General features: G+C 39.9%; 8 protein-coding genes across 9 annotated transcripts in view; 1 reads left to right on the top strand and 7 right to left on the bottom strand.

Annotated features, from left to right (window-relative positions):
* LOC115907457 (inhibitor of apoptosis protein-like) overlaps positions 1-3,539 on the top strand; it is a 10,056-nt gene extending 6,517 nt beyond the window's left edge. Inside the window, exons 6-9 of the mRNA XM_030955394.1 lie at positions 104-346; positions 1,499-1,753; positions 1,905-1,946; positions 2,772-3,539. Coding sequence (XP_030811254.1) covers positions 104-346; positions 1,499-1,753; positions 1,905-1,946; positions 2,772-2,965 — 734 coding nt within the window. The 3' untranslated portion in view covers positions 2,966-3,539. The remainder of the gene's footprint in view (positions 1-103; positions 347-1,498; positions 1,754-1,904; positions 1,947-2,771) is intronic.
* A 3,372-nt stretch (positions 3,540-6,911) lies between these two features.
* Positions 6,912-24,841, bottom strand: TMEM123 (transmembrane protein 123). The gene is made up of 6 exons (XM_030958550.1): positions 24,722-24,841; positions 18,177-18,245; positions 16,065-16,127; positions 11,393-11,587; positions 9,826-9,979; positions 6,912-8,731 (listed from the first exon to the last, which is right to left on the bottom strand). Exons 1-6 carry the CDS (start codon positions 24,783-24,785, stop codon positions 8,707-8,709), a joined length of 570 nt encoding a protein of 189 aa, XP_030814410.1. The 5' UTR covers positions 24,786-24,841; the 3' UTR covers positions 6,912-8,706.
* A 12,408-nt stretch (positions 24,842-37,249) lies between these two features.
* On the bottom strand, positions 37,250-41,441 carry LOC115908742 (stromelysin-2-like). The gene is given in 8 exon segments (XM_030957565.1): positions 37,250-37,272; positions 37,802-37,832; positions 37,834-37,964; positions 38,537-38,662; positions 40,306-40,454; positions 40,561-40,611; positions 40,613-40,782; positions 41,334-41,441. Coding segments are annotated over 8 exon segments (789 nt in total).
* Positions 41,442-45,630: 4,189 nt separating this feature from the next.
* LOC115907225 (matrilysin-like) lies at positions 45,631-50,233 on the bottom strand. Its single transcript, XM_030954920.1, has 6 exons — positions 50,126-50,233; positions 49,370-49,593; positions 49,115-49,263; positions 47,347-47,472; positions 46,269-46,430; positions 45,631-45,729 (listed from the first exon to the last, which is right to left on the bottom strand). Exons 1-6 carry the CDS (start codon positions 50,231-50,233, stop codon positions 45,707-45,709), a joined length of 792 nt encoding a protein of 263 aa, XP_030810780.1. The 3' UTR covers positions 45,631-45,706.
* A 45,484-nt stretch (positions 50,234-95,717) lies between these two features.
* LOC115902165 (matrix metalloproteinase-27-like) lies at positions 95,718-102,583 on the bottom strand. The gene is made up of 10 exons (XM_030945434.1): positions 102,470-102,583; positions 101,873-102,111; positions 101,111-101,259; positions 100,894-101,022; positions 98,939-99,100; positions 98,644-98,767; positions 97,651-97,781; positions 97,286-97,445; positions 96,017-96,120; positions 95,718-95,818 (listed from the first exon to the last, which is right to left on the bottom strand). Exons 1-10 carry the CDS (start codon positions 102,581-102,583, stop codon positions 95,718-95,720), a joined length of 1,413 nt encoding a protein of 470 aa, XP_030801294.1.
* A 5,059-nt stretch (positions 102,584-107,642) lies between these two features.
* Positions 107,643-118,199, bottom strand: LOC115902242 (interstitial collagenase-like). 2 transcript variants are annotated; one of them, XM_030945630.1, is made up of 10 exons: positions 118,180-118,199; positions 112,885-113,139; positions 112,440-112,588; positions 112,223-112,348; positions 111,319-111,480; positions 110,842-110,959; positions 110,109-110,242; positions 108,922-109,081; positions 107,931-108,031; positions 107,643-107,743 (listed from the first exon to the last, which is right to left on the bottom strand). In XM_030945630.1, the coding sequence occupies exons 2-10, from the start codon at positions 113,034-113,036 to the stop codon at positions 107,643-107,645; spliced, it is 1,203 nt and encodes a 400-aa protein (XP_030801490.1). In that variant the 5' UTR covers positions 113,037-113,139; positions 118,180-118,199. The 2 variants fall into 2 exon arrangements, with proteins under 2 accessions (XP_030801490.1, XP_030801482.1); XM_030945622.1 differs by lacking the exon at positions 118,180-118,199 and adding an exon at positions 114,071-114,175 and having other exon boundaries at positions 112,885-113,129.
* Positions 118,200-125,214: 7,015 nt separating this feature from the next.
* Positions 125,215-130,821, bottom strand: LOC115903075 (stromelysin-1-like). Its single transcript, XM_030947251.1, has 9 exons — positions 130,714-130,821; positions 129,723-129,964; positions 129,485-129,633; positions 129,058-129,183; positions 128,389-128,553; positions 128,102-128,258; positions 127,178-127,311; positions 126,534-126,693; positions 125,215-125,323 (listed from the first exon to the last, which is right to left on the bottom strand). The coding sequence occupies exons 1-9, from the start codon at positions 130,819-130,821 to the stop codon at positions 125,215-125,217; spliced, it is 1,350 nt and encodes a 449-aa protein (XP_030803111.1).
* Positions 130,822-136,419: 5,598 nt separating this feature from the next.
* On the bottom strand, positions 136,420-142,636 carry LOC115915888 (stromelysin-1-like). Its single transcript, XM_030969630.1, has 10 exons — positions 142,532-142,636; positions 142,144-142,388; positions 141,537-141,685; positions 141,312-141,443; positions 140,292-140,453; positions 139,673-139,892; positions 138,412-138,545; positions 137,698-137,857; positions 136,712-136,815; positions 136,420-136,520 (listed from the first exon to the last, which is right to left on the bottom strand). Exons 1-10 carry the CDS (start codon positions 142,634-142,636, stop codon positions 136,420-136,422), a joined length of 1,512 nt encoding a protein of 503 aa, XP_030825490.1.
* Positions 142,637-143,568: the final 932 nt, after the last annotated feature.

Genomic DNA, 143,568 nt, shown 5'->3' with positions numbered 1-143,568 from the left:
CTCAGTGTTCATGTGTGTAGGTAATGTTGATGTGTCTGACTTCTGGGGTTGTATGGATATTTTATTCTTTATATTATACATGAGGATTTTCCTTTTTGGTTAGTTATTCGTTTTGAACCTGGAGAGAGCCATTCAGAAGATGCAATCATGATGAACACGCCTGTGGTTAAAGCTGCCTTGGAGATGGGATTCAGTAGAAGGCTGATAAAGCAAACAGTGCAAAGTAAAATCTTGGCCACTGGAGAAAACTACAAGACTGTTAATGATCTTGTGTCTGATCTGCTCATGGCTGAAGATGAGAAGATTGAAGAAGAGAAAGAAAAGCAGTTGGAAGAAGTGGCATCAGGTAGGCATCAGGCATAAATAAAAGTGAAATCTGAAGCAGTTAGTAATATGTATAGTTTTTATACTTGTTTTTAGGCACTAAGTGATTTAATTGCTGCTAGGATCAGCTTCTCTAAAAGCATCAGGATATCTGTATGGAACAGCAGTCTGAGAATTGTTTCATTCCCTTTTAGGAGAATGGTTCATAGCAGAGGCCAAGGGTTCAGAATCATCTCTTCTTTCCAAGGCCATTTTTTTTCATTTGTGTGCCTTTATATTGCTGTTAATGAAACACTTGGTACACTACTATTTTTTATCCAAATTTGCCTGCTCTTTAAGCTGCTTGAATCAGTAAGCCACCATATCCACCTCTTAGAGAAGGCCATAAACTTCTACAAATTCACATCCTGTAAGATGGCCAAAGATCTGCTTTTCTGTCTCACTCAGCCCATGTGTGTCAGCAATTTGTTTATTTGATATGTCTTTAACATTTCCTGTTGCTTTAATGCCATGTAAGTTTTGAAGCCTGAAGAAATCGTTCTGATTTTGAGTCTGTGAAGCATAATGAAACTTCTCAATTATAAATGGAATTAAGGATGCTTCTTTCCTAGTTGTATTTCTCTCAAAAAAACATAGATCATAGATGGACACATTGTAATCATACTGGAAATTTTCTTGTTCTTGCTTGTGGTAGAGGATTAAAATAGTCTGCAGAGTATGGTTGTGCTGTACTTCTGGTTTTCTTGTATGTAATTGTGTTAGACACTTCACAGAAGTGCTTTCTTTTATTTACAGCCTAGCACTGACAAAAATTAACCTCTGGCATGTCAATGGGTTAGTGTTGGTGTTAGTTTTTTCTTTGCAATTGCCCAGAGAGTGTAAATCTCACTAATAGAGATTTATACAAGATCCTCTCTGATCATTTAACCTAGAGATGGGAGCAGGAAGTTTCCTTGCTGAACAGGCCGTGGCTCAGAAGCTGCTTGTATGTGGTTTCCTTAGGTCTGTTCATTACGGAAATATCACTAAAACTTGCTGAGTGTTTTATTAATGATGTGTAACAAGCAAACATTGCAAGTAGAGTTTAAAGAATGTATCAATTATTGTTAAACAGAAGTGCAACTTAGAGTAGTGTATTCCTAATTCTTTTATCTAATTCCCCCTTATGTTCCAGATGATTTGTACTTGATCCAGAAGAATCGAATGGCTTTATTCCAACGTTTAACATGTGTACTCCCAATCCTCGGCAGTTTACTATCAGCTAAAGTGATAACAGAACTTGAGCATGATGTTATTAAGCAGAAGACTCAGATACCATTGCAGGCAAGGGAACTGATAGATACAATTTTAGTGAAAGGAAATGAAGCAGCCAGCATCTTCAGGAATTGTCTACGAGACTGTGACCCTGTGCTCTACAAGGATTTATTTGGTATGTCTCTCTGGTTTCCTTTTGTTTTTAAAGGATATCCTTTTATAAAAGTCTTACCAGTGCTCTCACAACAGTCTAAAGAAAAATAAACAAACAGATGCTGTTTGAACATAGATTAGTTAAATGATAAGAATTTTTTCTTGTATTCTAGTGGAGAAGACCATCAAGTATGTTCCCACAGAAGATGTTTCAGGTACCTTAAATTCTACCTTCTTATCTTAAAGATTGTTGTAGAACAAACAGCTAACATAAAAAAGAAAATTACTTTGGTTAAGAAAAAGGTTTGGTGCTTTACCCCCTCTCTAATTCTACTTCAGTAATATAGACTGAATAAGTTAACCAAAAGTTAAGTGCATGTACATACTTGCAAGTAAGTCTATCAGCTCTAAGCTGTATCCTGTGCCTTGCTCATGCTTTTGCACATCACAGGATGCAGAGCTTTCTGGCGCTCAACCTTAACAATTCAAGAAGCACATGCTGGACTTGATCCTGATAGAAGCATTCAGGCATTAGGTAAAGACTGGAGAATGAATAGTTGGTTAGCATTTCAGAACAGGTACCATCTCTGCTTTTCTAGAGTGGGTATAGGTGTTCTGAGATCTAGCTTGACCAACAGCGTGTAGATTAAAAACTTGTCAGACATGAGATTGAGTTTGCTCTGGTCCTGCAGTTTAATCTGTTAATAAACTGAAGAAAAGTATATAAGCCTGGATAGAGACCACTTCCACCAGTCAGGCTGTGTTTGTGTTTCTGATATCCAACCAAGAAAAGTACAACATTTGCTAAAATGCAAACACTGGTTGCCCTCCAACCCCTGGGCTGTCCATCATCTCACAGAACTGGCAAGTACAGATTAGTTCCTTGCATGCCACTTTCTAAGCTCTGAAAAATGCTCACTGCCATCTATATTTAGTCAATACAGGTAGGGAAATAAAAGGCCATGGCTACACTCTAAATAAATACATTTTGATCTATTCACATATATTCAGGCTGACAAAAATTTAACTATTTTTTCCAGGTTTACCTATGGAAGAACAATTAAGAAGATTGCAAGAGGAAAGAACATGTAAAGTTTGCATGGACAAAGAAGTTTCTATTGTTTTTATTCCATGTGGTCACTTAGTGGTGTGCAAAGAATGTGCACCATCCCTTAGGAAATGCCCTATTTGCAGGGGGACAATAAAGGGTACAGTCCGGACATTTCTTTCGTAAAGAGGGAAATTTGCAAAATGTCTTTGCTCTGCCATCCTCCAGCTCTGAAGCTTAACACAGCAGTATCTTAAGAATGGAAGATTGTGGTACAGAAGAGGATTAATCAACTACCTAGCAAAGTTTTGTGATAGTAAAGTGTATCCTCATTATGATGTATGTATGATTATATATAGAAGGCCTTTGGTGCCAAAGATTCTCTGTTCATAAAACTAACTCAATATTAGGGTGAGGTTTTTGTGGCATTCCTTTCTGAGTAGGGAAAGTAGTTTCACTAGTGTCACTTTTATTCAAAGAAGTTTTTGGTTAAGTTCCTAAAATGGAGCTTGGCATAACACTTGAGCTTCCTCCATGTGGATGCGAGGAAATGTACTAAAATTGCTGTTATTAATAGTTAATGTTAATTAACTTCAGCTACTTCTGGTTTGGCTTTCTTCTTGACTTAAGGAGAAAAGAGCATAACTGTTGCAGGAACAGCAGGACTTCTAAAGTTTTTTCATGTCTTGAGACTTGTGTAGTAATGTATATTACTAATAGTTTTTATGAAGACTGAATTAAAATATTTATACTTCTCAAACTTGGGCTTGTTTACTTTGTTGCCATTGTTAACTTTTCTCTGTAGACTGCAGTGAATAGAATGCTGTCTTTTCCTGACAAAAATTTGGGGTTGTTTGCCTGTAAAAGTACAATAAAACTTCATTCCATTTGTCTTTCTTTCATTTTTGAGCAGAGAAGTGAACTTCTCTGCTGTTTGGTGATTTCCTCTTTATTTAAAAACAAACAGTTGCCCCCCCCCCAAAACCGCAACAGCATCTGGTACTTCCTTCTGAACTGATTTTTAAAATGACAGAAATCCTGGTCCTCGTGACCTTAAAGATGAGACCGAGAGTAGCTATAGTCTGTGCTAGGGATTAAATGTAAAAGCTACTTTTCTGTGTTTGGAATTTTATAGGGATTGTGCAGTTAAATAATAGGATCTCCCAGGCACCTCTGAAGTCTTGGATTTTGTTTTGTAAGCTGTTATTTTGGGAGCTCCTATTCCCTTACTGGTTGACTCATTACCTTTTCCAGCTTTTCATCCCTCAACTTGCATGGTGGACAGCTCCAAAGAGAGGTGTTCATAGGTAGTTTGCAAGGATTCATGTCAGTCACTGGAAGAATACTGCCAGGTTAATGTCAACAGGTCCTGCAGTGGTGGAGTCAGTTTGTCTGGCTCTCAATTAAAGTCAATCATCTTCGGTCCACAGTTGCCCACATTTAGAGCCTGACTGTGGATAAGAGAGTCTGGGGATAACAGAGTCTTCAGTCCAGACCTGGATTCTTTACCTTTAGATTGGCTTGCTGTAATTCTTTCAAATGCAGACTTTTGTTCAACTGTATTACATGTACATATCTTGCATTTATTTTTATTACTAAAACAGTAAATGTTTCAAACTTAGCATGGAGTTTTAAACAGCTTTGATTCATGCGCTTCTCCTTTTCTGGTTTTGAAATGCCTCTAAAAGCTCTTCTGTCTTGTGCAACAAGAAGTTTTCACAACCTTTGACAATGTTTTAAGTAAGAAAGCTCAGGACTTGAAATTTCATTAATTTGTTCCAGGTGAGAAATTAGTAATATTAGAACCAAGTGTACTTTATACAGATTAAGATGAACCTGCAAGGGGAGCTGGGGAGGTCAGGCTCACCTGAAGAGTGTAGAGTTGCTAGCATGTACACTTTGTTTCTGAGCAGGGAAGAGGATAGGAATAAACAGACTAGCAGGCAGACTTTTTAAGTAATGCATTATTCTTTAGAACTGTGCGGGGTGAAAGTTTTTCAGACACTGCAATTAACTACATATAAATCAGATGAGAGGATATTCAGGGCTTTAAAAAGTGCTCAGTGTCATTTGTGATGCCTGTATCTCCCTCAAGTACTGCAACACAGCCCATCACTGAATCTTTGAATATCCCTTGAAATAGCAGCTTCAAACGACACCGGCTCTCTGCACTAGGCACCTGAATTGCTTTGAGAAGTGGAAGAACTTGATCTAGAAACTAGTGGGTAAAACTCTGTGACCTAGTTTTGGCAGGAAGGCTGATGTAGGTTGATGACTCTCTGCTACGCCCTGCTGTAATGACTGGGTGCCCTGATTGATAATGCTGTGCATGTGAGCAGTTATGCTCTCCTCAGGTCTAGTCCAAGAAAGCTCTAGTTAGGCTTGGCTGTAGCACATTGCAAACAACCCTGGCAAAAGGTTAAACTATGGGTAACAGCCTAGTGTTTCACTGGGAGAGGGTCAAGTGACTTCTGTCACTTGTGAACCAGCTGACAATGATCACACTTCATTCTGCATCAGCTTCCTTCTTTGAAAGCTTTTTCCCGAGCTCTGTCTGGGTTAAACAATAAAAAAGCCCCTACCCCCAGCATCCTGTGCAGCTCTGCTGACTGAGCAGCTCAAGTTCCTGGACATCAGTTTCAGCCCCATGGATTGTCATGAGGTAACAGCGTGTGTTGCAAGGCTTAGAGGGCGCGGAGGATGTGAACTTCAGGATTGTTGGAGTTTAGTGGTCAGTCTTGCTGTGGGATGCAGACAGAAGGGGTATTGCATATATCCTGTGTCAGGAGCACAGTAGTATTCCCAGCTGGAGCACAACATTTTTGGAAATAACACAGCACCAACTGGGACTCCTTCAGTGCTGTCTAGAAAATGCATTTACTTTCTCCACAGGTCCATTCTAATTCCCTCTGCTTCCATATCACAGCTAAATTCTTAACCTCTTGAGTTCTCTAGGCAATTTCCAGTCTCTGCTGCCCTTCCACTTCACTTCTGGTAATAGTGTCACATTGTTGCTTATATCTTTTTCAACAAAGTTTGTTAAGAATGTTATGTACCTTTTCAGGGCAAAAATGGAGAGGCATGAGTAGGTAAGAACTCTGAACAAAGAAGAAAGGTATGAAATATTTACAAAAGGATAACGTTCAATTATCACAGCAACATGATCTTGCTTTAACAGTATGGGCTTTTTTTTTTTTAATAAAAACACAAGTATACACTACATTTCCAGATTGCCTTGAAGCCTTTGATGCAGAGCCCCATCAAATCAATTAAGCTGGAAGTGCTATGATTTGGTGCTGGAATACAGGCTAAAGGAGAGCTGCATGAAAAGGAATGACCTGTGGGATAAAGGCAGAATGCTGCCACCCTGAGATGTGACTACAAGGTTGATCTTGATGTGTTTGAAGGGCAAAAGTAACATTTATGAAAGCTAACCTAAACTGGCCATGTTCTGTAGTCAGTGAGTGACTCCCCCAGCCTGTAGTATTAAATAAAAACACTTTAACATGAAGCACAAACCCATGAATATGAACGGTAAAATGCCTGCACAGGGGTTGTGTGAAAGAGCTGCAATAATGAATCGAATGCTGGCTTAAAATGTGACCCTGTAAATGCAATTCCTTGATGTGTCAGCAGAGGGGCTCCTAAGGCAGTTGGAATTAGGAACTGCATTGCTCAGCCACCAGCACTGAAAGAAAACACACATACAGTGGATGGACTAGAAACAATGGAATCATCTTTACAAGTATTAGTAAACTCAGTTGAGGAAGGGCTGAATGACCACAGCATCAGCTCCCTTTATAAATCAGTAACAAAGCTGTTGGAAACCAAAGATAAGGTAAAATTCATCAATTGCCCTTTGTTTAGATTCCAAACACCTGAAAGGAGGTCTGGTTTTACATTTGCACTGACACTTCTGAAGTCTTAAACCCATACTTTTGCTTTACTGTAGTAATTAGATTACAGAATAAATTAAAAATTATTGAACTAGGCAAAAATGAACTAGGTCTGGTATTCTGGCATTTAAAAGTATATATAGTGGATGCTCTTATGAAATGGTTATGACTCTGAAAAGGACTGAGTGAATTACAAAACCAGCTAATAAATTAAAAATTCAACTGAAATTAATGTTGTAACTCCAAAGATTTAATTTTATTTGTCTGTACAGCAGAGGTGAGACAATCCCAGTAACTGAGTTGCACTTAACTATCTTAATTTCTACAAAGTAAGGAATTACAGTTCTATGAAAGAATTGTTTCCGTAACTCTTCAAGTCAAATCCAGTAATATTCCACCAAACAATACAATTAAGAAAAAATACAAAAGTTGCTTCAAATCACTCTCTCTCCCCCAATCCTCAAACACAGTAAAAAAATGAAACAGCCCTGTTACCCCCTTTTCAGGTGAGTAGCTACCAAGCTGACTCATTAGCAATGGTTTGCTAGAGTTGCCTGTGCCTTGGAAAGAGTTTTACTTATTCTATGTGAAAAAGGAAAAACCCTTATTTAGCCACTTTAACACTGCATGTCAGAATAAACCATTGCTTAAGAAAATAATCTGTTCCAGAGTAGTTACACTTTCCCTGATGAGTTGTTCCCCAGCCCACAACAGACCTGTGTGCAGTTCCCACTGCGACTTTCCTCACCTGTCACCATCTCCCCTGCGCCCAGCATGAGGCACTGGTGCCAGCAGTAACCAGGACAGTCAAACCTCACACACCAAACCTCTTCAATGGGGATGGGTCTACAAGTGAAGCCTGAGTAAGACTGAACAATCATTCAGTGACTTAAAGGGATGCAGGCCTGTGCTTCCTGATTCTTGCTCTAGTTTTCCTTACAGCAGTGGAAGTCAGGAGCCCATCTGCTGAAGTCAGCAGATTTACCTGCAGAAGTGACATGGGGAACAGCACCAGCCATCCTGCACAGGACCCCCGGAGCACTTGAGCCTTCAGCTAAAGGTTGTGCTCAGAGATGCCCCAGTGCCTTCAGCTGGGCTTTTGACCAGACCTCTGCACATCTGTGCAGGAGGACCAAGTTCTGAAAACAGCTGTAAAAATGCAGTTTATAGTCTGCTAAAATGCTGTCTTATAGGTTTTCCCTTCTTTATATAACTTTGAATTATTATCAAATGCTGCTAAAACACTGCAGACAGCTCGATAATAAAAACCAAGAGCCAAGTGATTGCTACCTTCAACTTAAAAGCCAATTTTAGAATATTTTTATATTTATAATGGCAAAATTACTTTTCTCCATTTGCATTAAATCTTCAATTGCACAAGCTTCATTAGGACATGCTAGAAAAAAAGAAGCTTTTAGAGAAAAGGGCTATGGATGGATACTTCCATTCTATCCATGTTTCCTGCAGCTACTCTCCTTATACAGCCTATTAAGGAAAGCGTCTGCAGCTCACTGGCAAGCTAATGACTGACATTTAGGAGTAATCATTATCACCTTCTATACAGTTATCTAACCACACCTCCTTTGAAGCCTATTAAAAATTAACTGAGTTGTTCAAAACCTGAAATTTCTAAACTAACATTCACATCAAACTTCAAAATAAATACAATTTAATACAAAATTTTAGAAAAAAACCCCTGAACTTACTTAGAATCGCATGGATGCAATTGCCTGTGCTAGTAATTAGCTATTTCAGAGAGCTGTGTGTGTACCTTAAAATGACTCAATATGTGATTTTCTCTAAATCTGGTTACAAGTACTGGAAAAAGAAAATACTGTCTCTACAAAGTGCTGAGTTCCTCTTACAAGAGCCAATGTAAAAAATCAGGATGCTTAAAAGCTTCTCAACATTTTGCAGGGTAACACTCAAGACAGGTTTAGAGACTGATAATCGTTATGAAAGAAACTCTTTCAGTAGTTAGAACAGCTGTGACAGGGTGGGTTTCCAACACTGTCTTCTCTGAAGTCTCCTTTAAATGATGGCATCGTGTTCATCACTGTAACAGAAACACAGTAATTAATGTTCTGCACTACAAGCAATAGCCAACATGAGAAAGAGCCACCCAGATGCTGCTGAGAAGGTTATTTTGTGAGCACAGGATGCCTTGCTAGGAAGGAGTAAGGATACACTGATCTGGGAGTTACAGTCCTCTCTGAGCCAAGCCTGAAGTTAGCTGAACAGTTTTGTTTTGTCAACACTCCTCCAGCTCCACTGGCTTCATTAACACCTTGTCTTTCACATGTCATTCATGGATTCTTACATCAGCTGTTGCTCAGGCCTGTTTATCCTATCTGTCTTACCTATAACCAGTAGTAAAGTTAATCAAAGCTACTGCACAAGCTCAGCAGCAGGTTCCCTTTGTTTTGAAAATGCTGTTGATGTGAATTTTATAATACCCATTCACAAACACCACTTTGGGTAAAAGTGCAGCAGGGACTGGCTTCATTCCATGACCAGTAGAGAAGAGTCAAGATGGAGAAAAAAAAAGGCCTGAACACCAGTATCCCAACACTGTAATGACATCACCTCACTTAAAACAAGCTTCTTGACTGAGATGGATGACACTGAAGAGGAAAAGTAGAGCAACCTAGTTCTTAAACTAAATGTGGGCGAGTCCTGAAGCCTGGAGTAGAGCTGAACATAAACAGCAAGTAAGATGGTAAGATAAGAAATTGGTAAGGATAAGAAACTTTGATTAGAATTCACTACACATTAATGGCAAGGAAGAGGAAAACACCAAAGAATGAATAGACAAACAGAGTCCAGGAGAAAGAAGAAATCTTGTAAACTGCAGAAAGTTTCAACGAAATGTTAACTATTCATGGACTAGCTAAAAGACAAGGATCCTTTTAAAAATAATAGAATTATTTTATATAATAGATCAGAGAAAAAAACACACAGAAGAGAGGCATAATACTAATGAGGAATGGCAGAAGTGGTGAAAGACAAAACATCAGAGTTAAATCTCTTAATGATATTAATACAATGTACATTAAACAAATGTAACATACTTCATTCTACCCATTTATTTTTCCTTTTCCCCCTCAAGATAGTAATAAATGGCCAAGGGACAAACCCCTGGGAACTTACATGGTTCTGTACTGAATGCCTCTTCTAGAGTGGTAAGTTTTGCATCCAATGTAGAGAATGACTAGGACTCCAAGAGTCAGCACAATGCCACCTACAAAACTGCCCACATCAAATCTGGAGGTTTTGACTACAACAGCCTCTGATTTTGATGTGGCTGAAAAGAAGAAAACAAAAGGCACATTTTACAGAGCTTGCAAAATTGTGTTTTGAGGGATTACTCTACCTCCTGCCCTCACCATTGATTTATCACCTAAAGACCCACTTAGACAAATTTAACCAAGATCAACTGACAAGACACAAGCCACGCACACAAATGTAGGGCTATGGTTTTAAGTGCCATATTCTGGTGACATGGGCACAGCTGATCCAACTGCTTGCTGTCTCTGCAAAACCAATTGCTCCTTCTCTACACCTCCTTTTTTCCCCCTGCCTTTTCTCTCCCCAACTCTCCCCTTGACATGTGGAGCTCCTGCCCTTCTTAGGCCAGTTCTAGTGTTCTTCATACCCTCCATGAGCCAATTTAAGTCACTAAGGTGGCCTGAAACAAATCCAAGCATAAAAGGAAGCTGCTTTCATTCAGATGACCATAGTGAGTCATCCCGCAAGAGGGGGTCCAACAGCCTCCAAGTCCGTCAGTGTAGTGGGAGCAGAACACTTGGTGGCAATGAGCTGTTGGGATTGCTTTACCTCATCTCATGGAATTGTACCCTCACAGTCCCAACTGAGATCAGCTCTGCAGCCCTACACAAACACTGACACAGACAACGCAGCCTCATATAAACCACAGCTGTCTTGCTGCTGGAACTGGTTACATCTGCTACAAACTCTCACCTGAAGACCAGTCTGTGCCTAGTTCTATTTGTACTTGCTACACACAGAGAGTGACATGATCAACGTCAAGTTCTTCTGGTGACACCTTCACCCACCCAATGATGCTTCACTGATATGTGAGCACTCCTGATGTGTTCCGAAGTGCAAGCATGAAGTGATGGGAACACAGCCAAGTGCAAGGAAATACTGAATTCTGTACTCACTGTTTTTGTATTACCAGGTACAGTTAAACTGTATTTGACAACTTTTACATAAGGGGTGACTCATGCACAGTCATGCTCTATTCTCTGTTAGGGTAACATTCATTACATTGCTAACAGAACTCAGTATTTTTACCAAGCCAGTAGACATATTCTGAGATACAGGTCAGCTGTGAAAAAGGAAGTATTAGATATGAGTTCAAATAAACTGCAGAAAGGAGAGCTGAACAAACACAGAAGCTGTATTCAAAATCGAGGCTTTCTCCTTTGCACTGCTGATCTCCTTGCTGGTGACTGCTGGATAAGACCACTTGCATTTTTTTTTCTTCTCCCTAAATCTGTCAAATCTCTCACTAAGCGGAGTACTCAGAGCAACATTATCCAGCTTAGTAATGAATTCCCACTTTACTCTTGCTTTTTAGCATGCAAATACCTTCTTTCTTCTTTTTTTTTTACACTGCTGTAGAATGAACTGTTCTACAACCCATGCGAACATGCATTCAAGCCTTTATGAGCTTACTGAACTATGAACTCACCTGTTACAGAAGTGGAGGAAGTCTTAGAAGTGGTCACCACTGTAACATCGCCCTGTGGCGATGTGACTGGTGAGGCTGTGGTGGGTGTCACTGTCTGGCTGGTTTTGGTGGGCTGAGTTGTCACGATCACAGATGTGGTGGTGGTGGTGTTGGGCTGACTGGTACTGGTCACGTGAGTAGTACTGCTGGACACTCCTGGAAATTTTTGTGATACCACACAGAAAAATTAGTCAAAATAAACAACTGTACACTCATTGAGTAAGACCACATTTATCATGTCCAAACAGAACAACAGAGTAACAATGAAAATGCCACTGCAAGGTATCCAGGCTTGCATACAGACTTTCCTTTGGGAAGATCTAACTTCTGATTTCTGGGCCTCAAGGTCAAGAATTATTTAAAGGAAAGGCTATAAAGAAAACCTGGATAATATAGATAATATATGATGAGTTTTAGGTGAGTCAGCTTTTTTTTTTTTTGGTAACACGCAGTTCCATAGAATCATGACTAACTTACAAGATGTTAAAATGCAATAAAATTCAAGAGTTACTTTTGATTTGAAGCGCCTACATTTTCAACAAAGCTCTTCTGGTAAGAACAGGGTGTGCACAAAAACATTACCCCCCAATTTCAGTAATGATATGATCTTTCATTTGCTTTTGAATGAAACACTAGCATTACTAGGGTTCCATATACATTGAAATATACCAGAGAGAATTCTGAATTTATGTGGTAAGGATAAAACATGATAAAATTTCAACTAAAGTAAATGTACTGCTTAAGTAATTTATGTAGTCTTGCCAAGGTTATATATGGAATGCTTTTTCTCAAGTTTCATTGACGTAGTGTCTTTTACTTTACTTTTACCTTACACTTCCCCTTCCCTCCTCAGAAAACACTAATGAACTGTTCAGAATAAAAATACCATTATACAAAACTCAAGAATAATAGAAATTGGTATTTATAGCAAAATCCTTAGAACTTTCATGGAAGGCAGCCAGACCGAATGATTGTAAGACAATGACTTATTTTTCTAAGAAGGATCTAACAAGAAACATGAGTCTGTTATGCAACTAAACATTTCTCTAAGCAGACAGTAGTATGCAAATAACTTTTAAGTATGAAAGAATTCTAGAGAGAAACAGCTCCTTTGCAGCTGTCTACTTCTGTATTGTCTAGCTTCACACAAACTGGGGTCATTTTACACCCCTTGAAAGCTTTTCAACATAGAATTTCAAATATCTAATTATATCTAATGCTTGTGTAGAATAAAATTTGTGTTGTGTAAAACATGAAGAACTACAGACAAAACTGTGTCTTTGCTAAGATTTAAGTATCACAGCTTCCAGCGCTGATATGAGCATGAAAAACTTAAAAATCTCGTCAATATAACAATGTAAACATGCAGAAAGTAACTAGCCTACACAACACTTCTGAGACACTTCTGAAATACCAAAATAAAGACTCCTTTGTAAATATTATTTGTTTTCCTGTTCTTTAATGTTATAACTGTACTGTGCCATAAACCCAGAAAACCCTCTGAAATGAGCATTCATTGAGATGGAACAATTAGAACACTATATTCATTTGCTTACCTTGTTACAATTACGAAAATTCAGTTCCTCTGTGAAGCATGCATAAAATATATCAGATAAAATTCAGGGCATGTTTTAATACTGACAGGTGAAACTCCCCAAAGGCACAATGTTCCATAAATATCAAATGGTTCCTCTTTGTAGGAAGCAAGCAAGGAAATGTCTACATGGAAACCATCTACAGTTACATGACATGAAACCACACCTGATAAACACATTCCTAACGTAAGTGATACCAAAAAAGGACCAATCTGGATGCCAGTGTCAAGCAGTTTTCTGTGGGTTGCTTTTGGGCTGAGATTTCTGAGTGTCAAAGAGCCTTCTGTTTCTGAGCAATACAATGGCTAACTGTTAGATGTGTAACATTATAAAATGATGTTACACAAAGTTGGTACTCATTCCATGGGTATTAAATTACCCTACGGAACACCTGAGTCAGGATGAAAAAAATCCAAACATCTATGAGGGATTTCAGCACATTTGCACATTACTTTTCCCCCCTCTCTTTTCTAGTAGCAATCCTTTTTTTTTTTTTACATAATCAAGATTACAGCCCTTGATGATGTAACTTTAACAGTAAAATCTGTCTAATCTCTACACCTATCTTTCATAATGTATTTAGCATCAGTCATTTCAAAACATCATTAGGAGGCCATCTGAGGCAGCTGGAGAATTTGGGAAGCGGACATGAATCAGGCATGAATCTGTTCTTCTCCATCTTTGAAAAATCTTACCTGTACTATTTTACAAACAGAGTGAAGATGAAAGAATATTTGCTAGCAACATCTGTCCTTTTATCTTTTATTTTGCTAATTACTTTCCCCCCAAAAGACCAGCTGGGCTTCATCAAACACTGCACTAAACAAACCCTGACTGCCTGAGTTATTTTTTATTATTTAAAAAGGATGCATGCCAGTAATATAGTTCAGGTTTATCATGCTTTGTTTTTAAGAGATAAGTATTTTACATATTTCCTACCTGTGTTTAAGAATTAAACAGCTATGCTATAATCATCAATTTAAAAAATATACACAGCATATAGATAAGAATCCTTAGAGCACTAAAGGAGCAGCAGCATGTGCTGCTAACTCAACAAGAATGAGCACAAAACTCAAACTGTGTAAGCACTGTGGTAACACGCAAGATTATTATGGAATGCCCTTCCTAAAATAAATACTTTCTCTTGCATGGAAAATGACTGAATGAAACAGATTTTTGCTTCCTTCACGAAGAGCTTCCTACCTCCCTCCCAAAAAAACAACAGCAGAGACTTTAAGCAAAATTAAGTACATATACCCACTAGTCTTTATTCTGAAGAGGGTGAGACAGATAATCAAAATACATGAACACTAGTATTAAAATCTAGTATTAAAATCTATGACATTTCTAATGAGGAAAAAAAAGACAAAAGAAGGGGAATCACAAAACCTTGCAAAGCAAGGCACAGCTATCTGTTAGGTTCATCCTATGCCTAGCAGTAAAAGGCTCAGGCCTCTTTTTAGTGTTATTATCCAAAACTAGTAAAACTCAGAGCTCTCCCAAGAAACCTGCAAGGCCTGGAGCAGAAGTCAGAAGGGGCACAGGGTGGGTGAAACACTGTGGCTTCACACACTTAGGGGATGGCCATAAGGCAACAAGGAGATTACAGAAATCTCTGGACTTTCCAAGTCAGACATGCTTGAACTGCTACACTGCAGGCAATTGAATGAGACACTGCACCACTTGCTTGCTATCAAAAGGAAGGTCTTTGCAAAGACCTTTGTAAAGACTTTTGGGTTTTTTTTTTCTTCCAGTGAGTATTTCATACTTAAATGAAAAAAAACAAGCACTTTCTGAGTGTGTTAGCTCAGAGCTTATCAGGAAATTATAGAGACAAAATATAAGAGTTGTACTAGAAATGAAATTACATAGCTGGGACTTTAGGATCAGCATAAAACTCCACAAATACACAAAGCATTTTAAGTAGACACAACATTTCTGCCCTGCTTTCACATGGCTCTTAGCACAAAGGAAGCCCAGTTTCTAGCTTCTCTCAGATGCAATATTCTATCTGTGCACCACAGCCTGACATTAACTCTTATCCAGTCCTTACTAATGCAGTGAAATCTCTCTGCGCAAGTTCTTCCAGAAAATGAATGTTTTAACTCCCTTTTTTAACTTACTTACAGTTGTTCTAGCAGGTTATGAAGGAAATACAGTAGTGCCAGAACAATGAAAACACACTCATGACAAATTGTTCCACTTGACTGATATTGGCTTAAATGGCACTACTTTGTGCTATGTGCTCTCTGAGGAGTATTTACCATGGTATTAGGTGTCATGAAGTTGTAGTGAGGTGAGCATCGGTCTCTTCAACCACGCGTCAAATGAAAGGACAAGAGGAAATGGCTTCAAGTTGTGCCAGGGGATATTAGAAAATCACTTGAAGCGTGGCTAGGCATTGGAATAAGTTGCCCAGGGAGCTGGTGGAGTCACCATGTCTGGAAGCGTCCAAGAGAAGCCTGGATGTGGCACATGGGGATATGGTTTAGGGGTGATTGTGGCGGTGCTACACTAATGGCTGGACAGATGATCTTGAAGCTTTCCTCCAACCTTGATGATCCTGTGGTTCTGTGAGTCTTAGGTAAAAGGAAATGGAGTCCTCTTCTTGAAACTCAAGCTCCCAGGATTTCATTATACCCTAATCTGTTTACTGTGAAGTAACATTAAACAGATATGCACTGTTTGCATAACAACCTATTCATCTTCATGAAAATGGAAGCATCTTGCTTAAAGATGAAGAATAAACATTAAAAAAAAACCAACTTCTTGCAATTCTTCCTCAAAGTTAAATTTTGATTCATGTGTTTAAATGGCAACAGAAATATAATTACTAATGAAATATGGTACCTAAATTTGAGAAACAATATAGCTTCTTTTCAGAGTTGTTTTACATGTTGCTTTCCAGCCTTAAAATGGTACCACCTGTCTCAAATACCCACTTTTGATGGCCTGTTCTTTAGAATTTGGTATGATCACGGTTAGGTTTGGAACTAACTTCTAGGTTCACAGTAATGAACAGATGAACTGATACATACCTCCTGTAGATGTTGCTGTAGATTGTGTGGATGATGCAGTGGCATTGGGTGAACTGCTGCTGTCTTCAAGGTAAAAAAAGGCAACAAGAAAATCAGTATTATTCATTTTAATTTTAACATACTATAATTAAGGTACCCACAACACAATACTGTCCTCAGGGTATCTGTGCTTGGAGACTACAGTTGGGAGTACAGCAGAGAGTAGCCCATCCCAAAGCAGATGGTTTTTATCCCTCTGCAAAAGGCTTCCAGATCTCAGTGCAGCAAGAACACAGTTAACACTGTATGCATAGGAGTGCCTAAATGGCTTGCATCTGATTCTTTACACATCCTCTGTTTGTTGTCTTCCACTTTTATGTCATGTTCATTCTGTTTGCTGTAAAATAGCCATACTGTCACCAATTTTCTTAACCTACTTATGAACTATGAGGGAAGGCAGCTTAGTATTTTTATTCCTCTATTTCAGTTCCATTTTCTGTCCCTTGATCTTTTCTTTCATTTTGTTGCATCTCTGCTGCAAACTGGGATGATACTGGGAATATGCTGCCGTCAAGTAGGGGCAGACAGATACTCTGAGAAACATCTTACTGCATACCCAAGTTCCTTACACAATAAAGTCCCAAGAGTGTACCAGTTTTCCAGACATAAAATGCAACCCAGTCTTAGTGGTTTTGCCTTTCTCTCCTCTGTTTCACTTCTCCTTTTCCAGTTCTCTTTTTCTTGTCCCTCCTTCCTCCTTATAGTCCTCCTTCCTGCTTCTAGGCTTCTCAGGCACTCTCCCACTCATTTCTCTCCACACTGCTGCATCCCTCTTCATAGATAAAGTGTCCCTTCCTCCTGGCAAAGATCTACTGGGCTGTTCCTGGGAGTGTCACTGCCCATATCTTCCTCCCTTCATTCTGCACTGTTGTGAATGCCCATTCTGTGATCATTCTTTTCTCTGAAGTAAGTCATCTTTTACAGCACCCTCCCACACTGGCAGGGCTATGTGCCTTCCAGCAGCTCTGCTGCTTTTCAGCATGGCTGAAGAACAAAGTATAACCTCAGAGATTAAGAGGAGAGCAACAGAGTTATGGCAATCAAGAAGCAGACCTACACCTATTTCCTCTGAATGGATCTGCTGTTCTTACCACTGGAAAAGTCTAGTCTAAAACTCTACACTATAAACAAGGTCAGGTTAAGAACAAATGCACCAAATTTACATCTTCATACCAAAAAATGGTAGGAGAGGTGGAAATTACAGCGGGAATTACTTTGCTTTTTGTTTGGTATAATCACAGCCAAGTAGCCCCCCACACTGTGTACTGCACAATCAACCCTTACACTGACATAACTGGGACATTAAGTTGCAGATTTAACTGCCTTTGAGAAAGGGTCTATGACTGTACAATTACAAACACATTCCTTCTTGCATATGTTGACTTTTATCCCAGCATAAGCCATGGATATGCCTGGTGTTAAATTTTTTCCACACAGGCCCAACACTGTAACCAGAACGCATCTTTCAGTTTTCCCCAGGTTCTAAGTGCTTACTTTGGCAACCCTGGGACAACTCTGGATGTGGACTGCATGTTCATACAGGTAAAAAGAAGCCACATCTACTGCCTGGAATTTGGGTGTGAGTCAGTATTGCAATTAACACATGACAGAGTGAGTTAATGAGCAAAGTATTGTTGGCCAACAGCAAATGAGATAACTGAAGTAATACAGGGCAAAAATGACTCAAATGAAAAAATGCCTTGCCTTTACATGAAGATCACTGAATTCTAATCTAGCACAATTCTTGGTTATGCTTTTAACTGTAAATTCACGTTGCCAGGTGTTTCTAGTTCTATACACAATATTTTCCCACTTTACTTCTCCTCTCTCTGTTGCTCTGGGGTACCCAAGGATATGAGAATTGAATTGGGTTTTACCGTTCCCCTTAAATATCTTTAATTGTCCCAGAAGAGATGTGGCAATCAGAGTACCTCCCTTCTGCCCTAGAGCTGCTCATAATTCAGTAAATAAAATAAAGGGCAAATTATTACAAGACAGTTTAAGGAACACAATAATGCATATTGCTTTTCTTGATCTACTGAGGAACAGCAACAGAAATGTCACAAGTATTACCTGGCAACCTACTGCCTGGAATCGGAGTAGTGCTGTTCACATCTTTAGTGCTGTTTGTCTCTTCATTACCTACATTAAAATACACAGGAATAATAAGATCGTTTTAGGAGCAAGAAGAAAAAAAAGGTATAGCATCTGCCACTTGCGTTGGGCATATAAATGACTAATTTACCATGGACAGGAGTCAGTCATAATGATGATATAGAAGCATGTTAGCACAACAGCCTGCTCTGAGCACATTAAAAGTGACATCATTTATACTACCCAACCACCAAATGAACTGAAACTCCTCCCATCCTTTATCTTCTCCATCATCCCCATCCCAAGTTTTCATCTTCCTTGAGATGAAATGAGACCAAAGAGGCAAAAAATCAGGCACTTTCCTTCAGTAATAACATTCTGACCTACATCAATGTCGTGGGTTTACAGGAAGCAGGTTTTCTGGGAATGGAGTGGCCAGAGGCCAATAGGTGTCCAGATTTTAAATTGACACCAGGCTTGGCCACTGAGGGTGGATGCGCCTCTGAGAACACAGGGGTTAGAAGCAGAGCACTCCCTTGGGCTCTCTCTTTGATTTCCGGCCAGCAAAGAGGCAAGGCCTCCCCTGCCCGGCTTCGAGCTGGGCGGGGGAGAGGAAACCTGTGGCCCGGCAGAGGTAGGCCTGACCCCTCAGGATGGAAGGGTGGTGGGGGCACCAGGAGGCGTTGGGCAGCACCCCCCCAGGAGAGAGAGAGGGAGAGAGGCCCCGAGAAGATTTGGGCAGCCCCCCCCCAGCCAGAAGACGGGAGAGAGAAAGCTGGTACGGGCCTGTGGCCTTGAAGTGATATCGGCTGTGGAGAAGGAGGGGGAAGGGGGCAGTGCAGCAGGGAAGGAGCCTGGCCGCGTGCAGAAGTTTGTTAACCCCTTTCTGGACAATGAAGACCTCACAGAGCATTTGGACCTTTCCCGGAGGGGAGATGGAGTGGATGATAAAGAGGAAATGGGCAAGAGAATGACAGTCGGAGCAGTGAGTGAGGCTGGGAGAGTAAAGAAGAGGCCGGAAAGAGATGATGGAGTAGCTGGTTGCTGGACTCTTTTTGGTACAGCCATGGACAGAACCATGCTTCCTCGCGACACAGAGGCTGCATGCAGGGGGGAGGCGATGGCTCAGAACTGAGAGGGTTCAGTTTTGGAGACTCCCCGGCCCCAGGGGGTAGACAAGTATGGGGGGGACAAGAGGTCCCGAGATGAGAGAAAACTGTGCTTTTTTTGGAACTGGTCAAAGCACCCTTAAAAGGATAACCCTTGAAGCAGCTCTGTTCCTTGTCCAGTGGTGAGAGCGCTGGGCATGCAAGGAAGAGGTCACCATGGCCCCAAGAAGGACTCCTCTCCTCTTGATGGACTGAAATTGAGTATTTACAGGGTGATGGATGGGGATTTGAAATTTGGAAGATGTATTGGAAATGTGGTGGGGGGGAGGAGGAAATGCTTTTTGTGGAGTTTTCATTTTCCAGGTGTGTGTGTGCGTGTGTGTGTGTGTGTGTAGTTTTTTTTTCTTTTGTAGTTTAGTTAATAAACTTTTTGTTTCCCTAAGGTAGAGGCCTGCTTTGCTTATTTCCTGGTCACATCTCACAGCAAACACCAGGGAAGTATATTTTCATGGTGCACTGGCATTGTGCCAGTGTCAAACCATGACAATCACCTACAGCAGAAGAGAAAGAATTTCTCACTTATATCTCTTCCTGTGAAGTTTGCCAGGCCTTTTCAGGCAGATAGGCGCTTCTCTGGCCCTAAATGGAGAACATGATAACACAACGGGCTCCACTAAGAAGTTACATTATTCAGTGTGGGACTAAGGGCACCTTAATGCATTCACTGAGCATTTGGCAGGTGGGGAATGGGACTGAGAAGGATCTCAGTGGTAAAATTTAAAGATAAACCACAGAGAATGAATAGACTGGCATTCACACACACAACAAGAGGATCAGTTGTGGATTCTGCCTTTGACAAGCAGTTTAGTTCTGATCACTCAATATCATGTAAAAGACAAGCAAATAACCTGAACTGAGTATCACAGAAATAGGGCGTTTTCTTAATGCTTAGAAAACCTTAGTCAAGGTCTCAAAATGGTGAAGTTTGCAAATACAAATGGCAAAATAACTCATTGTACCTCATCCCTACAATATCAAGACCGAGGGCAGCACTGCAAAGTATGTTACACTGTTTAATTAGGGAGATTAGAGAAAACAAACAAACAAAGGATGGGACACTGCTAAACTAAGCTTCCCCAGAGAGGACCTAATCCTGCAAAAACTGTTCTATATCCCCACATTAAACAATGATCTGATTGGGAAAGCTAAGCCACCACAAAACTGACACTACATCCTTCTTCAACAGCACACAATGGTTTTTTTCTGCAGAGAATTTTTTTAACCAGTAGAAAAGGCTTGGTATATTAGTGGCTGAAAGAGAGGGGCAGGAAATAGAGGTGGAAGTAAAGGAAGGACTGTCTCAGTTTAGTTCAGATCAGCTTGGACTGCACATCTTGAAATCTGTCAAGGACCTTATCCAGACTAAAAGATGCTTACCTTTTTTCCTTCTTAAACAAACCTAAACACTGGTAAGTTTCTTAGTTTGAATAACATGCATTGGCTCCAGAATACAAATACTCCTTAAATGGGGTTTTGCATAAGCATATTCCACATTGGAACACATGGCAATGAATGGGACAAGGGAGATAAAAGAACATCTTAAAATGATACTATTCCCAAAGTGTTCTCTAGCCTGAGACTGTGCCCTTGAATTTGAAGCTGTATGAATCACTGCAGTGGCAAGCAGGAGACTTCAAACGAAGGCAGAAAGGACTCCTGGGTTAAGCAAAGCAAAAAGCACCACAGCTTTTACGCAGTGTTGGCTCTGACAAGTAGAACCTCTCATCCCAGAGCACAGGCTTCACAGTTCAACTGTCTCAAAGCAAAACAGGGAGGGGTTCTGGCCTTCCCCAGGAAGCAGAAGTACAGGGGTTAGAAATCCACACTGACCCAGGTGTAGACACACATGGGCTAGCACAGGAAGGAAGGGGAGAGAGCCAGCAGCCAGCTGCAGCATCCTGTGCATGAGAAGAAGTAGAGCTCTTGGGGCCACAGCATCAGCTGCAACATCAGGCCTGTGAATGTTAAGCAGAGAAAGTCTGTGTTGAGGTTTACTCTCCCTGTGACCCAGAAGAGAGGGGACAGAAAGAATGGATTGTCATAGACATCTCTTTGTGAAAAATCCTTCCTTTAGGATTTTTCCTTCTGAGAAGCTGTGGCCTCAGAAACAGACATAAACAATAAGTTATCTGCTGCTGTGGAATGCAACAGGTCCGTCTGGATTGGCCCAGCTTGGATGTTTATAATTAATGGCCAATCCAGAACTGAGCTAGTTCAGACAGAGTCTGAGAGAGCGGCTTTTGTTATCATTCTTTCTTTTCTATTCTTAGCTTAGCAGCTTCTGGAAACCCTTCCTTCTTTTCTTTTTAGTATAGTTATAGTATATGTATATATCATAAAATAATAAATCAAGCCTTCTGATCATGGAGTCAACATTCTCGTCTCTTCCTTCACCCAAGAACCCTTGTGACCACAGTCACAATGGATCTCTTGTTTTCATTTTTCACAATGAAAAAGAACCAACACAAGGATATACCCAACTTAAAACTGGATCAGAGCACCACATACCAGAAAAGGACAGAGATGAGGGATCAACATGATTTTTGTCCAACAACTCTGTTTTGCTCTGCTTAAGGTCAGGCACAGATACAGCTAAAAAACCACAGAACTGTGGCTGGTTGGGGTGCATCTGAAGGCAAGTGTGCTTTCCTCTGAAAGCCCCTGTCAGAGTCTGACATTTCGAGTGCTTTCAGGGCCTCTTGTGGTTTTGTTGCTCTAGTGCGTCAGAAGGCATGAACTGGAGACAATTTGGATATGCAAACTTTCAAAAGGGCAAAATCAGTCCAGTTATTCCAGTTTCATAGCTGGAATTGGGATTTCTGAAGTGGCAGAGACTGAAGATTTGTACTTGTGTGTTAAACAAATACATACAGGGTGAGTGATAGGGATAGCTCTGATACCTGCTAAAAATGAAAAGGACGGGATGTTAAATGGACTCGATTTTGCCAGGTCCTGCAAAAATCAACACAGTGGATAACAGTAATTTGGAATCTGTAGTCTTCAGCTTAGACACATACCAAATTACTATTCTCCATGAGTGAACCCCGGTAGAAGGAGCCTACACAAATGAATGCCAATAGTCAGTCACCTGCATGTGACAAAGGTCAATTTGTTCACTCCAGCTATCACATAAAAGATAAACTCATTTCTAAGGACTCACACACTTTATATCTAGTGTAGTTAAACTTTATGCTGCAGAAAATGTTGGTATATGAAATCTCAATTTTACTAAGCCCAGCTTTACATACTCATTTTGGGGACATGGCAAAAGTCGATTTAAAACTCTGGGCATTTTCTCTTTTCAAGATTAATGCATAGCAGGCACAGAGGGGAGTTTTATGCCCAAGTCATTCTGCTGTTGTTGGTTTAAAACCCCAAAAGTACAGAAGCACTGATAATGTGCAGTCCATCAGAAAGGTCACCCACTTGCTCAGTAATCTCTAAGAAATCCAGATGAGGAAGAGCTGAGGTGCTGGAATGGTTAAAGCACAGATCTTAGATCAATATGAATATAACCTCTTCTAAGAGAAGATGACACACTAAAATCAAAATATCATACCTGTTTTCAGGCCTGAAGGCTGCTGCTGCTGCTGACTTTTTCACTGTGAGTAGTTTTGTACACAAGTAAGCTCTTGGAAGATGTCACTCGCTATCTTTTCTCAACACAACAGGAAGGGGGTGGGGGCCACTTCCTGACAGGGAGAGGGGATTTTCCTTACTCAGGTACCAGGAAGCCAGATGGATTTTACATAATAGTGGGAAGGATTTTTTCTAAACCATATTATTTTGGTTAAATAATGTTTCTTCCACTGGCTTGACTGATACATAGAAATAAAACTGTCCAGCAGAGTAAAAGAGCAGCATTATATTGAAATAACCAGTCTGCACAAAAATATTGACTGGAGTGAGACACATCTGCCACTTTCACTTTTTGCATATTGGAGTATTTGATGAGGTTCACACTTCCTCCTGTAGTGTTGATTAGATAATCACAAATGTCTGCTGAAATCAACACAAATCTCAGCAGTACTTTCTGGAAGTTTCTAAGTGGACAAAGGTTTCCCTAAGCTATTTCAACAGATACATTAAACTGAGCCTTAAAAGGGCACAACTTCTTTCAACATATCACAATTGAGCTCCAGAGGAAGCTCACATACAGAGGAAGGACTACAATTGAGTTTGAGGAGTTACATGAGACCACCCCTGCCCCAGGAGACTGCAGTGACTGCATTGTGAGTTAAATCACCACATGCACTCAGGAAGCAGCATGATAGAAGACAGACCAGTGCAATCTTATATCACATGAAATGACAGGCTACTGTTGTTCAATGGAGGCCATATGATCTTAGCAAAGCAATAAATAAGTTACCTGTTAACTCCTTTTAAAAAGAACTTGCCCTTCTTTTTGGAAGGGTAATTATAGAGATGTTTACATTCCTCATTCTATTTTTTTAAAATCAATTTATATTACAACTTCACCAGATTAAACAACAGCATATTAACACTACTGAACTGCGATTCCTCGGCAGTATTCACAGCAGGTTAATTCCAGTACCCATCATCTTTTGGCTTCTTTACTTTGGAAAATTGCGTGGCATCGTATGGGACACTTCAGTCTTCTGAAAAGGCAACTCCGGCAGCTCATACCTGTACGTTTCTCGGTTTATTTCATGCCTGTCAAGGCTGATCCCCTGACTGTGGTGTTCTGAGCCCGGGCACAAGGCTGCGCATTTGCTAGAACCGGCTACGACAACGGGGCACTGCTGCGAGCGCCTGCCAGAAACGCGACAAAGCGCGGCGGCTGTGCCATCCGCACCGCCACCCTGAGCCCGAAGCCCCTCGCCCCAAGCACAGCCCCAGAGAGGGCAGGGATCGGCCCTTCCCAGCCCGTCCCGGCCCTGCCGGGGCTGCCCCGGCCGGACCCTCCCGGGACGCTCCGGCTCCCGGGGGCGGAGCCGCGCCCGCGCATCCCTGCGGGCTCCCTGCGCTCCCCCAGCCCAAGCGCTGCCCGGGGGGTTCTTCTGTCGTCGTTGTTTCGATTTAACAAACACGCCGAATGTTTCCCGCTCCTCCCCGCCCCGTTTCTGTCACAGCTCCCGGACACGCCGGCCGGGCCACCTCGGCTCCCGCTTGGGAGCAGAGCGCCAGTGACCGCCGGCCCGTCCCGTCCCGTCCCGCTGCCGCGCCCCAGGGCATTCGGGGGCAGCCAGGGCGCGGCCCCGGCCACCAGCGGCGGGACGAGGCCTGGGTGGGCCCAGCGGAGTTGTGGCGGCAGCCGCCAGGCAGAGCGGCTGCGAGGGGCGCAGGGCCAACCCCTCCGCCCGCCCGGCCCGTCCCCCCGCGGGCGCTACTCACAGGAGCCGCGGGCGAGCAGCAGCAGCGCCCACAGGGCACAGGAGGCGCCGCCGAGGAGACGCATGGCCGCGGAGGGCCCGCCGCAGCTCGCCGGGCGCGGTCTGCGCGGTGCCGGGCAAGGGGCGGGCTGGGGCGGGGCCGCGGGCCGGGCCGGGGCGGGCATGGGCGCGGCGAGGTGGGCTCCTCTCTCCCAGCATCTTCCGGCAGGCTGGGTAGCGAAAGGCTGCAGTGCTCGTGAGAGGAGGCTAGCAAGTGTGTGCTTCATTCACCAGGTGCTACAGAGGTGACACCCGGTGCTACAGAGGTGCTCTGGCGGTCTGTGAGCACCTGTGGAAACAGGGCCGAGCTCCAGGAGCGCCGCCTGCGAACAGCGCTCACGGCTGGTGATGTCGGGCTGGTTTCCAAATACCATTCAACATCTGCCAGCAGAGCCTCGACTCCGTGGATTTATCTTCCTTATTAAGCATATCCACCTAACCAACATCTGGATTCACTGCGCACGCCTTCCCGAGGTGCCTGAAATTTCCCGATATGCTTGGAAAATTGTGAAACCAACTACAAAGGCGATAGGGAAAAGTGAAAGGGAATAATCGTCTTCAGTTCTTTCAGATTTTTCCTGAGAACTTCTAACATAAACGTGGTGTTGGGAATTTATTTTTCAAAGGGAAATTGTCACTATGTTCTTAAGAGTGAAAACAACTTGAAAAATATTTATCAGAGGAAAGAACTATTTTTAATGTGGATAATTAAGGATCAGCAGTAAAGCCACAGTAGAATATTTTGCATGAACTACTACACTTATGTTTGCTGCAGCATCACGGTCTTCCCATGTTAAGCCATACATCTGAGCCAGAGAGGGTGAAGTGCCTCACCTGAGAGCTCACAGGCACGTTGTGGAGCTGTACTGTGTGAAACCTAGCTCACTTCCCTAAAGGCAGATGTGTATTTACTCTGTAAGTCTCAGCAAGAAAGTGGTGGATAGATATTTTATTCCTTTCTAATTCTAGCCTAATTAGGCCCCTCAGTCTGTATTCAGAGAAAATAGCTGCATGCATTATGCTTCCAGCATTCTCTTATGCCTTTGTTCTGCAGAGCTTCCTGTGTGGTTTTCATGACTAAGGCACCCAAGGATCAATATGCTCCTTTTTACTGTGGATTTTCTGATATGATCCTCCAAAGCTTTCTTTATGATGGCTGTAGGACTAGTATCTCCAGCTAGCCTAATTCCAGAAAAGCTTAGAAATACTAATAATCCATAAACTACTAAGTATAAGGGCCTCTGGTTACAGAGGCAAAACTTACAGTGAGAAAAACAATTTATTAAACTAAGTAATTTATTAAACTAAGATACATTTAGAGGATATATCTCTCCATATAAGATATATCCATATCTTTAACATATCTAGATCTTTCAGCTCTTGCACAACTCCAGTGACCACCAGGCTTAACCAGACTGGGAACAATTTATTTGGGAGCATCCTAATTAACATTGCTTAATTTAACTGCAGGAGAAGAGCAGTTAAGATAGATGGAACAAAGAGCAGTCATGGGATTGTGGGAGATAGGAGTGTAGCTAACCTAGAAGTGATGAGTTAACAGGCACTGAGGCACAGTTGCACAATTGCACAGGATCTTTGCTGTGTAAAGGCAGAGGTGCTGGAAGTTCTTGTGTTGATTGCTTTGCTTGTTTCGTTTTGGTGTTTGTTGTTCTGTGGGAGGTGAATTTCAGAGTGTTGGGGTAGCTGGGAGATGTTCCTACACTGTGAAAGAAACATTCTGGGAAAACTTAGTAGGAGTAATCATACACATTTGGTACATGGTGTAAATAATGATTTCCCGTACAGATTCCCACATGAAGATACGAATGGTGAGAGGACTCTCCCCCCCAGTTTTGTATGATATCCAATGGCAGGGAGCAGTGAGAATGGGTGCTGAGGGTAACCACAGGAGCTGAGCAGGGCAGGATGGTGATAGTGACAGGGTCCAACAGCAGCCCCAGTCAAGGTAATGAGCCTGATCCTGGGAGTCCAGTTGGGAAGGAACAGCAGGAAAGGGCATAGAAACAAGGCTATGTCATAAATCTAATGTCATTCCAAGGGACATGATATAAGGCTACCACTTTTATCAGTCTGGAGTTCCTTTAGCAAAACCAGTCTCTAAATCAGGGCAGCTGGGGACAGGCACAGCTCTGCTGCAGCTCAGGCTGGTACTGAAGGCTCAGGCAAGAGCTGAAATAGAGCTGCTGGGAGAATGAGCATAGACATGTGCATGGAGGTCACAGGTGAGGTTGATCAGGGCTTGTTATGACCAGTTTAGGCTTGCCAGAGCACTCAGAGCCCTGACAGGAACTGCCTGAAGGCAGTTCTTTCAGAAGTACAATCTGAACTCTTAGAGGAATGTCCTTGATTGGTGAGAGTTGTTCTTGTGTTGTTGAGGTAGATGTGTAACTCTTAGGACATTCAGACAAGGAATATAAATTAAAGCCTCACAACAGAATTATCAAAAACCTAAACACCCTAAACATAAACATCTCAGATGCATTTTATTCATGAGATGATAAAATGGCTTTGAGGAGATGGCAAAGGTAAAACAAAACAGGCCCAGTGTAGGGTTAACTCACAAGGATGATCAGTGAAAAACCATAAACACCCAGCTTGAACAAGGAAAACTATTTTTATTCACATGGTGAAACCTGGTCCTCAGGAAAGACTTACAAAGGCAAACATGGGAACCCAAAATACCAGTTCCAGTCAGTATTCAAAACTGTGCACTCAGTATTTGATCAGTAAAAGTTTTATGAGCACTGTAGTTTTCTGTACATCCCATCAGCTAGTAACCCATTGTTGTGCCATGGAAGTTCACTTCTGTAATCTCTCATCTCTCCTAGCTGACATATTTGATGAGCTGTCTTGTTCTCTTAAGGAATGTTAATTTAAGTTACAGCCAGAGCAGTCATTCCCAGGCTGTACTTGGCTTGGTGTCTGCTCTGTACAGATCCCGCTTTTAAATTAGTTTTTATTCTCCACACCTAAATGCCTTATTCCAAACATAACGGATGTCACCTTACTTCACATCCCATGTAATATTTATATTCTTAGATGTTGGAGTTAGAGCAATACTGCTAGCTTACAGCAAAGTATTTCAATCAGGAAAAGACAGGAACATGCAACATGTTTTGCTGAAATACTAGCAAGGGCAGCTTTAATCCTTGCTTCTTTGCAATGCAGACTTAACACTTGAGATTTGTAGAAGGAGAGATAACAACATAGGCTGATCAAAGTGTCAATCTCCTTCGTCAAGACTGTTAGCAAATCTGGGTTTCTTCATGCATTTTTTTTTTTAAAGTAAGGAATTAAGTTCTAAATTATATTGACACAACCACGATTAGCCATATTTTTTTCAGAAGCAGTGGCCACATGAAGCATCAGCAACTTCGTGTTCATTGCTAAACCTATCCTGATTTTCTTACCGATCTGTTGGTTTGCCTTTGCATTGTTACAATTTCATCAGCTCAAAAGAGCCTGAGCCCTAATTCTGGCCTTTGCAGGTCATGCAGGACTGCTGCTGTTGCAAGGAGTATTTAGCTCTCTTGTATTTGTACTGGAGCTGAGGCTGGCTTGTGCTCACTGACTTTTTTTAATTTTTGGTTTCTTCTTTTCTTGTGTTCGGGAAGGAGGAGGATCCTAGTGCTCTCCTTGTTTCCATTACTCATTCATCCATGCCTGTTATGAACATATTGATGTGTTAATTTTTGTGAAAAAAAATGTTCCACACAGTTATCTGACCTCATTGCAAACCTACTTGAAAATTAATGACATCAAGGCCATTTACTGAGAAAAAAAAAAAATCAAAAATTAGGCAGAAAGTGGTTTCAAATAGGGACTAGAAGAGTCTGCAGAAGACAATTCAATAAAAATTGTGCTTCCTTTATATTTGTTTCTAGTATATTCTGGAAAATAACACTTCTCCTTTTTTCCCCAGCTGAATATTATGTTGATATTGGGGAGGATTTCTACTTTTCATTTCTTGAGCAAACACACAGGTTGAGGAAACAGTAGATAGAATAAGAAAACTTATTAGTTATTATTATAAGAACTAATAACAAAGTAGTATTAAATTATGAATATGTTATTTAAAAAGAAGTGGGGCAAGCAGCTTTTGCTGATCTTGTCAGAGTCCAGAGGAGCTGGATAGTACAAATGCAAACTGCACTGACAGGTTGGCCAGGTAAACTCTTCCCTTTGGGATGGATGCTCTTAGTGGAATAAGATGAAGTCTTGCTGCTACTGCTTCTGGGCTCTATTTGCACTGATCCTGATAACAAAAATCCTGAACCCAGACTGATTAGGTCTGGTGCAATTGTTAAGCTTACTAGGAGCTGTAGTATGTGTCATCTCACAGGTTGGCGTGCCCTCGCAACAAATAAAGTAAAAAGCTATTTCAGAGTGTGGCTTGGAAACATGACTAATATTTATCTGACAGATCTTTTTGCAACAGTCCTTCTATGTTTTATCTCTTTTCTCAACACTTTGAGTGACATGAGGATGTCACACTTAGCTTTGAAGAACATGATTTTATGCACTTTTTTTCTATGCAGTGACATTTCTGGGAGAGGTGTGCCTTGAAAAATCATAGTAGAGGGCAAGGAAAGAAAACAACAGATGGTTACATTTCCAATGTAAGTCTGTAAGTCTCCTTTAGACAGTATTCTCTTTCTTTGCATTACTTGCATTGTATTATCTGATTAGCAGTCTCTTTTATTCAAATATTTCTGTTATTATTTTTATTCAAATAAAAATTAAAATAATCATAGAAAGATGGCAAATAATATTAGACTAAGCAGGAATTAAGAGTGCTGTGCCAGTTCTCATGACATAATCTACTGCAGAGACACCTGAAGCATAAAAAATTATCTTACATGCCATGTCAAAACTTACATTGTACCATGACTTTGGGAAGTTACCAATATATTTTTATAAAATACCAGTATTGTCTTGTTGAGCCCACGTGCCACAGGTTGAACTCTGCCTCCTGCCTCATCCCACTGACCCAAAGACATGGCTCATGGCCCTTACCAGCATTCTGCCCACTGTGACCCAGCCACCTCAGCACTGGGGGAGCCAGGGCTGATGGAAGGCCCAGACAATTACAAAATTTCTTTTAAAAAGCAGCTACATTAAAACTCCACAGTTAAAGCACTCAAAAATTCCCAAGATGAGGTTTTCTCTGCCAAGCCTGGCTTATTCTATCTGATCTTCACTACCATCCCAGTCTCTAATGTTCAGACTTCTCTTTTTCTATTTGAAAAAAATGATTATATAATTTTACTACCAATACATTGTTCACGGTCTTATCTAATAAGCTTCCTTTGCAGTCCTTTTGCTCCTTTTAAAAGTGTCTGCTGATTAGTAAAAGATGTAATTGTTTTTATTTTTAAATAGCTAAGCGTTCTAGATCAGCTGCAAAGCATTCTCAACTTCATACTGTATTAATTCAGAGCCTAGTACTCTGTGACAGTGTATTGCAAGGAAAGCAGCATTGAGCAGTCTGCTTCAACTACAGGGCTGCCAAGTTTTTCCTTTTTTTCCTAATTTTTTAATTTTAATGTTATTGAGTATCCTGAAATAAGATGAAATTTCTAGTGGGTTTCATATATGTTCTTGTTTGTTCTTATTTTTGTTGAGGGAAAACAGTTGAGAAAATTAATCAGTCCTGGTGTATAAAGCACAGACCAAACTCTTTCTGAAAGCAAGAGTTTGTGATTTAGCAGCTGAAAAAATCTGTAAATTATGTCTATCATAGAATTCCTTGTTTTCATAGTGGAAACTATGGTACTCTCAGAATGGATGAGTAGATTGCACTGCAATATATTTTATTCAAATAGATGTAGTGGCAACATTTTACATGTAAAGTGCAGAAGCTACAGGTGCCTGGAGGAATGTCAGTCAAGTTGACAAAAATACTCTAGACATGGGATCCTTTTTAAAAGCAAGTTCCTTGCTTTCAGTATTGATGGTCATAAAGTGCTTTCATCCACTTTAACTGATCCTTTTTTCCAGATAGTAATTATGACTGATGTCTTTTAAGCAAGAACTGCAGATATGTCTGTTGTTGCTATGAAAATGCAAGTGAACTAGGTCACTGCTGCAATATGCTGCAATGTGAGACTTCATTTTGTAAATGTTTTAGATTCCAGAGGATTTACTTCTGTTTCTGCTCAAATCTACCATAATAGTAAGACGAAATATTTATTCTGGAGTCAGTTTGGTTAGACCATCATTTTGTTTGGCAGATTGGGTCACCTTTAGGGGAATTAACAAGTTTATGAGCTGCAAACTCGCTTGGGGTTTTGATACATTGCTCATTGTGAGCACCAGGATACTGGCATACATGGGCCAATACTGTAGCAATGACACAAAGTAGCACATTATCCTCAGCCAGCCAGGGTGAAATATCAGATTTTGGTCCTGAACTGAAAAAATGTGCTGCAGGACTCAAGAAGGCAAAAACCAGTATCACAAGAAACTGTTTTCCATCAGTAATGCTTGGTACTTTGAGACAGCTTTTCCATATATCTGAACTTCTCACTGTGGTTACCTGTACATCCATCTCTTAATCTCACTTTTTTCATTTAAGTCTTTTAGTGACACAAATTCCTGGGAATCCTCTGAGGTTAAATGACAGCAGTCCTTTTTGACATCTAAAGAGGGGCTCAAAGGGTTTGGGATAACGACTGATTTCATTGGAATATGCGAGATTGAATTAACAGCTTTTCTTGCTATTTAGCTATTGATTGACAGACCACTATTCTTGCTTGCCTGACTGTATATTAGAGCCCAGTGCTCATTAATGACTGCTTTTTACTTTGCTGCTTGTTGTAGTGTTTTGCTGGCTATCATCTGGCTCTGCTGTGCCTGGGAACAGTTTGATAGCAGCAATGGAAACGTGTCTGGGCTGGCAGATGGCCTGGGCATCACTGCTGACTGTATGGCTTGCTGGACAGGCTGGAACTCCAGTGGGGACTCAAATTGAAGGGACTGTGACCTGTGGATTAATCCATTCAAGAGCAGGGCGCCCCAAAACACCTGTGGCCATGGCCAAGTCCCCAGCAGAATGTGTCTTAAAGCATCTATGGCAGTGATTATGGAAGGGATTGTGGCCGTTGCTGAAGCAGGTACACTTTGAAGCCTCTGTGGCTGTGGATGGTGCACATCAGCTTGTGAATGCACAGTTTATATCTGTCATAGACATCCTTTATGAAAAATCCTCTCCTTAGGATTTTTCCTCCTGAGAAGCTGAGGCCTCAGGAACAAAATGTAAACATTGATTATCTGCTGCTGTGGAATGCAACAGGTGGATTTTTGATTGGCCCATGTTGGATATTTCTAATTAATGGCCAATCACAGCCCAGCTAGCTCAGACAGAGAGTCGGAGACAGAGCCTTTGTTATCATTCCTTCCTATTCTATTCTTAGCTAGCCTTCTGATGAAATCCTTTCTTCTATTCTTTTAGTATAGTTTTAATGTAATATACATAATAAAGTAATAAATCTAGCCTTCTGAAACATGGAGTCAAATCCTTGTCTCTTCCCTCAACCTGAGACCCCTGTGAACACCGTCACATATATAATCTGAGACCTGGAATTAAATTTGAAGTAATTACAAATATGATACTTTTTCCTATGCTTTATAGACATAACCTAGAAATGAAATGCCAACAGGGAATAATGTAACTTTCACAGTTTGTATTTCTCTGATAGCACAAATTACCAGGTGATGTTTCTTTTTCAACTCATTAAATTACTGCTTGAAATAAATAATGCATTTCGGCACTTAAGGCTTGATTTATAAAACTTCGAGTTACTTTCATGTGGATTCAGTGCATCGTTTGCTTGGTAAAATAGAACTTTGATCTCATGAGTAATAAATGGGATTGAAGGTGTGAAAAAACTGTGATATTCTCAGAATGGATGAGTAGATTGCACTGCAATATATTTTATTCAAATAGATGTAGTGGCAACATTTTACATGTGAAGTGCAGAAGGTACAGGTGCCTGGAGGAATGTCAATAAGGTTGACAAAAATACTCTGGACACAGGATCCTTTTAAGATCAATGTGTTTGGTCTGATCAGGCACTTCACTTCCAGGGTATTCACACTGAAGTTCTTGCTAGGTGATTTTTTAAATTGTTAAATAAACTAGTGCCAAGGTACTACTTCTAGCATGTAATTAATTTGTGGGAAAGGGGTGAATATTATTTTTTATTGCTTCCTCTTCTGTAATAACAAGGAGGCCAAACAAACAGAACAGAGGGCAAATCATTTTAGGTACCATATAAACACAACGAAAGCACAGCTAACAACTAAAAGATTTACAACAGAAATTAGAACTAAGAGATAGCAGGGTAATAAAAATTTCAGGATAACAGCGTGCAAAGTACATTTAGTGATAGGTATGCTGGATTCCTAAGCACCTTTTTGTTGAAACCCAGTGTTAAGCCAGAATATGAAGATGGGCAGTGTAATGGGGGGTGGAATTTGCATGGGCTTTCCTAAAGGTTGAATGAGAGAACACAGAGAAATTATTGAGCTGATCTGGCAAGCAGCTTAGATCTGCATGGCTGGCAGACACTTCCAAATAGGTCATAGATCTCATTCCTCATTTTACATACAGGGAGTGTGTACAGAGCATCCCACATCCACATTTCTGCACTGTAGACATCATATTGTGGGAGCAAATAGCTCACTGGAAAATACTGACCATTAATTATCCATCCTCTTTTGATGGTGATTTGCAATGTGTATGAACTCTGAGCTGTTGGAACTATGGAAGTAGCCTGATAGTGATATGATACAAACATTCTGCTTCATAGCCATAGCAAACATGAATAAGAAAAGTGATTTTTTTCCTTGATCATAATTCTTATTATCAGAAAGTATTCTATACACTGCGAAATTTAGATTATATATTTTTGAATAAGGACTGGATGATCACCTAATGTTTTGGAAAATTATCTCAAGGAGAACTCTTAGTGGTTTTGTTTTATTTGCAAAGTTAAGACACACTTAAAAGAATATTGTGCCAATATTAGAGTAGTGCCAGCATTTTGACTTCTTCTCAAATTATTACCTAATTTTTTGCTCCCAGGAGGTAAAAGTTGTAATATTTTTATGCAAAGAATCAATCCTCGTTCCTATTTCTGTCAATGAAGGTAGGAATGAAGAAAATAACACAACCAGAGAGAAAAAGTTAAATTCAGCTCATTATGATTCTTTCGCACCTCTTCTACTGTTCTTTCCATCCATATTTGGAACCCCTAGAAAATATTGCAAGAATTTTGAGGCAAAAATGTCTCTGCTAAGCCAAATTACCAACAACAGCGCCATTATTATATACTTTTCTACTTCAAAGCAATGTCAGTTCATACTGCATATGCCCCCAAATATTCAAAAATAGAGCAACATTGTAAGCATTAAAGTAACACTAGGAAATCTTTTAGTGTATTTTGCAATACTTTTCCTTTTCATCCTTAACTGCTGTGGGTTGTAACCATCCTGAGAAAGAAAGGCTCTGTTAGGCATAAATACTATGGTTATAATAAGACTGATTCCCTTTAAGGAAAGATGAGATAGTACTGCTTCAGGCTGTTCCTGATCCTATGTCCAGTCACAAATGACGAGAACATTGTTCTTGATCTTTTACAAATCTCATTTTTGTAATGCACAAATTGATTTTTAATTGGGGAACAATTCATTTCCGAGTACTGGTTGAACTTGGAGTGAATTAATTGTCTAAAGTAGTCTGCATTCCGGAGCACTACCATGCAGTCCTGTAATTGAAAATAAAAGATATTTAACATTAGAGATTCAGTTTTACCTTCAGGATTTTTTTCTCAGCATTAATGGAAAGGCATTCCCATGCTCTTGGCATTCCTGTGAGTATGCTTACTCACACTGTATTCTGTAACTCATGCCTGAGCTGTGTCCATTAGTGTTGAATGCAAACTGCTTTTTTGGCACCACCTTACTTTGCTTCTAGATATCTCTGCTTTGACGGAAGAATTCATCTAGAAAAAGCCCACAGTAGTACCACAGATCACTTTCAGCCTCATTATGGCCTTTAGAACAGGGTGGTGTGCCTTGCTGTTGGGACAGTGGTTCTGTCCCAAGTGATTTCCAAGAAAAGAACTTGAAATCTTGGTATATAAGTAGATCCACGTGACCTTCTAATGCGAGGCAGTCACTGAAATGTTAGATGCACTCCTTAACCAGCCTCTGTAGACAAGGTGCTTCCTTTTCCCTACAGAAAGCCTTGCAATGTTAGCACAACTGGGTCAATTTAGATCCTACCTTTGTTATTCAGCAAAACAGTGAGACTCTACTTCCCACCATACCCTCATGCTTAGTAGCTGTTATGCTACAAAAATATACCTAAACCTTTCAAATTCCATTTATGAGTTTGGGTCACCACTGTCATTGAATACTCTGTGTTAATGAATTCCATAACTGAATTGCTTGCTGTGTAAAAATGTACCTCCTTCTTCTTTTAAAATCTTCCACAGCATTTAATTGGGAGTGTGTTGCTTTTTGAGTTGCAAGAAGTAGTGACTCTCTCACTGCCCACAGTACAGCAGCTCTGTCAGATCATTTCATGTGGCCAAGTAGAAGACCTCTAATGTTTTCTATTTTCCTGATGTGGATAGACTTTCTTATTTTTCTATATACCTGAGCAGCCTGCTGCTTCTCTCTATGATTTTTGTTTTATTGTCTGTAAACTTTAGGGCTGACGGAAAACAGTAACAATTTTCACCCCTTAATAATTTTCCTCAGCCTTGTCCAACAAAGAATGATTACCTGTAGCTCTCTGGCTTGTGGTGGCTCCTGCTGTAAAAGTAGCCAAACCAGATAATATTTTCTCTAGTGCTTTGCTAACATTTTTACTCTAATAGATGAATCCCAAATAATTCCATTGATGTCAATGGTGCTACTTCATGGAGGCATTTTTGAGAATGAAAACAGCATAATAATGCCATTAAGAGCATCCCATTTGAGGCAGGTTTTGTTGAAGATCTAATTTTATAAAAAAAAACCAAAAATATTAATATGCTTTAAATTTGATGACTAAAGATTTGGGATTAAATTTGCAGTTTGCGCTGTGAAGAAAAATTCAAGAGGACATCACTGGGGCAGGGCATACTTACACTTTTAGTAGCTCCTCTGGTCTTTTGATCACATATCTGTGAATATTTATGTGTAACACCCTTAATATGCATTGCTAAGGCTGCTGATATCATTAATTTTATTTTTTCTGAGCTCTTATTCCCTTCTTATTCTTTCTTCATTCTTCTTCTTGTGTTTGTTATTTCTTGTTATTTCCCCTTCCTTTTCTGTCTTATTGAATTGCCTTTGTCTTCACCCCTTTATTTTACCTTTTTTTCTGCATTTATCTCCCCATCCCACTGAGGGGTGGGGAGTGAGTGTGGTGTTAGGTTACCTGTTGGGTTGGACAGTGTCAGTCCTTTTTGGCAACTACAGGAGGCTTTGAGATAAAAATAAATCTGACCAGGGCATGTTAAACCAAATTTGTTATAAGTATCCATAGCATTAGTTAAATAGTCACTGGTCAGAGTGTTGGTCTATTTGGTCTGTGAGTTGCATTGTGTGAGCACCACGTTCCCTGCTGTGCTGTGCCCCCTCTGGGGGCTGGCTTAAGGTCATTCCTTGTACTGGATAACACTGGTTTAGGAGACAGGGAAGATGCTGGCAGTGACACTGAGCTGGTGTTTGTGCTCCTCATCTCTGTGCACAGTGAGCCATCTGTTGGAAACTATTAATAAATACACCTTCTACCTTGTGAATTTTGAAGATTTGAATGTCCTTGGGTTTTTTCCTTGTTTCTTTCTTTCTTTCTTTTTTTTAAAATAAATTTTAAAAAACCCAAGGGAGCTTGACTATCACAGAGGACACTGCTTCTCAAACCTGCTTCTCTGGAAAGCCAGGGAGGACACGATGATGAAAAGCTTTTCCCTTTGGGAAAATGTCCCAGCCCAGACTGAAGGAAGCACTGTGGAGACCTCCTCTATGTGTGAGCCATATGGGAAGCACACTGATTCTGAGGAGTCAATACTGTGAAGTGGCAGGACATGCATGGGAATTGAAAGCAAAGCACTGATGTAAGAACAAACCCTGTTCTGTTCTGACATCAGTCGATGCACACGGGCCCTTTAGGTGCCTATAACCCTAGTCAGAAAGATGCTTGTCTGACTGTCTATCATGCATGCAGGAGTAACTTAATGCCTCAGTGAAATGCCAGAATGAAAGAGAAAACCTTAGAAAACAGAGTATACATTTTTTTATTATTATTTTTGTTAGGTGAAATAGTGTAAAGTGCAAATAAATCAACATAAAAATTCAGGGAGAGAAAGTGCAGCCCAGGAGTTTACCATCTTAATTAGCCGGAGGATTAAAATTATTTTGGAAGACCAAAACAATGAGATGTGAATTCTTTGCTCTTCATTAAGCACTTTCTTCAAGAGTTTGATGGCTTTTTCCCTGTGGAAGAGAAACACAAACATAGAGACCCTACTGAAAATTGTCAATGCAGACAACTGTGTTTTCTTCCTAGTGTTCCTTTAGCATGCCTTGAGTGGGGCGGTGCCTAAGGAAAAGCAACCCTGACAAATTCTGTCCTGTGGGGTCAATTCTAGTTATGTTCCCCTGTTGCTGAGGAGTTTCTGCCTTTACTGAACTTGGTGAGTGGCACAGTACGTCTCCTCTCCTGCCAGGAGCACCACTCACTGGAAGAGCTCATTTGCAGAGCAAGGGCCACAGGATTTGCTTGGCAGAATGCAGGAGTGTGGGAGGACAGAGCAGCAGGCCATGCACTGCTGCTTTGTCACCTCTTGGTTGCAGTGGGAACAGGCTACAGAGGCAACATAGTGAGTTGACAGAGTAAGCAGGAGTTGGTTTTCCCAAGTTTGTTCACTTTCTTTCTTTTTTGGTAATATGATGAGGCCCTTGCAATCAGGGAAAATGAAAGCTGTACCCCAGTGATTAAAAATCAAATTAATCATGAGTTTACCGTATAACTTCTGAATTCTTCGCTTGTCCTCTGCTGGAGGTTTTGAAAGTTTTTGGGTTCTGATACGAGTAGTAAGCGTACATCAGATCTCCATGGACATTGGAATGAGTAAGTCCCAATGAATGGCCAAATTCATGAGGAGCAACAAGGAACAAGTTGATATCTGCAAAATAGAAGCACGTAAATGGATGTTAAAGTTACGAAATACAATTGAATTACAATTTACTTTTTACAATTGATCTACAATTGATTTTTGAAATTCAGTTAATTGAAAGTGCAGGAGAATTTGTATATTTTGATCCATCTTGAAATGAAACCCCAGGCTTTTGATTCATATTGCTGAGCTTTCTTTTATTACTGTAATATTTTATAAAAAATCTACTGATTCCTTGCATATGCCTCTAGAGACTCCGAGTCTCTTTTGGACTCTGCTTTTGGTCGACCACATTCCTAGAAACAAGTCAATTTACCTGTTCACAATTTATGTAGGAATCAAAGGCTCACAATCCTTGTTTAGCCTGCAAATAGTGCTTTAAATGATGGTCAGAAGAGGCATTATGTAGGTGTTCATGGTAATGAAGCCCTAGTAGTTATAATGGTAGTTGAAAAGGATAGAAATGTTAGTACTGAAGTAGCACTGAAGGTGAAGAGGAATTGAAAGTATTTCCTGTGGCTGTGTTCTTCCAACATGTACAATATTTGCCTTTCCCTTTCATCTACACATGTGAGATTTACCTTGATTGACATCTGACCATTTTTCATCATCATCAAAATGAGTATCTCAGCTACAGCTTTTTCCAGGTAGAAAAGCATGGGCCAGTACTCTACCTCTTCCATCGAAAGGAGATCCATCACCATGCTCTGCGTTTGAAATAAATCAATGTCATCAGATGAGATCAGTTGTCATATTTAACTTTAGCAAGTAGAAGCATGCTCTTGGTTTATGCTAGTTTTGCTGGCTACCAATTGTTAAAAAAATCTTACAATGGCAGCAAGGTTGTGAAAATGAGAAGAGAAGCTTAGGGAAACACTCTCCAAATTCCTCGCTTAAGTTCAAATCTTGTATTTGATAGTTTGGTTTACTGCATGTTTCAGGAAGAGCTGAGTATTTTTCCCTGAGCTTTTGTCAGAAGTGTGGTCCTGAGGTCACAATCAGGGATGATTTCAGAATAAATACTTAATGCTTGACAAGACTGTTGTTAATATCTTGTTGTTAATATCTGTTGTGAATATGTTTGATGCTGAAAAGTGCTGGGCAATATTAGTTGTAGACATTATCAATTGCACTGATTTTAGTATGGATGGTGATTTTGGATAGATAACCATGTTTCTGTAGAGATAAGTTCATTTATTCCCAGCCTTGAGGTCTGGTCTATTATCTGCTTCTGTCATAGTGCAGGTGGAATTTTCTCTTTCCTACCTCGAGAGCAAGAGCTGGATCAGAGTTGAACCAACTTGGAAAATTTCCCTCTCCCTCATAGTGAGTCTCTGACTTTACTGAGGAGTAGTTGGGAAATGAGATGCCATCCTGTGTCCTTTCTCCCAGACCATGTGGATGGCCCTTAGGGCACGACTAACACAGGCAGTAGAGACTTAATCCTAGTGTGTGACATGGAATTAAAACCCATTCCAGATTGAAGGATCACTTCTGCCTTTGACTGGGACGTGAGGTCACCTCTTTATGGCACCCTAATGTTCTTGCCATCAGTGACACACAGGCTTTGCACATTTTGGTGCTCATCTGCTTGCAGGCCAGATGCCTGATCTGCACTACCAGTCAGTGGTGCTCTAATGAGTATTGTCAATGGATCTAGAGAGCAAGCCAGACAAGCTTAAAGTAGGCATTTAGTGAGTCTAAGCTGTCAGTTTACATGCCAGGCACATGTTCAAGGTACATCCATAGACTACTCCAGATCACAGATGGATTTCTGAAGTGACTTCTGTTCACCCCACTTACCACACTTTGGCTGCTGCACCTTGGTGCAGTCTTGGGATGCAAGATACCATTCCTTCTAGAAACAAATCAACCAGAAGAGACTTTCTATGGCCAAACATAATGCACCCCAGCTGCCAAAGTGTGCTTATTCTGGGAACCAGGCTGGGTCTAGGCCTGAGTAAACCTGCCTTAAGCTGCTTGAATGCAGCCTAAGGAGGCTGGATCTTCAGAAGCTGCTAATTTGCTCTACAGAGCTCTTCTCTGTAGTTTGCACATTTTTATCAAGGCAAAAACACCTTGAACATCTAAGTTTAAGTGTCTCATTCTGGGGCCAAATTCTCCCTTCATTTCACATCTGTGACTCTGAAAGGATTTTTATAACTCTTTTATATGAGTAAAACTGAATAATAACATAAATGTTTATTGACATGATATAGAGTAGGTAAAATTTGTGGAGACTTTGATTTAATTCCAAACTCTTTGTTCTTCCTTAAAGCTATGGCTATAAAAATACATGCTTTGAGTAAAATATGGACCATTGTATGTTAAAAAGGACAGGTATTCTCACCACGACGTGCAAATCTAATCTCAATGTCTGCCAGGCCCGTGTCAACTTTTCGGAATTGCAGTGGAGTCACATCACTCCATACCATCAAGGCCCTCCTAACTGCATCATCCACTTTCCGTCTGGGTAGATCAGATGTATAACTGAGAATCCTGTCAGCAAAGAAAAACAGGTTAATTTCATTCAGGCTGTGAAGGAAACCCACCTAGTCAAATACAGAGCAATTCCCTTCCCCAGAAAACCTGAAACATCACTTACTTGTAAGGTAAATGTGTCTTTTCCCATTTTCGAGTTCCAGCAGATGTTGGATTCTCCTGTATCAGGCATTCCACATCTGGGCATTGTCATCATTTCTTCAGTTTCTGTGTCTAATTTTCCAGTTACAGTCAGGTGGAAAAACTTCTGCATTTCTTTAATCCTTTCTTCTGTGCTTAGGCTTTGTGTTTCTGGCAAAATTGGGAAGCATTTATCAAGATATCCCTGGAATAAGAGAGGGAAAATAAATATTAATATGTATATCTGTGATATTTTGGTAATTGCATTTTACATTTGTTTGAATTATTTCATCATCCTGCATCATTCATGTCTGCTTTTAGTTGTATCTTTCCATTTCAATTTACCAAATTCTGCTCTCTCAGTAATAGAGATCAGCATATATAATAGAGATCAGCATATATAAAAAAGAATCGTAACAACAATGAGACACTGTAAGTAAGAAATCCTGTCAAGTTACCACAATTTACTGAGCATTCAAATCTACAGCCTTCTAAAACAGCACACATAAAATTTTGGACTCCTTTTAAAAATTACATGCTCCCCTTTATTTACCAATTGGAACTTTGTCTCTTTTTAAGGTTAGCCTTAAAATGTTTAAACTAGTCAGCAAGTTTAAACTGTTTTATATCACGTCTGCAAAAACTGTTGTTGTAATGCAAGACAAGGATAATACAAACAGGTAGGAAAGGAATGTAGAAATTGAATCAAAATCCGATTACTCATAATGTAGTATTGTTTCCCCCCATATAACATACCTTTACTTTCTCAAGGTCTATGCTGCTCCATGATTCTGGTCTTGGTAGTAGTGGAAAAGCAGGAGTCTCAGGCAGGAAGATGAGAGCACAAAGCAGGAGGTAGTGCATGGTGCCCATCTTGATGAGGAGCCTTGCTGCAGCAGAAAGAGTTTGACTTTCTGTCTCCCAAGACCAGAGCTAAAACCCTTATATAGATCCTGATAGCTCCAAGCAGCAGTTACGCATGTGACTCACTTTTAAAATTCTAGTTATGAATTTGTTTCACCAGTTCCCTTGAATATGCTTTCCATGAATTTCTTGCTATGTAAAAACACATCCTTCTTCTTTTAAAATCTTCCACTGCATTTAATTGGGAGTGTGTTGCTGTTTGAGTTGCAAGAAATAGTGACTCTCTCACTGCCCACAGTACAGCAGCTCTGTCAGATCATTTCATGTGGCCAAGTAGAAGACCTCTAATGTTTTCTATTTTCCTGATGTGGATAGACTTTCTTATTTTTCTATATACCTGAGCAGCCTGCTGCTTCTCTCTATGATTTTTGTTTTATTGTCTGTAAACTTTAGGGCTGACAGAAAACAGTAACAATATTTACCCCTTAATATTTTCTCAAGTGCTTTGCTAACATTTTTACTCTAATAGATGAATCCCAAATAATTCCATTGATTTCAGCGGAGCTACTTCATACTGGCATTGCTGAAACTGAAAACATCATCATGATGCCATTAAGAGCATCCCGTGTGAGGCAGGTTTTGTTGAAGATCTAATTTTATAAAAACAAAAAAGGAAAAGGCATCTTCAAATGCTTTAAATTTGAAGATTAAAGATTTGGGATTAAATTTGCAGTTTGCACTGTGAAGAAAAATTCAAGAGGACATCACTGGGGCAGGCCATACTTGCACTTTTGCATCTCATCAGGTCTTTCCCATCACATATCTGGAACTTTTTATGTGTGACAGCTTTAATAAGTACTGCTAAGGCTGCTGATATCATTAATTTAATTTTCTGAGATCTTATTGCCTTGTTAATACCAGGTATAGCAGGTATTGATTTTGCCCTCTCAGAATATCTGTCTCTGTTGATGGAGTGGGCTCAGGTACCTAAGTGACTGGGTAAGTCCTCATAGCGTTTCTAGATAGTGCAGGAGTAGAGCTTATCCTTTAAATGTGCATGGTCAAAGGACCCATGAGAAATGTTAACACACTAGAGAATTCATTTGCTGCTTGTTGTACTATCTGGAACAGCAAGGATGAATTTAAAGATCATTTCATTTAAAAGAACAGTAGTAAAAGCAAGTAAAAATTCAAATCCCCAACAGACTAAATGTTGTGGTTTGCCATTTCTTCTTCGGTGTGGAAAAGGAGGGAAAGTTGCTATTTGAGTAGCACTAGGTGCCTAGAGGTGTATTTGAGAGAGCATGTAAAAACAGACACAGAGTGCAGTGAGATAAAGGGAAGAAGGAAGAGGCAGGAACAAGTTTGCCAAATTTGCTGTTGTGTCTGATTTCCCCCAGCGATGGTATGTGTGGTAGTTCCTGCCCAGCTGTGTGCTTGCAGACAGGGCACGCACTTTACAACAGTCTGCAAAGCCAGTGCAGTTTGCCGAGCTGTGCCACTAGGCGGAGGCAAATGCTGCACAGTTCCCACCTGCTCAGCAGGGTAAGGTGTGCCGATGGCAGCGCTTTTCCCCAAAGGAGAGGTCCCTTATGGGGATGGAAAGGCAATGGGAGCTCCCAACAGGAAGTAAAATGCTGCTGGCAGCCTCATCAATGGCTGTCTCTGAGGACAAAACTCCTGGCTTCTATTTTATTTCACTTGCTGTGGTGATGCTAACTTGGTGCTGCTGCCTCTCTTGAGATGGATCCTTCAAGACACAAAGGTGCCTCACTGCCACCTCTGCTGCCCCTACTGCAGGCCAGTCACCTCATGTGGTCACAGGAAACTGTGTCCCAGATGTGTGCCATTGTCAGGACAGTATTCCTAGGACTACACTTCTGGGTTCTATCGCATTTGTCTCAGTTCATCAGATGTTAATTGTACATTAGAAAACAAACATGCTACGTTCAGTCAAGTCTTTGTTCTCCTGGCTTCATTTGATGGAATGCCTTCTCCAGCACTGTCCATGAACTGTACTATGTGGCCTTAGGGGTGCTTTTTTTCTGCACAGTCTTTGATAAAGCCTGTCTTCTATGGTTGTTTTCTCTTTATGAAACTTTAGCAAGTGACTTGAGCTTGATAAAGAGCATAGTGTGTCTCTTTTTTGTGCTTTGTTCCCTGTGGGGACTTTGACCAAGGGAACAGAGGGTATTTTCTGTCAACACTGCGTCTTTCCAGGACAGTGCAGATCAACTCATTTGGATCGAGCATCCACATAGCCCAGAGAGCCCTTCTTCATAGCCTTTAGTACAGATTGGATCTGACCCTCCATTCTGGGGCTTCAAGTTTTTTCTCATACCTGAAGACAGCTGTGTCCTCAGTATAATATTCACACTTAGCACCAGCTACTTCATCTTCGAGCTTTGTGTGGAAGAAATGGCTGGTAACTGATTGGAGCATTTTCAAACTAATGTTGATATCGTACTGATGCTTTGGTTGTTGCTCAGCAGCCTTTACATTGAGTGAGGACTCTTCAACTTCTCACAGCAGCCCAGCAGTGAGCAGACTGGGGGGTATAAGAAGCTGGAAGGGGACACAGCTGGGAGCCAAACTGGTCAGAGGGATATTCCATACCACAGGATGTCATATTTGGTGAATAAACTAGAGGGAAAGCTGGCCAGAGGTTTCTGCTTGGGCGCTGTCTTGGCATTGGTCTGTGTGTGGTGAACAACTGTACTGTGCATCATTTGCTTTATATATTCCTATTCCTATTTGTCTTCCTCTTCTTCTTCTTCGGCTTCTTTTTCCTCATCTTCATATTTGTCTTTGTCTTCGTCTTATTTGTCTTTTTCTTTTTTCCTCTTCTTCTTCTTCTTCTTCTTCTTCTTCTTCTTCTTCTTCTTCTTCTTCTTCTTCTTCTTCTTCTTCTTCTTCTTCTCCTTCTCCATCGTCCTCTCCTTCCTCTTCTTTGTCTTATTCTTCCTCTTCTTTGTCTTTTCTTCTACTTTCTTTTGCTTTCTTCTTGTTGTATTCATTATTTCTTGTTATTTCCCCTTCCTTTCCTGTCTTATTGAATTGTCTTTGTCTCCACCCATGTATTTTACCTTTTCCCTGCATTTCTGTCCCCATCCAACTGAGGGGTGAATACTAAATGTACTGTTTGGTTACCTGTTGGGTTGAAAATTGTCAGTGCTTTTTGGACCAAGCAACACAAGGCAGGAAGGATTGAGATAAAAATAGATCTGACCAGGGCATGTTAAACCAAATTTGTTATAATTATCCACAGCATTAGTTAAATAGTCACTGGTCAGAGTGTTGATGTATTTGCTCTCAGACATGTTGTGTGTTCTCTGGGTTGCGCTGTGTGAGCACCACATTCCCTGCTGTGCTGTGCCACCTCTGGGGGCTGGCTTAAGGTCATTCCTTGTCCTGGATAAGACTGGTTTAGGAGACAGGGAAGATGCTGGCAGTGACACTGAGCTGGTGTTTGTGCTCCTCATCTCTGTGCACAGTGAGCCATCTGTTGGAAACTATTAATAAATACACCTTCTACCTTGCGAATTTTGAACCTTGTGAATTTTGAAGATTTTGAGTGTCCTTGGGAGAATCCCTGTGGTGTTTTTTCCTCATGGTTTTGTTTGTTTGTTTGTTTGTTTTCACTAAATTTAAAAAACCCAAGGGAGCTTGACTATCACAGAGGACAATGGGAATCCGAGTCCACTGCTTCTCAAACCTGCTTCTCTGAAAAGCCAGGGAGGACACGATGATGAAAAGCTTTTCCCTTTGGGAAAATGTCCCAGCCCAGACTGAAGGAAGCACTGTGGAGACCTCCTCTATGTGTGAGCCATATGGGAAGCACACTGATTCTGAGGAGTCAATACTGTGAAGTGGCAGGACATGCATGGGAATTGAAAGCAAAGCACTGACGTAAGAACAAACCCTGTTCTGTTCTGACATCAGTCGATGCACACGGGCCCTTTAGGTGCCTATAACCCTAGTCAGAAAGATGCTTGTCTGACTGTCTATCATGCATGCAGGAGTAACTTAATGCCTCAGTGAAATGCCAGAATGAAAGAGAAAACCTTAGAAAACAGAGTATACATTTTTTTATTATTATTTTTGTTAGGTGAAATAGTGTAAAGTGCAAATAAATCAACATAAAAATTCAGGGAGAGAATGTGCAGCCCAGGAGTTTACCATCTTAATTAGCCGGAGGATTAAAATTATTTTGGAAGACCAAAACAATGAGATGTGAATTCTTTGCTCTTCATTAAGCACTTTCTTCAAGAGTTTGATGGCTTTTTCCCTGTGGAAGAGAAACACAAACATAGAGACCCTACTGAAAATTGTCAATGCAGACAACTGTGTTTTCTTCCTAGTGTTCCTTTAGCATGCCTTGAGTGGGGCGGTGCCTAAGGAAAAGCAACCCTGACAAATTCTGTCCTGTGGGGTCAATTCTAGTTATGTTCCCCTGTTGCTGAGGAGTTTCTGCCTTTACTGAACTTGGTGAGTGGCACAGTACGTCTCCTCTCCTGCCAGGAGCACCACTCACTGGAAGAGCTCATTTGCAGAGCAAGGGCCACAGGATTTGCTTGGCAGAATGCAGGAGTGTGGGAGGACAGAGCAGCAGGCCATGCACTGCTGCTTTGTCACCTCTTGGTTGCAGTGGGAACAGGCTACAGAGGCAACATAGTGAGTTGACAGAGTAAGCAGGAGTTGGTTTTCCCAAGTTTGTTCACTTTCTTTCTTTTTTGGTAATATGATGAGGCCCTTGCAATCAGGGAAAATGAAAGCTGTACCCCAGTAGGTTTTTGTCTTGAAAATCAAATTTCATCATAAGTTTACCATATAACTTCTGAATTCCTCTCCTGTCATCTGCTGGAAGTCTGAAGGTTTGTGGGTTCTGATATGAGTAGAGAGGGTACATCAGAGCTCCACGGACATTGGAGTGAGCAAGTCCCAATGAATGGCCAAATTCATGAGCAGCAACAAGGAACAAATTGACATCTGCAAAATAGAAGCACATAAATGGATATTAAAGGTATGGCATTTCTTTTTGAAATTCAATTAATTGAAAGTGCAGGAGAATTGGTATATTTCGATCCATCTTGAAATGAAACCCCAGGCTTTTGATCCATTATTGCTGAGCTTTCTTTTATTACTGTAATATTTTATAAAAAATCTACTGATTCCTTGCATATGCCTCTAGAGACTCCGAGTCTCTTTTGGACTCTGCTTTTGATCGACCACATTCCTAGAAACAAGTCAATTTACCTGTTCACAATTTATGTAGGAATCAAAGGCTCACAGTCCTTGTTTAGCCTGCAAATAGTGCTTTAAATGATGGTCAGAAGAGGCATTATGTAGGTGTTCATGGTAATGAAGCCCTAGTAGTTATAATGGTAGTTGAAAAGGATAGAAATGTTAGTACTGAAGTAGCACTGAAGGATGAAGAGGAATTGAAAGCAGTTCCTGTGATGGTGTTTGCAGGGGTCTTAGGATGAGGGAAGAGATGAGAATGTTGACTCCATGTTTCAGAAGGCTGGATTTATTATTTTATGATATATATGATATTAAAACGATACTAAAATACTAGAAGAAAGGATTTGATCAGAAGGCTAGCTAAGAATAGAAGAGGAATGATAACAGAGGCTTGTGACTGAGACAGTCCAGATAGCTGGACTGTGATTGGCCATTAATTAGAAACAACCACATGAGACCAATCACAGATCCACCTGTTGCATTCCACAGCAGCAGATAACCATTGTTTATCTTTTGTTCCTGAGGCCTCTCAGCTTCTCAGTAGAAAAAATCCTAAGGAGAGGATTTTTATAAAACTTGTCTGTGACAACTTCCTGTGGCTGTGTTCTTCCAACATGTACAATATTTGCCTTTCCCTTTCATCTACACATGTGAGATTTACCTTGATTGACATCTGACCATTTTTCATCATCATCAAAATGAGCATCTCCACCAATCCCATCTCCAGGTGCGAATGCATGGGCCAGCGTGCCACCTCTTCCATCGAAAGGAGATCCATCACCATGCTCTGCATTTGAAATAAATCAATGTCATCAGATGAGATCAGTTGTCATATTTAACTTTAGCAAGTAGAAGCATGCTCTTGGTTTATGCTAGTTTTGCTGTCTGCCAAGCCTTAAAAAATCTTACAATGGCAGCAAGGTTGTGAAAATGAGAAGAGAAGCTTAGGGAAACACTCTCCAAATTCCTCGCTTAAGTTCAAATCTTGTATTTGATAGTTTGGTTTACTGCATGTTTCAGGAAGAGCTGAGTATTTTTCCCTGAGCTTTTGTCAGAAGTGTGGTCCTGAGGTCACAATCAGGGATGATTTCAGAATAAATACTTAATGCTTGACAAGACTGTTGTTAATATCTTGTTGTTAATATCTGTTGTGAATATGTTTGATGCTGAAAAGTGCTGGGCAATATTAGTTGTAGACATTATCAATTGCACTGATTTTAGTATGGATGGTGATTTTGGATAGATAACCATGTTTCTGTAGAGATAAGTTCATTTATTCCCAGCCTTGAGGTCTGGTCTATTATCTGCTTCTGTCATAGTGCAGGTGGAATTTTCTCTTTCCTACCTCGAGAGCAAGAGCTGGATCAGAGTTGAGCCAACTTGGAAAATTTCCCTCTCCCTCATAGTGAGTCTCTGACTTTACTGAGGAGTAGTTGGGAAATGAGATGCCATCCTGTGTCCTTTCTCCCAGACCATGTGGATGGCCCTTAGGGCACGACTAACACAGGCAGTAGAGACTTAATCCTAGTGTGTGACATGGAATTAAAACCCATTCCAGATTGAAGGATCACTTCTGCCTTTGACTGGGACGTGAGGTCACCTCTTTATGGCACCCTAATGTTCTTGCCATCAGTGACACACAGGCTTTGCACATTTTGGTGCTCATCTGCTTGCAGGCCAGATGCCTGATCTGCACTACCAGTCAGTGGTGCTCTAATGAGTATTGTCAATGGATCTAGAGAGCAAGCCAGACAAGCTTAAAGTAGGCATTTAGTGAGTCTAAGCTGTCAGTTTACATGCCAGGCACATGTTCAAGGTACATCCATAGACTACTCCAGATCACAGATGGATTTCTGAAGTGACTTCTGTTCACCCCACTTACCACACTTTGGCTGCTGCACCTTGGTGCAGTCTTGGGATGCAAGATACCATTCCTTCTAGAAACAAATCAACCAGAAGAGACTTTCTATGGCCAAACATAATGCACCCCAGCTGCCAAAGTGTGCTTATTCTGGGAACCAGGCTGGGTCTAGGCCTGAGTAAACCTGCCTTAAGCTGCTTGAATGCAGCCTAAGGAGGCTGGATCTTCAGAAGCTGCTAATTTGCTCTACAGAGCTCTTCTCTGTAGTTTGCACATTTTTATCAAGGCAAAAACACCTTGAACATCTAAGGTTAAGTGTCTCATTCTGGGGCCAAATTCTCCCTTCATTTCACATCTGTGACTCTGAAAGGATTTTTATAACTCTCTTATAGGAGTAAAATTGAACAATGGCATAGAAAGTTGGTGGCATGATATAGAGTAGATAAAATTTGTGGAGACTTTGATTTAATTCCAAACTCTTTGTTCTTTCTTAAAGCTATGGCTATAAAAATACATGCTTTGAGTAAAATATGGACCATTGTATGTTAAAAAGGACAGGTATTCTCACCACGACGTGCAAATCTAATCTCAATGTCTGCCAGGCCCGTGTCAACTTTTTGGAATTGCAGTGGAGTCACATCACTCCATACCATCAAGGCCCTTCTAATTGCATCATCCACTTTCCGTCTGGGTAGATCAGATGTATAACTGAGAATCCTGTCAGCAAAGAAAAACAGGTTAATTTCATTCAGGCTGTGAAGGAAACCCACCTAGTCAAATACAGAGCAATTCCCTTCCCCAGAAAACCTGAAACATCACTTACTTGTAAGTTAAATGTGTTTTTTTCCATCTTGGAGTTCCAGGAAATGTTTGGTATTCTGCTACATCAGGCATACCACATCTGGGCATTATCATTATTCCTTCTGTTTCTTTGTCTAATTTTCCAGTTACAGTCAGGTGGAAAAACTTCTGCATTTCTTTAATCCTTTCTTCTATGCTTAGGTTTTGTGTTTTTGACAAAATTGGGAAGAATTTATCAAGATATCTCTGGAAGAGAAGAGGGAAAATACAGATTAATATGTATATCTGTGATATTTTGGTAATTGCATTTTACATTTGTTTGAATTGTTTCTTCATTCTGCATCATCCATTTCTAATTTTATTTGTATCTTTCCATTTCAATTTACCAAATTCTGCTCTCTCAGTAATAGAGATCAGCATATATAAAAAAGAATCGTAACAACAATGAGACACTGTAATTAAGAAATCCTGTCAAGTTACCACAATTTACTGAGCATTCAAATCTACAGCCTTCTAAAACAGCACACATAAAATTTTGGACTCCTTTTAAAAATTACATGCTCCCCTTTATTTACCAATTGGAACTTTGTCTCTTTTTAAGGTTAGCCTTAAGATGTTTAAGCTAGTCAGCAAGTCTAAACTGTTTTATATCACATCTGCAAAAACTGTTGTTGTAATGCAAGACAAGGATAATACAAACAGGTAGGAAAGGAATGTAGAAATTGAATCAAAATCCGATTACTCATAATGTAGTATTGTTTCCCCCCATATAACATACCTTTACTTTCTCAAGGTCTATGCTGCTCCATGATTCTGGTCTTGGTAGTAGTGGAAAAGCAGGAGTCTCAGGCAGGAAGATGAGAGCACAAAGCAGGAGGTAGTGCATGGTGCCCATCTTGATGAGGAGCCTTGCTGCAGCAGAAAGAGTTTGACTTTCTGTCTCCCAAGACCAGAGCTAAAACCCTTATATAGATCCTGATAGCTCCAAGCAGCAGTTACGCATGTGACTCACTTTTTGGTTCTGTTAGTGTAATGTCATCAATGCTTTAAGAAGTAAATGAAATCACCTTAAACAAATCTTTCTTGTAACTTCCCTGTTGATGTCACGTCACAGCTAGCAGCCAGCTTTGTCTCTCTCTTTTCATATTATTCCAGTAGTGAAACCACAGGGTCATAGGGAAATTCACTTTCTGTAACTTTATCGGTACAGTTACTGTGTAATCACTTCAGACTGTGCTTTTCCCATGTTCCTTATACACAAAGTTATTTTGCAAGAGCCTTTTGGCTGCCTGCCTGTATCAGTCTATGTAGAGACAGAGAGGAGATGGGTGCGAGCAGTGTCTCACTGAAACCACTGACATTACAGCACTACCCAGTTCAGTAAACTTTCAGAGGTTCTTGCAGTTCAGGAGACAGCTCTTTAAAAGCACCCTATAGAACTAGGAGGACATCAGTTGCCTTTGTCCCTTTCCTTCCAAATGGGATGACCTATCAGAAGAATCTCTTCACATTTGAGAACTTGTTAGAGACTATAGCTTGCAAGAGTAGGTGAAAGCTCTCAGGGGAAAGAGAGGAGCTTTCCCTAAGAAATATGGAGCTATATTAGACCTCCTGCTGTACCAGTGCAACCTGAGAAAGCTGCATGAAGCACTGACAGAGCAGGGCAGCTGTAACCTCCCTGGCCCCCTGATACCAACACTGATCCCAGCTTCACTCTACTAAATATCACTGGATAGCTCTGGTGCCTGGAAACACCAGTCCACAGACTGATTTATGATTTTTTTCTCAGGGTGTGCAGTTTTGTGACTATATTACCTCTAATCTGAAAGGAAATGTTCATAAATAGGAAAAGAAGGTTGATATTTCTCCCACTAGGAGAGCTCTTTATGGCTATAGCTTAATGCGTATGGAAGTGTTTGTGGGTTATTAGCTTGTATCCAATGTACTTCTGACTGATGATCAGAAAGAATTTAATTTCAGAGAAAGATGATCTGTACCTCACACAGCTGAATTATACAGGAGAGGACTACAGTACACAGCAATGTCTGAATCAGCTGCTAAAGGAATGACGCTGTCACCTACTATTGAAAACAGTCTAGTTACTGACATGTGATCATTTCTGTGTGTTTTTGTAACTTTCAGAAAATCAATCCATGTCCAAATGTTTAGGCTAGATTAAAAACATCTAAACATTTTATTGCTAGGAGTAGGTTCACCTCCTTCTTCCTCAACAGCTGCCTTTATGTATGACTGTGTTAATAAAGTTGGATCTGGACCAGGTTCTGGGTTGCAGGACATGAGGATGTGTTTAAAACACTTTGAACTCTATGACTCCAGTGTGTGGGACTGGTTATTTCCTCATAGACACAAGGGGAATCTGAGGGCTTGAGAGCTGATGTTGAGCAACTTACATATATCTTTGACTGCGCTATGAGCAAAACTAAAAAGGAGAGTTTAAACACAAAAGCCTAATGAAAAAGGACAAGCTCTATGCTGTATTTCATTTTCTGCTGGAAGGTTGCCATTTCTAGTATTTTTTTTCTCATAAAAGTGAGAAGATTTTGAAGAACTTTAGGCTTCAATGGAAATGGAAATTCAAAATGAAAATCAAAACGGAACAGATTCTGTTTCTTTAGATTTAGCTGTGTGAATTTTGCAGACTTTATTGCTTTGTCTTGGTCTTGAATAATAAAAAATATTATGGGTCAGGAAAAATAATTTCCTGCACAAACATCATAGTCGTGTGACTTGTATTCAGCAGAGAACCTGTCTGTGTTGGAGTGTATGACCTGTGTAAACAAAGGTCAAGGAGATCTAAAGTAACACTGTAGAGATATTTAATAATAGAAATTGCTGTAAATTCCATTAAGAAGACTTACAACATTGCCATTGAAAAGTTTATGCTGTCACATTTTTGAGGATAGTAACCCTGCTGTAATCAAGAATGCTGCATTAAACTATGTCCTATGTGGAACTCATTGATAGACACCAGACCTTTTGAGTTATAGAGAAAAATACTTCAGTATAAAGTAATACCAGAGTCTCCTTTGAGCATGACTAGGATGAAAAAGTGAAGTAGAAATGAATGATTCAGTAGTGAGTGGTCACTGTCTTGGTCATTTGACTTGGGCAGAAGGCACCGCTGAATTCTGCCCAATCTGAATGCAGACAAGAGTTCATACAAGTCAAGAAGTGTTCAAAAATCTTTATTAGTGTTATGGATCTATCTGGGATAGATTAAATTTATTAATAGCACCATGTATGGTGCTCTACCCCCATGCTCTGGGTATTGGTGAAGAGTCTTCCCACAATGTGATGACTTTCTCTGCTCACACTTAGCTTTCACACTGTATGGAAGAGGCTGGGTGGAAAAGTGGCTGGGAAGGGGCACATCGAGGACAATTCACCTGAGTTCTCCAAAGGAATATTCCATATGATATAATGTCATGTTCATCAATAAAACTGAGCTAGCATAAGAAGGAGGTGGAGTGAGGGTTGTCTTCCAAGGTGGTTATTGCCTGGAGGCTGGTTGGACATCAGTCTGTTTGCAGCAGGTGGTGAGCCTGTGCAACACTTCGCCCCACCTCCACCTCATCCTTTCATTTATTAAACTATCTGCCCTTCCTAATCTCTCCCACTGTGCATGGGGAGCAAGCAAGTGGCTGTATGGGTGATTAGATGTTGGCTGGTTTTTACCCCCTATGGTGAATATCAAGCAAAAAATATTGCCAAAAATTCCTGAGAAATGTTTCATTTGGTTCACTTGTGAATTATGCAATATTGTATTTAAGGTCCTACCAAACAGGATAGACCTGTTTTCTTAGGATCTGCAGGACACATGATTGGTTTTGTTCTGTTATCTGGTTATTCAATTTGACTAACAAAAAATAAAATTCAAACATGGCAAATATCTTTGCAGAGCAAAATATTTTGTTTTCTGCATTGCAATTTCTGAAGCTAAGTCCTGCAAGGCGCAATCTGATTCAGAATCTTCCTAGCTTCTGCAGTCCGTTTCCATAGATTTTACCCAAGGGCTCTCTCTGCAAAGGAATACCTTGGCACCTGTGATACAGGGCTGTGTATCATTTTTTCACGCTGTGTGATGGTAAAACCCTCCAGTCATTCCTGCCTGAGCACCAAGGTCATGCCAGGGCCCCTCGGCATTGCGTCAGCTCGTCTCAGGAGAAAGACAAGCCAGTTCTTCTCTCCTGTTTGGCTGGATCAAGCTGCATTGAGGTATTTCTCAGCAAGATCCCACTGCTTTAGGGAAGGAAAGGCCCGAGGAAGGGATTAGATGTTCAGATTCAGCACAAACAATGTGATGACAACTAGCACATCTATGTCACTAATAGTTAAGCAATCAAACTTAACACATCTCAACTTGTGGATTTACCATCTTCTCACAGTGTCTAGAATTGCTTTGCTTTGTTTCTCTAATTACTTTGTATTTACAGCAGTTTAATTGGGACATCTGGTGGGAAAAGATGCAAGTATAGAGATAAGTTTTTACAATAATAATCTTGAGCAACAAACCACAAGGGAAATAGCTTTCCTGTAAGTGTAACCTACCTGTGTGACCTTCAGACACCCTCAATTCTTTGATTTGTCTTATCCTTTGATAAGGAGTCTCTTTCCTCCAGCTAACAGACATGTGGATCTCTCAAAAATGTCTACATAATAATTCAATTTACTCCATTTAAGTAGAAGTCATAACCTTTAGCTGTATGCAGTCATTCTGTCTTCCAGAAGCAATGCACAGGACATGGAGAAGGGAAGAGGGCCAGAAGTCAGCCAGCTGCATTTCACTGCAGTGTGATTTGAAACCTTCCTGGGTAGGAAATGTTACATAACTTCCCATAGTCATCTTTCATTCATGAATTCACTTTTTGTAGTTGGCTGGCCCCATCCATTTTTATGTCTGTCTCAATACTTTACATGACTGAAACAAGATGTAAACTAGAACACTGCCTACATCTTGGCTTGACAAAACCGTATTACTTAGTGTGGGAACCCCCTAACTTAGCATTTGCACTAAGGCAACCTCAGACTGCCTGTAATCCTACAGCAGAACCCTGTGAATGAGCTGCAGAGTCCCACCTAAAACAGACTGAGCTTGTAGTGGTCTTCTCTGTCTGCAGACAGGCAGAGAAGCTGTGGCAGCATGGGAGGCATGCTGGGCTTGGCCTGTCCACACTGACTGTAACCCAAACTGAGGAGCAGCTGATGTCCACAGCTCCTCCTGACTCATCCCGATGATCTGCAAGGGTCTGTACATGCTGGGACAGCATGGTGAGTTTGGGCTTTGGTTATTGTGGAGAACAGGATTTGAGAGACAGGATAGACACTGCAGAACTTGACATCTGCTGGGTCTCATAGACTTGTATAAGTCTTTGGAAAATATGCTGGGAGTATAGATGACATCAACCAAAATTTTGCTTTTAGTCTGATTTGAAAAATCTTATTTCTATACAAAAATTCAATGGCCCTGAAATACCAAAGAGATTGATACAAGATTTCATTGCAAATTGACATGCAATAAAGCAAGTCCAGAGGAATTACAGGCTTACCTCCATGGTGTTATACACTAGTATAGAAGGTGTGAGATTGAATTTGAGTGTAGTCGGCATAAAATCAGTGCAGAAGGTTGATTTATTTCATGTGTATTGGAACTGAGATTCAGCCATGAGGATTGCAAAAGACCACAACCAGATGTGGACACAAGTGAAAAAGTTTGTACACCATTTCCCTGGAAGTTGTCAGGTTTCATCATGCTATTGTCGCTATTCAAATCATTCCTGATTCCCAGCACTGATTCATGTCTGGAAGCTGTTTGCCGCTCACCACTCCAGGTGTGGGACGGGTCCTTTTCTGTTGCCCTGTCTAGTTTCCAGTAACCGAGTAAAAAGACAATAACATCACTTTATTGGTAAAACTGATTGTATCATTGAGGTTCTCTTTCACCAAAAATTTCCTTCCTTGCACAGCCTTGCAGCTTCTGTGTCCCACAAATCACGTTACACTGAGTTTTCCAATATGGTGGATTTTGACTTTGGCACCATTAAAAAGCAATCCAACCATTAAAGACTGCACAACCAAATAAGGATTGTTAGCACTGGGATGGTGAGGAGTGAGTCACAAAGAAGCTTTGCTGATTTTAGAAAACTTTTTCGTGCAGCTGCTCACTAGCCTGAGTGGTTGCTTAACCAATCCCATTTGAGTAAACCAAAGTTTCTGCCTGTCCAAGGAGTTAAGTGGCTGTAGAGAGTGAAACAGTGAGTGCTGAGGCCTGGGTGCCTGTGTGGGAGGGGAATGTCCCAGACCAGCTCAGATGTGGTCCAGCAGGCTGAGCATCCTCAGTGGATTGCTCAGCACCATCCCAAAGGGATGCAGTTGGTTCATGCCTAGCTGATCCTAGTGTGAGCCCAAGTGCAACAAGTACAGATGGTTACAAGGCTGGAAACACACACCTGGTCCGGTGTGGAACACTTCTGGAGGCACACCCAGTACCCTGGCCCTTTAAAATCTAACTGACATCATTACATTTTCTCCAGAGGCAATTTTCACTGCCAGATGACTATGGCTGATCACAGGTCAGGAACAATAGTCTTTTGTATATGTTAATCCTTAATTATCCATTACATTAATGTGTAACAACAGGAGATTGCACGTTGCAAGAGGAGTCACTCCAGTCCTCATTCCATGTTCCAGAAATTTACTGTAAATCAAGTTTGCATTCTTACATAATGCAAGTTTACATTTTTATGAAAGAAGGAAACTAGCCTACTTGCCTATGTTTTTGGGTGTGTGTGTGTGTTAGTTTATTTGGTTTTGGTTTATTTCCTTTTTTTCTTCCTACAAAAGAGCAGCACCTTTGCAGGCAGAATTAATTTGTCCCAGCCTGCTGCCTTGGAAGTTGTCGTCAATTACTGTTCCGCAGAGGGTGGAAGGAGTTTGACTCCATCACACTAATAACAGATCCATGGCTGTGCCATGACAAGGCGGGGGGAAGCAAATCCAGGATGCTTTACACAGTTGCAATACAGATGTTTTTCAGTAGTTTACAGTTAGTTGAGATTAATCGCTTGTGTGCAGCAAAACCAGCAGTGTTGCCTTAGGGATGTTCTCTCTGTCCAGGTCAGAGCAGGACACTGGACTGTATAGGCTGTTCTACCTGTTGTGCTGTGGATTCTGACAGCTTCCCAATTCCTGAGAAGAAATATATAATAATTTCAAAAATGTGAACATTTTTGGCAAGCAAGGGTGACTTTTCCCCCACTTAATATAGACAAAAGTGACAGATCTTTAAAGAGCAATCGCATCATGTGCTTGGTGATACCAGTATTTGTAGAATTAATAGACTTAATTTCTTGCCTTATTATCATTGTTCCTTGTGAAGAAATAAAAATTTTTACTGTTCTGATTTCACTCAGGACATCTGACCTAAAACACTGAGGGCAGTTACATTAATTGCAAGAGAGAAGTGGGCTTCTGGAGAGCTCTGCCATGGTTTGCAGCACCTGCCCCCAGGCTTCAAAAAGCCCCTAAACCATATGTGCCAATCAAAATCTGCAGCTGATCATAAAACAGCTCTAGAGATGCCTAACAAGCCAAAGCTGTGAGCATTGTTGCATGAAAACAAAGTTCACATGCTTGTGCCAGAGGTCTTAAGGATGTAAATTTGGTTTAATGTTTGAGCAACTGTTTTCATGGTTATTGACAGCTTTTTCTGTTGGACCTGATGTATATCTGGCCTGTTCTATGACTTATAGTGTCTTCTTTACCTCTACAAAATTTGGCTCTGTTGCAGTCAGATATTTCTCATTATTCTTAATTTCTACATAATATTTTTATGAATTTATATGTGCCTTATTTCTTTGCAACTTTGTCTTGTAATAGGAGCTTGAACTGAGGAGAAACATGTGAAATTAGAAGATATGGCTATTTACTTATTTTTTATAGAGTGCATATATGCTAGCAGGCTGTTCACACCATGTAATTCTATAGTGGCGCAACCCTATCTTGCAAGTCAAGTGTAAGAGAAGAATACAGAAAGAAGTTCTGTCATTAAGGACTCTATATGTAAGGGCAAATGAAATGGGTAGATTTTAATGCTATGAATGGAAGAAAGGGTGTCATGAGTATACATCAGGATGGCAAAACACTTTTCATATGGTGAACAAGCAGGAAATGAATACACTGAGCAGCTAAGGGGATATTATGCTACTTGAACGATGAGATTTTATGGTTGGAGATACACAGGAGGAGAAATTGTGGAGTGAAAAGTCCTGAATGTGCCTGTAGCTAATGAGAAAGTTTTGTGAATTGTGAAAAGGAAAATTTCTGTAATGATGAATCTGCTTGAAACATGTTTCTGCCAGCTTCCACTATAGGGTTGCAACCTCATGCAACTTTACTGACTTACCAATTGAACTGTGTGAATGCTTCACTTGTTGAACTATCATGGGATGTAAAGCAGCCTTGCAGAGGTCAGGAAGCTATCCACACTTCCTCAGTGAACTAGGAAGGCAAGCCACTTGAACATAAGTGTGTATCCTCTTCAGCAGTTTTCTAGTCACCATCAGACAAAGCCATTGTAGTGCAATTCCTTTGGTGGGGGGAGGAGTGGTTTACTTACTTCATCTGTACTAGACAAGTGACATCTTGCCACTGACATCTCTTGAACATTACCAAAGAGATTAAAATATAGCTTTTGTTTCACTGTCATGAATGGGAGAGCTTCTAGACCAAGGTTGGTGACTAGATATCAGATGCACATTTCAGACAGTTAATCTCAAATATATGAATGAGATGACTTGGTAATTAGAAGTCTGTGGATTTGTAGAAGCAGAATCTGAGAGACCTCAAAACCACGAATCTGCTCTAGTTTGACAGGGTGCGCAGCTGCAGCCTGGTGGTAAGGCAGGAGCAAAACAGGTGTGTTTTTCTAGGACTCAGCAGTTTGTTTGGGTTTTTTCTAATACAATAATCTGAATATTTATAGCTATTTATTCTCAAATGATGTTTACCTTACAAACAGAACAGGGTTATAACATGCTTACTATGCTGCAGAGTGGGTGAGGATGGACAAGCAATTCAGCTGGACCAGATAGGCAGGAGCTACACTGATGTACTTAGAAGTGGTCTGGTGTGAGCCAGGACTTTAATCAGCTGCTTCTCTGATTCCAGCATCTTCCCAACAGCTTCATTAGCGTTTAATGATTATAGAATATATTTATCCCTCTGGGACTGAAGGAAGAGAATCCTACAGTAGTAGATAGCTGGTATGAAGTCACTGTAACAGAAAATAAGACAATCATAAGTTGTCAAGTTCTAAATCAAAATCAAGTAGAAAATTTTTAAATGAATAATGAATTTTTAAATGAATAATTTCATGTGTAGTACAAGTATCGTAGTTAGAAACAATAAGACTTGAAGAATCTGCTGTTGCACTTTAAATCAGTGATTCACATTTTAGTTGAAAACCTATCCTTTGACCTCCAAGATCCTGCCAAACAGTGCAGTTTTAAAAGGAATTAGAATCATGTGCTTTGATTGTGGTTAAATATTGCACATCACCAGGCATAATGAGTAACTGGTTAATAGTTGATCACAAGTTGAATGGGAGTAAAAAGAGTGTTTTGCTCTTTTGAAAAAAGGCAAACATTATTCCGGAAGTGAAACAAATGAAGTCATTGTTCTGCCCCAAGAGGTGCTGGTACATCTCTGAGGAGAGTTTCCCACACAGTTATGTGCACCATATATCTAGAAAGGTAGGAACCAGCTGAAATGGGCAGAGACCTGAGCCACAGGAATGTTGTTTTGAATATAACTTCCATGGAAATGATGAAGACAATGGGTTTGCTAGGTCTAGAGAAGAAAGGGTTGAAGAAAGATGTGATAATCACCCCACAGCTACACGGGTGATACTGGTAAAGAGGAAGGAAGTGAATAGATTCAGTTTAGCAGGTAGGGCAAATGCTCTAACATCAAGATAGTTGAGGTTGCAGCAGATTGCTTGATGAGGCTACTTGTAAGAAATGTGGGTTAAAAGACACCATTCATTTGTCTACCACTCTCTCTGGAGAACTGGAACTTCATTCCTAAGGGACAGTTGGGTTTAAGGCCAACAGAAGCAAGATAACCAGAACCACATTGTCTGAATTTTAGATCTATAGTACAAAAGAAAATGAGTGATTTTTTCAGGTACTATCTTTCTTGACCAAATGTACTTTGTGTGCTTCATTTTCTTGCAGCACAAGAGGTGATAGTATCCTGAAAGAACTTGTGCAAACTACACAAGTGCTCAAAGTTGCACGCATGTAAAAGGATGCTCTGTATTCATATAAATATCTGCATTTGATGCATTTGATGTCCATTTGATGCCTCTGGATGCTAAAATCCAGGCAGAACTTCTTCCTATTTGTAATTGTATGTATGTTCATGAGAGTTGGGAATAAAAAACATGAAATCTAGAAAAACCCCCAACCAAACCTTAATTGATTTTTACTTGCTCATAGTTCCTATGAATTATGTAGATTATGAACATTGTTGAGATTCAGGAAATAAAGTATGCTGGACCACAGCCAGCATTGATTTTCTGGACCACAAACCATCATGATGTCAATGTAAATGGCTACGGAACATCTGCTTTCCTTCCCTGTGTTCTGTAGCAATGATTGCAGCATGTTAGTGGCCTCAGCTTATAGTTTTAAGACTCTACAGCCATGGTTTTGTTCCAAGCACAATGGAAGTAATTTACAGGGGTTACTGACAGTTGACTGATGGAGCCAGTTGGTTTATTCTGCAAAGTGAAGTAAATGTAAAAGTACATGTAAAAAACCGACTACACTTACACCTTTTCTTTTCTCTCAGCATGACATTTGCCAACCATCTCCTCTTTCAAAGCCTGAATTTTCTGCTAATCCCAGAGAAAACTTACTATATTTCTTCAAGGTATTTTGTGAATTTCATCAGAACAATGAAATGTCTAAATCTAGTTTTGCTTGAGAGAACTGGATCAAAACCTCATGGAAAAAGCTGATTCTGGAAATAAGCAGTCTGTAAATATTCCCATGGTATTTCTTACTAGCAAATCATTCAGGGGATCTTCAAATAATTTGTATCCTTCATTCATATATTACTGGAAGCATTCCTGCAGTGTTAGAGAGAGTCAAGAATTGCTGGGGGCTTGTTGGGACTGTTGGTTCGCAGATAACCTGAAGAATGAGAGCCCAGAAGTGTGAAAAACCTTGAAACAACTATGAAAACATACTGAAAAAACACTGATTTGCCTTAAAAATAAAAAAGAATAGGCCAGAGCTCATACATCTCTTTGTAAACCTAAGACAGTTTTACCAAATGCAGAATAGGAATTTATTATTTTCGGTTCAGCTTGTAGAGGTGGCACATTGCTTGTCAACAGTTTATTGAACTATTCTTCCCAGCAATATATAGTAAATATTCTCAACTAAAGGAGACATAGAAGACACAGAAGAAAATAATACTGTGAAGAGGAATGTGAACTTAATCTAGAGGTTTTCAGTAAGTCACTGTGCAAGTAGTCATAAGAGCAGGATTTTTTTTTCTTGCTGGAACAAAAATAACTGTATAAAAATTGTTCTCTATTCTGCATTCTGGATTTTTTTTTCTGTTATATATATATCAAAATACTTAGACTTCTTCCAGAATGTTATGCAGTGAAAGGTACTCTTGAGCTAATTTTCCAGAAGGACATGTGAGTTCTCACTAGGCAAGTTGACTCCTACTAATTTTTTTTCTTAAATGAGGACTAATATTCTTAAAGGACATTCACATATTCCATTGACCTATAATTATTATATTACCTCCAGGCCTTGGCAAATTATTCATCCATATGTAGATTAGAATAAATGCTAATATACTATGATGTGTTTGAGGGGAAGAGAAGTTTAGCCCTTTGCGTGGGGAGCATTTCAGTTCAACTTGCCATATAAAACATGTATTCGGCCCAAGGGCACAACAGAAAGGGTAGAATTTCCTCTCTGCTGAAAATTTTCTATATTGTGGACATGACCAAGGAAATGGCCAAATTCATATGTTATTTTAACCCACTGATTCTTTTGAACTCATTGGTCTTCAACCCTTTGGTGCATACTGCAGTAGAAGACCCATGGTGGAAAACCCCCAGTTTTGACTGAAGGTCAGTGTGGACCTACCTGCTGAGTGACAGGTTTGTTAGCTGCTGAACACAAGTGGCTTTGGATTTTCACACTTCCTGGTTTGCCACTTCATTGTTCTGGACAGGATCTAGAGCTCATGGAAATCATCAGAAAGGTTTTACTGGTAGGAGGTAGATGACAGAGCTTGTAGGACATAGTTTGTTGTCCAAAGTTCGTCTTCATCTCAGTAAGTATAGTCTCCTGTTTCCTCTCCTTCACATCCTTATGCATGTGCTAGCACAACAGGACATCCATCAGATGGAAAGAAAAATTCTCTTGTTGCTGTAGCAAAATGCATATTGGATTTTAGCTGGCAGTTCTTGTCCTCAGTTCAACCAGAAACAAGTGTAATTTGAACCTAGAGGATAATAATCCTTGTATATTTCTTCCCTCTTAACTTTACTTACTTTCAAATCCCCTGTACGTGCTAAGACCAAAATAAGTTGTCCTTCCTCAGCAGTGCTTGCATTGAGAAGGTGACACTGATGCCTTGAGAGGCTACCTAGAACAGAGGCTAGAGAGAGTTAAATGAATGAAGTAGGTATTTATTAAAAAGGCCTTCAAAGGAGGCAGAACAAGAGCCTGGCTGAGGCTACACTCAAGTTGGGCGCTAAGTCATGAATTTTCACACTTTTATAAGTTTTAGTCTATTTACATACTGGGGTTAATTGTCCAATTAAAGCTTCAGGTTTTGCAGTCCCAGATTGCTTCCAGATTGCTCTCCTTAGTTCAATGTTGTTTACACTTTCTTGGGCTTGAAGCAACAATGGTGTCCTTGGTTCTCAGGCTGGAAAAGGATTGTTTGTGAGGAGAACTTGCTAGCACTCTCTTTGAAGTTCAGAATTATCTACTAATGCAGTACAGAATATGGAAAATATGAAAGCTAAAACTTAAGGCATCAACATAGCAGGAAGATTCTCATCACTTCTCTAAGAAGAAAACCTTCTCTTTGAAAGCTGATACACAAAAAACCCCAACAAAACAAAACCAAAACCTAAGAACCAAACAACAAAAGCAAACCACCAACACAGAGAAATCAAATACCTGTAGCAACTGTTGTGTTGATATTGGTGTCCTCACTTTGCAGTTATAAGGAGTTTAGAGGTGCCATATCCCTTGCGTTCCTTAGAGTTCCTGTCAACTCTTTGTCACCTCTTCCTGGTGCATCTGTATCATTGAATTTGTACATTGTATCATTGTATTTGTACATTGTATCATTGTATTTGTATCATTGAAAGTTAAAAAATATCTATATTGATATACAAATATTTTATTATCCAGTCTAGGAAGTTCTGCTTTGTTTAAAGCCGCATAGAAATAGCACTAAGTACATCCAAAGCTGTTGACATTGCAATTTCCCTTTGTGTGGGGAAAATTGTCTGCTGATATAAGGAAGCCACACGTGCTTGTCACATCCTGAAGAGTTACTGTAATGTACCCTTAGATATTATTTAAGAGAATGACACAAAATGTGTCCTCTTATATATATTACATATTACATGTGTCCTCTTATAATATTTACATTTATTTTAATATGCATTTATTATTCTGAAGGTAATGCTGCATTCCAATCTAAAATCAAAGTGACAAAGATATAGAGCACTGCTCGAAGCCTACGCCTATCATAAAGGAAAGGTTGCAAACTGGTAATAGCTTAAAAAAAATTGGCTTTTGGCCACATGCTTTGAAATACTGTGTCTGTTCTGTAGTGACCATAAAATAGAGTGTTCTAAAACAGCATTGCCTAATGGTCTAATTTCTCAGAGCAATGAAGGTTGACCCACAATGAATTTTGACTGACTATGTGGCTTCAGGAAGCAGATTTTTAAAAGAAGTCAGAACCTTTTTTTTCCCTAAAAATGCTCAGCATCTCTATCTTTTACTATCCTTTCTGTCAAAGCAAAATTCTTAGTCAGATTTATTTCAAATATTTATTTTGAATAATAATAACAGCATTACCCTAGCTAGCAGAGCAAAAGGGTTCTTGCTTTTGAATTATATGCAGTGGTATTTTATTGTTCAGACAATTCTGGGAAAACGTCTATATCACTTTATGGATGTTTGGGGTCATGTCATCATCTTATGCTTTCAGAATAACAACATAAATAGAGATGTTGCTAGAGTGTTACCATCTCTCTTCTGACCAGCACTTTTGAGGGTCAAAACCCATATTCAAATATTAAATGCTAATAGGAACATATGCTTTTGCAATGCAGGACCAGGAAGTGATGCTCAGGTTGATTCCCAAGAAAATAGTTCAGGGAGAAGGGAATGCGCTGGGGAATGAGAGAGGCCCAAGCAGAGAGCTCCCAGGGGAATAGCAACACAGTGCCGGCATCACAGCAGGAAACTGCTGACAGACACAGTGCATAGTGCTCAGCTGGGCACCATGGTTATTCTTTCCTTTCTCACTTCCATTATTTAATGTGCATGCATGTTTTGACCGTCAGTATTAGTTGATGTTTCTTTGAAATTTCAAAAGATGTGAGGTTATGTGAGTATGACTATGGCAATCACACTGACAGTGCAGAAGGCAGATAATATTCAATTTGTTGAATAGATTTTTTTGTTTCTAAAATTTTTACTCAATTAAATTTTCATCAGTGTGAAGCATTCCAGGTATTACCAAAAGAGGACACCTTTCTACTGTGTTACAATTCTATGACTCTAGAGCAATGCAGCCAGTATTAGCTCTGCAACCAGTATGTGAAGATGACACAGAGCAAGCTGTCACATTCATATGAAACTAAGAAGAGGGAGAAAATTGCTGTGTCTCCACATCAGGAATTCCACATTGACACTCTTTATCTTTGTGACTTTCTGAGCATCCAACTTTCCAGGGATATGAAACTGAAAGTTTGCATTAATTTGGTCATATTGCTCTCAGCTCTCCCTGAAGAACTATCTATAAACGTGTGGCAGAAATTGCTGTTTGAAAACAGCAGGTTCAGAGGTTGTTCATGGCAGGAACTCGATAGTCCAAACAAGAGGCAATATGTCTAGCCTCTGAAAGAAAACCTAAGACTTACGATATTTTAGGCATATCAAATACAAATTCAGAATCAAATATATAGATTTTGTAATTTCTATTTTCATTAACACCGACTGAGTAGTGGTGAGTAAGCAAGGCAGCATGAGTGAAACTGCTATCAACACAGGCTGGGGAACAGAAGAAAACTCATGCCCAGACCACACATTTACTACTCCAACCTACATCTCAAGCTATCCTGTTGAAAGACACGAAGCCATTTCTGGATGGAGTTGTTTAGAATGAGCATTGAGGGAGCTGAAGGACACTGCAAATACAGCAGGGAACTGACAGGAGCCAGTCTGCCTGAAAGTAGGCATGTGTTGGGGTCAGAGGACACAGAACTCAGTCATTAAGAGAAAATCCTACCTCACCTACTTATAGAATCATAGAGTGGTTGGGGTTGGAAGAGACCTTGAAGATCATCTAGTTCCAGCTCACCTTGCCATGGCCAGGGACACCTTCCATCCAACCAGGATGCTCAGAGCCCCATCCAACTTGGTCTTGAATACTTCCAGGGATGGGACATCCACTACTTTGAGTAACCTCTTCCATTGTTTCACTTCCCTCATATCAAAGAATTTTTTCCTTATATCTAATCAAAATCTCCTCCCTTTCAGTTTAAAGCCATTCCTAAATGTCCTATCACTACATGGCCTTGCAGGAAGTCCCCTTCCACCTCTCTTGTAGCCCCCCGTAGGTACTTGACAGTGTCTCTAAGGTCTCCCCAGAGCCTTCTCCTCCCCAGGCTGAGCAGCCCCAACTCTCTCAGCCTGCTCCAGCCCTCTGACCATTCTCATGTCTGTCTTCTGGACTCACTCCTTCAGGTCTACATCCTTCTCCAGATGGCTTTTTATGAGAGCAGAGGGGAATGGGAGAATCATGTCCCTTGTCCTGCTGGCTACTCTGCTTATAACGTAGCTGAGGATACTATAGTATCTAAGGTTATTCTTGAAAATAAAATTGCATAGTGTTTATCCATGGTTATTCCAAAAATCAAACATCCAAAAGGATGATCAGAAATACTGTGGTACTACAGCCTGACAGTGACGCACATGTTGTTCTTCTTTTTCATGTCTGTAACATAACCACAGACTTTGACTTATGAGGGCCTCAGCTGTCTTGTGAATCAACCTGAGGTAACCCTTTGGAGTCAAATAAATTCCTGGGAGCAAATTCAGCGCCCTTCATCTACTGTAGGCCTATTCACCTTCTGTCTGTAAAGAGATGGTCTGCCTGAGTAAGGAACACAGCACTGCATCATAGATATCATCAACTCTTGTTGATAGCAAATAACTTCTTTCTCCACCCTTTTACGCTAGCTTGACTAGGGCTTTGCTGTCCTGCAGCTTAGCCAGGGCAATGAGATCAGGATCTGGCCCACAAAGTCTGCAGCAGTCCTTGGAGCCTCATATAGCACTTGTGGGACCCAAAGTCCTGCCTTCTTTATTTTGGTGACTTCCAGGTTGTGAAAGAGTTTCCGTCTCCTTTTGCTGAGGAAAAATCATATTAAGTTATTCCTTCAGGTTTGTGTTGCAAGGTTAATCAAAACTACGGTCCAGACTTTAACAAAATGAGGAAAACTGAACTACTATCTTATCTTCTGACAGAACTTCCTTCTCACAACCAGCTTCCCCCCACTGATTCAATCTTCCTGTAAGTGATTTATGTCTACTTATACTTTGTGTAAGCTGGAGTCCACTTATGAGCCCAAGACTATTATAGAGATGGCGGTATAACAGTAGATGGATCAAATATTTTAGGAAGAAAGTTGTTGTGAGTATACTCAAAGACTGAAGAAAAATATGCTTCTACATAACTAGTGATAACTAATTCCAAAAAAAGATTCTGTCCAGTCAAATTTACACTTTGTCTTTTGTCACTAACAACTGGTGATGTGTGGATACACCTTGTGCAAATGCACCTGCAGTGCAGAAACAGAGGAGGGTGAATTTTGCATATGTATTTAAATCGCAGCAAGAACAGAATGAACCGAACTCTTCCAGAGAAATGAGCCATCTGTTAAAACAATGCACTTTCATGTTGCATAGAACAGTTTCTGACCTCAGCCCCAATTCACTAAATAATTTCAGCCCTCCCCAAATATTTGGCTATTTTGCGTCTTTGAGATATAATAGTTATGCTAGTCATGATATTTCGAATCTACAGTATCTAAAATTTTAAAAGAAGCAAATATAATATTTCAGGTCAAACAAAATATTTAGTCTGACTAAAACACCAGCAGACCTATAAAAGTGTTTTTTTCAGTATTGACACAAACCAGTTTGTCTGTAATCTGATGTCCAAGTGCAAATTCCTGTTGATGAGAGACTTAAGGTGAGATATATTGCTCCAAACATTTAGTGTTGATCCTCCTATCTGGTAATCTTACTACTAATGCAGCTACCCTGACTGTAAATATTTGTAGGATTTGATTCCTGGACATTTGAATATTTTTGTTGGAATAAAGATGTACCTTCAAATATGTTCTTTATGCTTGGAAAAGGAAGGTACACAATTTTTCTAAAGGGGTCTGATTGGGACAATAGGTATTTTGACTGGAAACTGAGGTTTATATAACCAGTTCCTTGTCTTTGAAATGAGATAAGGTGAATGTCACAACTTCAAGAGGCTATGTCAAAACATGGCTTGAATGCTTAACTCGTGATCTTATAGAGTCATCCCTGTGCATTGACAGGATGTACCTCTGGCATTGTCTTAAACCACTAGGAATGATAGTTAATGCAAGACTAACACCACACAAAAGGGCAATTTCTGGACAGTCAGCCTTAACTTGTACTCTCTGCAGTTTGGTGTATTGGATGCACTGACACCAACACCTTTTCTCTTCTGTAGCAATTTCTTTTGCAGTATTTGCATTTACCATTTGTACTAGATGTACATGATGTGGCTCAATGTGTTTCATGGCAAACAAGTGTTTTTGTTTGTGTTCCTCTACACAGCAGACCCAGAACAATCCTCTTTCCTACTTTCTGGGTTGTTGCCAGGAGAATGTAATCTACAGAAATTGGGACACATCAGTTTAGTGGGTTTAAATTGAAATTTAGTGGATGAGTACCAATCCTTTCATCTTCTACTCTTCTTAAAAGCCCAGCTAGGAGGAAACAAAAATAATTATATGGCAAAGAGTTGTTCGTTAATATCCCGTCCAGAAAATTCAATAGATGTGCAGCTATGTGTGTTATATGAAACAGTGAAGCAAGCACTTCCTCCAGTTAGGACCTAATCATGCAAAACCCTGTTCCCTCCTGAGAAGTCCTAGGACTACTTAAGTTAACCAGCATTTGGTGAGGATGTCAGCCTTCTGTAGTTGAAATGATAGATTTCTGAGTTGCATTTCCCACTGTGAATCTTTTCACATTCTCAAATCAAATTTTCCAGCCCAGTTTCTCAACTCTAGATTTGACAACAGTTGCACAAACATGAGGCTAGGGAGTTCTGAATGACCTTGTTGTAGAAATGATCTCTATACAAACCTGCAGTGTACTTAGGCTCAACCATTAGATTGCTAATGAATGCATTCATTCTTCACAGCTTGTTGAAGACTAGGTTGCAAACTGTGTTTGCTTCAAAACTGTTTACTTTGACTAATCTGAGTTTGTCAAGTGTGATTTGTCTCACCCTCACAGTGCATGAGCTGTGCTTCCTGGCTTGGCTGTGAAACTTTTGCATAACACAGGGATCCAATTATGCTGTTTTGTGTTCTAAGATGCAGAAGTTTAATTATGTGGAGTGTCTGATAAGGACTTAGCTGAACTCAAAGGCAATGAAGACAGACACTTTTGTGTTCTCTGACTCACCATTAAAAATAACATTATTTTACTTTTCAGGTGTCCATTATGCAAATGTACACCCCACACAAACCCTTGTTTATGTGGGGTGTACATTTGCATAATGGACAGCAATTAGTCCTTGAGCACTTACTGGAAGGAAGGATCAAGTAACTAATCAGAAATGCTAATTACAGTGAAAACCTATACCTTTTGACAAATTTATAACAATGAACCGGAGATCACCAGTTTCTCTCTAAATGCATAGTTTCTCCTTTATGGCAAATTACCATGACCTCATCTCAGATCTACAGGGTCACTGATCTTCACATTGTCTGTTGTGTCAAATCTACTTACAAAACAACATGGAAATGTCTTTCTTCCCACTCTTTATACTTAATGAACCACAGAGTTTTGCCCCTTAGTCCTGTGTGGTTTATGCCACATCTCTATTCCTAGCAGCTCATCTTCACTCTCTTCTCCTGGAACTTTGATTCAGTTGTTCATGGTCAGTGTCTGAGATTCCTACAAGACACAAATTCAGAAATTTCTAGAATGTTAAAGTTTTCCCAGTGGTCCCTCTGAGTTATTGTAGTATTCCTCCCTATTTATTCTTCAAAATACATTTTTATTCTTTACATTCTCCACCAGGCATTCAGATTTATGCCAGTTAAATTTGCATACCTCCATCGGTTTGCTTGTGTGTGGTTTTTTGTTTTGTCTTTTTTGTTTGTTTTTGTTTGGGGTTTTGTTTATTTGGGTTTTTGTTGTGTATTTTGTTTTGTTTTGTGGGTTTTTTTTCTCTTTTTAATTTTTTTTTTTGTTTTCTTTTGTGGATGCATTGGAGGATGCGTGGGCAGATGAGTATGAATCAGTTGGCTGGGAAATTTCTCCCTGTCTGATTGCTACATCAGTGTCTATAAGCTCATGAACAAGGTAGCCCACTAATATTAGCCAGTCACATGTGCTTTCTCTATTGAAAAGAATGACAAACAAGCATGACTAGGAAATTATTTATCCTGTCCTAAAATAGGTGATAGAAAATGCTTCAGTCAGCTGAAACAAACTGTAGAAAATATTAAGTCCTGGGTCCTTCCTTCTTCTGTAATGGGGATTACATAATCTATTTCTGATCCTTAGTTCAGAAATTTTTCCAAGATTGTGACAGCTTCTACTTTCAGCTTCTACTACTGAAGTCACACTTCGACAGAGCAAAGTGTTTAATAACGACATTAATTTTTTTAAAAGAAAAATGTTGCTTATTTTCAAGGGACTTCCTTGCCTATTTAGGACCATTTAGGTTGGAAAAGATCATAAAGTACAACTGTGAACCCAGCGCCACTTTGTTCACCACTAAACCATGACTCCAAGGACCATGTCCATATCTCTTTTAAATATCTCCAGGCCTGATGACTCCACCACTTCCCTGGGCAGACTGTTTCAATGATTCACAATCATTTCTGTGGAAAAAAATATTCCTAATATCCAGACCTTCCTTGGTGCAACTCAAGGCCATTTCCTCACATGTTGTTGCTTGTAGCGTGGGAGAAGAGAGTAACCCCAGCCTGCCCACCAGGCAGTTCTAGAGAATGATGAGTTCCCCCTGAGCCTCCTTTTCTCCAGGCTGAACACCCCCAGCTCCCTCAGCTGCTCCTCACAGCACTTGTGCTCCAGACCCTTCCCCAGCTCCGCTGCCCTTCCCTGGACACGCTCCAGCCCCTCAATGTCTCTCTTGCACTGAGGGGCCCAGAACTGAGCACAGCATTGGAGCTGTGGCCTCAGCAGTGCTGGGTACAGGGGGACGGTCACTGCCCTGCTCCTGCTGGCCACAGCCTGGCTGATCCAGGCCAGGATGCCATCGGCCTTCTGGGCCACCTGGGCACACTCTGGATCATGTTCAGCTGCTGTTGACCAATACCCCCAGTTCCTTTTCTGCCTGGCAACTTCCCAGTCACTCTTCCCCAAGTCTCTAACTTGGGGAAGCTTGAGACTTATTCATCTAGTGGTTTTGATTCCATTCCCCTTCATGAGAAACTACTGCCAGATGATATTTCACCAGCCTTAATCCATCTCATATCAACCTCTTCCATTTTAAAGCTTACCATCCATTCCTTCTCCCTTTCTCATCCTACAAGTTCTTTAGCAATTGCCACACTAGCCAGAGGCTCCTTAAACAGATATATGTTCTCCTCGAGTTTCCCATCCTCTTTATCTGCCTCTTCTGTTTGCCTAAATATTGACATTGTTAATGGGCAATGAAGTAAATGGGAAGACATATCTTCAGATGCAACATTCTATTGTAGTTAAAACATTTCTCCATGGAAATGAAAATTAACAATAGTAGTCAAAATGTTAAACTGACCTAGCACTTGAATTTTTAGTTTTGATTCTTTGCTAGTAGTGGAGTAAAGCACACATGAAATACTTAAATGATGTATTTTACTTAAATCATTTTTTTTTTCCTTTACCAGGGCACTTTGGAAACTTTTGCATTTCTTGATAATTTCTGTTCTACAAGTATTAGAAAAGGTGAGGCAGAACCCTTGTACTAAAAAATATACTTTAATATGTTACATGTTCTGTAAGTTTCTCAATATAGCATGCTGAATGTCATTCTTAACAGATAGCTGTTTACGATTCAAACAATAGACAGATTATATCTGTTTATTTAAAGTCTCAAGTAAGAAGAACTAAAACTACATCCTTTTCCTTTTGTCTGTTTTGGACACAGATGAATTTGAAAACCTTTAGTGTCTAATGAAAGTCATAGAACTTTATGAAGATCAGATAAAGATCAGTTTTTTATCTTAAAAACTTTCATCAGATACAAATGCACATAACTTAGCATTGAAGAGGTATCCTGTAGCCTTCTCTTGGGTGTAGGATTCTGTGTTCAGGGGAAAGTTCAAGGCAGGAGAAGGAAATGAATTCTCCTATAAAACATGCTCAGCTAGGGATAGCCTTTTCTTCCTTGTTACAGGTACAAATGAATCGGAATGTCCTGTTGGAATTTAAAAAAATTTCTTTCTGCTTTCCAGAATGAATGGTATAATATTTACTATATCCATTTTTGAAGAATGCAACACTTTTCTCCCACACTACTAACAGGATCAAGGTTAGTTTTACCTGAGGACTTGGATTGATCATCTCTAAGTGATGCAAAATAAATGAAATCTTGAACATATTTTTCCAAACACTAAAGTTATTTGCCAGGACAGGGCCTATTGTTCACATGTTTTTCCTGGTACTTTCCAGTGGCTGTTGCTGGCTGTCACAGAGACCTTGAATCACGTCAACTAAGGTATTGTCATTTGTATCTTAAAGTCAGTGTCAGTTTCACTGGAGATTTTCAGTAGGGCCTGGATTTCAATGCAAGAAAGATTTGATTTCTTATGAGATCTATTAAGAAAGAAGAAAAAGATTTCTTGAAGACACATTTCCTGTTGACTTAGCACGGCAGCCAGAAAGGGTAGGGGGTGTCTGTTATGCTAATGTTAAATAAATTGTGTTATGTTTGCACCCTGAGGTGTTGTACAGAGGATCTATGTTGCACAGAATCTTGAGAAGAAACTATCTGTTGAATTTGACATTTGTGTCTATTGTTATTATGGTGGATTTTATTCTTTTGGTCACTTTCACCTGTTTTATTTTAACTCCAGAGGGCATGAAATTTACAGTGCCATAAACAGGGAGAATTAAGACAGTGTTTAAATGAAACTCTGTGTTCTTCACATTTCTTTGTGCTTGTTTAGCTTTGCACACTAAAGTACTTCCAGGGAAAACAGCAAGACAGCTCTGACAAAACATATTTTCTCTGTGTGTGAGCATTTGCAGAACTGCAGTCTAAGAAAGAACACTCCCCTGCTTGAGAATGCAGCTATAAAGAGGTGTGTATGAGGAGAGATTTGCTGTGTTTGGCAGCCTTTATGGCTTCCTCAAATTTCACATTTGCTTTCAGAATGAAACCCTTGGGTTCACAAACATTAGCTTTGTTATCATGTTCCATCCACCCCTTAATGCATCCTCACATTTCCATATTAACACCTGGTGATGCTGCTGGCAGCAGGCCCTGTTGGGTAACGTGAAACATGCTCTAGTGCACGGAGTGCAGAACTGTAAATGGAACTAATTCATTCATGCATGTAGATTCACAGCATCAGAGAATGGTTTGGGCTGGAAGGGACCTTAAAGAACATCCGCTTTTGACTCCCTGCTGTGGACAGAGACACGTTTTACTAGAGCAGCTTTCAAACAACCTGGCCTTGAACACTTCCAGGGATGGGGCATCCACAGCTTCTCTGTGCAACCTGTTCCAGTGTCTCATCACCCTCACAGTAAATAATTTCTTCCTAATATCTAATTTAAAATGACTTCCTTTCAGTTTAAAGCCATTTCCCCTTTTTCTATCACAACATGCCCCTGTGAAAAGCCCCTCTCCAGCTCACTTGCAGGTCCCCTATAGGTACTGGAAGGCAGCTATAGTGCATCCCTGAAGCCTTCTCCAGGCTGTACAACTCCAAGTCTCACAGCCTGCCTTCACACCCTCAAGGGAAAGTGTCTGTCCAGGAATGCTGTTTTGGCATGTGGGCACTTCAGAGGCACTTGTTTTTGAACGGGAAAGTCAGAGTAGCACAACTCATGAGCAACAACAAAGTGCAAGTTCATCCTTGGATTTATCAGTTTCAAATGTTGAGGTGAGAGTGCATCACAGGGGTGTAGAACATGGCTATGATCAGGAAGAAATATGAAGCAGTGTGTGTTTAGGAAGAAATGAATGCAAAATTCAATAAGTTTACAGAGTGAGGACAAAATTATGCTAACCCCTTAAATACCTTTGAATGATTTTTCCTTTCAAAGTTTATCACTGTAGCAACTTGAATGGTATGGCAGAAATATCTGTGGGGTAAAATCACTCAAAACTCTCAAAGCTGATGAAATGAAGTGTTATACAGTATATTTATCCATACCTCATAGAAAATAAGACAAATATATAGAAGCCAAAGAAATCTAGAATTTTAAATGAAACAGTAAAAAGTCAGAAAAAAGTTTAAGTTTTGGCTAAAGGAAGACATGGCACTGATACTAGCGATGCCTCCATGCACATTAGTGATAGCTAAAATACACATTGCTATAATTAAAAACTGTATACTACTGGTATTTATATGCCCAAGCTTGTTGGTAGTCAAAGATAATTAATCTACAATGTGTTGCAAAGTACCTGATAACTGCATTGTTTTAACACAGCTATGCCTTAATTCCACAGATGTCCATCATATATTAAGCTGGACTTCACCAGTTTCCTTCACTGTCATCTTTACTGGTGTCATAAGAGCTAAGTCTGCTGAATTTTGATAGAACAGGTTTCTTGCTTTCTGCTCTGGAGCAATTTTATGCGTAAAAAAAACTATGTAATGAGAGAGCAGCTGTTAATTTCGCAACTGAAGTCCAAACTGCTGACAGTTGACAGCAGTAATTTGCATCTTTGCAGTGAAGAGGGGACGTGATTATTTAATTCCAGTAAATATCAGGGATCAAGCTGGAGGGAAGAAAATTGAATTTACAGGATATAGAAATTTTTGTGGAAAAAACCCCAGAGAAATGCCAGGCAGGTTTCTGGTCACCAGAGCAACGAAGCTCTGAAGCAACTCTTGTGAGAAGAGGAGTAATTGGAGATTCTTCAAAAGGGAATTTGGTAAATCTTTGCAGGGGACTACTCATTGTGTTTTCCAGACAGCTCTGACCTCAGTGAACAAGAATGTCTTTGGCATGGGCTCTCTCCTTTAAGTTCTTCCTTGCTGGGTGTGCTCAGGTTACATTGGAAATTCTTCATTTTCAGCATTTATCTTTCTCATTTGTGACAAGGTACGAGAGCAATAAAAAAAATGGGGGTGACAGCAGCAACAAAGACGTTGTCCCAAAATAGACCTTTCACTGGGATATGGCAACATGAGTTCAGCACCCTCATTGTGCCTTGGCTTTCTAGATAGGAGTGTGCTGTGCTGCAGCTCGTCTAGAGATAGAGGAAATACTGAAGGGAGAGCCAACCCCGAGTGCCAGGGCTCACCTGGGACAGTGCAGAGCCTTTTTGCAGTACCTGAGTGGAGGTAGATTGCACAGGGCTCGATTAATTTTCTCCGAGTTATGCAACTTTGTACTTCACATGAATAACAGAGGAGCCATTATTGTAAACCACAGGTAATGAGAAACTCCAAAACAAGGAAAACACATACATAATAGATTTATTGTGCCGTAATTTGGTTACGTAAGCATGGTACGACACATTTCAAGTTACTATAAATTGTGTGTAGGAGTAAGGTTTTGGGATCCTGGATTCCACAAGTCTTAAGTCTCGGGGTAAACTTCTGATCCCTTGAGGCCAATGATAAAAATCACTGATTTCAGTCCAGCCTGCATTTCCCTTCAGATGTCTTTACCCCATTCTTACCAGCTGTCACTGTGTCACAACCCATAGAGAAAGAAGGTAAAGAACAGTTTCATTGTGACCTTTCCATAAATCACCTTTCAGTATGGAAAAAATGTAACTCAAGAAGCCTGTCACAGCTTGGGATTTCTTTTTACCCTACAGAAATGGAATACTTAAAAGAACACATTATGTTTTTTCAAAGAGACAATTAGGAATAGCAATTTTTTTTTCAATAAGTAAGAATCCATTATTTTGCTGAAAACAGTGCTGATGGATGGGACCATTTTTCAGACTGAAATGGTAAAAAATGTCACCTTTCTAGACAACTTAGCTAATGCTTCAAAAGATTTTCATTGATGACATTAAATAAACTTGTTGCTATTTTCACAAATCATGCATATTCAAAACCAGAACATTTTCCATGCTCCTTCCAAAACAAAGAACCAGGGAAAAATGTATTCCTATTGTGCAGTCTGAATGGTTTTGCAATCTTTTCCTTGATTCAAATATTTTAATGTGAAAATAAATGGAAAATCATTATATCTGGATGCTTCAGATCTAATATGTAATGCTAAAGTTCACAAAGTTGCACTGAAAATCCCAACAAGAAACATTACATAACAAAAAAAAAAAAAAAGAGAGAGATAGCCTCTAATACCCTATATAATCTGAAATTAGAAAGTTGCCATTTTGATGGAACATTAAAATTTAGTTAGTTTTCGAGTTTCTTGGTGTATTTACAACTCCATGCAAAAATATTTACATACTATTATTTAAATGCTACGATTCTATGAAATACAAGAATTATAGATGTTAACTAAATGTTTACTTATAGGTCCACAAATAAATATATTTACTACTGTGATAATAATGTCACTTAAAAATGTATTTTGATTATTTGTAATTATAACATACATTTTTAATTTATTTTGTTATTCATTTTGATGGTTCAAAATGTTTTTATTCAATAACCTAGAATGTCTACAAAAATCAAATAAATTATTTAGTGCAGATTATCCCAGAAGTATTTTCATTTTCCTGCATAGAGTAATTATTCCTCTCCTTTCTCTATCCACAAGGCCAAAACGTGATCAAATGTCCTGTTTCCTTTGTCTGAGGAGATTCTGTTCTGGTGGACAGATGGTGGTATGGCTTCTCCAAATTTTCGTCTAGGAGGTGTATTGCTGAAAATAATCAGACACCCAATTGAAGGTCTTGATGTCACGGAGATTTAATCTGTTAAAATGGCACCTGCTTTTCTTATCTTGGCAAAATGTAGTCTGCCTTTATCTTAGGCAGTCTGTTATGGATGCTGATGCACAGAGTTACTGTACTTATAGATTTGTGCCTTTGAACAGGTCTCTTAAACTCTTGACAACTGCTTCCTTGTGTGTTTATCCTGATTTTCTGGATTGCTCATTGATGTCTGCGAAATTAAATAACACCAATAGATGTTTCCTTTTATGAGCATGTTTGACAAATCGTGTTTTCACTTTTTTGCTCAAAGAGCAAGAGATGAAAAAGATTTTGCTTTTCACTGGTTGAAGTAGAAAATAAAGGGATATGCATTCAGGACACTCATTTGGATGTGCAAAACTGGAGGCTATGTGAAGCAGGGACAAATTTGTCCCAGTTTTGGGTCATAGCTTTATTCCTCTTGGTTTTGTTCTGAAGTAGATGGAAAAGGAGGATCCATTCACAAGAAGTAGGGCAAAAGACTAAAAATCATTCAAGGAATTGCAGATACCAGACATGAAATATGTTTGTCTTCTGCATAGGTTCCACAGTTCTGAGGGAAGACATAATAGCTTTATATTCCACGTACACCTAGGTCTCAGGCTCTCCTTGGGGTCAAAATGGCTTATTCCATCTATTAGTAAAAGGAATAGAGGCAGAAATGCTCTTGCTTAAATTGCTTTGGGTGCAAGTGTCTTACACATTTGCAGGTTCTCTGCAACCCAGATCCATTGGCCAGTCTTCTGGCAGTCATCTGAAGTGTCTTGGATGAAACAGTTTCTAGTAGAGAAAATTTGTGTTGGCATAAGAAGGTACAAAGGAAGGAATACAAAAACTAAATATGTTTAAATACATTTCTTTTTTTGGTACAATGCAAACAGCTGTGATGACAGAACAGAACAACAACAAAAGGTACCAGACTTCATTCATATCCATACTTTAAACTATGATTCCTCAGCGTTTTAATGAGTGATACACAAACCCTCTATCTCTGTTTTCAGCTAAATAATTGTGCAGCTACTCTGTTAGGTCCCATTCATAAGATCACACAGTAAGTTCTTTCAAAATAAAAAAGGAAAAGTGGTGAGTGGTTTCTGCTCTGTCATCACCTTCTTCTTAATGAAACCAGATTGTGTTGATAAAAGCACAGGCTGAAGAGGCTGTAGATTGAATTCCAAAAATGGATACTGGATGGGCGTGAATATTTGGTTCTTTGCTCATCAGTCTTGCATAGGGCCACTTAAACAACAAGATGGTTCTTCCTCCAGAGAGCTGTTCTCCAGAATATTTTCCCAGTTCTTTTTGGAAAGGAGAACAGCTTCTTCAATGGTTTCCCATTTTGTCACTTGTTCCCTGGAAATGCAGGTCTTTGAGGAGGGGCCAGCCGGAAAGGGTTTCTCATTGAAATCCATTAGAATAGATTCTATGTAAAAGAATATTCTGTTTCCAGGAGTTTCTGAGGTGAGACTGAAGTGCTTCAAGATACCAACGCTGATTAAATGAAGATGTATTTATTGGAATAATGTTATATTGCAAGGCTGAGTTTTGGCATTCCTCATTGTGCTCTTTGTTTACATAAAGAAAAAAACCTTAGAAAAGGATCAACCCTGTTTCTAGACCTTATATTCCAGTTTTTACTTTCTTCTACCTCCATCTGATGTTCTGCTGAGTACTGCCATAGCAACCACTCTAGCAACTAGTTTTCATCATATTAATCACATTTTCCTTCTCTCTGCATATTTATAGGGCTTTGGACCAGAAAAAAAGTAAGAAAATCCATAAAAATGAGGAAAATGGAAAAAAGGAAAAAAACCTTGTTCATTAGAGGAGCTGCAAATCTAGACTCTTCTTGGAGTCCTTTACCTAATCTTAACCTGTTTGTCAATGACACGTTTCAAACAGAACAGACAAATTCAATCTCATGTACCTTTAATTTACTGTCACGAAGAAAAAACCTTGGTGAAGAATTTCTGGGATTGAACTTCATACTTGCCACATCCTGTCTGCATTCATTAAATGCCCCCACTGCCCTGTCTAGGCTAACGTGTCTGTTGGCAGAACCGTGTGATTGATATTGAGTCACTGAGAGGAGTTTCATAATCACCTCTAGACAGAGCTCGAGAAGCAGTTCTTCTGTGGAAGGGTGTGAGATGTGAATGTGATTCCCGGTGAACACCATCAGCTCCTGACTGATCCTCCTAAATATCTGCAGAACTTGTCTTCTGCTGAACCCATGTAAGTAGCTATTGCTGCCTGCCACAGGAAAAGCTGTTTGTCACCAGCCTCTTTTCAGCTTTCTCATGCTCTAGAAAAGTTATTTATATTTTGAATAAAAGATAATTAACTGTTGGATAATAAGGATTCGAATCACTAAATTAATCTTCTGGGGAAAAAAGTTTTCTGTATTTTATAGGGGTTTCTTTACCTATTTAGAATCATTGAGGTTGGAAAACACTGGTAGGGCCATCCAGTCCAACCATTAACCCAGCACTCTGCATTTACCACTAAACTGTGTGCTTATGCTCTGTATGTAAATGTCTGTTTAAACATCTTCAGGGATAGTGATTGCATCACTTCCCTAGACAGCCTGCTCTAGTGCTTAATATCACCTTTTTCATGAGCAAAATTTTCCTACTATCCAGTAGAAACCTCACCTGGCAAAACCTGAGGCCTTTTTTCTCTTGTCCTATCACTTGTCACTTGGGAGATGAGACCAAGCCCCAGCTCTCTGTGACCTCCTTTTTGCATTGCAGTGGTGGCCCTCCCCTCACCAGGGTGCCTCAGAGACTAAGCTTACATCATGAGCAACACTGAAATCTGTGTGACTCCAACTCCAGCTTTAGCAGTACCTGAGCTGTTGACACACAGTGCCCAAAGGCTATCTGGGCTGCACTACGTGTAGCACCTCCATACACATTCATTGCCAAACAACCCAAATTGACTGTCATATCAATTCTAAAATACTGAGGTCAGTACAAAACTAACATCCTTACTTGCTCTTGACGTTCATGGGATCAGCATGAACTACTCACCTCTTTGGTATGGTAGGTTTTTTGTTGAAATAAACATGGAATAAATTAGATTAGGCTAGATTAGACTAGAATAGTTCAGTTGGAGAGGACTTACAGTGCTCATCCAGCTCAAGTGCCTTCATGACTGACCAATAGTTAAAACTTGTTATTAATGGCATTGTCCAAGTGCCTCTGAAACACTGACAGCCTTGGGACGTCCACCACCTCTCTAGGAAGTTACAGTGTTTGACCACACTGTCATAAAGAAATGCATCCTAATGTCCACTCTGAACATCTTCTGGTGCAGTTTTGAACTGTGCCCCTGTCAGCAGATCCCAGGGAGAAGAGCAGAATTATATATTGGGATTTGAAATAATCTGATGATTATATGGCTTGGATATGGAGCTGATACATTTCAGTGTTTCTTATTGCAGCTGGTAAAGAAATCACATTCAGCTTAATCACAGAAATAAATCAATAAATGTGCTATTTTTGGAAACAATGTGCTTATATTAATTTCCTTACCTCCACAGAGCACAGGCTGACCGGAAACATAGTCCTGCTGCAAGGATAAATATTCACCCTTCATTTTCAGTGTTGCATCTACTTTGCTACTGATTTCCTCTGAAGTCATTGTGAATACTATTTGGATGGCTCTTTCACATATTTCTTCAACTTTTTAAAATCATACATTTGGGAGAAAAGCAGATAATGCTGTATTTTTCATAGTTTTGAAAATGTATTTGAAATGGCAAGATTTCCTCACTGCAGCCATATGATCATGGGGTCATAGAATGGTTTGGGTTGAAAGGGACCTTAAAGGTCACCTAGGTCCAAGCACCTTGCCATGGACTGGGAGAAGTGAGATCTAAATAGCGCCTTTGATAGAGAACTTTGAACATGTGAAATCAGAAAGTGGGCAGAGACAGGTCTGTTCAGCCTGCTGGTGGTGTGTGAGGAGCAGTGAGATAATAAAAAATCCCCTCCTTCCTCTTCCTGTGGTTTCCCCCTCAGGAAAGTATGCAACCCTTACACTTGTACACTCCCAGCAGCCCTGCTATGGCTGATTAACCTTCAGTCCTCATCTAAACAATTGGATTCAGACAATTTCGCTTTGCTGATACAGTTTACATAATATAATCTGCAGGGATGCAGCTAGACATTCTCATACCTTGAAAAAATAGAATGAATAGGCCACAAAATGAAATATTTGAGGATTTTGGTGTAATGCGCTTAGTAGAAAATCTGTAGGGAGGCATATGAAACTGTTTGGTCTAAAAAGAAACCTGAAGAAACTGCAAGTAAGAAACATCATTAGAAAATGAGGGAAGTTTCTAGGATTGATAGAAAAGGCTCATGAACACCAACCCATGACTGCTTTTTCTCTAAGGATAATATCCACTGGAAAGAAGATCTGGAAAATCAGATTTAAATCTTTGATGATACTTTCAGTGTTAGCCTACAAGGAAAGTCAGATGTTCTGCACAGTGCCTTTGCTGAATCCTAGCTGCAGTAGCACAGACCTTTGGTTTAGCTCTGTACGCGTTTATCTTATTACCCACGCCTATGCCAGAAAACACACAAGCCCTCTATTCACCAAGCCAAATGAATTCAATACCTCCTACGAAGATTTTATAGCTTTTTCAAGTGTGGTTTCTTTAGAATGAATCAATGTGTTTGCTTAGTGGTTGGAGCAGCTGCAATAACATTGTATTCACTGTGCAACCTTATTTCATTTGCTTAGTAAGTGTGAGCTGATTTTAAGATAGGTGGGTCAGAATTTTCCAGGAAAGATTTCTTGTAAAAGTCATGGAGATTTTTTGAAAAGTAACTGCCTCTTTCTTTAATTTTCAGTTAACAATAATTTTTCCTGTTTCATTAGAAGAAGAAAAGAGAGCAAATTAAAATTATTTAGATGAGTCAGAAAAGAGAAATATGATAGATAAGAGACATAAATTATCAAAATAGATTGGGAGGGAAAAGATGTGAAAACAACACACTGTTTTTCCACTGATTCTTTTATAATTTTATCCGTTTTAAGGTATTTTTATTATATACGTCCTTAATTCATGTAAATATTTCAAATTTCACTTCTGTGTAGACAAAATGAGAGCATTTTAAGAATGATCAACATCTTCCTGGAGAGGGGATGAGCAGTAGTGATGGAAAATATGCTCTAGGTAAGAAGGTATCTGCTATATGTACTTAACACCTTGACTGCAGATTTAGGTCCTCAGACTTAAGATACCTCTGTGACAGCTGTTGTTTTCATCTGGTGTAGTTTGGAGGATAGCTCTGTGTTGTCCTTTTCTCTCTTCTTCTGTGTTCACAGATCTTTATCTGAACAGTTTATTTCAGGACTAGTTTGTGCCTTGTACTATGTGAAAAAATAGGAAATAAATATTTTGTGGGTCTTCCAGACATTCTTACCTTTAGAACTGCAGGAGCCATGATTTGATGAGCCATGCCTGTGCTTTATGTTTAACCCTGGCTTGAGTGTAGATCTCACCTTGCCTATGAAATTGGCAGCCTTGGGGAGGCTGGAGAGATGGCACAGCAATCTTTGTCTGCCTTTAGCTTTGTTCAGGGGAGGCGGCCTCTAAATTATTGTCCAGAGATTGGAGTAAATCACAGGTCTAGACTGTGTATAATGATGCTTTGATGAATGGCACGTGCCAGTGGCTTCCATGACTGCTTCAGCTTTGTGCTCCCTTTAGACAAGCAGATTAGGAACACCTGTCAGAATTGTACCACTGGGCTAGTAGCAGAGGGAACACTAATGTAGGTCATGGACAAAGAATCTGTCAAAAAGAGGTCATAGAAAATCTGCACTGAATTTGCTGCAACAAGGACTGCTGCCTTGGTCATAGTGAACCCAAAGTCACCTTGATGGAGGCTGTGGAAGGGTGGAAGGGTGGAAGGAGGAGCAGAAGAGAGTCAGAGGGCTACAGTTCAGCCAAGTTTAGCATGCCCATGTGCAGCTACCACTCACAGAGCATCTCTGCAGTATGTTGCCTGAATTCTCCCCAAACTTATGTAAGTACACACACACACACATGTGCATGTGCTTTTGTGTGCATCTAGAAAGATTTTGTGCTATTTCACTGGGCCAGCTCTCCAGCATAGTCTTCTCTCTGTTCATCCTACCACTAGACCAATGTGCTTCACATCTGTTTTGAAGGAGCAATAGCAGTCTCCAAAGCAGTATCCTTCTTTATAATTTCTTCTCATTTTATAATTGTGGTGTGGTGGCTGCCTACGAGTCACTGCTGTGATGCCTCTTGTGAAACAGTTGCAGCAGCTGCAGCTCTGATTCAAATTCTTGTGAAAGTCATCTGAATGGTCTTGTCTGACACAAATTGTCTTGTCAGGCATAAAATTAAATGGAAACAAACAAAGCTGGCATAAAAATTCAAAAGAAATAGTCCACAAAATATTTTGCCAATAAACCTCACTGAAAACTGCAGCACCAGCATCTGTGAGCCTGATGTTTGATGGACTTTGAGAGAGATGGAATGATGCTCAGGCTATGGCTGCTGTCAGTAAATTTTGTGGTACTGAAAAATATTCCCAGGCACTAGATCTCAATCCTCTTTCCTACTGAATTGCTGAAATGGCTCTTGCATGTCTCCATTTCACACCAACCCTCTGGATGGTTCCCAGGCACTATTCAGGACACGTCATATGTCAGGGATAATTCCCAAATAACCTGTTTGGAAGTAGACAAACTACCTGAGAGATTAAGAGCATTTGGGAGCCTGAGTGTGAGCTGTTTCACGTCTCTTGGACACCATGTCTGTGAATGGTGCCAATTGTATTCCATCTCCTGCTGGAGACATAGCCTTAGGCTTTAGGCTCCATCTTATATGCTTCACTCTTGCCTGAGTCCTATGATTTCTCTTTGATCTGGTAATATCATTTATATCTACAGCTGGAGACCAGTCCCCAGCACTGATAAAAGAATTACCTGAGCTACAGTCATGTCACCTCTGGTGACAGGCATTTTTGCACGTGGTACTGTACCCTGTGAGCCTCAGAATTACAGACTGAGTGGTAATAAAATTAGTCTTGTAACAGATCTAGGACTCACATGCCAGAAAGAATAGGGCAACCAGTTTATGAAACATTTTTCTGGGGCATTTTTCAGTTTCTAATGAAAAATAAAAATCGCATAAATTGCATATTTTTTCAGGAAGTTTATTTTCCAAATAATTTCTCAGAATTAGTTATTTTTGGCCGGGTGCCATAAAGGTACAAGTCCAGTGAAATCCTGTGTGAATTTCTACCAGCCTGTGGGAAGCTGTGAAGGGTGGCTGCAGTATATGGGATTTCACTGGACTGTTGCTCCAAAATGGTACAAACAGGCTGACTACTCCAAGTCTAGAAAGCCCAGCAGAAACAGTGATTGTCACAGCTTTTAGCACAATGCTGATTGATTCTTGTCTGACAGAACTTTACATTTTTCACAGAAGAGATTCTGGTCCCCTTGGTCCCTGGTTTCACAGTAACTGAAGTGGCAGGCCACTAGAGTTCAGTGGAAGAATTAGGGTTTGGGATTTCTGCTGTAAACTTGGGCTGAAACAGATCCAAACAAACATTTTCTGCCCACTTTCTAAGTGACAATTTGATTAATGCTCTTGCAGAAATGGTGTGCATCCATCTTCACTCTCTCCAGCTGCTGAAGCATTTGCTTAGAGGGTAACAAGTCACCTGGGTCAGAGATCTATGGCAAGAGTTGGACCTCTCTGGTAAATCAAAGGACTGGAGGAATGATGCTGGATTTGACTCCTAAATAAAACAGATGAAAGATGAGCTCTAGGGAAGATTAGGAAAAAGGTAATCTAGAGCTTTGTGGAGTCTGAGGGTTGGCAGAGAGATCTGCAGTCAATGGCTTGTCAGATGCCTTGGACATGCTTAAAGTTGGTTGCTGTTTTGACTAAAGACCAAGTGGCACACTGATGAAATACTTTAGTGTTAACTCTGCCTTGTGGAGGAGGATGTTATGTAGTTGGACAAACAGCAGACATTGAACAGGACCTCCCAATGGCATTAGATTGCAGCGGCACCATGAAGCAAACCCACCCAAACAGACTGAGATGATTGAAAGAATATGCTCTTAAAAAACCTGAAAAACCAAGCCACAGAAACTTGTTATGAAACAGTGGAATATTCAGGGGAAAAAGAGGCTTTTGCAATTTTTACAGGGTTCTAAGGCTGGACCTATGACTTTTATCTAACATTTGGATTTGTTTTCCTTACTATCTCCCAGAATAAAGGCTACTAAAACTTGGATATGCTATCAGAGTACCCTGAAGGGAAAAGAACTGAGTAAGACCCAGTTGGGAAGAAAATGGGGTGATATAGACAATAAAGCAGGGTTGAGTATGCTACACTTATCCACATGAGTGTGGCAAACCATCAAAGGTGCAAAGAGGAAACACTGACTCTTGCTGTAATAATAATAAAAAAAAAAGGACTGAAACTACTTCCTTCTTATCTAAAATTATCTTTCAAAACAGGGCAGATACATTCAGATTGCTTGATTTGTTGAGGAAAGTCTCTGCACTCTACTGACTCCTGAAACATATCCAAATATAAATTTGTGCAGGACAAAATTATGTCAGGAATAAACTTATTAATTTAACAGTATAGAGCATTACTTCTCTGCTGCTGGTGAATTTACTTCACTGAAGACAAGGAACCAGTATTTCCCATAGACATTCCAGGATTTTTCTCCTCAACACTACAAGCTGACAAATGTTCCATTCCTGATCTTGCAAAGCTCTTCAGGATGTTCTTAACATTGAAGGAGCAATTCCTCATATTAGGGTCCTACAGCTCCTCTCACACAACAAGGAAACTGTTATCCACAGGCTCCTTATAGAAAACCACAACAAAAAGCGACATTATAAATTTATTTAAATATTTATGTTGCTTATTACTGGCCAGCAGTAAAAGCTGTGACTTGTGGGTTTTATTAAAATAATTTTTGCAGGCAATGATGGATTAAATTTTGTTCTTCCACCTCCTGTCTCACAATGATATGTCAGAAAAAACTTCCTCAGAATTTGTTGAGTCGGTCCAGTTTTGAAAGAGTAACATTAGATCCATTCCTTTATAATTGTTTAAATGAGTTTGTTTGGGATTAAGGCTTATAAATCCATTCATTTAGTATTCACTTTCTAAACTGACCTCAAATTCATCCCCTAATGGGATAAATTTTGGATTTCACACAAATTCCAAGGATTTTGTATTTCACACTTCCACATTTTAAACTGTTCTCATGTCCCACATCGTTATGCTGTTTCTCCCCAGGTAGCTCAGGAATAGACTGATTTCTCAAAGTAAATTTCAAGCTTTGGTTCTCAAGTAATCCTTGAATTTGCAAAGTTTATGAATTATTTTCCACGTACCATTTGTTCCCACAGTCCATTCCTCTGCGCTGGCAAAATTATTGTCCCCTTCTAACTCCTCATTGGGGCAGAAGCACGTGCCAGGGTCCCACAGGGGCTATCAAAGGGACTGAGTCACAATGATGTAGCAAAATGACAGCAGAGGAAAGAGGAAGAATGTCCTGACACAGCATTCCAAAAACTCTATTTCTAATGAGTAACTGAGGTATCTCTTTCTTGAAAGGAAAGATAACCCAGCATGTGACCATGAACAGTGACTGAAACACTGAATGGAAATCAATCATTTAGACACTTCAGGGAAGGAAATCAAATCCAGGAAGAAATGTTATGTCTCCACTAGTGCAAGTACAATGCCTTGTGCTCACTTAGAGAATTCAACTGAAGGGTTAAGGTTGTGCAGTGCTATGAAATAGTGCTACAGCACCATTCTAAAGCAATTTAAACTCATCCCAAGTAACTAAATTCAACACTATATGCATTATGTCACATGGATTTCCCTCTTTAGTTGGGAAGGCAAAAATCTGACATCAGCTTTGGTTTTAGTATAATTCACTGTGACCAAAATCCCTTTGCATCATTCCACTTTACACAAGGTACTAGAAGAAAATTAAGTTCTCTGAAGCACATTTTTTCTATAAACCTGGATGGAGAAACCAGATTAAACTGCTGTAATCACAGAATACAGAGTTTAGCCTGTATGCTGATAAAAGTGGGTAGCTTTTTTCTCCTGTTCTATGCAGAACATTGCCTTTTCCCTGTCCCTAACCTTTCTAGTTCCCATCCTGGGAAGTATTGATCACGATGGCATTCATGGTCCCAGGCTGGTGCTTCTGCTTGTAACAGGATATGGTCCAGGGCTGTCTTCCTAGCTTGGATTTTTGCAAATATTCCCTTAAACTTCTATGGAGGGCAGTCATCAACTGTGTATTCATCAACTCCATGACACAACACAGAGGATGTACCAAGTCTCCATTCCTTTACAGTGTCCAGTTTGAACACTTCCTTGGGTGTAAACATGTTCACCACCAAACCCCACAGTTATGGTCATTTAGCTGTGAGAGTGGGGCTGAAGGGCAAGGCCATGGAGCCAGCTGAGATGTTAATACAGGTAAGTCTATGCTGACTGAAGGAATTAGACCTGATAATTCATTTTTCTTTATCTCCCTTTAATTTTCATTGACTAAGCTCTTAGTATCATTTTTCCATTTCTGTTCAGTGTTATCGTTGTGATAATTCTGAAGAACTCCTGTAATGAATTGGGGTTCATTTTGAAAAATGCTCTAAAAACAGTGTAACAGCCCAGAGAAAAAAGGTGACTTCAGGAGTTTTCTTGTGCTCTTGTGTGTCACAGCAGTGCAATTCGTCCTAGAAAACGTATAATTTAATACTACCAACAGCTAAAAAGCAATAGCTACCTATTTTTATGTGGTGACTCCTCTTACTCCATGCAACAGTTTTTTCCAGTTCATCTGCTGACCAGACTCACTTGTGGGGACCAGTGGGGCCCTTTCACCATCTGACATCTAGTGGCAGAGCTGTGCAGTAGGGATGAGGTCAAAAAGAAAGCCGGGGATGTCACACCTTGGGAAAATTCTAGCCCTTCATGATCTCATATCATGGGATCATTTCATTTACTGATAAGTAACCTACATTTTAAAATTTGCAGTCTTCTTAGTGTAATGCATTTAGTGGTGCAGTGACAAGTGTGTTTCTCACTAAAACGGATGAAACATTTTGCATTTGAACTTGCATTGTGCCCTTTTATAATACAGGCTTCCTTTAATTCTAAGTACTGGGAATTTATGGAAAAAAATCTTAGAAACTTATTACAAAGTCCTTGTTGAGCTTATAACAGAGGTATAAGGTTTGAAATACAAAATGAAGGCAACACTGGCAAAAATTAAAAAGTCAAAGGTCCTTTTAAATAATCCAAATGATACCTACTCATTTCCAAAGCCACAAAATCCACAACTCACCACCTGTGTGTTCATGTATTCTTCATCCATTTAGGCTCTCCTGAAAAGAGCTGGGACTTTTTGCTATGTCAGGAACACCACACCACGGTCTCTGAGTCCTTCATGCTCGTGGTGCTGTAGCCCACATTTCTGGTCACCTGAAAAGCTAGGAATGCCGGCATGTCCTTAAGATTTCCTGTCATGCTGCTGCAGCCATCTTCACAAACTGATGCCCTCTCTTTTGGATATAATACATGTGAAAGAAATCCAAAGAAACCAGAAAAATTCAAGCAAATTTTGCTCATTGACCTGTTAATGTTTTGATTGACAAAAATTGAGTATTTTCCAATACAACTTTTGCAATTTTTAATGTGTGAAATTATGATTCAAAATAATCTAGATGAACATATGATTATTAGAAAAGTCTGGCAATGCAAATTGAGTTATTAGTTTATTAGTATGAAGAGAGTATGGTGTATTTATACTGAAATCTTAGATCTTTTGCTGATTGAGGTTTGATTCAGAATGAAAGGAAATTATAATCTTGGTATTTTCTGTGATATCAACCATTCAGGTTTTGATGATTTTAGGTTCTTTGCATCAGCTTTCTCTAAGGCAAATAGAAATATGGCAAAGAAATCTAAGCAACAACTTTATTGCAGTATGTAAAATGTATATTATTTTGTAGATGATTAGGGCTCAGCTTTTCTATTTTGAATAAACAGATAGTGCTGTAACTTCAGGTATGACTTGTACAGGCCCTTGTCTAACATTATTACCAGAAAAATATGATTATTCCCACTATTTTTCTCAAGAGAGAGAAGTAAAATTACTACTGTGCATGGAGATAAACTTACCAAGTGTATGTGGTAATGAAACAAGACCTCTGTCTCTGTCAGATACCACACACTGCTGGTAATTCAGCTGCTAACCAAGGAGTGTGGCATCATTGCTGGAGGAAGACAATTGTATTTAGAGTAAGAGAAAGGATGGGAACTCCTCTGTCTTGCAAACCACTAGCTCATACCTGTGCCATGTTACAGAGTGTTCACACTTTGTTTTCTTCAGTGTGCAAATAAAAGCCCCAGCAGCCCCCTATTTCTCCTACAGTGTCAGCCCAGCCTTGGTGACCAACAGTAGGTGCAGAGTCCAGGGTTTTGGGTAGTCCATGCCTCACTGAAGGTTCCTGGCCCCATGCTGAAGGGGGAAAAAGGTCTCAGAAGTTTCCTTCAGGGGATAACCATATGCCTTTTTTCACTAGGTGTTGCAGAAAAACTTTACCCGAGATCTATATCCATCTTTTCCCTAAGTCTCTGCTGTCAGCCGCACACAAGGAAAGTACTCAGTAGCTGACTTGGACTGACTTCTGGTGCTAAAACTTTTGCCTTTGGCCACATAGTTTGAACGTGTCCGAAGGACCATTCACTGCTCTGAGCTCAGATATCTCCGTTAGGCGTGTGGACAGTTCTTACCAGAATTTTGGGTCTTGTGGCCACAAAGTGCTCCACAAACTAAAAACAAGTTAGGCAAGTGAATATAACGAAGAAATTGGCTTCAAAATCATCCTTGTGTTAAAGTCCATAATTCATTTGTTCTTTCCCCAGATAGATGCTCTAAGAGATGAGATCTTTATTCTTGCCTGTTGGCAGTATGTTCTCTAAGCTCAGAATAATTTTTTTTTACAAGCATTTCATTTCATCCTCACTTTAAAGCTTTAAGAATGACATAATGAAGGTCAAATTCGTCCCAGATTGCAGAGACTTTACCTGATGGTTAAGCATTTTTAAAGGCTCAGATCCAGTCAGGAGGACAGCAGAAACAAGGATATAGGTGGAAATCACATACCTACGTACCTAGAACTTGGTCTTCACAGTGTAACCAAATTCTTACAGAAATTCTATGTCTGCAAAAATATCTCACAGTATATTTAGAAATGAAAGGGGGACCTCTGTATCTGCCTGTGTACAATTTGCATTTTGTGTAGACCTCTGCCTTTGGATATCACTGATTCCCAAAATGATGGCCTCCAATAATCTGTACCTGAAAATAATATTTGCAAAACCAGAGGCAGAAGCAGAAAGGTTTGTAAGGTGGGGATGAAGCTCTGGGAAGGAGGGTCAAGGGGACTGCAAGGGGAAGGAACATGATGGGATCCATTCTCATTTTCATACAGATCACTTTGAATGTACTGGTGCGAATACACATTTCTTCAGCCAAGTGCCTGAGGAGTGGCCATGCTTTGTGAGAACTTTGCTGGGACAGTGTATTTCTATGCTCTTAATGAGCACAGATGTCCCATTAAGGCTGTGACTGCACAAAAGATTTCAAAAGTAGTGTTGCTTAAACACATGTTGGAATTTTGGGATGAGCTTGAAGGCTTTGCTGAATCAGCGCCTTTTTCTTCTCTAATTAAATCCTGTCCTCCGGCTTACAGCGTGCACAGGCTGCACTGTGTTCCTGGAAATGAGGGAAGAGTTTATCACACTTAGAAATCAAAAAGACATCTTTACTAATAGTCATTCTCCTTCCATACTCTGTATATCTCCATAAACAAACAGCTGTTGACTTGCAGGATTTTGCTCCACAGCACTCCTGTACCTGTTTGGTCTCCTCCTGAGATTGGTGTAAACTTTCCTTACTTCCTTACACTGAGTGTATTTGTTTTACACTAAAAGCCTGGTCTGTTCACATTAATCCTGTTTACAGTAGTATGAAGTGATAAATGCGCTGTTCAGCTGCTTGGAAAACTATAACCAAACTAGAAATTGCATCATGATTTAAAGAGTTCATATATTTATTGTGTAAATCATGTCCTGTATAATCTTTGGTGAAAATTGAAAGTGATACTTATAAAAGTAATGGTATAGCCTGAAACATAGCTAAAGGTAAATACATGCATATACATTTGTATTATATGCATACACACACATTTGAAAAATGCTTTTCATTGCTTTTTGTAAACTATATATTTTTCATCTTTATTACCAAGTTGTTCTGTTTAACAATGGCATTTCCATATGTCTGTAAGTATTTATTTAATGAAAATACCTGTATTTTTAAGTATCAATTTTTCATCCCAACTACTGTAACCCTTTCAGTTTAGGGCAAAACAGCTTTTATCAGTTCCTCTAATAGTTTCTGATAATTTAGGGCACTCAGTCCTTCAGAACATAGTTTCTAGTACCCTCTTGGTGCTTTTCTTTATGTTTTCCTTTTGGTGACTTTGAATCACCACCAACATGATAAACACACAGGTCAGCTTATTCAATTTAAATAACCTTATTAATAGATTTAACAAAGCATTTTTCGTTTTTAAATCTGAGTGCTTCTCCTCACATACTTTTCTCTCTATAAAATACCTTTATGCAAACTTTTATTTAGAAAATCCTGAGCCGCGCAACTGAAATGAAACATCTGAGTTGCTGAGCTGCCGGGAGCCAACCCGGAGCAGATGTTGGGGCGGCTGTGAGCGCGGGGTTCCAGATGTGACTGTGGAGCGCCAGATGTGAGCGCGAGGTGCCAGCTGTGAGCGCTAGGTGGCAGCGGTGACCGCGCGGTGGCAGCTGTGACCAGGGTGACAGTAGTGTCCTTGGGGCAACGGCGCTGAGCCCCCACCCCCTGAGCCAGGGTCCCCGAAACAGGGCCAGTGGGCAGCGCTGGCAGGTCCCTGCAGGCTGTGCTCACGGGAACTGCTGGGCTGGGCAAGGGGAAGTTCTTAACTCCAGTCTGTTGCTAGAAGCAGCGTTTTCTTTGGGGGCCTGTGCTAACCTCCTGCAGCAAATGCTCCAAAAGTAATCACCACCTTCATCGGTCCAAGGTCAAACAGACACAAATGCTCCAAAAGTAATCACCACCTTCTTCAGTCCAAGGTCAAACAGACACAATACCACGAGGCTGAGTTACCCACCCCACACCCAGACCCAGTCTTTCGGAGCCTATGTTGGATTTTTATTCGATAGTTTGGAACCTTGTGCTGCTCATTAATGTGGAGGTTGTATGCCCCTTGGTTCCACCAGCAGCCTTTGTTCCTATCACACAGAGAAGGCATTTCCACACCTCCCCTGCTCCTTTAGCTCCTGCAGGCTGCAGAGTCCCACAGAGCCTGTGCAGACCCACATGCATCCATATGGGGACAAGGTACTCTAAGGAGCACGCAAAAACACACACATGGATCTATGTCCACTAACTTATCTGAAGTCAGCAAGATACAGTGCTTACAAACCATAAAAACACATGAAGCCTGGGATGCTTGAGGAAAAATCCAGCAGACATCCCTTATCCCAAGTTGATTTAATCAATGAATGCAGACAGACCATGAAAAAGTCTGATTTACAGCCAGAACCACAGAACACACATCTCAAACCTCTAGATCCTGTCTGCAAAGTACATGTCCAAGGTACACTCAGTAAGATCACTGAGATGGCTGTCACTAAAAGGGTTCACCCTGCAAGGCTCTCTGCCTGGGTGTGCAGACCTCAGGAAAGTGCTCTCCCTGTTTTGGCCAGGCCCCTCATCTGCACTGTGCCACTCATCTTCAGTTCTTGTTGATGTTCTGTTTCAGCACCTGCAATGTCTGTACTGGGTTTCAGTTCTCTGCTTTGCACGTGGCTCTGGCATGTCTGACGGGTCAGTGTTCAAAAAGGTTCAAACTTCATAAGCTGCTCAAAGAGCATGTTGGCTATCAGCACTTAAACACAGCCTTGCACCTTCATTTCCTGTTATTGGGATTTGGGCAATTTGCAGCAAGGGACACGAAATTATGAGAGAGTGCAGGGGAGAATGGTTATGTACAGCCAGGCAATAACAAGTTATTTCTTTATATGTTATCCCCCATGCTTGTCTTTTTTCTTCCTTTAAGGTACCAAACCCTTAAAAAAATCAGTATGTTTTCTCAGGGCTTCTGGTGTATCTGTCTGTCACCTGAGAGCTCAGGGGAGAATTGTTCACTTGAAAGGGTAAGATGTGTCCTTTCAGCTCTGCTCTAGCAAGTATTTAATCGTACATAGCTCCTGCCTCACTCTGTTAGCTGAAACACTCCCATGCCAGTGTCAGGAGATCGGGTTCCTGTAGGCAAAGAAGTGAGCAGGACTTTTCAGGTCAATCTACCAGGAATGCTGTAGTCTGTGTGCCTCAGGAACACATTACATTAGGATGTATAATTTCCTCAATTTAGTTCAGTCTCATCATCTTAGGATCTTGTTAATTTGAAAAACAGCTGTTGAAAACCATTAATTGGATGAGAAGCAAATGACCGTTTTTCTTGGTGACAGGAAACAACTGGAAAGACAAACGTGGATCAGCTGTCTCCTTGGTTTTATATGTCACTTCTGCCTTTCCTTGTCTGCCTCTCAAACTCCTCTTGTCAACAGTAGGGGGAATACAATATTATAAAACTGAATGGAAATCTGCAGTGGAAAGCAAGAAGAATGTTTAGTAAAAACACTAAGAAAATCATTTCAGATTTACCACATGGGATCCTGTTTTCTGTGTGTCCATCTGGTTCCACAGCAACTGGAGGTACTGGCCAATTTTTCCAAGCCAAACTGAAATTCCACAGTTCCTTCTCATTTTTTGTGGAAAATAGCAGCTGGCTAGAGGAGAAAAACCCCTTTCGATGGGAAGAAAGATTATTCATCCCTGGGCTGGGCTGTGGGGCCAGTAGCTGGTCACCCCACGGATAACTGCACAGCATTACCCAGCTAGATACCTAAATATAGTATGGGGACATGCATTATGAGGAGCTATAGGAGGAAAAAGAGATGGGGAGAGGTACTGGGGACTCTCTGGGGCTGTGGGAGGATACGTTGAGCTGTAAGACATAGTCCCACATTGTCCAGAGATGGAAGGATAGGATCACCAGTAAGCACTCTTCTCTTCTGACACTCCTATTCTGGTTCCTACTCCTCCAATGAAATGACAATCTGAGAGGGAAAACTGAGTGACCAAGCTGTTACCACTAATCAGAAGTCAAGTCCTTCAGTGTTGGGAATGACTTTTTAGGCCTTCTTTAATAATACAGGAAAAGCAATACTGGTTGCTTTATTTATTTTCACAGGTGACCTGTGAACATGACCCATCACTGGTTTAACAGAATGCCAGAGTTGTCAGTCAGAAAACTTCATTAACTACATTACAGTGTTAAAGATTAATTTGCCTTAAGACCAGGGATTTTTATAAATTATGAAACAATGTTTCACCTAAGAAAAGAAGGAGAACAGGGTAATATGATTGTTTATATATCTGAAGCCAGTGGAACTTGCCTAGGTATTGCAAAGAACAGAATAATCTCCTCCATGACTCAATGATTAAAAGTGTCTTGAAGTTAAAATTACAATCATATTACACACTGAGCAGACAGTGTGTTAAAGAGTAATCTTGCCTCTGACTATAAACACCTGGGTGTAACTTGGCAGCTTCTGTGACCGTGCTGTTAAACTGTGCTTTCTACTACACAGCCATCAATTTAATTGAATGCTGGAGAAGAATTTAAGGAGTCTGAAAAGACAGAAATAGCTAAGGAATCATCTCTGTTCCACCTGCCTCCAGCATATTCTGCTCTTTTTGTGTGGGATATTACAAGTGCAAGCAGGTGCCTTCAGACAACTTTATCACTGGCTTGTGGTGATAATGCTGCTGTTGTAACTTGTCAAAAATGCGAACATCATAGAGGAGAAATGTAGGACGTCCCATTCTGAATAAAAACTGAGAGATACACACCAAAGGTACTATTAATTCCACCCAGCCTTATCTGTCTGAAAGGCAGCTACTCTAAGCTAGTTGGGTAGCCTTCTCCTGCAAAGAGATATTTTCTCTAGAGGCTGAAGACACTGGTTTGCTCCAGCAAAGTCTTTGAGTGAGATGAGATGAGATGAGATGAGATGAGATGAGATGAGATGAGATGAGATGAGATGATGAGTAATGTTGTGGAAAATTTCCTCCTCTTTTTACAGGGATCTTCCCTAACTCCTATATCTAGACAGGAAGCTAAAGCAGTCAGATAAATCTCCCTCAAATGAGTACTGTACCACCCCACTTTAGGCTTACATTTTCTTAGGGATCTAAATGGTGATGGTGTTCCTTATGATTAGACTTGTAGATTAGTGAAACATCACATTTGATCCTTTACTTTGATTTCCTGGTGGGACCAAAGCCAGTGGGTTTCTCACATCAATAGCAGCAACACAGCGGTACTGCTGCTGTTTACAGTGGGTTAGGTGGGCAAGGTTCATGGTGGGGTCATTTCATTGTTATAAAAATACACAGCAAAAAGAAACATTTTACTGAATCATGGGAGAGGTGTGTAAAACAGACAGATATGTGAGAACTGGGGAACAGCAGGACAAACCAGTACTGAGACCAGATTCTCAGACATCCCCAGCCACGCACATAGTATGGCCAACAATTTCACAGTGAGTTCTGGGCCTGTTTCCAGAACTAAATGTAAAAGAAATACCTGGAGAGGATGTGACTGTGACTCTATAGATTTTGTCTGATTTTGTGAAGAGTTTGCATGGCAACAGGCAATAAATGTATGTAAAGATATATGTAAAGCACATGGTTTGTATGTATATTTCCTCAGAAGAGGAAAGGTTCTCCATGACACGGTAGTTGAATCTATTCTTGAACAGGGCAGGGCTGATATGTGAAGGATGTAATTCATAGCTTCAGACAAAGTGGACACTGATGAAATGTTAATTGTTATGCTATAAAGATTGATCAGGGTGATTATCAGGTGAGATAATTTATTTAGACATTGGGACTTCAGGGTGATTTTGGTGTCAAAGTACTGCTGTGATGTGAAAGGGACAAGGCTGCAACAGCCAAAGGAGAGCAGGACAAGCAGAAAAGCAAGTGGCTAATGAAAGTTTGTATCACACAGATGGAGAGAAAAAAAGCTTGCTCTTTGGAGAGAGAAGAGGCAAAGTACAAACATTGTATGCTGGAGGGATAATAGAATATCAACCTGCAGCCTTTCACACTTCAGAAATGTAGAATGCCTTCAACAGATGAAGCAGAAAACGGGTGCCATCAACCTAAAACTCTTTATTGCCAAAATATTAAAAAAATCCCCAAACCATCTGAAGAAAATGTAATAATTTTTTGTATAATTTCCACTCATGGGAAAAATGCAATTTTGTTCTAATCTTTGAAAATAAAATTTAAGCTGACATGTTAATTTATTAAAATACATGAAAATTATTTTTGAAAACTCGTCCTGTTGCCTATTCTGTAGAGCAGTGTACATACAGACAATTTCTGAGATCTCTGGAATGGTAGTTATTGCCTTTCACTGAATGTAAGAAAGTTTAATGATGCTAACAGTGAAACCAGCTGTTACTCTTCATTTCTCTGATAACTTTTTTACCAATAGGGTCAAACTCCCACTGTTTTGATCCATGAAAAAAGTAGAATAATCCTGGAAATGAAAAAGTAAAGCATTATGTAATAGATACAAGAAATAGCTTCATTCTGACAAATTCCCTTTATACACACAGGAGAGCATCTCTTAATTTCTGTCTTTTGCAGGATGCAGCAATAATGACATTCGTCATAGTTTCAGAACTTATGATCTTTAGAACTAAACTGATTTTACATAAAAGCTTATTTCATTTACCTTTCTGTTGAAAAACAGCGTCAGCCCTCTGACTAATTCCTGGAAATTCATCGACTGTCAGTCTAGGATAACCCTTCTCCATGGACTGGCTGTTTTCATCAAACCTAAATCATATGAAGGGAGACATGCAATTTTCCAGAGTTTAGACTTCAATCCTGAACAGAGTTTAGCAGCTTTTAAAATATGCCCACCCATCTGCAATTTAGTTCGTTTCACTGGGGTTGCAAGAGAAAGCTGTGTTATTTACTTCCACACATGGCTGCAGGATGCTGGTCACTATGTTTTCCATGAGGTTGCTTGTTTGCTGATAAAGGTAAACACTTCCAAAGAAGCATCCTAAGTGAGGAAAATGGGAAGAAGACCCACATTTTTGACTCCAGGGATGGGATTTTCCTCCTCTGATGATAACAATGTGACAGACAGTGCATGGACACAGGACAGATTAATTCCTTCTATAGCACATATTTATAGCATGAATTTTGACTCCTCCTCGCAGACTTTGATAAGATATTGTACTTAGTCCTCTACTAGCTGGACAGATTTAGATGGAGGCAAGGAAGCTGGCTTATTTCTAATATATCAAGTTCTTCCTATGTGAATCAGGACAATTTTAATGAGATAGGGCTAAATTAAGGGGACTTGAAAGGAGAACCTGAAATGTTCTTCCAGATTTGAGGAACCCTTTCAGGGGAAAAAAAAAAAGGCAAAACAAACCAAGCAAACAAAGCCTTTGTCTCACTTCTCCTTGGATACAAGAAATATTTTTCACAGGCATCTGAGGCTGAGAGAATGAGTTACTAGGTAAGAAATGTGTGTTGTGGTTTACTTGCATGCTGTTGTCTTGTGACCAAGGCAGTAAAATAACAATGTAAGATATTGTAAATACTCTACCCAAATTAATCAAAACCAAAAAACAGGAAACCACAGGAATCTCAAAATCCAGATGACACTGTATGTATCACTGAGGAACCCCACAGTTAGTCACAATAAAATCTGTGTGAACCACGCTTGCCCTGGTTGTCTGAGGACCTTTGCAGCTGCTGTCCTTGCACACAGAAGGAATCTTTCAGCTTCCCAAAGCTGACTTCTTTCTTCCCCTGCCTGCTCTTTGGGTATCAAGACTCACTCATGCCAGTTTGAGAATAGGATTTGGAGGGAACCTGCAGTTACCTAAAAGATCTGCTTTCTCTTTTATCACATGTTCTCTTTAATTTTTAATCAGATTATATTGGAGTTATTAATAGGAAAACATTTGTCGATTATTCTTACCTCCAGTACTTGTCACCTATGAAAAAGTCTGTCTTCCCTGTATTTTTATTACAAACAGCTGCATCAATTTTCTTGACACCTTTAGGGAAGCCCAGTGTGTTGATATTCTTTGGATAACCAAGCAACACCCGATATCCGCTGATAACCCAGAATTTGTTGCCTGTTAAGACAAATTAAAATATTTAGTTTTGCCAGTCATTTTCAGACAGTAAATCACAAAATGCACACCTTTATTGTAGATTTTAGGAAAAATAGATGAAATATTCTGAGTTTTTATTTTACCTATTTGAAAAATGTATTTTATGCACACATCCCTTCTGCCCACATAATTAAGAAAAAAAATTAGAGAAAATCTCATACTTCACCTTTGAAAAGTAGGATCTGATCTTTTGTATTCTCATATGCAGCTTCAATACCAGGAGGCAGATTTGGCCAGAAGGCAGAAATTAATTCACGTTCAACTTCTGAGTTATCAGGATATACCCGCCATAAGTGCCTGATTTAAATATGAAACAGGTTTGTAGTACATAACAAGCCACAGAAACTTCTGTGTGTGCAAAAGAATGTGAACAACATTGTGAGTTACAAGCTCCTTCTTGTCAGTGGAGCTACCTGGCTTGATGTGTCAGAAAGGAAATAAGTCCCTGCACCAGGAAATGTCTGGTTTTTTAATTCTATCTTCATTCTGGCATTTCATTGATACTGATTGATAAATGATCAGTTATAAGCAGCTGAATATTTCAAGCTGTCCCTGTACTCTATAGTGAGAGGTTTATAGGAGTCCAGGTAGGACTTAGTGTAACCTCTTCAGCAGATGAATTCCCCAGATGATTTTGGGCTTGCAAAGGGGATTGGAGGAGAAATTGGCTCAACTATATGGTCAAACGTACTTATTTCCTAGTTTGTTAGTTACTTAGATTAGTTAAATTAATTGAACACTTAATTAAATGTTCAAGGCCAGGTTGGATGGGGATCTGAGCAACCTGGACTAGTGGGAAGTGTCCCTGCTTGAAACTAGATGATCTTCAAGATATCTTCCAAACCAAACCTTTATGTGATTGTCTGGAAATATTTGCATCATTAAGTCAAGTCACTAATCTGTGTAACCATCTACACATTTGGGAATAAGGTCTCATTGGGATTGAGGTATTTTCTGGAAAAAAATGAAGCATGTTTTTTCAAAGGATTCTGTACAATATTAATGCTACTAAAATCTGCTTAAACTTTTATTTCCATGAATTGAAATCCATTTGTCTCATTGTAAATCCTGTAAACATGCGAAGCACAAAAGTGTTCAGTCTTTGTAGGAATCAAGAAAAATTAAACCACATGCAGACAAATGTCACATCAGTATCTACCTGCCCTTTAGAAAAATGATTTCTTGTCGGAGTGTAGTTACAGCATCAAAAGACATCTTGGAGCCACAGATTTCGGGTGAGGTAGGGGTGGTTGGCCTTTTATCTGGGGCACTTGGTGGGGATCCTGAGGGAGAAATTTTGGAAAGATTACACCAAGTTGTAGAAATATTATATTTCCACACCTTGCTTTTTAAAAAATATTATGCAAATATGATTAAGTTTATGGTGAAACTTTGTGAAAGAGATTATTTCTCCTCAGCTTACCTTTTTGTCTAAAGCCATGGATTTTACTCACCATAAATGGACTGAATGCCACTTATATCATCTGGAGAGAGGGGAAATTCACTGGGGCTGATGTAGGCATAATTGGGGAACATGAGAGCCCTCTGATCATTTGAATGGGAGAGACCCAGAGCATGGCCAAACTCATGAGCAGCAACAAGGAACAAGTTGAACCCTTATGAAATGGATAGAGAGAAGAGATCAGTCAAATTTTACTCAGTAAATGGCCGATATGATCACAGCATCAGGCTATTGCTCAGTCACAGTTTTCATACAATATATTGACTTCACTACGGAATGCATCTAGGTGAACATATTTTTGTATAAGACAAGATTGTGGTCTTCCCCCACTAGAAGGGAGAGACTTTTGACCCTCTTGCTTTCTGTTAGCTACTGAAAGTGTATGTGTGTGTGTGTGTGTCTTGAGTGTATATCTGGGGCTGAGTGTGGGTGCAGCTCTTTGGAATGTCCTGGCAGGGTTTCCTGGCTGAGGTAGAATAGATTAGATAGTGAGTCAGATCAAATTAACAGCTCTCCAGGGCAAGGCAGGAGGACACACTCTGTGCTCACCACAGGTATCAAAGTGTCACTCTGTGTGTCACTCTCCCTCCTACAAACCTGAGAAGGAAAGGTGAGATCATGAATAGACAAGGAAAAATAAAACATAAGCAGAACGCTTTACCTTTTTAACATTGGGACTTTAAAGCATATGATTTCTTTAGAGATTTATGAAACAAAATAAATTTTTAAAATAGTATTCATCTGCATACTTATTCCCAGTGAAACATGTTAACACAAGAAAGAAATAAAAATGGAATTTCCTTCAACATGTGTCCCTCCAAGTAACATGCCATTCTGAAGTAGAGAAGAATGATCATCTGTCCTGCAGACCAAGATCCAGAAATGTCAACAGATTTAATGAAGATCACAAGTCTGTGGCAGAGGAGAGGACTGGTCATCGATTGCCCAAGAAAGCTTGGCTGAAGCCAGGACATTCACTTCTCAAAAACCCAAACAAAATAAAACCTCATTTTTTCCACACATATTTCCAGTCAGTCCTCCTCTCTCACGAGTCTTCCGAGTGCTCCAAGTTCTGCAATGTCTGGCTGCTGGAGCTATGCTGCTGAGGAACAGCAGAAAACCTGTGGTTGACCCATTCAGTCCCAGTATGGGGAAAACATCACATTTAATCATGTGACATGTCCATCACTCATCCCTCTCTTTTTTTCCCACCACAATAAACCCGCAGTCTCCTCCTTGTGCAGCTGTTTTACAGCACTTCTCTGTTCATTAACTCCTTGCTCTTCCTGACCTCAGCTCTCTTGTTGCAGCTTTCCATCCCAAAAAGTGGGTGAGAAAAGGGTCGAAAGTAGCAGAGAGTAATGTGCCTGTGTGCTGACAGACCTGCCAGAGGCAGTAGGTGCTGCACGGCCAGCCTGGAGGCTGAATGGAGCAGACATCCCCAGACAGATTGAGGCTGGGCACTCAGTGTTCCCCTGTCTGCTGCCTATTGTTGACCCTACCCTGGAATTTTTAATGAAGGCTCTTTATTATCCCTGGTGGCTGTATTGATTTTTAGGTAGTGGGGATGTCCTCTGAGGGCTGCTGCAAAGCACAGGCCACGGTAGTGCCAGGCCTGGTGTGCACCAGAGTGGAAAAGAGAAAGCTTTTATCATGAAACTCTGGGCCACCACCAGCCCCCAGGTAACAGTGCTCTGTCTGTGGCATTCCTACCTGAAAAGGATTGTCCAGTTGGTATTTTTATCAGGGCTAATTAAGGACTAGAGTAGATCAAGGTGTTTATGTCTGTGTCACTGTAAGTATCCCTGTTGGAGGACAGTCTGCAATATCTCAAACTGCTCTTATAGTTAATACCATGTTTCATCTCAGTCTCTTCCTTCACTTAAATAAAATCAGAATGAAATTTGTTCATCTGCATAACACTTTATAAACCTTTTTTGAACCTACCAGCTGAGCCTGTCGTCCAGTCTTCATCCTCGTCAAAGTGCACATCACCGCCTAAACCATTGCCAGGTGGAAAGGCATGAGCCAGAACTCCAAGGGGGCCATCAAAATAGCGAGGGCAATGTCCATGAACTAAATAACATGAAGTTGGTACAACACTAAGCTTAGGTTATGACTATTGAAAAATAATTAATTTTATCGAGTGCAGTATTCATTTTACCTTTGGTCCCAAAAGCAATCATTATGTCTGCTATGCCCTTATGAATGCGAGTGAAAATCAGCGGGGTGACAGCACTCCACACTTTAAATGCCTTCTCAACTGCTTTATCCACATCCTCCTTGCTCATATCTGGTGTGTAGTTCACAATTCTACAGTTATGAGAATTCAAGCATAATATTTAGTATTTGCAGAAAAAAGAAAATCCCTAATATGGTTAAAAAGATTAACAGAAAATAAAAGAAACAATGTAACCTGTAAACAAATAGTGCCCAAGATTCATCTTGGACTGAGTGAGATTTATATGTGAAAACTGAGCGTGTTTGAGTATGTGATAACAGTACAATATGTCTTTTTCATAATAGTTGTGTACATATTATCAGTTTTTTCTAAAAACTTAGCCAGGAAGTTGCCTCTTGAGCATGAGGAAAGTTGCCTCCTCAGATTTCTGTGACTACTACACTGTCATCTCAGCAAATGTTAAAGATAATGAGGCTTGTACAGGGTGCAATTGATGTTTCTGTTTGGCTTACAGAATATTTGTCAGGAATGATACATGACAGGTGAAATACTATGGTTTAACCAGTACATGCAAAATACCCAGTTTGATTTTCAGAAATTCCTCTCAGGAGCATGCATAGCTGTGGAGAGAGAAACATTTCTGTACTCCCAACAGGGAACAATTGCTACAGAAATTATATTTAAATATAATACATTTGGATACCCACAAATCTAAAATTTAAACTCAAAAAGTAATTATACTACCTGTATGTCAGTTTGTTTTTTTTCCATCCGGGCAGGGTGAAGCCATAGAGACCCACATCGGGAACTCCACACCTGGGTTGCTTCATCATTTCCAATGTTTCATTATCCAGTTTTCCTGTCACTTTCAAACCAAAAAATTGTTGCATTTTCTGAAGTTTTTCAGCTGCAGATTCAGCATTTATTTTCCATCCAAGTTGATTTGGATCTGGCTCAACAGCATAGAATTTATTCAAGTAGTTCTAGTGAAAAAAAAAGCAACATGTTTCACATTTTGGTCTGTTTCTTGAACAAATAAATACCTTAGGACTGATGCTATTTGTGTAGGCTGCTGGCAAAACCTTCCTGTGATTTTGGAGCACAACAAATGTTTGCATGAGGATCACAGCTAAACAGAAACAGACAACATTGTCCTGACTCTTATTAACTTGAATTTTCCACTTTGTACAGATTTATCATACTTTAATAAAGTTCGAGCAGCAGAGTTCTATGCAACAGCATTTTCTCGGAAATGCAGTAAGCTGCTGTGCAACTGGAACACACAGAATAGGTCTAAAAATAGAGGGCTCAATGGATCCCAGATATGGACAATGCAATTACCTGTACAAGCTTTGCATCTTCTTCATTGTCTTTCTCTGGGTGGAAGGGAAGAGCGCTAGAAACAGCTGTGCATGTCACAAGCCAAAGTGAAAGAGCCTTCATTTTTACTCTCATCTCTGTCCTGGTAGGAGAGCTGTCTGCTTTCTGGTCCATGTGCCTCCTTTCTTGTGTCCCTGTTCATATGGTTGTGGGATGCTCTGGAGAGTCAGCTGTAGACTGACTCAGAGCTCATCATGCTCCAATTCCCCCCACACAAGTTATAACACTGTGCAGACTAACACAATAAAACTTAATTGACCCCATCCGACTTCACAGTCCTCTGAATAAGTTGGGATTTGGATCTGTCTAAGCAGCTTGGCTACACTTTCAAAATTGGCACTTAATTTCAGTTATTTTACACTGACTTTGACAAACCTGAGCAATTTCGTGCCAGATTAAGTGGTGGAAAAATGTAAAACCTTTTAAGTTGTCCCAACACACCTGTGTGAATTGGGACCACCAAATGTCAAGGTACTCTACATTCTCCACCTAGAAAGTGGGAATTGTGCAGGAGGCATGAATCCCATAAAAAAGGAAACAACTCAGACTTTGGAAGAAATGACTGTAAGCAGAATATTTTATTTTCAAATTGATTTATGATGAAAATGCCAATTCCTTACCTACCTCTTTCTGGCAGTTTTTTTAAGCAGTGTGTTTCTTTTAAATTATTCTGGTGGAATCCAAGATATACATAAATGACATTGATTTTACCTTATAAATTGAACCTAAAAAATGTGAATAATCTTATATCTCTGTCTGCATCTATCTATCTATCTATCTATCTATCTATCTATCTATCTATCTATCTATCTATCTATCTATCTATCCATCCATCCATCCATCCATCCATCCATCCATCCATCCATCCATCCATCTGCCATTTCATCACTAAAGGGTTTTTTTCAGTTTAACCACATTAGCCACAGGGCATATGATTATTTCCTGTCTTAAGTAATTCAGAATAAGGGAAGTTTCAAGAGTCATACAAGCTGTGACAAATTATGAGATTTCACCCTGTTCCAGCCAAGCACCTTCCTCTTCCACTGGCAGCAAAGGGAGATGAAAGTGTTTAGCACCTTAGAGGAGCTCTCATGGCACATACTCACCTTTTACAAAACTGCTGAAAGAAATGCCTTCACGTTGGACAGTGGCTTTTTCAGGAAATCCATGCTTCTGGTTTTTGGCTTTTTTTACTGTCACTTCCAGCCAATTTTTCTCCAGCTGGAGGCATTAATAGTGAATTTTTTCATCCCAATATCCTTGTTGTCAAACTTGTTGTTAAAGGCGTTTCTCAACTACTTAAAAAAACCCCCTTCTCTTGATTATTATGATTTCATTGTATGGGTCCCATTCAGTTCTGTATGTATTTGACCATACTGATTAGATTTTTGTTGATATAATGCATGTTTAGACAGCTACCTAGCAGACACCCATGTTGTGAACAATTAGTAATGTTGAGTCTCTGCTGGTATAGTGTTAAGGTCATGACCATGCTGCAGCACTGCTTCTGGTTCCTGGGATGCTCTGTGTAACATCGTCAGTACTACTGATGTGATAGGCAGTCAGCTTTGTCAGTTAAAGCAGGGGTCACATTGCTGCTGCCTTCTAAGAGGAGAAAAGGAGTCATGGGGTAGTTCAACATCCACCAACTCTAATAAATGTCAAAGATAAGCATTGGGAAACCGTAACCAGAAGCTTCTTGTACAGCTTCTTCTTTTCCCAGACCCCAAGGCCAGCTACAGACGTGTTTGTGAAACAGCACTTGTGAACCTTTTCCGGTCTCTCTCACTTGGGCAGTGGGAACTGGCTGCTGAGTTGTGTAGATGGCCATGTTGCAAAACCCTGGTAGTGTTTTCTGTGATGTATATCTCCATCACTTGTCACTCAAATGTCTTCTGAGCAAACACAAATGTTAGCTGAAACTTAAAATGTAGTCTAAATTAGAGATTTCAACTTTAGACTGAATGAAGACACTGTAGAGGTCAGATGACCCTATTTTAAGTTATTTGGTTGAGTCACTCTCCAGAGATAAGTATTTTTCTGTTTTCTGTAGAAGAAAGCTTTATTAATAAATGCATAAAGTTAGATGCAGCTGATCTTAACCTAGCTGCTCTTACTGTTTCTATCCTTCACTGCTACATGGCAGACAGCTGTGGGGATCTGACAGCCAGCCACAGAGGGAAGCAAGAAAAACACTTCTCCCAGTTCATATCAAATCTGCCCATAGGTCTTGATTTTTCTATGAAAATAAATTCATATGAGCTGAAACATGTTTTCCAAAAATGTATTCTAGTGCCATGGGAAAATATGTTTGGTGCAAAAGCCCCGAACAGCATTTGTCTTTTGTGACATATGCATGAACGTAATCCGTCTGTAGCACCTCTAGCTTTGAAATGTTTGAGACAAAAAAAATATATCCATTTAAAAATGTAAGACAGATTTCTAAAAAGAAAGCCAGACTAGTGGCTGGGATCCAGAACCTAGAAGGGACCTGTGGCTTCTAGACTGGTAGTTGGAAGCCAGCTGGAAACCTTTAGGCTTAATGACACTAGAGAACTGTTCAGGCAGAAAAGTTGTGCCACTGCTCCTCAGGCTCAATCCTTCCACAGAGCCAATGAAATTGAATTGTTACTCAGCCTGGGTGAAATACATGGGGCAAAGGCAAATGGTCCATGTACTGTCTTTGACTCTTGATGGGCTTTGTTAAAAGTCTGCAGTGTGTGAGGGCAGGACCAACCATGCCAACATAGGTTCCTAGGGACAGAGTAGTCTCTGCGGGCCTTTGGGAAGGGATGGGCTCCCAGGAGTCCTGTTCCATACCTGCATGGAGACCTTACAGAACTGCAAATGTACTAAACACATTTAGGGAGTTGAATTCCTGGCAGGCAAATCTGTCTTACTGATGATACGGGCAACAATTACACACCCCACCTGTAGCAAGGCTCTGGGGAGGGGTACAGTACTTTAAAATAGTGTAGTAATTAGCAAATAGAGGTAAACTTATTAAAAGGGAAAAAGGAAATGACAGGCAATTTCATGGACAAAACACCCTAATTTCTAATTCCTAAAGCCTGCTTTGTGCCTGAAGGAGGACAAGAGCAGCTGGCGCCAGATGTGCCCTCCTCCTCATGGTGTGGCTGGGATGGAGCAATTGCTGTGCTCCTGCAGCAGAGGAAATGTGCTCTCACATAAGCACGGGGCAGATTTCTCACAAAGGAATCACTTCATGTTGAGCTCTCGTCTTCCTGCTCATGGGAAATTCACAAAGTGAATTTCAAAACTGCATCTGGCAACTAAAATTTGGACAGGATGTGAAAAGGCACGGACTAAAAATATTGCATTAGAAACTTCATCCTATTTTTAACTTCATGTTCCATGGTCTGTAAATTACCCTTTATCTCTCTTTCCTCTAAAACATGACCACCTCCTTACCCCTCATCTCCCATTTAACTTTTTCTCTGCCCCATGAGTGCTCACCACTATTTGCTTCTAGAGGGGGACTAGCATTCTGCTCGAAATCTGAGAAGCTCTTTTGACATCACCTTGAGATCCTGTGCTTTTACTTCATATGTGCAGGGAAAATATGCCCCCAGTTTTTATTTTTTAATATAAATTGTTCTAGTAAGAAATATTATCTTTGCTTGTAAATCTTGTGTTATATTTGTAGACCATTTCTGCTAAAAAAGCAGAACACAACACAAACAATTTAGATTCGTATACTTTTAAAACAATTTTTTATTTAATTGTCATTCAGTAGCACTGGCTTACACAAGAAAATATGATTTAATACCATTCCTGTTGAGGTTTGATATTAAAGAACCAGTACCTATAACACCTTGTGAGAATTGGATTAACATAAATTAACTTCTTAATTAAAGTTTTGATTTGCTGCAAATTTTTAAAATTATTTTGTGATATTTTCTTATGTTTTATAAAGTATATGATCAAATTAATTTTCAATTATACAGTTTCTTATCTTTGAATAGTATTGAGACTGATCTATACGGAATTTAACAAAAATAAGAACTACTAACTCTGCTCTGTATTTATGAATAGTAAAATTTAATAGCCTTCTAATACAGACAGATAAGTATTATGAGATTACACATTATTTCTTCAAAATATAGTAACTTTTATTACCCTAACCTTAAACCTTTCTCTGAAGCATAATACAGATATAAAATATAATAAATTTCGTTCTGTTCATATGGCTTCTAATGATATCAGCTCAGCTATAAAGACTGAAGAGAATGTGAATAACCCTTCAAACACCATTTTAATTGAGGGCTTTTGCAGAAAATGTAGTTAAGCTGGAAATCAAGCGGTCCTTTTTATGAATCTTTCTATCAGAGGTATTTTTGGCCAAGAATTTTAATCTTTTAGGCAAACTTCTTGACTCTCTAAACCACTGGAATGAGGTGGGATTTAGTAACTTCTGGAGCAGTAAAAGAGTAGAAAGAGCCTTGATTAAAGAGGTTTATCTGTTCATTATATGATGTGGCTACCTTGAACAGCAAGTGACTTGTTTCTTATCTCAGAGGTCCTTTCTAATCTACATTTCTGCATTTCTGGACTTGAAACCGGTTCCTCAACCCAAAAACATGAGAATATTCCTTCTCCCTTGCCCCCCTGCCCTCTTCCCACAGTTGTAAAGATGAACACCCTGGAGAGTAGTCTAAGAGGGGAAGTAGGGGAAAGAGGAACAGAAAGTGGTAGTAGATCTGTACACTGATGATAATGAGCCCCAACTAATTAATCACCAGATTTTCATCAGGGTTTGTGAGGAGTGGGGGTTCAGAGACAAGTGTGTCCTCCTTTGTCTTTGTGGAAAAACCTGACATTTCCTGCCAGAATACATTTTTTAGTGTTTGAAAGCTAGACTTGGATCTTGAGCATCAGGGCAAAAACGACATCAGGAGCAAAATTATATGAGAAACATAATTTATTAGGAAACTTGACCATAACAGGAGAAGTTGTGATAAATTATATAAATTTATTTGGCTTCAAATAAATAATTATTAAGAGTATACTGCCATAGAATTTGAACAGAAATCCGTTCTGACCTGAGAATCATGAAATGCTGAAAAATGCAGCAGATAAAAATATACAGTGTGCACATGGAAAAACATTGCAATTAACAATTGAACCAGCTGGTGCTCTTCATTTTTCGAACAATCCGTTTGGCACGAGGATCAAACTGGAACTGGGTTGTTCCATGGAAGAAATACACATAGCCTAGAAGTAAAATTTAATCCAATTATATTTCATTTGAAAAAAAAATCCCCACTATAGACAGTCCATGTATACCAGATATTTTTCATTTTCTTTTCATTAAGGTTGTAGCAGCTTTTTGAAAAAAATATTCTACTTGTAGAAGCCCAAATATTCACATAAGCACAGGTTAAAGGTAAGTTTCACTCACCATCTTTCTGGAAAGCAGCATCGACCCTGCCAATGTTTCCAAAGTCAGAGACTATTTTCCTGGGATACCCATGATCCATGGATTTTTTATTTTCATCATATCTTAGAAGAAGAAATGTCATTACAATTTATGAGGAAGCAGACATTATTTTGAAAGTCAAAAGCAAATTATTGCATGCAGCTCTACTGTTACTAAGAAGTCTCCTAGAGATTAAGTAGTTTTTGATTCTTCTTATTACGTTTCTCTTGGAGATTTTGCTAAGATTTGAAAATTCTACCTATGGTAAAATTTGTCACAATATTCCCAGGGACCCTGAGAAACACAGCTCAGAAATTTATTTTTGTGTTTCTGGACTAGGAGAGCCCTGGCCATGACTTGCACATAAAATGAATTTCTATTTCAAGGATATCCAGTTCAAGATAAAAACAGAACATAAAACTTCAGAGAAGACAGTAGCACAGTCCTGAGCCATAGTTGAATTAGTGTCACTGACGGACTTGAACAAAATTACTGTCTGAAATTTGTCATGAGCTTCAATTAGAAACACAAGCAATTTTAAAATTGGAGAATACTTATAATTACTTCATAGAAGAATTAAATTACAGCACTTTGCACTGATGATTCATTTTGTTTGAAAAGTGAGTTAAACGTGAATGCTATCACAGCATAGCACAAAAAAGCAGAACTGTTGTGGAGAAAAAGTGAGTAATCTTTTGGAAATTGACTATTTTTTTATTGGGTAGGTTTTCATTCAGGTGAAAGTACTTATAATCCTGCTACAGGGGTCTAATATTTGGGAAAAAAAAAATCCTGATGAAAAGGTGATATTTTCTATGAAATTCCTAAATTTTTTTTAAATCCAAAGAAACACATCTAAATTTCTGGAATATGCCTGGTTTAAACATCGATCCACTCAAACTATATAGTGATACATCAGTAATATATCAGGAAATGAAAACATGTCTTCTGGTAAATGAACATTAAATCTTACCTCCAGTATCTGTCAGCTACAAAGAAGTATGTTTTCCCTGTGGCTTCATCACTGTAAGCTGCATTGACCCTTTTGACAGTCTTCGGGAGCCCAAAGTGATAAATTGGTTTGGGATAGCCAGGTAGAACATCATATCCCCTGATGACCCAATATTTATCCTCTGAAAAATAGGAGCAAGTTTCATTTGTTTTTACTATTTATAAAAGCATTTACTTGTGTTTTAGGTGTCTGGAAAACAAGGTGTCTAGATGTCAGTGTTTTTCCTTTCAGTTTACTACTTTAGAAAATGTTTCTAATTCTTACACTGGGACTACGTAATGAAGACAGTGGAAATGGATTTTCTTTTTATGAATAAAACATTAGAATCATGAGGTGTGCTGGAGAGAACTTTTCCCAGAATTTAAAAAAATGAATATAAGGTATTTTTTGGGAAAACAACTTGGGGAGGGCTGGAGGTTGATGAGTTAAACCATTGACCTTGGATTGGGATATTGAATTTAGTAAATTCCTGTAATATGCTATTTGATTATAGAGCCATATAATGTTTTGAAAACTAGGCAATGTGCATCAAACTAATCTATTAAGAAAAGCACATGTCTAATCAAAATGCTTTGGTAATTTTAGATGCAATGAACATATGGTAATAGGTAATGAATATGGTAATAGGTCATGCACTATAGCAATTGCATGTTGAATTAATCTGACATATTTAAAGGGTATTTGAGACCTTGGAAAAGAAAGACTGATTGTTAGTTCAGTGAACAATTTTTCTCTTACAGTACAATTTTCCACCAACATATTTTTTTCTTTTTTTCCAAACTACAACAAGTACTAATAAACATACCAGTAACTGTAACATAAAAATGCCTGTATTTGTCAAATGAGTTCAGTAAAAATCCTTCTGCACAAAATGAAATGCTGTTACCTGAAGAGAACTAGACCTGAAAAAGGGTAGCTCTTTTCATAACTTGTTTTTTCAGGGCATTAACTATAACAGAGGGGAAATTTTTCTAGAGTATGACTTCTGGAGATCTGTTACAGCAATATGATCCTCTGGTAACAATTTTCAGAATTGTAAGATTATCTGTTCAACTTCCTTAAAAACACTTTAACTTCTGTAACTGTACAATTTATAAGAAGCAGGAAGTAAAAGGTCAGAAAAAGTGGAGACCTTCTGATTAAATTACCTTTAAAAATTGTAATTTCATCTGTCTCAACGTTTTCATAAGCAGCTTGAATTCCTGATGGTAACCTTGGCCAGAACAGTGAGATAAAATTGAGCTCCGTCTCTGTCCTTTCGGGATGCTTGCGCAGCATGTATCTGTTTTAAACAAAATTTAAGTCATAAAATAATTCCACTACTATCAAAAATTCAAAATAAATATTTTAGCTTCTGGAGTACAACAGAGAGGAGATGTGGATAGCCCTGTCCACTGAGTGTAAATGAAACCTGGAGCAAGGACATTAGTAATTTTAGCACCTCAGTTATGTGCTAAAAATTCAGCAAATTGAATATAAGGCCTTCTACTTCTCTGTAGGGCAACAAGGCTTAGACATCCTTCTCCCTGGCAGTGCTTTCACTTCTGTCCCTGCTCCTGTACTGAGGATGAGTGTGGCAACCACGGACGCACTGCTAACAGATGCATGAGTGCTCTTGCTTTGTTGTTTATTTGAATCAATTTCAGAGATAAGTGTGTCACAGTGGTGGGCACAGTGATAGAATAGTTGGTAAACAACCTACAAGCTCCTGTCACCTTCCCTGCTCTTGTCAAATAGGGCTCTTCAGATTAATGATCTGAGAAGGATCTTCTAGTGTATTCTTCTCCTTTTATTACATTCCAAAAGGACAGTTTTCCCTCATGGATTTTTTTAAACTACTTAATATTTTAAAGAAATAATGTGCATGCTTATTGTTGTTACCTGCCCTTGAAGAAGAATATTTCTCCACGTAGGGTAGTAATAGCATCAAATGTCAAATTTGGGTCACAAGCTTCTGGAGTTACGGGTCCTGTTGGCTGCACAGCAGCATTAGACCGTCCTGTAGGATGAATATTTATCATTCAGTGTGGAGAAGTATAAGGAGAGTGTTCAAAAGCTCTCTGAGGACCCAGAAAACATGTTTTATACAGAAGGAAAAAGGATATAATTTCAAAGTAAGAGTCTGTCATTAAATGCAGAATTCTAATATTGATAAAACCTGTTGTATTCCTCTTTTCAAAATGAGATTTTTGCAGTACTGGACTTCAGCTGAAATTAGCTTCCAGGAATTTTCTCCCTTTTGTTATCCATTTTTCAGAAACTGGTAAACTTCTCATTTTGGTGGAATGTTAAATACCTTCATTTGACCATTTAGCAGCCTCCCAAGTAGAAATATTAAATAAATATATTGTTTCTTACCATAGATGGCCTGAATTCCATCAATGTCATCCTGAGGAAGACGGAATTCACTGGGATCAGTGTAGGAGTAAGTTGGATACATCAGTGCTCCAGGATCGTTTGAATGAGACAGACCCAGTGAATGGCCAAGCTCATGGGCAAGAACAATGAACAAATTGTAGCCTGTAGGATGAAAACCATATGAAACAGCATAAAATCTGTTTCAATACTCGGCACAACTGACTAAACGGGAAACTAGTATACATTTGAGGTACAAGAGAGACTGTAAGTAATTCTATCATCGTAAAAACATAAACACACTGTTACAGAAGACCATGTAAAGAATGTATGGCCTTAATTGTGTTCTCATTGTCATTTCTCTAGTGTCCTTTTGTCTTAAGCATGAGTTGTTTCCCCTGATATCACATAAACTGCTCACATCAAGGATCATGCCCATGATGAGGGATTGTTGGCAGTGATCCAACAGAAAAAAGAACTTAATAACGTTACAGTTTCGGTGATAATTGGAACACCTAGTTGGCACTAAACTTTGAAGTGTTAGGTTAAGAAAAAGAAAGAATTTGCCTTCAGAAGTCTACCAACAGATTTCCTTGTATCTAAATTTTAGCTTTCCTCCAAATAAAAAAATATTTTAAAGTGCTGACCTTAAAATCATTATAAAACATTATGATGTAAATATTTATATGACATTGTAAATGCCGCTATGATCTAAAAATCAATTTTCTGCAAGTTCATGCCTAAAAGTTGCAGTAAAAAACAACAACAAAGGGAAAGCAATTATAAATTAAAAGCTCTGTCCCTTTTGCTCACTTTTCTGCTGTAGCCAGGCTCATTAAATAGTAAACATCATGTGAGGTAAGACCGTGTGAGGTTAAAACTATATAGATTCAGCTACAAAACTTACCTCTTCCATCTTTTGTCCAAGCTTCCTCTTCATCCATATGCACATCTCCACCAAGACCTTCCCCAGGCTGGAATGCATGAGCCAGCTGTCCATTGGGACCATCAAAAGGAGAATTGTCACGGTGATCTAAAATGAAGAGAGAAAAAAATTAGTTAAAGTCCTGAATTTCTTCCATAACTTCAGATGGTTATTTAATATGCTACATTATCATTGTTACCTCTATAAGCAAAAGAGATCATTATATCTGCTACTTTGTCCTCAACCTTTTGGAATGTCAATGGTGTCACGTTGCTCCAGACATTGAGAGCTTTTCTGATTGCTTCATCTACATCAGCTCGTCTCATCTTTGGGGTGTAATTCAAAATCCTTCAAAGAAAACCCAACACATAATACATTGCTTAGAAAATATTTGAAATTTCAGCATTTTAGCTGAAAGATAATTACTTGAGAAAAAAATAAAAAATCTTAGATGTATCTTTTGTGAATGAAAATTAATAAAGGCTTTGTTTTAGATACTGCCTTCTAAAATATCTGTTTTCTTCCAGAAATCACTGAATCATTCCATATATCCATATATAGCATAATAGGATTCCTTCAGACCCCCCAGCCTAAAGTTGATGTGCTAGATTTTTACCTTTTTGAACCAGATTAGGAAAGATTACCTGTATGTCAGATTATTTCTTTTCCATTTGGGATTGCCTGGTGTGAATGCATATCGCTGCACATCAGGTACACCACATCTGGGTTTTTTCATCACCTCCAATGTGTCAAGATCAGGTCTTCCAGTCACTTCTAGTCCAAAGAACAACTGCATTTCCTTGAGCTTTGCAGCAAGGGGGTTTTCACCACCACTTCTTAAATGGGGATGGGGATCCTTTTGAAGGTCATAGAAATTCTGTAGATAACTCTGAATCAGAGTTAAAAAAAAAAGAGAGCATTGTGACTCATCAGTACTGTCTTTGGTCACACTTAAAATTTACTAAGTAATCTTAAACTATTCTCATATTGACATGCCTTGTGTTTACGAGGGACAAAACAACCTCTTTTCTTCAGTACAGTTTTCCTATGGTTTTCTGAATTTGTTGTTTCACTGATGAAATATATCAAGAAATGTCTTGAAAAATCTAATATTTATTATTAATGACTAATTCTACATTTAACTAATTATACATTATTTACTGCCATCAATTACTCTAACAACAAAGCTTACAAGGAAGTTTATAACTGGTCTCATGCAAATAAATTGAGGCTGGCAGTGAGACTCCACACATTGGGACTCTCACTGAAGCAGCTAAATACTTCTAGAGAGTCAGACTTGGTGAATCATGCCTTTTATTTTTAGCTACAGATAAATTCTATGATACTAGAAACTTCCTATTGAATTTCAAGAATTTTGTCTACAACAAATTATGTTGTGTCTGTGTTAGTTCCCTTTTTCCAAAATATTCTGCAAGAGATCTCTTCAGCCGAAACACGGAAAAATATGCCTGCTTCAAGTAAGTGTCCTTCCTTATATAATTAAGACCAGTCATATCACAAGTTTCAAAGCACATTCTGAAAAGTATATTGCTGCTGAATTTGACTGTCCCTGCTAGAACTCATGCCTCAGTAATTTTGTTGTTACTTTACTGGCAACACCAAAAATGAAGTACACAATATTCAGATGACTTCTGGGTGAATAGGTTCCTCATAATTTTCACATTTTCTAGGCTGATAGGAAAAACTTTCTCCTAAAACCTTTCCAAAATGGCACATCTTTAGTTTCCACCCATATTCTGTGAATTGCAATTATAGTATCTCTTGGAATACCTTATGTTTCCCTTTGATATGCACTGAAAAAAGACTTACCTCTACAAGCTGTAGGGTTTTTCCTTCATCTTCTGCTTCTGGAGCCACAGGAAATGCAGAGGAGATGGCCACATACAGCGACAGGAGAATTGCAAAGGTCTTCATCCTCATCTAAGGGTGTCTGCCTCAGTTTCACTCTTGAGCTACTGAGCACACTTCTCAGCTGTGTTTATATAGCTGATAATAAATCAGTGACAGCCTGACTCATGCTGTATAATATCCTCTGATTAGTAAAAATGATGCATAGCAGTTTCATCATCAGGTAGTGACGCAAGGTGTTTAACTAGTATTACTATCCTTATTTTCCCCAAGTCTTCTGGTTTGTGTAATTTTATAGCATATTTAACAAATAAGGAAATGTTTTTCAGGTAAAATGTTGAGCTACATTTCATATGGTTTTTTTGAATAATGAATTTAGACTATTTATGGCACAAGATTTTGACAAACTGGAGAAGTAACGAGTAATAAGATTTAAGAGCAATGTAATAAATTGTATGATAATTAATCAAATTATGCTACATATGCTACACATGATTTAATCTTAGACTCTATAATATTATGTAGCAATATGTAATATCAAAATAAAAATGACAGTAGAAAGAACCAATCTTTTTTTATGGAATAACCAGCAGCATAACTCCAGGAGGACTGTCATCTAACAGTTATCTAACACTTCTGTCTAAAGCAATCTTGTGATATTAGCAGCAGTGAGTGCTAAAATGATTCAACGACTTTTTACCGATATTAACAATTTTGGTCATGTTACTGGAATGTGTAATCTAGGTTCCCATTTGTATGGTAAGTAATATTTCTACTCTTGCCAGCATGGATAAGGTCTCTGCTGCAATAGTGTTTCAATTCAGGCAAAGTGAGATGATAGAAAAGACACCATAAAAGACAACAGTTTTCATCAATGTGGAAAAAGAAGATTAAAGTAACCATTTTTTACCCTGTGTTCACTGTTTCATGGAAGGAAGAGTGAGATGAACCATGATAAAAGCAGGTAAATATAAGGAAGTATTAAAAAAAAATTAGCAGCCACCAGTCTCCAAGACCCGAGTACGGTCTTAAACAGTGATTAAGTTTAGATGTGGGGTTTGGGATTCAGCTGCCTGAACATTAGTGTTATTTGAAATTCTCTAGGGAATCACAAATGATTCCCTAGAGAATTTCCATTTGCCCTGGAAGAATGCAGGTCTCCATAGCTCCTGTGCCATGGCAGCCAGCCCTGGGTGGGTGTCTGAAGTACAGGCAAATTAGTAATGAGGTGGAATTTGGTTTAAGTGTTTTGTTGTGTTGATATCTGTAAGTTATTTAGGTCTCCAAGTTCCCATTTTGGACAATGAATTCTAGAGAGTGATTCAACTGACCACATGACACAGACTTCTGGATGAGAAGAATTGCTCTTCATACTACATTGACTGTATTGAACTGGTCCCTAACAGTGGCAAGAAAAGTTTAAATATCCTGGACAGTGTAGACTCCTAAACTGAGGAAAGCATTTCTGACTGCAAGCATCAGAGTAATTGGTCTGAAGCGGATGTGTGTTTGCTAACTCTGCAGGCTGTCAGGTACAGGCTAAACATCTTTCAGGATGGTTTTGATGTTTCTGTCCTTATTGGTAGTAAAGACCCTCCTTGTAAACCTTAAAAGAGAAACAGCAAATGTTAGTGTGAGGGAGAAATACAAATAAATGTCATTATTTTAATTATGCTGGGAAATTCTTCACTTACTTTCCCAAATGTAATGAAAAAGAATCTATTTCATATGAGAGGCTACACTCACTGTAGTGTATCACCCCCTAATTGCATCTAGCTACAGCAGAGCTTATATCCCTCCTGGGAAAAGTAAATTGCTTTATACCTTCCAATGCAAGTCACGTAGCTTGCCTGGAGTGACTGGAGCTAATACAGGGCACTTCAAAAGCAGAAGCTGGGATTTTACATGACTAGGAAAAGAATTCCTCAAAGGGTACAGTTGTTGTAGACTAAAGAAATTCAACTTCATGGTTCATAGTCCAAGGAGACTTAATTACTGGTTATTCTTACTCCATCTTGATTCAGACATATAGGAAAAGATTTTGTGTGTTGGACACTTCTCCAAAGACTTGGCTACAACTCAAGAGATGTTGGGATTTGTGAAATGCTGCTTAACTTCTCTAACTCTCTTTCTAAACTAGTCTTATAATACTGTATTTTTTTCTTGTTTCTTTAGGATAGTTAATATAGTTCCTGATTCGATATCTTCACTTCTTAATTTTTTTCTATAAGAATTAGTTATCTTCTTGTTTCTTTTATCTTTTCCTTTTTGTTTTCTGAAGGCATCATAGACATGTTTAAACAGATACACGCAAACAAGGGAAGCGCATTAATCAGATGCATCTGTTGGCTGAGACAGGAACATAAAAAAATACTGTGGCTTTCACAGAGTTTCTTCTGCTTTGCAGATTTCTGTGCAGGGTCTGTAGCCATATTTTAATGTGATCAAAAAGATACTGAGTTGAGCAGAGGGTCAGAGAGGACTCCTGGATTATTTTTTTTTTTGACGCTTTAAATAAATTACTTTCCAAGGCAACCAATGGAAGGACTAGGAAAGTCCTGGACTCCAGCTCTAGCTGTGGGAGCTCTGTGCATTTGAGGAGTAAAAAACTGTAAGCAGCATCAGGAAGAGGAAACAGAAGCAGTGGTGTCCCCCTGTCTTGGGAATTTCCATGGTGATGGGTTAGAATGTCATCTCCCATTTCACCATCTGCTCTGACTTCCTACTGCGTGTCCTTCAGCACAGCTCCCATGAACCCACGCTCAAGGGAAGGACAGGTTTCAGTCATCTCCTTTCTTGTGGTGTGGCAGCTAGCACAACACCCCCTTCTCCTTCTCAAGCACTTGTCTTCAGACAAAGGCTCAAATCCCAACAGAAGGAAACCAAGGAGACCAAAAATGAATGCCAAAATGAAACTGAGGCCTTCTCAGAGGATGAAGTCTCATGAGAGTTGTTACTGAGTGCCAACTGGGGTCTGCACAGTTCCTCATTTTTCTCACAGGACCATTGTGTTGCACCAGCATTTGACTGGCACTGTCCTGGCCTCTCACTAAACCCCATTTCAGATTATTTTTCTGTGTGAGGGGCTCTATCATGTCTGAGGGATCTCAGTGAGAGCCTCTGGGGTGGGGCTGGGCCTGGAGGCCCCTGTGCCAGTGGTGCTGTGGCTGGAAGGACACCAGGGTGCCCACAAGTCCACTGGGTACATATGTACACGTCTGTGTACCTGTTGGGATACAGGCACAACCTCACTGCAGCAGCCTCAAGTATATCAGGGTACGAGATCTGGACAACTCCCAACACACTGTCTCTGCCTGGAATTTGTTTAAAATCACAGCAATTTAGAATCATAGAATGGCTTGAATTGGAAGAAACCTTAATAGCCATCTTGCTCCAACCCCTTTACTGTGGATAGGAACACCTTCCACTAGACCAGGTTACTCAAAGCCCTATCCAGCCTGGTCCTGAGCACTTCCAGGGATGGGATATCCACAACTTCTGTGGCAACTGTTCCAGTGCCTCACCACACTCCAAGTAAAGAACCTCTTCCCAAGATTTAATCTAAATCTCTTGTATTTTAATTTAAATCCATTTGTCCTTGTCCTATCTATCCCTATCTACCCCTGTAAACAGTCCCTAAACTTCTTAGTTATAATTCCCTCTTAACTACTGGAAGTCCACAATGATGTGTTCCTGAAGCCTTCTCTTCCCAGCTCTCTCAGCCTGTCTTCACAGCAGAGCTCTTCCAGATGTGCTTAAATGGAAAGTCTCCATGCAATCAAAGGAGAGAAGGAAGATTTACACTTTCCTATCCCCAACAGTTCTCAGCCTGAATCACCCTGCTAGGTCTGGTACCCATCTGCTAAGCCACTGCTAAGGAAGAGGAGGTGGCACAGATGTCAAGAGAGTGCGTTCAAGGGTTTTTCCAGTGTACACTCAAGCAGTATAGATTTGTGTCTGCCTGTATTAGCAATAATCTTGCTTTATTTTTACACTTCTTCCTCAGCAAAACTGCACCCTTGTTCCTTGTGTTGAGACAAGAGACCTCAAAATGTCCCTTTTTTAGGTACTCTACTGACTGCTCCTCACTCTCTAGGTCTTCACAGAAATGAGGAGACATATTTCCCCAGAAGTTCCTAGCCTTGAACAAGCTTCTCTCTCAGTGATTTCGATTTACTTTGTACCTCACTTACCTGGGGCTTGGATTTGACTCTTGGACCTATTTCCCCTTTCCCCTAGCTATCTCTGGTAACATGTTCTAATGACTTCCACCCACACCCCTGACTGAATAATGCAAAAATAAATTCACAGTGTGAATCATTGTGGGGTTTCCCTAAATCATCTCTCACTACAAAATTACTGTAGAAAAGGGAATATTGTTTGGTAGTTATGTAATTTTAATGTTACAAAAATGAAAACAGGTACCTCATAATTCAGAGAATTGTTTACTGTTACAATTTGTCACAATGATGTTAGCAACTGCTTTCTCAATAGCAGGCGGCACTACAAAATAATCATCATTCCCACAGGAAGTATTTTCTTTCCATTCTGTGCTCTTATGTCTATCCTAATCTTCTAATGTCTTTCCAATCTATTTTGAAACAACAAAAATCTTTCTGAAAACCTAGAATTATTATCCTGAAACAAGCTGTTTTCCTTGGAGGATGTCACTTTTCATGTGAAGTCCAATGTGTCAAAATGTAAGTCATGTCACTGTGCAGCAATATTCTACTGATTGCCAGATATTTGCTTGAAGTTAGAGAGTTCATGACGAGTTTTCCCTGAATGAACCAAGTACATTTTAATAGTGAGATGAAACAGCCAAAGGCAGACCTCCAAATCAGCTGTCTTGAAGTTTGCACAAGCTCATGGCTTCACATCACCCGGTGTTAAACATTCCCTTTATAGAACTGCTGTTGGTACTGCTCCAAGGGAATGATCAGTCATTCGGTTTACAAACCAGGGTGCAGTGCTGGGCAGTGTTAGGAGCACAATTCTATAGTTCAAACCACTCAGAAGTCCAAAGGCCACTGTGATAGGGCTCAGGATGACAGGTGCTGAATCAGTTCTAATTATCCTATTGTAGAAAAGCTATTCAGTGTGACCAGTCCCACAGTGGGGCAGCACCTGTGTTACACCTCAGTGACTGGCACAGTCTCAGACATGGCATCATCAATGATTTCAATAAAAGGAGAAGGGAAGGAGTGCCACTTTCCATGCCAAGCACCTGTTTCCTGAGCACAGGAAAATCAAACTACATTCTTCATCTTTACAATTGGGCTGTTACCTGGGGTGGGAATCTGGTCTGTTGTGTTCAAGTCTTGATTTCCCTGATGTCAGATAGGCCTTGGGATGCCCTGCAGAACCAGCATTACCAACTTGAAGCCCTGTGCCTCTAAACTTAGTGGTTATCACACCAGCTGTGCAGATGTAAACCTTGTTCTGAAAGAGGCATCAAGAAGAAATCAATGTGTCCACACTGATCTACAAGCTAAATCTGCATATTTCCTGGGGATCTGCACCATTTGGGACACACTGGAACTCCTACAGGTCCATAGTCACCCAGCTAGATACATGGCACAAATGCCAAAACACTCCATGAGGCTGCTACTGCTTGTGAACCTGCAAAGGCAGTTTTCTTCCTGGCAACTAGATGGAAATTCAGAGGCTGCGAGAGAATAATCTGGAAACAAAGCCTGCTCTTTTTCAGTTTTAAAGTATTTTCTCTGTAATATCAATGACCCCTAAGACATGCATCATTGCATCTGTTTAAGTTGTCTTAAACACTTCTGAACCTACAAATCTGCTGTGCTACTGAGAAAAGCTTTTTTCCCCCCACAGCATTTCCATTAACCAAACCAAACATATCACTAGGAACAAGCTCCTGCAGACAATATTTAAATGGACTTGTTTTAATCTTACTCTGCTCTGCCAGCACTTATCAGTTACTTTTGCCTGGTTTACTGAGGTGGTAAACTCTCTGCTGTTAGTCTGCTTGTTTAAATCACTACACAATGGCTTTCAGTTCAGGTCAGCACTGCAGACCTACCTTGTTTGATCATGTATTTGTAATCCTGCCAAGAACAATATCAAAGGTCATTCATCCCTTCTAGGCGGGATGAGTGTGTGAAACCAAAGAAAACCAATAAATAGCAAGAAAAAGAACTTGTGAGCCAAACAGCTTTTTGCCTTGGTTAGATAGTGTTGGGACTTCCATGCTGGACTTTCTGGATTGTGTCTGATGGTTGTGCTATGGAGTCCTTGAAAAGCAAAAGGCAAATATATACCTTCAGATGTAGGCAAAATGTCCTCCAAGACAAGACGGTGAAAACTACAACAAATGAGACCAATATACATAAAACACAGAAGAAAACAGAGAAATTCTTGTGATCTGAATTCTAGAGTCACACGTTCCTTGTGAGAGATACTTTTGTCTTCACCCAAATTTCTATACAACCGGAGTAGAAATTGGCTAGAACATGGAAAATCTGATGTGCTTAGAAGATGAGAAAACTATAACTGGATGCCTGGACTAAATGTACCACAGACAAAGAATGTATTTAACTCTGAGCCTAGGTCTCAAAATGTATTTTAAAAGAGCACGGGATATTGAATACAGGTCAATCACCTTTAGTTCAAAAGCCTGTTTTCACTCAAATGGTCAGGCTGTCTTGTTAGTGATACCGGAGATTTTTAAAGCAAGAATTGTGAAAAAAAAAGATACAAACATCTGACACTAAACCAGCTAAACTATATTAAAATAGACAGCACTAAAGTCAGCTAAGCTCTACTTCTGCCAAAGATCTAAGACTTCCTATTCACAATTGGTATGACTGCCTGTGTGCACAGAAATAGGTAAAGAAAGAGTTCCAACTAATCAGAAATCATCAAAAAAACCCCAAAGAAGAACTAGTTGCATAAATATATGACAGCCAGAAAACTACAAAACAATCATGAAAGGTCATGAAGCTGCCCCCCCACATTCATTGGCGCTCCCAGTTCCCCTTAGTTCTAGGACCAGCCTGCTTTGTTCTGAGAGCTATAATCTCATTTGAAAGACAATACTTCCAATAGAAAGTTGGAAAGACCAGAGCTGGAAGAGATTTTTCCATTTAAAAGAACATGGTCTCATGCAGTTATCCTCAATGGAAGTGATGTGCAAGGCACAGACACCATAGAAGGACATTAACAGTAGGAACAACAGAAGAAAACTGTTCAAACCAGAACAGTTAGAAACTTCCTGAAGGAACCAAAACAAATAAAAACCCCAAGCCAAAACAATCCCCCCCCAAAAACCCTCCAAACAAACAAACAAACACTATTAAATGTGAGCCAAGCTGTTTATGCATCTTTTTAACTTTCACTGTTTTAGCTGAGACCATGGACTAATTAAGACTTGAAGCTGCAAGACCAATCAAAAAGCCATACCGGAAATATGAAGGAAATACAGAATTAGGAACATTACAAGGAGATTATTAAGAAAGAAATAAACAAAGAGCACAGAAATATTTCTTAATAAATTCAATAGAAACTTTCAAGTTACAAGACTTGAACCTATTTCTCTGACCTCAGCAATGTCAGACACTGACCAGAGCTACAAATTTCCTTTTTAAAAGGTGTTGTGATTAAAATTAATCATTTTACCTTTAGTTCTGCTTGGACAGCAAAGCCTTGTTTGCCATCTCTACAGCAGGTGTGGCAGCAGTATTTGTCTTGCAAGTCTGACAATGCCATTATACGTTTTTGACCCTGATAAAATTCAGATAAAGATTCCTCAGTCACTGGAGTGCCCCATTTGAGTAGCCCTGCTACCAGGGATTTTAAAAATGCATCAGAAAAAAGGCTACATAAAGTGTGTTGAAATATCTCATTGCAATCTTGCAGTACAATTTTATGCATAAATAGAATACAGTCACCTTTTCCTAACAGGACTGAAACACAGGAGATTCCCTCTCAACATCAGGAAACGCTTATTTTACTGTGAGAGTGAGAGAACGTTGTCACAGGTTGCCCAGTGAGGTGGTGGAGTCTGTCCTTGTGCAGAAGCAATATCCACAAAAGTCACGTTGACACTCAGTAGCCCACTCTAGGTGGGTTTGAGCAGAGGGGATTGAACATGATAAAAACTCCAGAGGCCCAACTAACCTCAGTCGTTCAGTGATTCTGTGATTCATGGAGAAGCAGAATCAAATAGAACTAGATTTTCTTAGTTTTTCACCTTTTTGGAGGGATGTTGTTTAATGAGGAGGAGACAATGTGTGCTGGGAGAGATATTTTTACATGCGTGAGAGAGAGGATACCTTCTCTAATACCTTGGATCTTGCTAGCTGTCCATGTGAATAATTGTGGGCCCCAAGCAATGTCTGGCTTCAGCATCAGGTAGATGATGTCAGCAGTATTGAAGTGGCAGCTGGTTCATGTCTGTCCCCTGGGCTCAGAGAGCCACGAGACTGGCTGCAGAGACCATCCCAGACAGAAACCATGGAGCACTTGGACAAACATGAACAGCAGTTGTGGTCCCACATTGCTCACCTCCCTATGATGAGAAGTTCTGTCCCACGGTGAAGCAGCACTGTGGAAATACCAACAGAGTGTGGAGCCCTCAGGAGCCCTCTTAGACACGCAGCCCTCCCAGGAGAGCAGCTGGCCTTGCACCTCCTGTATCCCCAGGAGCATTCCTGTCCCTGTAGCTTGCAGCCACGCTCCAGCTGCTGGTGTTCAGCTCTCTTAAGCTCCTCAGCAGCCAGTCCAGCTTGAAGCTCACCCAAACTCACACAGAAAGAGCTCATCCACACATAAGGTGTGATTTACTGAGAAGACAGGACCAAGCATGCAGGGCATGGCCAAAGAAGCAGCTGACTACAGTCTATTTGCACACAACCAATCCCTCTTATTCACTTATGCCCCTCTTTTCCCTTTCCTCCCTAATCTATCTTCATCCTGTCATTTCCTTGCCTTTGCTCTTTCCAGTAATCAACTTACAATAAATTTTGAGCATCCTGATAGTCCCCTTTAACATGAAAAAATAAATTGTATGGAATGCACAAATACGCTTACCCAGGATATTGATCCCTATACCCCCAACCCCTAAGGTGAGGTGATGGGAACCTTCTCATTGACACATGACGGGTGTCCCCCAGCCAGTGGGGACTCCCCAGAGAAAACTGGAGAGGAGCAGAGGAAGGGCAGTGGTGTCTGGGTTTTCCCTACATGCCAGGGTGCCCCTCTGCTCCTATGTCTGTGCAAATGAGCCTTTGTTCACTGACTGGATAAGGGTGGGAGGGACAGCAGTAGGGTCATCTGCTCCAACCTCCCTGAGAGCACACTGCACAGGAAATGACATGTATCAATAAATAGTTTAGGGTAGAATTCGTCACACTTTAATTAAGCCTTCTATAATCAGGTGTCCAACATAAACTGCCTTTCTAGTCACTGTAAAAAAGAACTTTCACCTCTCAACACCCCTCAGGCAGGGAGGGATTGCTCTCTGGAACCCCTGTATGTCTCACTGTAACTACCAGCACTAGCTAAGTCTTCTTGCTTAGCTTTGAAATATCTAAAACAGGTTGAAAGCAATATTAGCTTTAGGAAGAGAGATGCTCTTCCTCATGGACTCCTGGCTCCATAGCAGGGTTTTGTGTAGGGTGATGTAGGGCAGGAAGAGTGAAAATAAGATGGCAGAAATAATAAAATGAATCACAATTTTGTATCAAAAGTAGAAACTGTATTGTTGTTTGGTAAGCTAGCCAGCCTGATGTTAACTACATACATATGTACACATCGATATGTTATATACTATTCTGTTATTTAAAGAAACACAGGTTATGAGGAACTGATATCTGCTGACTGGTGCTGAAGTACCTTTACAGTCTACATATTTAGAAAAGAAAAACTTTTCTAGCACAAAAACAGAACATTCTTTCCAACACCATTACAGATTTCATTTTATTAGCATGGAAACCAAAAGTTTGTCTTTAGGAGGCGTGTAACTCTCTTCTTATTAAGGTCGAACTCAAATTGCTTTCTTCCACTGAAGAAATAAAGGGAGTCTAGAAAAAACAAAACAATAAAACCCCAAACCCAAATGAATTATGATATTGCAGATATAAAGGTTAGTACACTTTAACAACATCCTCAAAGACCTCAAAGCAACCTTTGGATACAATTATGCTGCCAACAGCATCTACTCCCAGGTGTAACCTCTGCAACACATGACCCAACAGCATGGGGACACGCTCCACAGCAAAGCAGCCATGCATGTGCTGCATTGTGTTCTTGATGAACCCCACAAGGTCACTCTGCAAAGGATGTATCCTGTGCGTTTCTTTAGTTTAAAATATCTGCTCTTACACTCCAGCTGTGCTGAACCCCCCAGCAGGGTGCATTTCTATCCACCTGTGGGTAGGCATTGCACAGACCAGAGTGTGGCACAGAGCACAGCTAGGTGTGAGCAGGCGCTTGCTTGATGGGTGCTGCCAGATGCCATGCAGGGAAGGAGAGGTGCAGCCTGGGCTACTCACATCCACACTGCCCTCTTGGGAGTGAGATGTCTCAGCACCACGTGTGAGACTCATTGAGGATGAAGAAGTAAGATTTGCTATGAAACAATTAACTTGCATGGTTTGGATGAGCAGCAGATGAGGAGCAGGGAGGCAACAGGGAAGCTGTGATATGTGGCAATGTGAATGTATCCTCAAGTCTAGTCCAGCATTCCCATGTCTTAAGTAATGCTCACCCTCCTGCAGGAGAAGCTAGCACTGGCTGTTTTATGTCAGAGGGATGGGCTGTGAGAGACACACCTTATGTTGTTGGGATGTCACCGTGTGGAGTGTTGATCTTCATGGTGCGATGTGCACATCAGCATGAATACAGGTATGTCTCTCCCTTAGAGCTGGCCTTTCCAGATGTGCAGCTGCCACCAAAGATCTACCATCCCCATTTTTCAAGGGGATAAAGTGAAGCATGGAGGTGTTTTGTGACTGCTTTAGGGTCTTGTTGGTCATCCTGTGGGTTCTGAGCAACATGTAGATGTACCTGTCTCTGCCCAAGCACTCTCAGCCCTACCACATTGAGCATTTCTTATGGATTTTAGCACAAATAGTTAGTTACTCACTTTCATGTTGAAAAACAGCATCAATCTTCCCATTAATTCCTGGAAAGGCATCTCTTATCAGTAATGGCTTCCTATCCATAGACTGACTTCTTTCATCATAACTGAAAAAAATTATAAACAAACGGGAGTCAGTGAAACCTGCAAACAACTCATGATTAATTCCTCTCAGTTCATTATCTTCTACCTATCAAGAGATAACCAAGTTCATTGAAGATTTTCAGTGTCATTTGGTAGTGTAGAAAGAGACACAATTTGCCATAAATTAATTATTACTTTATTATTTGCAACAAATGAATTGGTTCTCTTTACTCCGCCTAAGAATACCTAATATTGGAACCATCAGCATGAATATGTTTTTTATTTATCTAAGAGCCCATGCCTAAAGGAGCAATAGATTATAGATTACAAAAAGATTTTTTTCATGTTATATTTCTGTAAGAAAGGTTTATCAGGAAAAATCTGGGCTTTTTCTGAAGTTATGAGCTATTTTAAGTCAATTTACTTAAGTTACTTAGAGCAAGCTATTACATTTTTGGTGAAGTGCAGTTTATCTATCAGTGCTGGAATAAGAAGTCTTGTGAAAGCTTTTCCCTTCTGTAATTTCCTTAACAGGAGATTTAATGATGAAACTCTTAAAGTTACAAGAGTTTGACCTAAAATGTGGAAATTTTGTCTTCTGCTTGAAGTACAGACATGTGGCTGAATTATTCTCTAGAGTGATCTTTGTATATACAATTGTTTGGACATTGTGGTGGAAGGTAAGAGAAGCTTTGTTGTTCATCTAAAATATTTGGGTTATTTACTGCTTCCATTACAGGAGAACCTCCTTTGGTTGTTAGAAATCTATGTCCTGTAAGACAAACTTGAGCAGCAGGGATGGGATGGAAAAGAAAAAAATAATAACCATGCACAGCACATAACTCTTTGCAGTACATGGCATTTATCAGCGACTTCATGAAACTATCTGTTAGTAACTGGAAAGTGGGTGACATTTTTCTTACTCCACAGAAACATATTTGATATGTGAATAGTGAACTTCTGCCTGATTTCCTGAGATGACTTGTGGAGTTGTACGATGACCAAGACAGCTAAATGAAAACAAACAAAGAAATAAACAAACAAACTGTTAAATAAACTAAAAGGAAAAATAAAAGCACTGTTCCACCTCCTTTCAAATATTTTTCCACATCCAGTTGTGACACTGAAAGAGATCACCAAAAGTGTCTGACTAATGCATCCTAAATCATGACAGGATATTGATCATGTGATTATGTTTGCTCCTATTTAGAAAAGTACCACAGGAAATATTACCTCCAATATTTGTCTTTTATGAAGTAATATGTTTTCCCCTCAATTCCATTGTGAAAAGCAGCATCAATTTTGGAAACATCCTTTGAAAAGCCCAGGGTGTAGAGTTTTTGAGGGTATCCAGGAAGTATGGTATCTCCTCTCACAACCCAGAATTCTTTCCCTATTAACAAAAGTTGATAACAACATGTTGTGACAATCTTCTGAGAATGACACAATCTTTTTCATGAAAGCTGATGGTTACTTGAAAATAATCATTGAACTTGAAAATAACTGTAAATAGTTCTAGACTAAAAAAGAAAAGCAATAGTTCTTCACATTACTTTTTTTGAAAACTGAAATTTCAGTCTTTCTTCATACTAATGCTAGTATCATTCTTAAATTCAGTAGAAAATTTCCCTGAAGAAAAATAATGAAATTTATTTTGGCAGGGAAAATTTTCAATGTGGATATTAAAAAATAAGATATAAATTCTTTAACTTGGACAATAATTTTATTATTTCAGTGATTGAAACACAACAATTTATTGAACTAAATTCAAGATTTCAGAATCTTACAGAAAGAACTTAGGTGGTTTTGAAGCCAGATGTAAACTCTGTAGGCTACTTGGGAAGACAACATGGGAAAATAAAAAGACAACATTTTACCTTTAAAAATTACCATTTCATCTTTCTCAGGAATTTCATATGCAGCATCAACACCAGGTGGCAGCCGTGGCCAGAATGAAGATATCAACTCAAACTCAGCTGTTCTGACTGCTGGATGTTTGCGCCAAATATGCCTTGTGTAGGTATAGGACAGGTTTTAAATAAAATTGGATGTTCACACTCACTAATGCATGAAACCACATCATGGCAACCAGGGCAGTATTCATCTGATGAAACCCAGATACGTGCCCGAGTTAGTCACACTACATCCCCAGTAAACTTAATGTAAAGACAGTTATATCCATCGTAGGATCACTCTCTTCTTGATGCAGACATCTAAAATAGGTCAGATGAACTGTTTTGTCAAAATGTTTATTTCCCCTTATGCAGAAGTGGAGCTTAGAGAGTCATGTTTCACAAGGCTGATGCCCAGTAAGACTTTGGTAACAAAAGCCCAATTTTCCCTTCCTTTCATTAGCATACTAAATCCTCACTACAGGGGCTCTTCAAGCAGGTATTTTGTCAGGGCTGGTAAGCCCTCAGCTCCCTCAAAGCAAGGACAGCAAAGAGGCTGTGAAGTGTCTCAGAGCTGGTGGTGTGTTTTGCCAAAGCTGAACTCTCCAGATGCTGAACACTTGGGACTTGCTTACAGCCTGAAGTGAAAACAGCACATGTTTGCAGAGGAGGTTTTCCCCCACCCTATTCACAGCATCCCCTGTTCCAAAGGTCATCCTCCTCCTTATACTTATCTCTCTTCATTTCTCTGCCACTCTCTTTGTTTTTGTTTTCCATCTCTTTTACTGATTCCTTGTCTTGTCTTCCTGTCTAAAATGGCTGATATGCTAATTAAAGTTATTTTTCTGTGCAGTGGGGCATAATTTAAAAAGTGACACTCCGGTATTTTACTTTCAGAAGCTGACTTACTTGTCTTTAAAGAACATTATTTCTCCACGGAAAGTGGTGACAGCATCAAACGTTAAATTGGAGCTGCAGCTGTTTGGCAGTGCAGGATCTTTTGACTCAGTTGGGTCTTTTATCTCAGTAGATTCCATTTGATCGTTGTTTGTGTTGGGAGATGATCCTAAAAGAAGCAGTTTATGGAAGAAATTATAGTGTGAACTCATTGAGGTATATCCACTACACAAAACTGTCACTGAAAAGTATCTGAAGTCTTTGAAATTACAAGCATTAGTTGATGAAAAATTCTGAATTACCATAGAGGTACTGTATGCCAGTAATATCATCCTGATGAAGAAGGAGTACTGAAGGGTCAAATTTCCTGTAAACTGGATACATCAGGGCATTGGGGTCTTTGGAATGGGAAAGTCCCAGTGAATGGCCGAACTCATGGGCAGCAACATAAAACAAGTTTGTGCCTGAAAACATCAAACAAAACACATAAGAGGAGATCTGTGTCTTTGTCCTGAATAGCATGAAAGGCATAAGGTGGGTCAGAAGCTTTCAGAACTCCTTGTCCAATCAAATGAAATTCTTGTGGGAAATTTGGTTGGAGATGAAATTATGGTCAGAGGTAAAAATAATGGAATCCTTATAGGGGAGTACAAGGAAATAGTACTGCAGAATTCAGTGCAGAAGAACTACCCTGGGCCAGTGCAAGTGAGGCAACTGTGCAGGAAGAGGTTTGAGGAGAGGGAAGAAGTGGGGCTGCCTTACAAATGAAGTTCCCCCCTGTGCATGGCAGAAGCTGAGCTGGGGCCTTAACCAGAGACTCAGAGGCTTTTTGTAGTTATGCAAACTATATGCTCCTTCAAATCAGTGGCAATTTAAACACTTCTTAAGGAAGAGAGGAGACAGACGCTGCACCCTTGTTTCCATGTGCAACTTGCTTCAGGAAGGGCTTGGAGAACTTAATTACCTACCCTCTGTGCTTTTGGTCCATGTTTCATCCTCATCAAAGTGAGCATCTCCACCAAAGTCCTTGCCAGGTGCATAGGCATGGGCCAGGGAGCCTCCTGGGCCATCAAAGGGGATGAAGTCATTGTGACCTGAGGATCAAACCCCAAACACATCTGACTGGGGGTTCATGCACACACTGAGCAGCACACAGCAGGTATATATCCAGTGAACTACTGGCAGGTCCCTAAATTTTCTTCCTCTTCATCTACCTTGATGCCCTCCCCCAAAGCCTGTCAAGAGTTGTAACCATAGCACCTTGAGCAAGAACTGTATTTTTCTGTCTGCTTGTTCAACTGGACATTGATCTCCACATGTGCTGTGTACGGGAGAAAACTGCTCCATGTAGGCAGTAACTTGGCAGTAACTCATAATGGTTACATAGAGATTTACCTCTGGCTGCAAAGGAGATCATTATGTCTGCATCACCTCTGTCCTTCTGGATGAACCTCAGCGGGGTCACACTGCTCCAGACACGTAACGCTTTCCTGATCGCTGCGTTGACATCTGCTGGACGCAGGTCTGGTGTGTAGTTTACTATCCTTTAAAACACAGGAGAGAACAAGTTGTGTTGCTGCCACTCACCCTGTACTTAACACTGCCTTGACATGAGGAATTCCATCATGATTACCTGTATGTCAGGACATGTTTTGTCCATTTTGGCTCTCCTGCAAAGGTGGAAAACCCAGCTACATCAGGGAATCCACAGCGGCGTTTCTGTACCAAGTCCAAAGTGCCAGAATCCAGTTTCCCTGTCACCTCCAGCCCAAAGAATTCCTGCATTTCTTTCAGTTTTTGGGTCATGGCATTATTACTTTTCCAAACAAAAGGTTCTCCATCTTTCTTAAAGCCATAGTAATTTTCCAGGTACTTCTAATGAAAAAAACCAAACCAAACCCAAAGCTTAGAACAATCAATGATGTTTGCTTTTGAAGCTTATAAGATATTAAACTAACATGAGTCAGTCATGTAGCCTTTGCTACTTTTCTTTCTGTTCTATGGCAATATGGATAACATTTTGTTAAAGCCTGTATGAATACTTTTCTCTTAATGCTAGCTTTTTCCATTGTACTATCACTATAAATATTTTGTAGCTATTGAAATGCATTTAAAATTAGCATTTGTTTAATAGATTATTTTCTGATAATGTGCCCTCCACATACCCTGTCCCCCAAGGTTACCTAGAGTCCTTTAGAGGAAGTAATTTGAAATACATTACTGAACATACAATTTCAGTAATTGTATCCTGTTTCCCCACATTCTAGACAGTAATAGTTCAGAAAAATATACTATACTTCATGAGGGGTTATGTTTCATAATATCACAAGTCACATAAATAACCATATTTCCACCCAAGCTACAAACCAACCCTAGGCTGATGCAGAAGCTTAATTATTTGTAAAATTAACACAGAGTGAATGCATCATCAAATTTAATCGGTCTCTAAAGAAAAGTAAAATAAGATGGTGCTAAAGTAGCCTTTCTCATCACACACCTATTTTGATAAATATTCAATCAGTTATTTATTCTGCTTGCTGCTTGGCTGAACTATACTAGTTGCACAGACTGCTGTGGATGCTCAACTGTAGCTAAACATCTCCCCAGAGCTCTACCTTCCTCACCTGGATAAGCTGCATGCCTTCTTCCTTTGTCTGCCTTGTATTTGCAGGAAAAGCACAAGAAAGTGCTGCACATAATAATAGGAGAAATGGGAGATTTCCCATTCTCATTTCCACTAGCCTTTATGGAAGTCTCTTTTGTAGTCTGCCACACACCTGCTTCACCTTTATATAGTATTTTTTTGCTTTATAAAGCTTTCCAATCCCTGACTCATTCATTCTCACAATGTCTAGTTAGCAACAGAACACGCAAAACAAGAGTTTTACCATAAAACAGATCAGTGCTGTCTTTCATCCGGCTCCACCCTTGTGCAGGTTTTGCAACATGGAAATATGATTAATGAGATGATAATAGACCTGTAGTTATTATTAATGGGCTTATTAACCTTTTAATTGTTAAAATGTAGTCTTACTCTCCAAAACTTAAAGCATATCTCCTTAATGCTTTCCATTCAAAGATAATATTGATTTCAGAAACATTGTTGAAGTGCCTAAAGGGATAAATATTCACAGAATGTTACAGGACTGTAGACTACAAACAGAAATTAGTTTTCAACATTTTTTTTCAGGGGGGTTATATCTTTTTTTTTGGAGGCTGTTATAGTGTCACCATATTTCCCTTTGGTAGAGTCCTGTCAGTGCTATAAGTCCTTGCTTGATGAAGCAATGTTTTGTTTATGCAGTTTTTTAAAAACAGTTTGCACTTGGATAACATGATTTTTATTCTGCAGAAAAATGTGAAATTAACACAAATAAATGAAAGCACTTTCCCCAGAATATATAAAAATTATAAAAATTGAGCCAAGATGTTTTCATGCTATTTTTATTCAGCAGTTTTTCCAATATTCTCAGAGAATTACCTGAATACTTTATTTCACATTCTCCTTCTTTGATACTTACTGTAAGGTTTTAAAAATCGTGGAGGTTTTCTGGATCAAACTCTTTGATGGTTGTCCTTGTCAGAGAGAGGTTCCTCTGTTCTCCCTTTCTGCCATTGATGTAAGAACTGCTGAGACCCCACAGCAGGCCCACTCTAGATTGGGTCCGCTTTTCCTGCATGCCCAATCACACCCTCCATGCACTCCCACAAACGAGGACAAAGCAGTGGGGATGGGAGTCCTGAAGAGAGATATGTACTGCCATTGAAGACAGCTCACATATCTGAGACTTCTGTGTGGGGCTGACACAGGATTTTGGGTAAGCCTGCAGCACTGAGGAGCAGGTGAGACTTTGAATGTGCAGAGAGATAAACCCCCTTCCACAGAGCTTCCAGGATAATAGAGATGTGAAAGGAGAGTTTATAAATATGTTGTACACTCGAGGTATTTGCTGAAATTATTTCCTGCTGAAGAGCACTGTGTTGGTACCAGAACGATCCCCAGAGCACTGCATGCCTTTTGCCAGGTCTGGGTAGCTGAACCAGCAAGGCAAGGCTGGTGGGACTCCACAAGGGTTATCTGGTCACTGAGGACTGAATTCCTACCCTAAGAGCAGACATCTACCTGAGGCATTTCCATCAGGGAGAGAACCCCGCCCTAGTCCTGGAAGGAGATGGACAGGCTCAGGGAATGACCCAGAAATGGACCAGCTGAGTCAAGGGGAAAAAAATCCCCTGAGGGAGCTTCTGGTAATGACTCCACTCACAGAGTTTTGTGAGGTGTACCAGAGTGGGTGAGATAATCCTAAAACTGGTGCAGAGTTCTCCTGTGCAGTTTACACATTGACAGTACTTCTCTGGAGAAATAGCTTCTGGAACTTACAGCCCCCTACAGCCTTCCAACTCTTTTTTCTCCTCCCTCACTCTCTCCATGTGTACTAGAAGGAAGAAGTAACTTTCCAGCCTGTAGGAATTAAATTTTCATCACTCATCTTTCTCTCTAATGAAAGGGCTACTAAAAGGCATCAAAACCTTCTAGGAAGGTATGAATGAAATTTATATAGTTTTCTGATTATCAGCTTTCTCAAGTACATACTTTTGCTACTCTGTCAACCTCTTTCTCACTTTTCTTGGTACTATTTCCCATTTCTCTCAAGAGATCAACCACCTAGAATATTCTGTATAAAGAAAATCCCATAAGCACAAATACCTTCTTTGATGTTTGTCACCTCTTTGAGGTGACTTTACCTGGAGGTAGCACAGTATATAATGTCAGTCTCTGGTTTTGGTTTAAAGAACTCAGTGTGAAAACTACTGTGCTCTCCTTTTTACAACCTGCAAAATTGTTTGGGTGAGCTCCTAGGACTGCCCTTCCTCTTCAGGACTTAATCTTCTTTCTTGGATGCATTCCCATAGCCCCACCCTAAGACATATAACACAAGACATATAACAGGTAACACAATATGTTTATTGTTATTATTATTAACCTTAAAACAAAAGTTTTTGCTAATTCAGTTTATATATTTTAAAACTAATGAATAATGTAGTATTGAGAAAAAAGCATCTTATAGAGCCTCAATAGGATGAAACTAAGTTGAGTTGTTGTGCAAAGCTAAGGGCTTAATTACTCAAAGCTTGAAATGGCTCCTCTCTGCTGCCTTATGTACCCTCAGTGTCCTGCCAGGCTGAACTCTGGTAGCAGTGCAGGACCCCATGCCAAACCCTGGGAGAGCAGGTCTGTGCAGGGGAAACTTCTGAGCTGTAAAACTGCAACTTCAGCCTGCGCTGCCACCAGCATTGCTTAATTCAGTGCCTTTGGCACCTCCTTCCTGGCTGTGCTGCAAACCCTCAGACCTGGCAGCACAAACCTAGCCTCAAAAATATCTTATTGCTGACAAACTGTGACCTACCTCTGGCTTTTATATAACAGCTGTGGGTCTCCAGCGTGGCAATGCTGATTCCCTGGCAGCATTCATTGTTCCAGTTCCAGTCAACTTGCACATGGGTCACCCTTGCTCTCTGTCAGTGAAGTCATTAAGGGATTTTTGAGATTTCATGTGCAAGTGGTTTGGTCTAGGTCAACTGTTGTTGCAATCAAGAATTTTAGATGTAACAGGTTATATTTTGTGACTCTAATTTGCGTGCCTGCTCTTGGATTCCAAGGAAAGTTCCTATTCATACAGGACAAGTACTTGAAATTACGTTTGTGGACAAATTTCACCCAACAGCTGGCACTCAAGAGGTCTTTAATTCCAGCAATAATTTATGACTTATAACGAAATCATGGTTACAAGAAATGTTCTCTTGTTCACTGAGTATAGACAGCTCCAGCACTCCTGCTTCTGATGTTTCCAACATCATCTCAGCTACATTTTCCATTTACCAGGAATTTAATTGCTTTTCCCAAACTGAAAGTAATGCTGTTTCATTTCAAAATTTAAGACATTAACAAAGCAAAAATACAGACAGAAATTACATGATTAACACATCTCACTAGTCCCCTTGTCTACATGAAATCCACGGCATGTTGTCATCTGTTTCTGCTCCAGGCTACATTTTTCTTCACAGCTAAGTAAATATCACTCATTTTTCAGATATTGTGAGTTTAAGGTTCTTAATACTTAAAGGTGGAGGGAGTATTTTAATTTTGCTGTTTCCTGGATGTCATAACTAAAAAAGTATTACTAACCTTATGCAGGAGAAATACTTTAATCTAATGTGAGTCAGTGCAAACACCAACAGTGTTCTACTTCTCTGTTGCTGAAATGTTTCTTTTGGTTCTTCCCTAACCACTTTCAAGTGTCAGACAGCAACCAGAACCTAAAGGCCTGATTTCTGAAGGTAGCCTTCACATACAAGAAGGCATTTATTTAGGATATCAAAGTATGTAGACATTTTTAAAAACAAAGGGAATTAACCCCTTAGTTATGCACAAACATATTCACAAGCACCCTGCCTAAGCCTGGAGGCATTTAAAGTCCTTGGACTGAAGTTTGTTTGGGATCGGCTATGTACAGAGCAAGAGCTGTTGAGAAAGACACTGGGAGATGTTGGGGCAACACCAGTTTTCCTGTGTGTCTGCCCTGCCTGGACTGCCCTTGTGGCAATGCTGAGCTCTTGTGTCCCTGCTTGACACAACTGTAGGGACTGTAGTTAAAAGTTGTTAAAAGCAACTTTTAAGACATGGTCTGATTTGTAAAGTAGGTTTTTTAAACCTGGCTTTAGAGGTACTTAGAGCATATCTAGCATGGCACAAAACATGCATGGGGAGAACATGCCAGAGATGAGATATTCCAAGATCACAAAATTATAGAATTTTTGGGTAGAAGGGACTTTAAAGATAATCTTGTTCCAGCCCACCTGTGACAGGCTGGGACACCTTCCACTAGACCAGGTTGCTCAAAGGCCCCTCCAACCTAGCATCATCTCTGGGCCTTTCTTTGATCTTGTCTGTGAGCACTGTGAGCCTGTGGGTGAACTGGGACACACATGGCTTCCTCTGGCCCACATGGATGGGGGGACAGGTAGTAGTATGTCTTTGATCAGATGTCTGAGGCAACTGCCCTGTACAGAAGAACAGGAGCAGGAAATTTTACCTCTGCCTAATGGGGTTTGAGCTGTGAATAATTGGAATACTGTCCTTGTCAGCCATTCCCAGCCTCTCTTTCTGCCTTTGCCAATTTTGTAGGAGAAAGGTTTATAGCCAGTTGACTTCCTTGCACAATCACATCATCACATCAGTGTTGTAAGAGATGGGATCAAATCCCTTCAAAGAGAGGATGGACTACAGCCAAGCTCTCTTAAAGCCCAAGGGGTGTTTAAAATCACTGAGCTATTGCCCTGTGAGCAGGATCCAAACAAGGAGGAAGCAGGTGTGTTTCACCCCTCATCCTCTCGAGGATTCATCTGTGGTAGTTACATAAAAATCCTTAGATTTTTTTTTCTTATTATTTTGGCTTGCATGCTCTGGAAAACGGTTCTTGTTTCTTGTTTGTTGTTAAGCATTGTGAGGTGGACTGCCAGCCCTGACTCCATTTCCATGGCACGTGGTTACAGCTCAGGAGGGATAATCCACTGACTCCCTGTGACCCTGTGATCATATTTCCATCCCTTCCTGCCCTACCTGCATGCTACTTCCATCCCCAAGCGGGACACTTAGCCTTCTCTCCGGTTGCTCATGTCCTGCTGTACCAATGACTGTCCATTAAAACCACCCTCAGTGGCACTGGTGCACTGGTCCTGTCAGCCACTGCCATGTTCCCATCTGCCTGTCCCCACGCCAGCCTCTGTCCCTGTGCCAGGGGTCATGGCATGCATGGACTCCAGTCTCTCCCTTCAAACACTCTGGTGTAGGATCTCCTCTTGCCTTTTATGCCTCCCCCACATTGCTCCTGAGCACCTTGTTTCCCTCCTTTGTCACCTGGGTAATTTCTAACTGCATGCCAGAACTGCCCTTCCACTTCTCTTTAACTTTCCCCCCACAGGCACTGAGCCCTGCTGAAAATGCTGATGGATCCTGGTGCCATTCAGCTTGTGTGTGGCTGTAGCAGATGCCTTGTCTCCAGTGGACTGAATCAGAGCACAAGAACTGCTGAACTCAAGCAAAATACTTTATTACTCAAAAACAACTTGAATAATAAATAGTTGGAGAACAAAAATAAATTAAAACTGTACATTAAGTTTTACATTTTAAAGGTTTTAAATTAGAATTGCCAAAGGCCATCATTTCAGACTCAGGTGCACAGGAACAGGTGAATAACACTGTTTAAAATCAAGAAATATGAAAAACTCTTTCTGGTACAAATATACTCCTGTACCATCACTTAATATTTCTAGCAATTAAACCAGCTGTTGCTCTTCATTATACGGATGAGTTTCTTCCTCTTGATGTCAACCTCATACTGGTTCGATCCATGGAAAAAGTAGAAATATCCTAGAATTGGAGGGAAAAAATATGGAAAAATCAATAGTTCAATTTTGTATACCTGTTGTTACATGCTCACTATTTCCTTGGGTGACTTAAAAAATCAAACCAAAAATTTAATATATGTATTGAAACGTTTTTTTTTTTGCCTTTGGCAGGTGGTCTTTGGGGTTTTTAAAATTACATTTTAATTTATTTACCATTTTTCTGAAGGGCAGCATCAATTGGATGGCCGATCCCTTGGAAGTCAGCAGCTATTTTTCTTGGATAGCCTCTTTCCATTGATTGATTATTTTCATTGAAACTAAATAAAGAAATTGCATGGAAACAGAAAATAAGCATGTGACATTCAAAGTTGAAACCAGATGGATTTTTTACAAAATATGCCTACTCTCAGCTGAAAATCCAGCACCTGCAATCTGTGACCTCATAGAGCTGTATAAATCCTGGCTGTGTGAAAATTTACATCTTTAGTACCCTAGGTAAATCTGTTTTCAGAATATCAGATTAGAACATTTATTTTCATTCCCTAAGACTGAAAATAAGGCTGAATGGGGCTTATACTGAGTAGTAATCTTAAATAATTAATCAGACAGGATTATTTTAATTTTACAGCACACAATCTATGAAGTGACCCCATAAAAGAAATGCAAATTTCAGGTGTCATAACACTCTTTCAAGACAGTATTACAGACTAATTATTAGTCTAAGATTACTGCTAAGATTACAGACTAATTATTACTAAGATTAGCTGAACTGTTTCTTAGGAAGTAAATATTTTCGTCTCCTTCTATAACTTTCTTGATTTGTCATTTATAAATTTCATAGAGAAATTCTGCTTCTTAGTAACTACTGAAGGAATACCTGACCTGACATGACAACAAAGTCCACTCGATTTATATTTTTATACTAATTATAATACATTGCATTTTTATACTAACTTACACTGCTTCTTAATGAGTAAACAAAACTCATTTTCCCCTTAATCACAGCCTGATAAGAGTAAGTGAACACTCAGGTGTAACAGACTTTGTTTAATAAAAAGACCTGAGCAATTGAGTTTCAGCTTTAAGCAGCTGAGAAGGCTGACAAAAAGAGGACACGAACATCCTGTACAAATACTCTTATCACTTGATTAAAAAAGCTCTTTTGATTATCTCTTGTACAGAAGAGAGAAGAACCTTACCTCCAGTACTTGTTGCCAACAAAGAAATAGGTTCTCTTGGTACTTTGGTCGTGAACGGCTGCGTCAATTTTCCTGACGCTGCTGGGGAAGCCCAGGTTCTGGATGGGCTTGGGGAACCCTGGCTCTATTCTGTAGCCACTGACAGCCCAGTACTGGCCATCTACAGGAAAACAGAAAAAGTTGTAAGGATTCTTGAGGAGTCTGATCTCCTTTTTGCCAAAGCCCCAGAGCTTTCTGTGTAGTAAATGCCAAAAACAGCACAGATGTCCAGCTGAGAACATTACCCACTTAGGACTCACTGAAGTCTGAATATCTCACAGCTGCTGGATTTTCTATTTTTTATAGTCATTAAGAGTATTATATACTCAATAATTAAAAGTCAATATATTTTTAGGTGTGTTTCATCTTTAAAAATGTATTTAGATAATGTAATGTAGGAATTAATTTTGTCTCAGGTATGGTCTTTGCTGTCACTGACCAAAGGAAGTCTATGTAGGACCATTGTGAAGCAGCATTAGTTACTGACAGTAAAATAATTTGCAAAATTTAAGTGGGTTTAAATATTAAGAATATCCTGTATTAGTGGTAGCACTAGCCTTAGAGTTAATATGAATATTAGCATAATATACCTTCCATTATGGTTAAATAACATTTAGTAACATTGCTATAACTTCACATATGCATTAAAAAATGATGAAAATGTAAGAGAAGTACCTTTGAAAAATAGCACTCGATCCTTCTTGTCAACCTCATATGCAGCATCAAAGCCAGCTATCAGTGATGGCCAGAAGGAGAAGATGGTGTCATGCTCAATTTCTGAGAAATATGGACTTTTGCGCCAGACAAACCTGTTAGAAACAAAACCAGCAGTGCTTCATTGTCTGTCATCTCATTAGGAGATCAAAGGCCCATAAATGTACTTGAAATCCTACTGTCTGGGTGCTGGAACCAGTGTTCCCTATGAGGCAGAGGTACCACCCCTTTTGGGATGCAGTCCTTCACTCTGCTCCCTCACAGACCTGTGCCTTTTGCTACAGGTTGCTCTGAGGTCACAGAATAGTTGAGGTTGGAAGGGACCTCTGAAGCTCATCTTGTCCAACTCCTGAGTCAACCAGGGTCACCTGCAGCTGGTGGTCCTGTGGACTTCAGCATTTGCACCATAATGGTTTGTCCAGGACACCTTAGGATATCTGTGTCAGTGCTGACAACTGCAGCTTTTTCTTCATCATGACCCATGTAGGTAGGCACAGCTCATTTCAATTTGGTTGCAAAGGTTAAATAAAAATTCTTGAGAAACACGTTAAAACCCAGGTTAAGAAAGTATTGCTCTTTCCCCCTCCTCCTTCAAAACTATTAAGCTACAATCCTTCATATGTTTTAGAAGGAAAATCAGACCCACATCATCAAAGGAAGCTTATTCAATCCAAACACAGCTACTAAGACAAGAAGGGGGTGAAGCCCTGACCCTGCTGTTTGCTCTTACCAGGGTGGATGTGCCCAGCCAGCAACTCTCTACAGTGAGTGCCAGTGTGCCCAAAACAAGGCCACCCTGCAACAGCAGAGACTCTCTGTAGACAATACTGGTCTAGTGCAGAATCCTAGGTCAGAGTGACACTAAAAATCACCAGAGACGTTTTCCACAGCTCCCTGGCCCACACACAGGATAGTGTGATGCAGACAGTGCTGCACGTAAAGCAGCTGCAGGCTGAGGAGTGACACTGGAATTATTCGGCCTTGAACAATTTTAATAGACATGGACAGTGATGTATGATGGATTAAAGCCTTGTACTCATTAGTAAACCATGTTACTCACCCAGCACAGGTGGCTTGCAAAATTTTTCAAAGTTGCCTTAACACTTACAGAAAAAAAATATTTTCCTTTATAACCAAGGGAGGATAAATTCCTTGAACTGAGCTTTGTGCTTTGCCTTTGTGAATCTAACAAAAAGATGTTGCTGGAAATAAAAGCACTTACCCGTCTTTGAAGAACAGTGTTTCCCCACGGAGAGTCGTGACAGCGTCAAAAGTCAGATGAGGGTCACAGTCCTCTGGTCTTTGGGGTGGCTTGGAGGGTGTCATTTCTGTTGGTTCTTCCCTGGGAGACATTGGAGTTGATGCTTCTGCAGGTACCATTTCAGTTGGTTCTTGTGGGGGAAAAGCTTCTGTAGGAAGTGCAGGAGATTCCTTGGGGGGTCCTTTGGAAAATAAATAAGTGTGGAATTGGAAGGTGGATCAGAGCAGTTCATGTCACAGCATTTCAGGCAGTACCGTGTGAAGCCAAGTGTATATGCAGCTGTGCACATACAAAACCACCCTTCTGTGGAATATAAAAGAGTTTCATGCTACAGATGTGGGCTGTTCCTCTGATATCACTGGGGAAAGGCTCTTGGAACTTTTGACTAACTGGAATGCATATGGTCTACAGTTTCCATTTTGCAGTGTAGACTGTCAGCCACAAAAACCCCAAGAGATTTGCCCAAAAATAATAACAGTATTTTTCTTGTAGTAGGAAGTTTGGTACATTTTATCTGCTGGGTAAAATTAATTATAAATTGTTATCCATCATTCACCAGAAAATGATGCTTCTTGCTTACCATACAGGGCTTGAATGCCGTCAATGTCATCCTGATGAAGTTGGTAGTTCCTTGTATCCATGGCCATATATACAGGATACATCAAAGCACCGAAAACGTTGGAATGACTGAGACCTAGTGAGTGGCCCAGCTCATGAGCAGCAACAAGAAATAAGTTGTATCCTACAAAAGATCCACACAAATAACAAATACTAAATAAATTTTTGCTTGACAGCAGGATACAGGCACTATTCTCTCATGTGAGGTCATATCAGTCACAGTCTTAAAAAATGGCAAAATCTAACTATGCCCAAGTAAGAGCTCTCTGGCCTCCTGGAGAAGAAATGAGTTTTGAATCATAGGCGTTGATTTCTCACTGGAAAATCACTCTGGGAACAGTTTTTGCCCATGTTGCAGAAATTGTCCAACAAAGATTCAAGGTTTATTTAATACTAACAATTGAAAAGCAGGTGAGAAGGTTTTAGTCACCTGATCAGATTTTGGGAATAATAAATGACATGAAATTTGCCGGGTAATTCCCTCCAAAACCAGTAACATATAACATAATCCCTGGACACTGCTAGAAACCAGAACAATTCACTGCTATATTTAATTTTATTCACCAATAGATTCAAGATGTTTTTTCCTTTCTAGAAGTTAAAGATGAGCATGACTTTAAATCAGGAAAAAACCCAAACCAAAGCAAACAAACAAATGTGAGAGGCTATATTATTACTTTTAAGGTCATTATCCGAGAGTGAAAGTTTCCTATCTTTTGAAGTCACGATTACCCAACATTGCTATTCCATGCTAACTTAATTTCCTTCACTGGAGCTGTAACTGCAGTCTGCATTAACTTCAAGGGACTGTTGTGACTACATCCCGGACCAAAATATGCACAACTGTTTTACTAAATTTTGCTGACATTTTACATCTCAGTAAATACTGGAACTACTGCCATGGGATATGTGACTTTACAGCATCTTCAAGACAATGCTTTCTAATAAAATAACAGTCAACACAATATTTAAGTTTGCCTACCACCATAGGTCGTAAATTTGGTCCAGTTTTCATCTTCATCAAAATGGGCATCTCCTCCTATCCCACTGCCAGGGGCATAGGCATGAGCCAGAGTTCCTCCTGGACCATCAAAGGAATAGAAGTCACCGTGAACTAAAAATAAGAGGGAAAAAAGGGATGATTTACATTATCTTGCTAAGAAGAAGTGACAAGTACTATGATTCCCTGACAACAGAGATTCCTTACATCCAGCTGCAAAGGAAATCATTATATCTGCTTGACCTCCATAGACCCTGGTGAACCTCAGAGGAGTGACACTGCTCCAGAGCTGGAAGGCTTTTGCAATTGCTTCATCTACATCAGCTTGCAGCATGTCTGGAGTGTAGTTCAGAATCCTGTGAAATAAAGACAAAAGGAATTAAAAGCAACCAGATCACACGTGACTGGGACACATAGTATCAAGGTCAAATATTTTAATCTGTTGTTACAATTATTTATGTGTCTCAAGTGGTTTATTTCCAAAATATTTGTTTACATAACAGATAAAGATTTCACAGTTTTCTTTTATACCTTTCAGAAACCCTAACATTTATACTCAGCTGTATTCTTTCTATCCATTGAGTATATTATTCAGTAGGCTATTAGCTAACTACTGTAAACCCCTATTTTGGTATTCTCATCACTATTTGGTAGCCTGAATAGTTCCCACATTCCTATCCCTTTCATCCTGAATGGAGCTTTTTTATGGAGAAATGCAGAAATAAATAGTAAAGAACCTGTTTACATTACTTCTGCCTAGCATTCACAAAGCTTCCCAGTGGTGTGGAGAAAAATGTGCTCTAATGTATATTACCGATAGGTCACATCTTCTTTCGTCCACGTGGGGCTGCGTGGGAAGGCGCTGTATGAACGGATGTCTGGGATTCCACATCTAGGCTGCTTCATCATGTCCAGTGTCTTCTGATTCAGCTCCCCAGTCACCTCTAGCCCAAAGAATGACTGCATCTCTCGTATTTTGTCAGCCATGTGGTTGAGGTCCTTTGCTTTAAACAGAGAGTGTTTCTCTTCTTTAAAATCATAGAAGTTTTCAAGATATTTCTGATGGGGAAGAAAAAGCAACAGTTTAGAATATAAAACTTTCTTTTCAAGTGCAGAGATCTGGTAATAAAATACATTGCTAATCGATCGCTATGTTCATTTTCTCAATAAATTATTTCATCAGTTCTGTCTGTAGTCCTTACCTTGGCAAATTGCATATCTTCTTTTTCCTTTTCTGGAGCCACTGGAAAAGCAGAGGAACATATAAAATATAATAACTCAAGGAAAAGAAGGGTCTTGGTCTTCATCTTTGTCTCCCTGTCCTACCAGCCCTTGCTAGAAGACCTCTCAATCTCTTTTTCCTCTGTCTAAGATGCACCAGTATTTCACTATTTATATCAGTGCTGTGCTTGCTAAAGTCAATAATGGCATGACTCAGCCTATAACATCCTCTGATTTTCCACAGAAACGCAGAAAACAAATTTGGGTTTAGAAGCAAGCAAACACATGACAGTTTACCTTGCCCAAAACCCCCTGATTTCGCAATCATATTATTGGACAGTATGTTGGTTTTTTTCTTCATTCCTAAATTGGGCTGGACAAAAACTGCCCCATTTTTCAGAGGTGCTGAAGTGACCTGGCTCTTTGTGGGGGTCAACAATCTGTAATTCCTCACAGTGCTTGAGAAGGGACCTCCAGAAACTGCCTTCAGTTTTCTCAAAGTCCTTGCATTCAGGACCTCAGCATGCCAGGAAAAAAAATCTTTCCTTTAGCCCATCTTGTACCTGATAATTTTTGTGACATAGCCAATTATACAAAAAACTAATTTTTCTTTTCTTGAACCTGACATCCCAGCATTGTTACAGAACTATTATTTGGGCTGCTACCTGGCCCATGTAATCATGGATCTATGGCCTCATCCCCTTTCTCCCTCACACCACAAAGTCTCAGTAGAGTACCCCATATCATATATCCTGGTCTGCATGTCCTATTAGCCAAGGGTGCGTTCACAACTAAAGAAGAAACGGAAGAAATCACCCTACAGAACTACAGGCAGCTTTGGGATAAAAGGTCTTCAGCAGAACCTTTTAATAAACTTCTCCAACATCAAATGGAAGGTGATGAGGATTTGTGCCATATATTCCATGCTTCCCATTTTGCCAAAAGTCCTACTTTCAGTTCCTATGACCTTTTCTGAACCTGGTGCACTGCACCTCATGGAGGGATTGCAGAACCACAG

This window comes from Camarhynchus parvulus, chromosome 1 (genome assembly GCF_901933205.1).
Source record: "Camarhynchus parvulus chromosome 1, STF_HiC, whole genome shotgun sequence".
Taxonomy (NCBI): Eukaryota; Metazoa; Chordata; class Aves; order Passeriformes; family Thraupidae; genus Camarhynchus; species Camarhynchus parvulus.
Note: the sequence above shows the minus strand (reverse complement) of the source record. Positions and strands in the feature narration are given on the sequence as shown.

Coding starts and splice junctions, on each gene's coding strand:
- LOC115902242 (XM_030945622.1), bottom strand. CDS start 114,175: ATGAAGACCTTTGCAATTCTCCTGTCGCTGTATGTGGCCATCTCCTCT. Junction 111,481..112,222: donor TTGGACAAAAGATGGAAGAG/GTAAGTTTTGTA, acceptor TTCATCCTACAG/GCTACAATTTGTTCATTGTT. Junction 110,243..110,841: donor ATATTCTTCTTCAAGGGCAG/GTAACAACAATA, acceptor TGTTTAAAACAG/ATACATGCTGCGCAAGCATC.
- LOC115902165 (XM_030945434.1), bottom strand. CDS start 102,583: ATGAGAGTAAAAATGAAGGCTCTTTCACTTTGGCTTGTGACATGCACA. Junction 102,112..102,469: donor AAGATGCAAAGCTTGTACAG/GTAATTGCATTG, acceptor TTTTTTCACTAG/AACTACTTGAATAAATTCTA. Junction 99,101..100,893: donor CTGGACGACAGGCTCAGCTG/GTAGGTTCAAAA, acceptor CCATTTCATAAG/GGTTCAACTTGTTCCTTGTT.
- LOC115907225 (XM_030954920.1), bottom strand. CDS start 50,233: ATGCACTACCTCCTGCTTTGTGCTCTCATCTTCCTGCCTGAGACTCCT. Junction 49,264..49,369: donor AAAACACATTTAACTTACAA/GTAAGTGATGTT, acceptor CTTTGCTGACAG/GATTCTCAGTTATACATCTG. Junction 45,730..46,268: donor AGGAATTCAGAAGTTATATG/GTAAACTTATGA, acceptor TCTCTTCCACAG/GGAAAAAGCCATCAAACTCT.
- TMEM123 (XM_030958550.1), bottom strand. CDS start 24,785: ATGCGTCTCCTCGGCGGCGCCTCCTGTGCCCTGTGGGCGCTGCTGCTG. Junction 11,588..16,064: donor TACAGCAACATCTACAGGAG/GTATGTATCAGT, acceptor AAAAATTTCCAG/GAGTGTCCAGCAGTACTACT. Junction 9,980..11,392: donor TTCCTCCACTTCTGTAACAG/GTGAGTTCATAG, acceptor TCTTCTTTTCAG/CCACATCAAAATCAGAGGCT.
- LOC115903075 (XM_030947251.1), bottom strand. CDS start 130,821: ATGAGAATGGGAAATCTCCCATTTCTCCTATTATTATGTGCAGCACTT. Junction 128,259..128,388: donor CATACAGTACCTCTATGGTA/ATTCAGAATTTT, acceptor TGCTTCTTTTAG/GATCATCTCCCAACACAAAC. Junction 125,324..126,533: donor ATAAAAGACAAATATTGGAG/GTAATATTTCCT, acceptor AATTTTTTTCAG/TTATGATGAAAGAAGTCAGT.
- LOC115915888 (XM_030969630.1), bottom strand. CDS start 142,636: ATGAAGACCAAGACCCTTCTTTTCCTTGAGTTATTATATTTTATATGT. Junction 138,546..139,672: donor ACACTGTTCTTCAAAGACGG/GTAAGTGCTTTT, acceptor TGTTTCTAACAG/GTTTGTCTGGCGCAAAAGTC. Junction 137,858..138,411: donor TCGAGTGCTATTTTTCAAAG/GTACTTCTCTTA, acceptor GTTTTCCTGTAG/ATGGCCAGTACTGGGCTGTC.